The sequence below is a fragment of the Dermacentor andersoni genome, chromosome 8 (assembly GCF_023375885.2).
Source record: "Dermacentor andersoni chromosome 8, qqDerAnde1_hic_scaffold, whole genome shotgun sequence".
Lineage (NCBI taxonomy): Eukaryota > Metazoa > Arthropoda > Arachnida > Ixodida > Ixodidae > Dermacentor > Dermacentor andersoni.
The window spans coordinates 132,568,178-132,678,341 of NC_092821.1; the positions used below are offsets into that span (position 1 = coordinate 132,568,178).

The 110,164-nt window shown below is 45.4% G+C and overlaps 4 protein-coding genes across 10 annotated transcripts; 3 read left to right on the forward strand and 1 right to left on the reverse strand.

The window, feature by feature from the left end:
* Positions 1–8,418: 8,418 nt before the first annotated feature.
* On the forward strand, positions 8,419–30,141 carry LOC126525705 (carbohydrate sulfotransferase 8-like). The gene is made up of 4 exons (XM_050173620.2): positions 8,419–8,638; positions 12,845–13,048; positions 15,125–15,292; positions 28,408–30,141. Exons 1-4 carry the CDS (start codon positions 8,516–8,518, stop codon positions 28,924–28,926), a joined length of 1,014 nt encoding a protein of 337 aa, XP_050029577.1. The 5' UTR covers positions 8,419–8,515; the 3' UTR covers positions 28,927–30,141.
* Positions 30,142–39,045: 8,904 nt separating this feature from the next.
* Positions 39,046–79,486, reverse strand: PGAP1 (GPI inositol-deacylase). Its single transcript, XM_055067794.2, has 21 exons — positions 79,343–79,486; positions 77,737–77,804; positions 74,618–74,835; positions 71,593–71,678; positions 69,917–70,013; positions 67,805–67,971; positions 66,704–66,756; positions 65,007–65,073; positions 63,308–63,484; positions 62,851–62,922; positions 62,707–62,774; positions 61,756–61,909; positions 58,028–58,235; positions 55,815–55,884; positions 52,073–52,232; positions 50,953–51,046; positions 48,235–48,325; positions 47,212–47,382; positions 44,263–44,422; positions 41,753–42,015; positions 39,046–39,292 (listed from the first exon to the last, which is right to left on the reverse strand). The coding sequence occupies exons 1-21, from the start codon at positions 79,484–79,486 to the stop codon at positions 39,124–39,126; spliced, it is 2,757 nt and encodes a 918-aa protein (XP_054923769.1). The 3' UTR covers positions 39,046–39,123.
* Positions 79,487–79,582: 96 nt separating this feature from the next.
* PolG2 (DNA polymerase subunit gamma-2, mitochondrial) lies at positions 79,583–92,586 on the forward strand. Of its 7 annotated transcripts, none has more exons than XM_055067801.1 (9): positions 79,583–79,668; positions 80,794–80,949; positions 81,967–82,055; positions 84,424–84,544; positions 85,387–85,486; positions 86,385–86,573; positions 88,262–88,437; positions 88,960–89,056; positions 92,335–92,586. In XM_055067801.1, the coding sequence occupies exons 2-9, from the start codon at positions 80,840–80,842 to the stop codon at positions 92,404–92,406; spliced, it is 954 nt and encodes a 317-aa protein (XP_054923776.1). In that variant the 5' UTR covers positions 79,583–79,668; positions 80,794–80,839; the 3' UTR covers positions 92,407–92,586. The 7 variants fall into 7 exon arrangements, with proteins under 7 accessions (XP_054923776.1, XP_054923770.1, XP_054923772.1 ...); XM_055067795.2 differs by lacking the exon at positions 79,583–79,668 and adding an exon at positions 79,675–79,772; XM_055067797.2 differs by lacking the exon at positions 79,583–79,668 and adding an exon at positions 79,675–79,772 and having other exon boundaries at positions 80,794–80,940.
* Positions 92,587–94,755: 2,169 nt separating this feature from the next.
* On the forward strand, positions 94,756–102,615 carry LOC126525709 (MAPK regulated corepressor interacting protein 2). Its single transcript, XM_050173623.3, has 6 exons — positions 94,756–94,902; positions 95,173–95,269; positions 96,713–96,831; positions 98,477–98,533; positions 98,635–98,679; positions 102,311–102,615. Exons 1-6 carry the CDS (start codon positions 94,848–94,850, stop codon positions 102,379–102,381), a joined length of 444 nt encoding a protein of 147 aa, XP_050029580.1. The 5' UTR covers positions 94,756–94,847; the 3' UTR covers positions 102,382–102,615.
* The last annotated feature ends 7,549 nt before the right edge of the window (positions 102,616–110,164 follow it).

Here is a 110,164-nt window from a genome sequence, read left to right on the forward strand (position 1 = left end):
CTTGTGTTTTCTGGCCGAGGAGGTGACCTTCAGCGAGACGTTGTGCGAATTCTCTTTCTCATCCTGGGATAGCTACGAGAACAAAATGTTCGTCGTGATGCTTGCCGAAGACTTCCGCGTGAACAAGGGCATCTTGCGGTTGCGAGTCTCGAATTCTATGGGCGGCGAAACGGACGAGGAGTGGTTCGGCATCGAACAAGCTCTCGGTCGCAACACGGGGTACGCCATTTGCGCGGCGCACTTCGTCCTGTTTGACGTCGTCTCGACGCGATGCGCTGAAGCCTTTGCGAACGTTTACAGCTGTTCATCCCTGAACGAGAGACTCCAGGAGCTCGCCTCCGTGGACGAGGCCGAGGCGACGAGCATGATTGAAAGCAGCTTGGAATTGTAGTGAACAGTTCTAAGAAATTATTGTGGACTTCTTTTTGCAAGTGCCGCGAGTGGTAAAAAGGCAGAGACCAGCGATGTTTTCGGCCACTAATGTACACGCATCACTGACGATTTATTTGTCATTTCGCGAATTGAGGTGTGTACGTTATCATCTGCATATTAGCAAATCCCTGAACGACGCCGTGTGCGGCGACCGCTGTCATCTGTGAAACCTCCGCGCTCTTAAGTTTATCGACCTCATTTCCCGTGAAAGGCCGGGATATGGGAAAATCTTCCTGAATTCCTCATTATATTTTAGACGATGAGCAAAACGAGAACAAGGTGAAAGGAGCCAACGTTTAGACAAGTGGACTTGCCTTCTTCAAGGCGACATATGCTTTCCTCGCCACAGTATGTATAAGTGGGGTTCTTCTAAAGGGGAGAGGGTGTAAGGCGGGTGTTCTAAAGCAGAGAGGATGTAAGGCCCGCTTATACCCTCTCACCTTCAGAACACCCGCCTTACACGCTCTCCCCTTTAGAAGAACCCCACCTATATATACTGTGGCGAGGAAAGTATATGTCACCTTGAAGAAAAGTCCACTTGTCAAAACGTTGGCTCCTACTTACACGTTGTTCTCGTTTTGCTCATCGTCTTGAATTACCATCTCCCGCCTTCCCCGTGTTTTCCATTAGATTTTAGTCACATACGCGTCTTTGTTATTCGCCGTGTTTTCATGTTCATCACTATATTAACTTCGGATGTTCTTAATCATCACTGCACTCATTTTAGCTTTGACTATGTGTGACATTGATTTTTAATCTTTGAAGTAAATTCACTGAGCACAAACACTAACTTGCCTCGGAGAGTTCATTAAGGCGAAAGCCTTAGGTGTCCATGTTGACGGTGCCCTTGGCGAAACTACACCGTGACGAAAGATGGGGGGGCGCCGCAAAGAGTAAAAACGTCAGTAAATCTTCGGATTGCCGTCACATTTCTCAGGGAAGTTCCTGTAAACAAAGTAAATTAGTGGTTTTGAAAAGAAAATTTGGTACAGTCCGGTCTTGGTGGCAATCCAATCCGGGCCTCCTGGGTGCGAGAAGAGCACACTTCCCTGAAGCGACGGCTTCTCCACGGTTCTGGCAACAATGGTCGTTGTTGATGATAAGGACAGTAGCTTGTTTGCTACATCATTTGGCAGGAAGCGCTCCTACCTACTCTTCACACGCGATTCCGCATGCTTACGGTTCAAACCTACTTAAGCACTTATGAATCTCGTCTGCGACGTAGACGATATGCTTTTATTAGTGAACCAAATTCATTTATTGAGACCACGTGATCACGGTGGCATACCCCACAAGTTGCATTTGTGCAAGCACAATTAGCGCTTTTTACATGTTCGCCTTAGGGAAATCATTCCTCTTGATAGGTCTCCAGGGTCGCTCAAAAAGTGAATTTGCAGACATTTTTCCAAACAATGCGAAATTCCTGCCCCCAACGTATTTGAATGACCGTTTACAAGAATATTTGGCCCGTTTTCCAATAAATGTAATGGCGACTGATGCTTCTTCGTGTGAAGAGAAGGCAGGCGTGGGAATCTACTCACCATCCCTCGACTGGTCTTTTTCACTTCGCCTACCAGATTACACATCAGTTTTTCAGGACCAACTTCTGGCAATAGTTCTTGCCTTGCGGAAATTGCCCCTTCATACTACAAAAGTTGTTATCGTCACAGATTCTCTATCTGTAGGCAGCGCACTTAATCCTTCTACAAAGTTGACAGCATTGAACACGTTTTGTACATTAGCTCCGCCTCACTTCAGTTTATTTCATTTATTATGGGTCCCAGGCCACCGAGACATTCATATTAATGAAATAGCCGATTCCTTAACACAAGCTTCTTTAACAGGTCCGGTGATATCTGTGCTGCCGGCAACTGCGCACATCACTGCAGCCAGATATAGGCAGTTTTCTTTGACCGAAGACAAAAAAAGCCTTGTCATTAGCAAAATCTACAGATTGTATCCACCTAAATTATTCTGGGAACCGACAATGGTGTCCTAACCAGCAATTTAATGTTTCATTTACAAGGCTGCGTTGCCGTATTCCAACACTTAATCTTAACTTGCTCAGATGCGGTCTGGCGGTATCCCCTTTATGCTACCTCTGCAATGAGCCGAATCCATATATCCTTTTTTATTATCGTGTCGGTGGTTTTCCACTCATCGAAAACGATGTCTAGAAAGTCCGCTTCAAAATCTAGGATTGCCTTTAAGTAGTACTGTTATACTCTCCCTTGGAGCAATGGTATTAGGATACAGCCACATGAACGTTGGCCTAGCCATTTATAATTTGCTATGTGACACAAAAAGACTGCCTTATTAATATTTCGTAGTTTCCACAATTTATTTACTTCTACTTCTTGAAAATAAAAAAAGTAAAAGCACAAATTCATAGTTAGAATCTTCATATTATCAATAAACATTTAACTTACTCATGTTTAAGTATATCCTTTACTTTATGTATTACAGTAACAAGTTTTTGTTAGTATTCCTACCAAGGCAAGACTCACTATCGTTTGATCACTACTTTATCTCATGTATTAACAGTTTATTTTTCATCTTGCGTTATTCATTTATTTTCCTTTTTTGTTATTTATTAACTAATTTATTTTACTTTCAATAATATTACCACCCGATTCATGGCCTATCCTCCATGGTGGGTTAGTGCCATTAATTGAGGCTTCTTCATCATCGTCGTACTACTCTACTTACCCGGTACCCGCCATGGTTGCTCAATGGCTATGGTGTTAGGCTGCTGAGCACGACGTCGCGGGAACGAATCCCGGCCACGGCGGCCGCATTTCCATGGGGGCGAAATGCGAAAACACCCGTGTACTTAGATTTAGGTGCACGTTAAAGAACCCCAAGTGGTCGAAATTTCCGGAGTCCTCCACTACGGTGTGCCTCATAATCAGAAAGTTGTTTTGGCACGTAAAACCCGATAATGTAATTTAACACCTGCCGAACTCTTTCTTTTTTTTACTTTTTAAAATGTAAGTAAGGCTACATGCATGCTTTCACGCTGAACATGAAAAGCCTCGGACTCCACGTGTACTTCCTTGCCACATAAACGTGCTACGTCTGCTCTCTGCCCTGGTGAACCGCAGTGTTGCATGCTGACACTATTAAGTCCACCTATCGCTCGTATCATGCGCAGGTATGCAACGTACAAATTGGGCACATGCCAACGCGCACATTAATGAGCTAGAACGTAAAAGACAACTTGCCGCACGAAAACTTTCCGGATGTAGTTTCGGTAACACCTTGCGACGAGTGTGAATGCATGGGTAATAACAGGTGATCTTTAGAGGAAGCTTCAGCCCCGGGGCTTCTATCTAAATAGAAAAGCAAACAGTTTTTCTAGGCAACCACGGCATCATTCATGGTTTAGTTTGTTGCATTTAAAAGGAAATGTTTAAATCTAGAGATTGCTGGAAAGACATGTTTCATTCAGGCCGTCTGGGTTTTTTTTTTTTTTATCAAGAGGTGGAAAATCGCATATTTTCAGAAAGTGGAACTGCCTAGTTTACAACTGTGTAGCTGAACAATGAAAATTTCTAACGAAATTCTGTAAATTGCATCTAATTGTACATCGAAAGTGGACAAAATTGTGGTATTATACATGGCACTTAAATAGGCTGCTAATGTGTGTGTAGGACTTTTGCAAAACCCTCGTGGACATTGTAACCAATTAACGTAAAATATGAATATATTAAATTTATCCGCTTTCGATGTTCTAACGGATGCAATTTAGAGAACCGCGATATCCGTTGTTGCAGAGTTACGCATTTGTAAAATTCGTGCTCCTATTATTATTTTTTATTTTATCTTTTAGATTTACCGATTTCCGGCAATTTCTGTCAAAAACAAATTCAAGTCCTAAGTTAAAATTTCGCAGTCAATAGAGTTTAATTTAACTCTCAAATCCAGAAAATTTCAATAAAATAGGCCCCGGGGTTGTCTCGTAATAGCATTTCTGCGTTTCACATGCATCTGAATGGGCGGCGTCATCAGCTGGTTGGGCCCGAGCTCTAGCTTCCTCCTAAGAAACGAGTGAAGCAGCCCGAGTATGAGGCACGGAAACGACAGCTAGCCTCGAGTGTCTCTCACTGATGCTGGCACCACTGGCTACGGAAACAACCGGGCCTGCACACGCGTATACCGCAGTTGGTGACAACCTGTAGGGATGCAGTGGCATATTATGTACCGCTGTCCTATTGGAAGAACTTGTGCAGATGCGCCAGCCAATCATGTTTCCTCTTTAGAAAAAGTTTAGCTCAAAAAGATTCATTGTTGTTTAGAAAAAGTTTACTTAAACAAGGGACGATACGAACACTGAGTCTCAATCACGGCACAATTCCACCAGAACGAAAACATATACAAGAAACGAAGGATTGTATACATGGCACGTTCTCGAAGTAGTGTCCTAGTCCTCGCTCACTAACACATAACTACATAGACCCATGCAAAAGCACAGTAAAACATAAACTAATTGTCACAAGTATAAAATGATGTTCCATGTTTAAAGAGTACACAATGGTTATGAACAGTGATGATATGGCAGACACTTTCCATAATTTTGAAGTGATGCTATGAGATGTGTATATACAAAAATGATCATGTATATAAGAGCATTTGTCCAAAACGCAGAAACGCTTCCGGTTTTCCCGCCAAGAGTGTTTATGACCGCTAACCTCACCGCCCAGATCCATCTTTGTTTCACAGGTTTCAGTTTGTAACCTGGACGTTTTGCTAGTTGTGTGGGAAATTCACAATATCCGTACTCATCCAAAGGTAACATCAAAGATAGAAACGACAAGCTTTTATTTTCAATTTAGCTTATCATTTGCATTAGCAGAGCATTTAAGTTGTGAGCGGACTCCAGCTGGTAACGCTCTCTCTCAGAAGTGAAGTTGGGGCACAGTGGTGCAGCACAGCGGGCACAGTTGGGTACAGTGGCATCTCTCTGGGGCAAAGTGTTTCGGAGAGTAGAGGCCCAGGGAAAAGGTGCACAGCGGGTTTTGTGGGTGAAACTTGCGCTGAATTCGTGGGTTAATTGTCACCGATAATAGCTTAGGAAGCGATTCCTCACATCGCGACTACCACCGGAACCTTTGCAAATGCAGACCTCGACGAACACCTTGAACGGAAATGATGGGACAGTACTGACGATATATGCGCTCGAAGCTTGCGTCACACATTGAAGCGTAGTTAGACAGGTTGTTTGTTTCACTGTTTCTTTATCGTGAACAAGGTTCCTATGCCGGCAGAAATGTCATTAAATTATGCTACTATTTCGGCTTTGCTTTATTTCGCGTGTGCGGGCATGTGTGTCCGCGCAAGTGGATGGATGGATGGATGGATGGATGGATAAAACTTTATTGGATCTATTTGAATGTGGTTGGGCTCCTAGACGTCCGGGAGCCCCCTGGCCGACATCTCTAGGCAAGCACGGTCCACCAGCCAGAGCTGGTCATCCGAGCTAGTGGCCCGAAGAGCGGCCTCCCACGAGGAAAAGGAAGTGGAGGAAGGGGGGGGGGGCGTAGTGTTAGTGCAGATTGGGTTAAATATAAGCCCACTCATTATGCCAGTGCTGTCCTTCTTGAAAATGTAATTGGGTGAATTGCGTCCAAAAGAAAACGCTAAAGTGTACCAACTGCATGTGGTAGACTTCGAATGGGCTATCAACCTTTTCAGCAAAATATTGTTTAATACTGCAGAACATACGAATTACCAAAACATGAAGTTAAACTGACAATAAAGGAAAATACTAATACGAGCTAGATTTAAGAATTGGGTTACTGCAACAGCTAATTCGTCGTTCGTAGCCAGAACCAAGCTTATGAGTGAGAAAGTGACGGAAATAGAAAAATCACCGTCTCGCCAACAATTCCGGACTATGCATACCTCTCACGTGACGCCAGCACTGGCTGATTAGCAGAGAACGACAAAGAGAGATGCCACGTGGTTTTTACATGAACTCGTCCGTTTTGACGCGGGTGATTCAAATTGGGGACATGCAGCGCGGGACCTTCAGTAGCAATATTCTACGCAACAAAGTAATATATTACCACAAGAACAAAATTATCGTAGACTTCTAGACAAGTAAGCCATCAACCTATTATTTCCCTTAAATGTTCCATTAACTCTGGAATTCAAAAATGAAACAGCATCGCAGTTCTAGAAAGCACAGCCTACTTAGGCGGTTGTTGTTGACTACTACGATGAATAAGGCTTCAACGGGGGACTTGTCGGTACGACATGATTTTGTTTAACTACATTACTTATCTGTTTTACTTGCATTATACGTGAAGCGACTTTTTCGTGAAGTGGTTAATTAAATGCTATAAAAAAATTATTCATCTTCCGCAACGCGTTTCGCGGTATATATCAACGGCGTGCTTTCTCTGGCAAATCAGCGAGACGCGGAAACACCCCGACCACGTGGTCCACGTGACCGCGGATGACACTGGCTCCGGCATCGGCCCTGCTCACTATTGCCGCGACGAGTTACCGCACTACCTCCAGCACCGAACCACCACCACCACCTTCCTCGTCAAGATGCTCACCGAGCACATGCGTCAAACAACGGCAAAGAAAAGATTGGGAACTTTGATTTATTAAAAGATAACGCGCTCGGAGGCTTACATTTGTTACGCTGAGGATGTTTAGGTACCGTTTGTTGTTTCACTGCAAAATATTTTGCAGAGAATGGAGATGGCCGTTGGCATATCTGTAGGGGTCAAAGAGGTCTAAAATATTCTTAAAAAGGCATGCTGGAGTGGCATCACCCGCACTTTAGTACCATGTTAGCAGAAGCCAGAGTTTGCTTATACTTCTGTCCTGAAAGAGGGTGGCGACCGCTGAAATCCGCTCACGGCTAGTTTCATTTCGCTCAGCTACAGTAAATGTTAGCCTAATTGAAAGAAAAAAATAACAGCTCGTTGGCTGCGTATCAATATCATGATGAACCATAAAGTTTGACGAATGTCTCAGCCGTAGTTACATTCTCGGTCGCTTGGCTGGGCCGAACAGCGCTAGCTCTCGGGGACTGGACGCGTCGGTTTGCACGGACGACGGCGTTCGAAGCGCGTTCCTCGCGCATTTTCTATGCCGATCCAGGACAACAGACCCTGACTGGTAGCGCCACGGCGGATGACAGCGTTTTTTAGGCACGCGGCAGGCCGCTCCTTTTTCTTTCTTTTTTTTATCCAGCGGTCGTGGTTTAGGCTTGCTTCTCAAACCACTGGCAGAGAGAATGACGTCGAACAATATCGGCACGGCAGAATTAACCAGCCTAAATAGCTCGGAATAAGGAGAAAGCGCTTCGTATGAATCCGCTATTCGTTAACGTTTTTTCGTGCCTATGGTAAGATGGCGGCGGTCCGGCTTTACCTTTGGGACGTCATCTTCACTCCAGCAAATTTTTTAACCTCCTTAGTAGGGGTTTAATAATAATACTAATAACGCCTTTGTCATTTTTTCTGGAAAACATCGTCCTACATTTTCATCAAGCGAGGTGGAAGCCTTTCCTCCTCTCCAGCTTGTGCGAGCCCGCTGCTCGAATGCGTTCCCGTCGCGTGCTGGGGAACAATATGGGCACATTTCAGCTGTTCCGTTTAAGTATTTTAGTTGGCACACAGCACAGAACATTCGCGCAAGCCAGCATGGCGGCAAAAGCAGACAGCTCGTAGATGGCGCCACTGCCTACGAAGTATGGCGGCGCCCGTGAAATAAAAGAAGGAAGGGGGGGGGGGGGTATCTAAGCCGACTCGCTTTATAAGAGTGCTGTCCGGCGTGTAAGCTGCTCGGCCAGACAGCAGCAGCAGCCGCTGTTGGCGAAGTCCGGGCGGAAGCTTCGCTTTTAAAACGCGCGCGCCTAGCTCCGTTCCCACCCCCCTCCTCCCCTCGATGGGAGGAGGAGGGGTACACGTGACAGGTCGGTCCGGTACGGTAACGACCGCGTAGCGAGAGCAACGGAGGGGGCAACGTGGAGGCCGCCTGCCGGAGCAGGGGTCAAAGCGACGGCGCTGCCCAGCGAGGTGAGGTGGTGGTCGCTGTTGTTGCGGCGTGGGGCGGGACGCACATGAGGAAGTCCGTCGCGCTGGGCGTCTCGCTCGCGGCCTTCTTGCTGGTGGCCGCTGCCTGGCTTCGTAGCGACAGACGCCGCCGCCTCCACGACGCACCCGTCAACGGCGTCGACGATCAGGTACGCGAGTGTTCAAGCAACGGCTTCTCTCGCCGTAAATGTACACCGAGCTATCCGGAACAAGCAGGTTTCCGCATGCTTGATTTCGCTGCGCGTATTCACTTCAGCGTCGGATTCGCACGGTTTAACGGAGTCTTCTGCCGGTCCCAGCCCTGCTAAGTTTGTAGAGGTCAACAGCTAAGCATTTGCTGTAATTGATACTTTATTTTGCCTTTCTTTTGAGAGGTATGCTGAGCTTGTTACCTGTTTCTTGGCTTGTTCTTATTATTCTTATTACATTACTGTACTCGTTTTCTCTTTACGCTCTCTAAGTATGCTAGCGCTGTATTCCGTGATTCTGGGACACGGGCCCAGTCATGCCTTCTCAGGCTTTTTTCCCGTGCCCCAAACATCAGTACGATGCTGAAAAAAATTATTTATTTATTTATTTATTTATTTATTTACTTATTTACTTACTTACTTACTTACTTACTTACTTACTTACTTACTTACTTACTTACTTACTTACTTTTAATGGACATGTTTATTTGTAATGAAATTATATGAGTACTGACACTAAAATTATTTCTTTACTTTTCATTTCTGAGTTGACTGACAGTAAGCCTATAGTGACAAGCCTTAGAGCACTCTGAATAATTTATTACACAATGATGAAGCCTTAACTAGGCTGGTCTCAGAAGCAGCAATTGAAGTGGGAGGTAAGGCAACCAGTAAGTATCTAATCAAGAAACGACAAAGAATGAAATTGTCGAACTCAAGAGATCATATAGAATTCGCGGAACTGTCAAAACTAATCAACAAGGAGAAAATAAGGGATATTCGAAATTATAACGTGAGAAAGATTGAGGAAGCAGCAAAAATTGACGCAGCCTGCAAACCGTGAGAAGGAAACTAGGCATCGGACAAACCAAGATGTATGCACTGAAAGATAGACTGGGTAATATCATCAGCAATCTCGAAGATATAGTAAAAGCAGCGGAAGAATTCTATACTGACTTGTACAATACCCAAAGCAGCCACGATGAGTCCGTTCAAAGTACTAATGAACAGGTTACAGAGGCTCCTCCTATAACTAACGATGAAGTTAGAAGCGCCTTACAAGACATGAAACGGGGAAAAGGGGCAGGAGATGGACTACCAGTCGATTTAATCAAAGATGGTGGAGACATAATGCTTGAAAAACTAGCGGCCCTTTATACGAACTGCCTATCGACTTCGAGAGTCCCAGAGAACTGGAAGAATGCCAACATTATACTAATCCACAAAAAGGGAGACGTTAAAGAATTGGAAAATTATAGGCCATTTAGCTTACTTCCAATATTATATAAAATATTCACCAAGATAACCCCCAATAGAATAAGAGCAACACTGGAGTTTAGTCAACCAAGGGAACAGGCAGGTTTCAGGAAGGGATACTCTACAATGAATCACATCCATGTCATCAATCAGACAATCGAGAAATCCGCAGAGTACAACCAGACTCGCTATATGGCTTTTAAAGATTACGAAAAGGCATTTGATTCAGTAGACATACCAGCAGTCATATAGGCATTGCGTAATCAAGGAGAACAGGACGCTTACGTAAATATCTTGGAAAGTATGTACGGAGATTCCACAGCTACCTCAATTAACCACGAGAAAAGTAGGAAGATACCTATAAAGAAAGGGGTCAGACAAGGAGGCACAATCTCTCCACCGCATGCTTGGAAGAAGTCTTCAAGCTATTAAATTGTGAAGGCTTAGGAGTAAGTTCAACGGCGAATATCTCAGCAACCTTATATCTGCAGATGACATTGTCCTGTTCAGCAACGCTGGGGACGAGTTACAACAAATGATGGAAGACCTTAACAGAGAGAGTGTAAGATTGGGGTTGAAGATTAATATGCAGAAAACAAATATAATGATAAATAGCGAGGCAACGGAACAAGAGTTCAGGATCGCAAGTCAGCCTCTAGAGTCTGTGAAGGCGTACGTTCACCTAAGTCAACTAATCACAGGGAACCCTGACCATGACAAGGAAATTCACAGAAGATTAAAAGTGGGTTGGATCGCATACGGCAGACGTCGTGAGCATTTGACTGAAAGCTTACCGTTATTATTGAAAAGGAAGGTATAGAATCAAAGCATTACAGGCGCTGACATATGGGGCAGAGACTTGGAGACTGACAAAGAAGCTTGAGAGCAAGCTAAGGACCGCGAAAAAAGCGATAGAACGAAGAATGCTAGGTATAACTTCAAGAGACGGGAAGAGAGCGGTGTGGATCAGAGAGCAAACAGGGATAGCCGACATTCTAAATGACATTAGGAGAAAGAAATGGAGCTGGGCAAGTCATGTGATGCGTAGGTTAGATAACCGGTGGACCATTATCGTTACAGAATGGGTGCCAGGAGAAGGGAAGCGCAGTCGAGGACGGCTGAAAACTAAGTGGGGTGATGAAATTAAGAAATTCGCAGGCGCTAGCTGGAATCGGTTGGCGCAGGACGGGGGTAATTGGAAATCGCAGGGAGAGTCCGTCGTCCTGCAGTGGACACGAAATAGGCTGGTGATTATGATGAATCGCTTTTTTAGAAGCAGTTTTGCTTTCGTTTAACAGTAAGGCTGTGTGTCATGACGCAGTACGTGGCCACGCAGGAGCAGATCACGATCATCGCAACATTTTGGCACTCCCTCCGGCTTGCCGGATCATCTGCTATGCTTCTACATCGGCCCGAGCAGCGCCTATTGCAGCCAGGGTGCCTCGATGTCAGCGTCGCCTCGTGGTATTGAGGCACCCTAATAGCAGCATACCATGACGACTGCGCGAGCCAGACCGAGTGCCGAAAAGCCGCGATGATTGCTGCCACGTGACCACTTTCCCTGTATCGAAGAATCAGTGTTATTCGGTATCTATATCGTGAAATTCTCCGAAAGAATGGGACACGAATAGTGAAATATCTTTCGTCAGGGGTTGCTATTCCGAGCGCCATGAAATTCAGCCATATTGTCAGACATCAGGCAACAGTGCTGCTTATACCGCCTCTCTTATAGACTTGAAACGTCGACATTGCGGAATTCGACAGCATACATGGGGATGCCCATCCAGCTTGCAATCGGCCACTCATGCCAGTCTTGTCACAAACTCAAAGGCAAACATTAGGCAGGTATCCGCCTGGTTGGGGACGCACCGAATTAAAGGGCAAGGAAACGGAAACTGCCATAAACTGTATAGTAATGCCTACGGAAAAGAGGTACGGAATATCGAATAGAACGTTACAGGATGCAGGCCCAGGTTTGATTAACAGCGGTAGGACAAGGAATGAAGGCTGAAGCCAACGCTTCCACAGGGGCGACTTCACAAAAGGGCATGCTATAGTCTTTCCCCTTGGCGAAACGTGGGCTTCAGCGGCATTCCTTGTTCTAGGAACTGTTGGTCACACCACTTTCCAGTGAGCCACTGGCACGACACCTGCAATGGGACTTGAGCTTGCAACTGCGGCACATTCTCGTCCCGTGGCAAAGCACCACCTGCGCGTTACACGCCACAAAAACCCTGCAGACGTTCTTGCGGGCCACTAGCCTTAACGAAACTTTGTAAATATATCTGTAATGTACATTTGTGTGCGTGTTTGTGTCACTGTGTGTACTGTTAAGTGTTTGTCACTGTATATATCATAATCGTCGCCCGCACGTGGAGTAGCATGTCAGGCGAACAGCCAGGCAAGCATCTCCAGCGTATCATTAAGGTATGTATCTCTCTCTCTCTCTCTCTCTCTCTCTCTCTCTCTCTCTCTCTATCTATCTATCTATCTATCTATCTATCTATCTATCTATCTATCTATCTATCTATCTATCTCTATCTATCTCTCTCTCTCTCTCTCCTGTTCTGGGCCAGGACAGAAAGAGAGAGAGAGAGACACGTACTCCCTCGCCTGAAGCGTGGGAAGCAATATCCAGGGATCCGAGCCTGCAGGCACAACTTCGGGCCATTGAAAGAGCGAAGGAGGTGGCTGTAAGCCATGGTCGCTAGATTAAAAAAAATAACCTTTTTTTTTTATCCAGTGGCCGTGGTAAGGCATTGCCTGGTAGCCACCCCTCACTAAACCAAATTGACAAAACAAAGTTGTTTCCTGTTCCTCCTGTTCTGAGCCCGTTCTTATTTGCGTTTATTTCTTCTTCCTCTTCTTTAATTACACGCTGTGCTACACGTGTGCCGCTCGCGTGTCCAGGAGGCGCAGGTCTGGTCCGAGCAGGCTCGCCGCGTGCGACTGCTGGAGGAAGCGTGCGCCAGTAAGGACCGCGACGTGCTGGGCCCGCACTACCTGGGCAGCCGCAGCAACCGTCGCCTCGGCAAGCCCACGCACTGCCCGCCCCACCTGTGCCCCATCTTCGTGGACGACCGCCGGAAAGTGGCCCTCTGTTTCGTGCCCAAGGTGAGGCCGTGTATTCACAACTGTAACAGCGCGAACAAGACGACGACGGAGCGAAAGGACACAGGACGAGCGCTCGTCCTGTGTCCTGTCGCTCCGTCGTCGTCTTGTTCGCGCTGTCCCCGTTATGAATGTATACCAACTCGCCAAACTTTCCACTTTAACGGGGCAACGTAGTCGTTCTTCTCCATCATCATCATTAGCAGCAGCCTGGTTATACCCACTGCAGGGCAAAGGCTCTCCCATACTTCTCCAACTACCCCAGTCATGTACTAATTGTGGCCATGTTGTCCCTGCAAACTTCTTAATTTCGTCCACCCAATTAACTTTCTGCCGCCCTCTGCTACGCTTCCCTTCCATTGGAATCCATTCCGTAACTCTTAATGACCATCGGTTATCTTCCCTCCTCATTACGTGTCCTGCCCATGCCCATTTCTTTTTCTTGATTTCAACTAAGATATCATTAACTCGCGTTTGTTCCTTCACCCAATCTGTTCTTTTCTTATCCCTTAACGTTACACCTATCATTCTTCTTTCCATAGCTCGTTGCGTCGTCCTCAATTTAAGTAGAACCCTTTTCGTAAGCCTCCAGGTTTCTGCCTCGTACGTGAGTACTAATTATGTGCTACCAAGTTGGAGGTGCGGCCCTTACACGAGTCTATACGGTATGTGCTTCCGTCAAAAAGCTTCCGATCCGTCGGGCGACGCGTAGGAAAGATGGCTGCTCCAAGTGCTTACGCTTGAGGACACGCTTGAGGTGACTCGATCGTCTAACATTATTACGCATGCATTAAGCGCTTAACGCTCCAATTACATATATAGCAATAACCCTCGCTCGGGCCGTCACTGTTATTTCATTGTTTCCCTTCTCCTTCTCCAAAGCGCATTAAATGTGTAGCACGTGACATGACATCAGTAATCGGAAGGCCGAACACGGAGGTTATGCCGTGGGCTATCGTTGCGTTCGAATTATTCGTTTACGGTTTACAAAACGCGCACTTATTGATAGGAGTGTCGCCGACTTTCCAGATGACGTCACGCGACCAGCAGGTTGACAGCTTGTCACAAATTCAACACAAGCTCCGCCCACAGAGCCGCAGTGCACCTGTCCGCTATGCCTCCGCGGCACACAGTTCGAGCAACACAGAAAGAAGTGCGTGGCTACAGTGATGTCACGGCAATGAGCGAACCTAACTGGCTGGCGCATTCACACAAATATGAGCTCGAGCTGTGTATTTGACACGGCTTTCCTAGGCTCACACCGACTTACAGCTATAGCTAACCAAGATTGAAGCCAACCAGTGGTAAGTTTAAACAGAGCACCGGAACAACTAGTACTCAGTAAATTGTGCTTTCTCTAATTTGTAAACGGGTGTATTCGATAACTGGGGTGTATAGCGTGTTATCAGTGAGTCGCGTGAACGCGGCATACTAAGCTGAGATCGACTGAGCCCCAGGCATGAAGTCATCAACACCAACCGTCGTCTGCTGTTTTCACTGTGCATGTTCTATAGCATCTCCCGTTAACGTGCACGTCTTAAACAGTGATCACAACACTGATCCGAATATTCCATTCTGCAAATTTAAGTTAAGACGCAACCAAGGGTGGAAAAAAAGCTTTAGGGCAGGAAAGGGCTCTTTCCTCTACTAAAGCTTTTTCTTCCTCCTTTGGTTGCGTCTTGACTTCGGGGAATAAGAAGAACCAACTAGCCCAGCAGCATCTTCGGGGAATCATCATCATCATAATCAGCCTTTGTTACTTTTGTCTTTTGTTATTTGGGAGAGCTTGCCTACTGGTTGCCTTGGCAATCTTCGGGGAATAAGATTAACCAACTAGCCCATCAGCATCTTCGGGGAATCATCATCATCAGACTTTGTTACTTTTGTCTTGTTATTTGGGAGAGCTTGCCTAATGGTTGCCTTGGTAATCTTCGGAGAGTAAGATGAACCAACTAGCCCAGCAGCGCCTTCACGGAATAAGATGAACCAACTAACCCAGCAGCGTCTTCGGGGAATAAGATGAACCAACTATAGCCCAGCAACAAACATTAATACGCACATTCCGTGCTGCTGGCGCAGGTGGCCTCGACATCACTGAAGTCCCTGTTCGCCTCCCTGCTGCGAATCAACGCCACCTCCAGCAAAGGTGACGACGACGACGACGCGCTGCACGCCTTGTTCAACGAGCGAGTCTTCCGGATCGGTCCCACCCACTGGCCGCGCAGCAAGCTCCGCCAGTACACCAGGGTGAGTGTGTGAAGCGGTAAACACGCGTTCCGTCCAAAACTATTCGATCCGTCGGAGGACTCCTGTCTGAATACGTGTGAACGGAGAAATCGCTTTTCTCAGCGATTTGATGAGGTTTGTTGCATACGAAACAAAAAATAATCATAATGAATAAATGAACTCAAGATCTGATGGCTCCAAGCTGGAAATTTTTTATTTAGGACGTCAATTTTATTACAAAATTGTTGAAACTTGAAAATTTTGAAAGAAAGACAGAACTTATCCATCAAGTTTACAAACTAGCCCAGCAATAAAAAAACTGCATCAACAATCCTATGAAGATCACCTAATAATACATCTAAAGCGAGAAAAAAATCACGTAATGCATTAATTTGTGAGTGGGACTTCTACAAAGCTTCGGAAACGATGAAATTTCACGGAAGTTGTAAATTCATATACAGTGTGGTAATGTTTAAGTTTCACGGAATTTTTAAAGATCACCTGTGGCAGATAGCATAATTATTGTCGTTGCGCTGGATTCTTCGACAAGGCGAACATTAATAGCACGAGAAACACATATTGCACTAAGGGTCGAAAATTGACTAAATAATTTCTTTAAAAATTGCTTGACGGCACATATTTCAAATTACGATTCTTAGCTCTTGAGTTTGCAAGACGCATCCACTTGAAATGAATTTCCGGGATGACGCCACTTTCGAGATGTTATTTCCCAAAGTGTGCGACGATATACATGGGCGTTCTAGTTACTTTCCGCTTCAATGCATAATAGAGCGTTTTTAAAAAAAAAATTGTGTTTTTAAAGTAATTGGATCAACAGCACGTGCATTTCTACGGGGAGTTTTATGACGCGTATCTCCAAACTGGCGCCATTCTGGAAATTCATTTCAAATGGGTACGCCTGACAAACTCACCGGCTACAATTCGTAAATAGCAATGTGCCGTAAACAGTGTGAAGGCGAGAGATGGAAACTCAAGACGATGAGCAAAACGAGAACGAGCTGTAAGCAGGAACTGTGCCATAAAGTAATTAATTGTTAGGTTAATTAGTCAAAGCTTGTTAATTATTTGAAGAATTATGTAAATTTTCAATCCAAATAATCTCCGCCTCTATGAACAATCCAGCTCAAGCACTAGAATTATTTTATCTGCAACAGGCGATTTGAAAAAGTCCATAAAACATAAGAGGAAGCTTTAGCGCGGGTGCGTCTATCGAAATACATGTAAAAGGAGAATTCGTTTTTATTGGCAACCGCTGTACCAAATTTCACGAGGTTTGTTGCATTTAAAAGAACAACTTAAAATCTAGCGACTGTTGGTTTCTAATTTTTGATTTAGATCAAGTTTTTATCAAAAATAGGCAAAAGTCGAACATTTTCAGAAAGCGAGACTATCAAGTTTACAACTCCATCACTCATCAAGGAAAAATGATATCACAGTTCTGTGAATTGCACCTGATAGTACATCTAAAGCGGAAAAATTGATATGTTACACGTGAATCTAAAAAAATTCAATAATATGCAAATGCAACTTTTGCAAAACCCTTGTACACAACGTAACAAATTCACGTAAGATATAAATCGGCATATCGAATTTGTCCGCTTTGGATGAAGTTGAAGTTGAAGTTGAAGTTTATTCATATGAAAAAACATAGGTACATAAATGTAATATACAGACGAGGGTCCCAAAGTAATGATACTGAAAACGGGACCCTCGATACTGAAAACGGGAACCTCGGATGACGTTGAACGGATGAATGGATGACGTTTACAGAACCGCGACATCTGTTTTGATGCAGAGCTATTAATTTATAAACTTCGTGACTCTCTCTTTCTCGAACTTCCGGATTATGGAAAATCATTTTCGCGAAATCTAGGTTCCAACAGTCAAAACAATTTATCTTTGTCTTTCAAATACAGCAAATTTCATTAAATCGGTCCAGAGGTTATCTCAGAAAAGCGTTTTTGCGTTTTACATGTATTTGAATACGTCGCGTTGGAGTTGGCCCGAGCTAAAGCTTCCTCTTAAGAGGAAGCCATAGGTGAAGCAGGCGTTAAGCACTCCCCGTATGTGGGCCGATCCCGAAGCTGTGCAATGCCGGCCCGACCTGCGGCGGAGGTCAAGCAGGCGTTAAACACTCCCCATACGTGGGCCGATTCCGAAGATAGTGCAATGCCGGCCCAACCCGCGGCGGAGTTGAAGCAGGCGTTAAGAGGAAGCTTTAGCTCGGGGGCTCCTATCTAAATACATGTAACAGGAGAATTCGTTTTTCTCGGCAACCACTGCACCAAATTTGACGAGGTTTGTTGCATTTAAAAGAAAAAAAGCTCTAGTGACTGTTGGTTTCTAATTTTCGATCCAGGTCGTCAATTTTTTATTAAAAATTGGCAGAAATCACAAATTTTCAGAAAACAAAACTATCAGGTTTACAACTCCGTAAGCCAACAAGAAAAAATTATATCGCAATCGTGCGAATTGTACCTGATAGCACATCTAAAGCGCACAAATTGACATTTTGCGCATGAATCTTAAAAATTTTATTGATATGTAATTACAACTTTTGCAGGACCCTCATAAACAACGTAACAATTAAATTCACGTAAGATGTAAAATGACAGATCAAATTTGTCGGCTTTGAATGATCTAATGGATGCCGTTTACAGAACCGCGATATCTGTTCTTGGTGCAGACCTATGAGTTTGTAAACTTCGTGCTTCTATATTTTTCAAATGTTCGAGTATTTCATCTCTTTAACAAAATTTAGGCCCCGAATCGAAATTCGACTTCCAACATTCACTAGAATATAAGTTTCTCTTTCAAATGCAACAAATTTCATTAAATCGGTCCCGGGGTTGTCTCAGAAAAACGTTTTTGCGTTTTACATGCATTTGAATAGGCCGCGTCGGAGTTGGGCCCGAGCTAAAGCTTCCTCTTAAGAACTCCCCGTACGTGGGCCGATCCCGAAGTAAGTGCAATGCCAGCCCGGTCCGCGGTGGAGGTGAAGCAGCCGTTAAGCACTCCCCGTACGTGACCCGATCCCGAAGGTAGTGCAATGCCGGCCCGGCCCGCGGCGGAGGTGAAGCAGGCGTTAAGCACTACCCGTACGTGGGCCGATACCGAAGATAGTGCAATGCAGGCCCGGCCCGCCGCGGAGGTGAAGCATGCGTTAAGCACTCCCCATACGTGTGCCCATCCCGAAGATAGTGCAATGCCGGCCCGTCCCGCGGGGGAGGTGAAGCAGGCGTTACGCAATCCCCGTACGTGGGCCGATTCCGAAGATAGTGCAATACAGGTCCGGCCCACCGCGGAGGTGAAGCAGCCGTTAAGCACTCCCCATACGTGGGCGATCCCAAAGGTAGTGCAATGTCGGCCCGACCCGCCCCGGAGGTGAAACAGGCGTTAAGCACTCCCCACACGTGGACCGATCCCGAAGCTAGTGCAATGTCGGCCCTACCCGCCCCGGAGGTGAAGCAGGCGTTAAGCACTCCCCATACGTGGACCGGTCCCGAAGGTAGTGCAATGCCGGCCCGGCCCGCGGGGGAGGTGAAGCAGGCGTTAAGCACTCCGCGTACGTGGCCCGATCCCGAAGGTAGTGCAATGCCTGCCCGTCCCGTGGCGGAGATGAAGCAGGCGTTAAGCCCTCCCCACACTTGGGCAGAGCCCGAAGGTAGTGCAATGCCGGCCCGACCCGCCGCGGAAGTGAAGCAGGCGTTAAGCCCTCCCCACACTTGGGCCGATTTTGAAGGTAGTGTAATGCCGGCCCGGCCCGCGGGGGAGGTGAAGCAGGCGTTAAGCACTCCCCGTACGTGGACTGATCCCTAAGATAATGCACTACCAGCCCAACCTGCGGCGGAGATGAAGCAGGCGTTAAGCACTCCCCATGCGTGAGCCGATCCCGAAGGTAGTGCAATGCCGGGCTGACCCGCGGCGGAGTTGAAGCAGTCGTTAAGAGGAAGCTTTAGCTCGAGGGCTCCTATCTAAATACATGTACAAGGATAATTCGTTTTTCCCGGCAACCACCGTACCAAATTTGACGAGGTTTGTTGCATTTAAAAGAAAAAAGCTCTAGTGTCGGTTGCTTTCAAATTTTCGATCAGGTCGTCAATTTTTTATTAAAAATTTGCAAAAATCACAAATTTTCAGAAAACGAATCTATCAGGTTTACAACACCGTAACTCAGCAAGAAAAAATGATATCGCAATTCTGCGAATTGTATCTGATAGCACATCTAAAGCGCACCAATTGACATTTTGCGCATGAATCTTAAAAATTTTATTGATATGTAATTACAACTTTTGCAGGACCCTCATAAACAACGTAACTATTTCACGTAAGATGCAAAATGACATATCAAATTTGTCGGCTTTGAATGATCTAATGGATGCCATTTACAGAGCCGCGATATCGGTTCTCGATGCAGACCTATGAGTTTGTAAACTTCGTGCTTCAATCTTTTTCAAATGGTCGAACATTTCAAAATCTTTCTTGCAAAATTAAGCCCTAAATCGAAATTCCACTTCCATCATTCACTAGAATTTAGCTTTCTCTTTCAAATGCAACAAATTTCATTAAAATCGCTCCCGGGGTTGCCTCTGAAAACCGTTTTTGCGTTTAACATGCATTTGAATAGGCCGCGTCCGAGTTGGGCCCGAGCTAAAGCTTCCTCTTAAGCACTCTGCGTACGTGGGCCGATCCCGAGCTAAGTGCAATGCCAGCCCGACCCGCCGCGGAGGTGAAGCAGGCGTTAAGCACTCCCCATACGTGTGCCGTTCCCGAAGGTAGTGCAATGCCGGCCCGTCCCGCGGGGGAGGTGAAGCATGCGTTAAGCAATCCCCGTGCGTGGGCCGACCCCAAAGATAGTGCAATACAGGTCCCGCCCGCCGCAGAGGTCAAGCAGGTGTTAAGCGCAACCCGTACGTGGCCTGATCCCGAAGGTAGTGCAATGCAGGCCCGGCCCGTGGCGGAGGTGAAGCAGGCGTTAAGCACTCCCCGTACATGGGCCGATCCCGAAGATAGTGCAATACAGGTCCCGCCCGCCGCGGAGGTCAAGCAGGTGTTAAGCACAACCCGTACGTGTGCCCATCCCGAAGATAGTGCAATGCCGGCCCGTCCTGCGGGGGAGATGAAGCAGGCGTTAAGCAAATTTCCCAACGTGGACCGATCCCGAAAGTAGTGCAATGCCGGGCTGACCCGCCGCGGGGGTGAAGCAGGCGTTAAGCACTCCCCGTACGTGGACTGATCCCTAAGATAATGCGCTGCCGGCCCAACCCGCGGCGGAGGTGGAGCAGGCGTTAAGCACTCCATACGTGGTCCGATCCCGAAGGTAGTGCAATGCCGGCCCAACCCGCGGCGCAGTTGAAGCAGGCGTTAAGAGGAAGCTTTAGCTCCGGGGCTCCTATCTAAATACATGTAAAAGGAGAATTCGTTTTGCTCAGCAACCACTGCACCAAATTTGACGAGGTTTGTTGCATTTGAAACAAAAAGCTAAGCTCTAGTGACTGTTGGTTTCGAATTTTCGATCTGGATCGTCAATGTTTTTGTTAAAAATAGGCAAAAATCACAAATTTTCAGAAAACGAAACTATCAAGCTTACAACTCTGTAACTCAGCAAAAAAATGTTATATCGAAATTCTGCGGATTGTATCCAATGGCACATCTAAAGCGGACAAATTTGACATCTTGCGCATGAATCTTAAAGATTTTGTTCATATGTAATTACCACTTTTGCAGGACCCTCATAAACAACGTAACAAACTCACGTAAGATGAGAAATGACATCAAATTTGTCCACTTTGAATGATCTAATGGTTGCCGTTTACAGAGCCGCAATATCGGTTCTCGATGCAGACCTATGAGTTTGTAAACTTCGTGTTTCAATCTTTTTCAAATGGTCGAACATTTCAAAATCTTTCTTGCAAAATTAAGCCCTAAATCGAAATTCCACTTCCATCATTCACTAAAATTTAACTTTCTCTTTCAAATGCAACAAATTTCATTAAAATCGCTCCCGGGGTTGCCTCTGAAAACCGTTTTTGCGTTTAACATGTATTTGAATAGGCCGCGTCCGAGTTGGGCCCGAGCTAAAGCTTCCTCTGAAGCACTCTGCGTACGTGGGCCGATCCCGAGGTAAGTCCAATACAGGTCCCGCCCGCCCCAGAGGTCAAGCAGGTGTTAAGCACAACCCGTACGTGGACTGATCCCGAAGGTAGTGCAATGCAGGCCCGGCCCGTGGCGGAGGTGAAGCAGGCGTTAAGCACTCCCCGTACATGGGCCGATCCCGAAGATAGTAAAATACAGGTCCCGCCTGCCGCGGAGGTCAAGCAGGTGTTAAGCACTCCCCGTACGTGGGCCGAAACGAAGGTAGTGCAATGACGGCCCGGCCCGTGGCGGAGATGAAGCAGGCGTTAAGCACTCCCCGTACATGGGCCGATCCCGAAGATAGTAAAATACAGGTCCCGCCTGCCGCGGAGGTGAAGCAGGCGTTAAGCACTCCCCGTACGTGGACCGAACACGAAGGTAGTACAATGCCGGCCCGGCCCGCGGGAGAGGTGAAGCAGGCGTTAAGCACTTCCCATACGTGGGCCGAACCCGAAGTTAGTGCAATGAGGGCTCGCCCCGTGGCGGAGGTGAAGCAGGCCTTAAGCACTTCCCGTACGTGGGCCGCTCCGAAGCTAGTGCAATGCCGGCCCGACCCGCCGCGGAGGTGAAGCAGGCGTTAAGCACTCCCCATACGTGGGCCGACCCCAAAGGTACTGCAATGCCGGCCCGGCCCGCGGGGGAGGTGAAGCAGGCCTTAAGCACTTCCCGTACGTGGTCCGATCCCGAAGGTAGTGCAATGCCGGCCCGGCCCGCGGCGCAGTTGAAGCAGGCGTTAAGAGGAAGCTTTAGCTCCGGGGCTCCTATCTAAATACATGTAAATGGAGAATTCGTTTTGCTCAGCAACCACTGCACCAAATTTGACGAGGTTTGTTGCTTTTGAAACAAAAAGTTACGCTCTAGTGACTGTTGGTTTCGAATTTTCGATCTAGATCGTCAATGTTTTTATTAAAAATTGGCAAAAATCACAAATTTTCAGAAAACGACACTATCAAGTTTACAACGCCGTAACTCCGCAAAAAAATATTATATCGAAAATCTGCGGATTGTATCTGATAGCACATCTAAAGCGGACAAATATACATCTTGCGCATGAATCTTAAAAATTCTGTTCATATGTAATTACAACTTTTGCAGGACCCTCATAAACAACGTAAAAACTCACGTAAGATGAAAATGACATATCAAATTTGTCCGCTTTGAATGATCTAATGGATGCCGTTTACAGAGCCGCGATATCGGTTCTTGATGCAGACCTATGAGTTTGTAAACTTCGTGCTTCAATCTTTTTCAAATGGTCGAACATTTCAAAATTTCTTTTGCAAAATTAAGCCCTAAATCGAAATTCCACTTCCATCATTCACTAGAATATTACTTTCTCTCAAATGCAACAAATTTCATTAAAATCAATCCCGGGGTTGCCTCAGAAAACCGTTTTTGCGTTTAACATGTATTTGAATAGGCCGCGTCGGAGTTTGGCCCTTGCTAAAGCTTCCTCTTAAGCACTCTCCGTACGTGGGCCGACCCCGAAGTAAGTGCAATGCCAGCCCGATCCGCCGCGGAGGTGAAGCAAGCGTTAAGCACTCGCCATACGTGGACCGACGCCGAAGGTAGTGCAATGCCGGCCCGTCCCGCGGGGGAGGTGAAGCAGGCGTTAAGCAATCCCCATACGGGGGCCTACCCCGAAGGTACTGCAATGCCGGCCCGGCCTGCGGGGGAGGTGAAGATGGCGTTACGCACTCCCCGTACGTGGGCCGAACACGAAGGTAGTGCAATGCCGGCCCGGCCCGCGGGGGAGGTGAAGCAGGCGTTAAGCAATCCCCATACGGGGGCCTACCCCGAAGGTACTGCAATGCCGGCCCGGCCTGCGGGGGAGGTGAAGATGGCGTTACGCACTCCCCGTACGTGGGCCGAACACGAAGGTAGTGCAATGCCGGCCCGGCCCGCGGGGGAGGTGAAGCAGGCGTTAAGCAATCCCCATACGGGGGCCTACCCCGAAGGTACTGCAATGCCGGCCCGGCCTGCGGGGGAGGTGAAGATGGCGTTACGCACTCCCCGTACGTGGGCCGAACACGAAGGTAGTGCAATGCCGGCCCGTCCCGCGGGGGAGGTGAAGCAGGCGTTAAGCAATCCCCATACGGGGGCCTACCCCGAAGGTACTGCAATGCCGGCCCGGCCTGCGGGGGAGGTGAAGATGGCGTTACGCACTCCCCGTACGTGGGCCGAACACGAAGGTAGTGCAATGCCGGCCCGGCCCGCGGGGGAGGTGAAGCAGGCGTTAAGCACTCCCCGTACGTGGACCGAACACGAAGGTAGTGCAATGCAGGCCCGGCCAGCCGCGGAGGTGAAGCAGGCGTTAAGCACTCCCCATACGTGTGCCCATCCCGAAGATATTGCAATGCCGGCCCGTCCCGCGGGGGAGATGAAGCAGGCTTTAAGCAATCCCCGTACGTGGACCGATCCGGAAGGTAGTGCAATGCCGGCCCGACCCCCGGCGGAGGTGAAGCAGGCGTTAAGCACTCCCCGTACGTGGACTGATCCCTAAGATAGTGCGCTGCCGGCCCAACCCGCGGCGCAGTTGAAGCAGGCGTTAAGAGGAAGCTTTAGCTCCGGGGCTCCTATCTAAATACATGTAAAAGGAGAATTCGTTTTGCTCAGCAACCACTGCACCAAATTTGACGAGGTTTGTTGCTTTTGAAACAAAAAGTGACGCTCTAGTGACTGCTGGTTTCGAATTTTCGATCTAGATCGTCAATGTTTTTATTAAAAATTGGCAAAAATCACAAATTTTCAGAAAACGAAACTATCAAGTTTACAACTCCGTAACTCAGCAAAAAAATATTATATCAAAATTCTGCGGATTGTATCTGATAGCACATCTAAAGCGCACAAATTTGACATCTTGCGCATGAATCTTAAAAATTCTGTTGATATGTAATTACAACTTTTGCAGGACCCTCATAAACAACGTAACAAACTCACGTAAGATGAAAAATGACATATCAAATTTGTCCGCTTTGAATGATCTAATGGATGCCGTTTACAGAGCCGCGATATCGGTTCTCGATGCAGACCTATGACTTTGTAAACTTCGTGCTTCAATCTTTTTCAAATGGTCGAACGTTTCAAAACTTTTTTTGCAACATTAAGCCCTAAATCGAAATTCCACTTCCATCATTCACTAGAATTTTACTTTCTCTTTCAAATGCAACAAATTTCATTAAGATCGATCCCGGGGTTGCCTCAGAAAACCGTTTTTGCGTTTAACATGTATTTGAATAGGCCGCGTCGGAGTTGGGCCCTTGCTAAAGCTTCTTCTTAAGCACTCTCCGTACGTGGGCCGACCCCGAAGTAAGTGCAATGCCAGCCCGACCCGCCGCGGAGGTGAAGCAGGCGTTAAGCACTCCCCATACGTATGCCGATCCCGAAGGTAGTGCAATGCCGGCCCGTCCCGCGGGGGAGGTGAAGCAGGCGTTAAGCAATCCCCGTGCGTGGACCGATGCCGAAGATAGTGCAATACAGGTCCCGCCCGCCGCGGAGGTCAAGCAGGTGTTAAGCACTCCCCGTGCGTGATCCGATCCCGAAGGTAGTGCAATGCCGGCCCGGCCCGCGGGGGAAGTGAAGCAGGCGTTAAGCACACCCCGTGCGTGGGCCGATCCCGATGGTAGTGCAATGCCGGCCCGACCCGCCGCGGAGGTGAAGCAGGCGTTAAGCACTCCCCATACGTATGCCGATCCCGAAGGTAGTGCAATGCCGGCCCGTCCCGCGGGGGAGGTGAAGCAGGCGTTAAGCACACCCCGTGCGTGGGCCGATGCCGAAGATAGTGCAATACAGGTCCCGCCCGCCGCGGAGGTCAAGCAGGTGTTAAGCACTCCCCGTGCGTGATCCGATCCCGAAGGTAGTGCAATGCCAGCCCGACCCGCCGCGGAGGTGAAGCAGGCGTTAAGCACTCCCCATACGTATGCCGATCCCGATGGTAGTGCAATGCCGGCCCGACCCGCCGCGGAGGTGAAGCAGGCGTTAAGCACTCCCCATACGTATGCCGATCCCGAAGGTAGTGCAATGCCGGCCCGTCCCGCGGGGGAGGTGAAGCAGGCGTTAAGCAATCCCCGTGCGTGGACCGATGCCGAAGATAGTGCAATACAGGTCCCGCCCGCCGCGGAGGTCAAGCAGGTGTTAAGCACTCCCCGTGCGTGATCCGATCCCGAAGGTAGTGCAATGCCGGCCCGACCCGCCGCGGAGGTGAAGCAGGCGTTAAGCACTCCCCATACGTATGCCGATCCCGAAGGTAGTGCAATGCCGGCCCGACCCGCCGCGGAGGTGAAGCAGGCGTTAAGCACTCCCCATACGTATGCCGATCCCGATGGTAGTGCAATGCCGGCCCGTCCCGCGGGGGAGGTGAAGCAGGCGTTAAGCAATCCCCGTGCGTGGACCGATGCCGAAGATAGTGCAATACAGGTCCCGCCCGCCGCGGAGGTCAAGCAGGTGTTAAGCACTCCCCGTACGTGAGCCGATCCCGAAGGTAGTGCAATGCCGGCCCGACCCGCCGCGGAGGTGAAGCAGGCGTTAAGTACTCCCCATACGTGGGCCGATCCCGAAATTAGTGAAATGACGGCCCGCCCCGTGGCGGAGGTGAAGCAGGCCTTAAGCACTTCCCGTACGTGGGCCGATCCCGAAGCTAGTGCAATGCCGGCCCGACCCGCCGCGGAGGTGAAGCAGGCGTTAAGCACTCCCCATACGTGGGCCGACCCCGAAGGTACTGCAATGCCGGCCCGGCCCGCGGGGGAGGTGAAGCAGGCGTTAAGCACTCCCCGTACGTGGGTCGACGCGAACATAGTACAATGTCGGCCCGACCCGCCCTGGAGGTGAAGCAGGCGTTAAGCACGTGGGCCGATCCCGAAGGTAGTGAAATGATGGCCCGCCCCGTGACGGAGGTGAAGCAGGCTTTAAGCAGTCCCCGTACGTGGACCTATCCCGAAGCTAGTGCAATGCCGGCCCGACCCGCCGCGGAAGTGAAGCAGGCGTTAAGCACTCCCTATACGTGGGCCGAACCCGAAGGTACTGCAATGCCGGCCCGGCCCGCGGAGGAGGTGAAGCAGGCGTTAAGCACTCCCTATACGTGGGCCGAACCCGAAGGTACTGCAATGCCGGCCCGGCCCGCGGAGGAGGTGAAGCATGCGTTATGCACTCCCCATACGCTGACCGATCCCGAAGGTAGTGCAATTACGGCCCGGCCCGTGGCGGAGGTGAAGCAGGCGTTAAGCACTCCCCCATACGTGGGCCGATCTTGAAGATAGTGCAATGCCGAACCGACCCGCGGCGGAGATGAAGCAGGCGTTAAGCACTCCCCGTACGTGGGCCGATCCCGAAGGTAGTGCAATGCCTGCCCTCCCGTGGCGGAGATGAAGCAGGCGTTAAGCCCTCCCCACACTTGGGCCGATCTTGAAGCTAGTGCAATGTCGGCCCTACCCGCCCCAGACGTGAAACAGGCGTTAAGTACTCCCCATACGTGGGCCGGTCCCGAAGGTAGTGCAATGCCGGCCCGGCCCGCGGGCGAGATGAAGCAGGCGTTAAGTACTCCCCGTATGTGGGCCGGTCCCGAAGGTAGTGCAATGCCTGCCCGTCCCGTGGCGGAGATGAAGCAGGCGTTAAACCCTCCCCATACGTTGGCCGATCTTGAAGATAGTGCAATGCCGAACCGACCCGCGGCGGAGCTGCACTTCACTCGTCATCCTTCGTCACAGAGTGGAAGGGCACTGAGTTGTTTCATAAATAGCCACGGAATCCTTCCGAAAAATATACGGAATGCACTTTACAAATTTTCTATACCTACGTGCTACGTGTAAATATTTGTATTGTATATTGAATATCTGTAGCGTTACAAAAATGAGGGGTACCAACATGGCGGCGCCTTTGCGGTTGCCACTTTTTTCGCACAGCTATTTCCTCTTGAGTATACTAACGCTACTTATGTTGCCTTGATGCGCGCCTCCTTTCTGGCGCGCCCGTATGTACAAGATCACGTGCTCGAGCACGCGCTATACTCTATACGGCAGGGACAGCGGAAGAGAGCCCGACCCTCCTCCTCCATCCCGGCCGTGGCTGCCCCCAACTAATGTTCCTAGATGTACCCGCAACGGCCAGCACGTGCGCCCGCATATGCGGGCCGCTCGCCGTTGCTGCGGGTGTCAGGGAGAGCATGCGAGGGCCCGCCGAGATGTCTAGTGCAAAACCCCTTAAACTTCGTAATGTAGTGACACTCTCCTCCTTCACTCCTCTTCGTTTCTCCTCTTTTTCACGCTCCCTCCTCGACCGTGGCGCAGTCTACACCGCTCGACCGTAGCAAGGGCGCCAACATGCGCTCCTCACCACTCCTTAGACGCTTCTCGGGCGAAAATGGCGCTGAAGGGCGGCGCGAGGGCCCACGTGATGCTATTAGGCCAATAGCGACGCTGCGTCATCCTCGGCCAGAGCGCGCGAGGAAGAGGCGGCATTCTTCAAAGCGTGGCGCTACTTTACGAAGTTGAAGGGGTTTTAGGCTAGTGGCTTCATGTACGCTGCCTTACCCGCGCGCCTCGTGTATAAGGTCGCGTTACCTGCACTCTGGAGACGCGGCACAGTTGAAATGGCGAACCGAGCGGCACGCGCGCTCCTCGCTGCCGGCGCTCTTTCGTCAGGCCACAGTTGCGACAGGCGAGTGCTCGCGGTCGTCGAGTGAGATTCATGTCTGTCAGTGCGCACGTAACATCGAGCCTGTTAATTTAGTGAGTGAATGTTTACTGCGATGTATTGACCTAAAAAAAACTACGAAATTTATTTCGTGTAATTGTACAATTCCTTGCGATCGCTATCAATGCCTTTGGGGCGAAAATGCAATTTTTTTTTCTAGTACGAAACCTTATGACCGTGCACAGACCCAACCGCGCATCGATCTCTTCGCCCACTGACTTACACTCATGACCTAAACGCACCGATTCACTCAATCACTCACTCACTCATTGTCATATCGCTTCGAAACGCAGGTGCTTTTCGTACGACATCCCTTCGAGCGTCTTGTCTCGGCCTTCGAGGACAAGGCCGGCGGACCTAGGGACAGGGAGCGCTTCTTCTACGACGTCTACTGGGACCGCATCATGGCCGGCAGCAGAAGCAGCAACGCCACGGACAACTCCACCCGCGTCACGTTCCCGCAGTTCGTGGACTACTTACTCCGGGTCCCGGTCTCCCAGTGGGACGACCACTGGGCCCCGTTCTACTCGCGCTGCGAACCGTGCCTGTTCCGGTACAACTTCGTCGGGCACCTGGAGACGGCCGGTAAAGACATGGCGCTGCTGTGGCGACGCATGGGTCTGCCCCCGCCCGAGTCCTCAACGCTGGAGCGCCGTAACGCGAAGCCTCGACGGCATCGGCGGTACTTCGACCAGTTGACGGCGAGTCAGGTGGAAGGACTGTACCGGCGGTACTTCTACGACTTCGTGCTTTTCGGCTACGACCACCGCGGCTACCTCAGTTCCGAGGGAACGCCTCTGCGGACGCGGTAGTGATGGTCTCGTCGCTTAATTGGCGCAACCATATAGTGAGAAACTCTATGGCGCAACCATTTTACGTTGCGCCGAAACAGGACTGCGTGTGAACGAGGCCTGGCGTGTGGACCACTGTGTAGGCCATGTGATTACAGCATAACACGCTGATCAAGCAGGATCGAGACACGTGGTACGACGCGCGGTCATAGAATAAGGAACCGTATATTGAGCGGCTCGTCGAAGAGTTGCTCCACCTGTCGAAATCTGGAAGAAAAAGTATTCACTCGAACGTGACGTGAAGCTGGAACGGATATGCATTTTCGTAAGACTTGCACCTCATTGCACCATGCTTACATGTTGGACGTATCCTCTTCGGCCCCACGAATGCACAAATGCAAACCATTTTATGTGAAGCTCTTTTATTTTGCTTCCTGTCCATAGAAACGAACACAAAAAAAATTGAAATGCGGGAAATTAAACGATTGTATCAACATTTGATGGTACCCATTTGGTACTCTGGGTCTCAGCCTGTGTGAAACGCGAGGAAGCAGTTGCGGTTCTGCAAACATAGAAAAACACCGCACTTCAGGCATCTGACTATTGATTTCCTACTATATCCTGGGTAGCGGCACTTTGATATGGAAGCTTTTCGTGTTGAGGGAATTCGCACCAAACCTGGTCGTACCGCACTTCCATCAGGTGGAAGTGGGATAACCTTGCTGCGCTTCACTCCATTCTGTGACGGTCGCTCCTGAATTTCTGAACTCTGGCTTGATCTTAGCTGCCTACCAGTGTCAGCTTTGAGGAGTACGTTGGCTATGTTAAACCTGAGTCCTGAAAGATCAAATCTTTCTTTCTCTGTAGTCAGCGCCCTTTCGCAGTCTCTCTGGTAATCGATCCAAGTGTAGCAGCATGCGAGGTCGAAAAAAATGCGCAAAAACTCATACTGTCCACTTGCGCGTTCGGGGAGAAATTCGATAGTATGCGATGTAGTGATCGATTAGGTCGACTCTTCCCATGTTTGTATTTGCTGACCACGTCTGACTGCGTGATATCGACTTTTTCATATTTTATCCATCTCTTGCATTTGCCTTCCGCTTCAGTCCCGAATGCAGTGGAAATGAGAAGGACTGATTTGGTGTCCTTTCACATTAAGCTGCACATTATCCCTCCGAATTTTACAGCGCGATTGCCAAAGCTGCATTCACCCAATAAAAATGTTTATTTTCTCTCTCTGTCCTCGTTGCATCGACTTGTCTTGAGGCATTGCTGCTGCTACGCCGCCTGTTTTGTTTGCCATCACAGTAGCTGTGAGGAATACCTTCTTCTCAAGGAGGTAGTGAACGGGCTTGAAGCCAGTGAAATATCTATCAGTAAAAACAATGTTGGGCCACACCTTCCGTCGCTACAAGCTTTTTCACAACACTGGCTCCCAGGCCCAGCTGCTTCAGATCATCCTCCCTTCCCGACGTAAACGACAAAGTCAAGGACAAGGCCACCAGCTGATGCCATAGCAAAATTCTTTTAGGCCAAGAGGGCTCGGATTACTGAAGGCGAGATATGCCTCTTGCGGTAAGATAGATTTGAACGTACGATAACGTAACGCACGAAGTGATTTTCAACGCGTTAGAGGCAGTAGGACTTGGCGGCAAAGTATATTTTTGGATAAGTAGCTATCTACATAAGAGATCCTTTTTCGTACTTATCGAGGATGGCCCGACCTCCCAGCATTACAGTAACCGTGGAGTGCCTCAGGGCGGAGTACTCAGCCCAACGCTCTTCAGTCTAACACTCATTGGACTCACCGACATCCTGCCAGGCACCGTTAGGCTCTCCATCTATGCCGACGACATTTGCATTTGGACGTCGGCTGTGACGCGACTGCAGCTTCGCGCGCGGCTTCAAAAGTCAGCTACTTTAACATCATCCTACCTTCGAGAACAAGGACTTCGTATATCATACGAGAAGTGCGCAGCGGTGGCATTTACCAGGAAATCAATGTCTCCATACGTGATATCCGTCGACAGACACATGATCTCGTACAGCACGAGTCACAGATTTTTGGGGGTGGTCCTTGACAAAAATCTCTCCTGGACCCCTCATGTGAATTATGTGAAAAAACGCCTGACAGGAATTTGCCATATGTTTAAGTTCCTTGCAGGAAAGATCTGGGGAGTGCCAATACACGCTATGCTGCAACTGTACAGGGTCCTCTTTATTGGATTCCTGCGGTACAGCCTACCTGTCATGTCCAACACCTGCTGAACTAACCTGAACATAATCCAAAGCATCCAAGCCTAAGCACTCAAGATATGTCTCGGTCTACCGCGGAGTGCGTCAACGACTGAAGTTATTGCAGTCGCTCAAGATTTCACTATTAGAACGCACATTAGCATTGAAACAATGCGTGTGCACATGAGACACTTCGCCTGGACCCCTACCCACCACCTAGCAAGTCTCCCAGTAGATAGGCCCCACACGACATTCAGTGCGACTGTCTTCGCGCACCGTGCCTCTTTCAGGTCAGGTTACACACCTGCGGCAAGGCCTTCTGTTCCTCCATGGTGTATGCGCCGTACTCAAGTGAACCTTACAGTCCCAGGACTTCAGAAAAAGTCGGACTTGCCATCATCAGCGCTCAAGCAACTAACTTTACTTCTCTTGTACGAGAAATACAGCGACTGCACACACGTCTACACTGATGGATCAACTTATATTAGAGCACCGTCCCGACCGATCATCGGCTCAGAAGGCAGTGAAGGCACTTTTGTGTTTTCTCAGAACTTCTGGTTTGCTCGAGCGACTTTAACTGAAGTGCTGTCCGTACACGTACCTACACCTTCTCTTTCCCTTCTTTCTCTTCCCCTTCTCCCTTCCCCCAGTGTAGGGTAGCCAACCAGACTATTGACTGGTTAACATTCCTGCCTTCCTGTATTCTCTCTCTCTCTCTCTCTCTGAACGCGCGAATTTCGATTCGTAGTGAGCTGCAGTCTTGGAAACTTTCATACCCATTTGGATAGCCGGAGACCGAGAAAGCTATATTTGTTGGATGCGGAGTTGTAATGTACGTCCGATCGCTCCCGGAATCGTACAGTTTTGTGTCTTCTGCTTCGCACTTCGACCGTAATAACGACATGATTATCTCGCCATGACGCGCGATATCTACGCGTCGACGTCCGGTGACGCCACGCCTTAAGAAAGGCGTCCCCCATGCGATCCGTGAGGATGCCACTTTGAGGTATTGTTGTGAAGCTGTCATCAGGCTGGTGCCAACTAAAAGACGTGCACACCCATGCAGGCGCACGTGCTGATTTAGAATGTGCCAGCAGCCGACGAGCTTTCGCGGCACGCCATAGGGCCCCAAGTGCGAACCGCCGATGCAAGCTACTACGAGACTGCGAACATAGCGAGGGCACTACGATGCGTGAATACGTTAGTAGATACTTTTAGACTATCCGCTATGCCGGCAAACGGGGGCGGTTTGGGCGGCCAGAGTGGTGCAGCCGCCTGGTGGCGTAGAGTTCAACCAGACAAACACAGAACTAAAACTGCAGTAACCCACTATATCCTGCTTCGCTGCTGGTGCAAATTTTTGGCAGCGGCCTAATAGTGAACCCGATTACGCCGCTGTCGAAAATTTACACCAGCAGCTAAGCATAATATAGTAATTAGCTTTGTGTTAGTGTGGTTGAGCTTTGCACCACCAGTCGGCGCCACCAATCTGGCCGCTCACGTTTACGAGCGCGCTTTGCCTCCGTAGCTTTCCCTTCATAGCCACAGAAAGTTGACCGCAAGTAGCCTTATGTGCCAAACGCCGCAATTCTTGGGCCCACCTCCGACGGGGCCTATTCAAACACATGTGAAATGCAGAAACGCTTTTCTGATATAACCCTAACGCCAGTGTCAACTCGATCCGCTCGCCACTCAGCCGGTTTGATTTCCAAGCCCGCAGTTCCATTCGTCAAGCGCCGTGACACAGCTCAAGAAGCACTCTTGCTGCGCGGAGAAGCCGCCGCTAAGTATGCAGGGTGTACTGTAATGGGGCGGTGTGTCGTCCGTACAGCTACGTGCAGCAAAACAATGGCAGAACCGGGAACGCTTCTGCGATGACGCCACCAGGTAGGCGCTGCGATCGACCGGCGTGCCTAGAGCGCGAAATTTAAACATGTTGTGCAAAACATTCTGCATTTATAAACTAAAACCCTCTCAAAACAATTGAAATTAACATAATTCACAAAACATAAACACTACAAACTGTTAGGATATATCAAAACGGCATCTCAGCTTGCATGTTTCCAACCACAGATCATGCAGTGTTCCTGATCGTCTGCTCAGCATTTCGGTTGCAGAAGAGAAGCAAACACTCGTCTACTCCTTCCGTTCGGTAAGCACGCATATGTTTTTAGTATTTTGGATCACGCAACGATAAGAAGCCCGGAATGAGCACCTGCACTGTGCCTGGTGGGTTGCATGGGATTCCTTTCATGTTGCATCAGCCAGAAAGGCGGTTGCCAGGTTTCACTGAATAAAACAAACAAATGCGCACGCACATACACAGACAGAGATATTTAGAAATGCAGCGCTTCCCCTGCACATAAATAATGTGCAAACGCGGCAGGAAAAGCCACAACAAGCAATCAGCGAGCTCTGTACGCATGACCTGCGCGACCACCATAACTGCCAATCCCGGAGGCCCTGCGTTGCACCATTATTTTCCCTCTTACCAGCAATGACTCCAAGCTGCAGCGACAGGTAGCGCTGCAGTATACCGGCTTCCCCGCCAGATTTCGCTTTCCATCGCGTTGAGGTATGATCCCTCCTCTTCTTTTCATTCCTCCATGGCCTTTCCTCAGTTTTTTTTCCTCCTTCAATTGTCTAGTGACGGTAACATTCATATCACATAACATGAAACTAGCCAATTGAGTCAATTCGTGCCACTCCTAACCGTATTTCTCATCTTCACGCGACTGGCACCATTCGCAGCTTCCGCGATTCGCTTGTTTAGCGCAATACTTCAGGTCATTCAGTGATTCTCACTGCCTTTGGTGCGAAGCATCTGGCAGGCTCGACAAACTGGGCCGGACCTTAACGTGCGACATTTTACAGCGCTTTGGGTGAGGACAACGAAGACTCAATCGTGCGACGCGACGTGTCGGACATGGCCACCCGAAGCTGCGATGGCGAAGACAATGGCTCGGCGACGGTTGGCGGCAGCAGCGACGAACGGCGTTATGTTGACTGTGGTTGTCAGGAGACGGTGCCGTGCGCTGACAAAGCTACGCACTGCAACCTGGATACATGCGCACGCTATGACGAAATGTACAGAGAGCATGAGAAGCGCATGGAGGCGCTGCATGTGCTACATGACATATATCTTGAGCTGCTCAACACATAGAGTTTCTCATTACATTACCTAGAGGGAAATCTGGCGCTGCTGCGCTGTGGTATGCATGGGAATGCCGGTATATTGTGGATTCGGATTGGCATCGTTCTTGTAGAGACAGGACACCTTGAAGACGCGCTTGGCAAGTACCATAGAGTTTCTCAGTATAACACCTAGAGGGTAATCTGGCGCCACCGTCTATGGGAGTTTCTTAAGGGGGCACCGTGCCGTCATGGGAATGACGGGATATGTGTCTGCGAGGCTCGTGTTGGCTGGTGTTGTAAAAGGCTTCGTCTAAAACGTGAATATGGCTACGCAAATAACGCGTTCTCCAAGTAAAATCTTCATAAAATGTTTCCATTCACGCATATTACATCTTTACTCACCCACGATGCATGACCAAGCGAAGAAAAGAAAGAACAGACGACCAACTGTTTCAAAGTGAGCGCGAACCTTGTCGTCTGTCTTCCAACTTTAGCGGCCCGCTGATACTTTTTACGTAACATGTAGTCGTACACACAATAACAAGTTCTCATAGTTAAACAAAACATGTTTTCGCGTAATAATAAAGCTAAAACAGCTTTTCACGTGCTGTTCTAGTAGAAAATGAATCATTGTGACAGACGGAACGGTACTTGCCAAGCGTGTCTTCAAGGTGTCCTGTCTCTACGAGAACGATGCCAATCCGAATCCACAACATACCGGCATTCCCATGCATACCACAGCGCAGCAGCGCCAGATTTCCCTCTAGGTAATGTAGTGAGAAACTCTATGGCAAGTACCGTTCCGTCTGTCACAATGATTCATTTTCTATTAGAACAGCACGCGAAAAGCTGTTTTAGTTTTATTATTACTCAAAAACATGTTTTCTTCAACTATGACAACTTGTTATTGCGTGTACGGTTATATGGTTCGTAAAAAGTATCAGCAGGCCGCTAAAGTTGGAGGACAGACGACAAGGTTCGCGCTCGCTTTGAAACAGTTGGTCCTCTGTTCTTGCTTTTCTTCGCTTGGTCATGCATCGTGGGTGAGTAAAGACGTAATATGCGTGAATGGAAACATTTTATGAAGATTTTACTTTGAGAACCGTAGCCATATCCACGTTTTAGACGAAGCCTCTTACAACACCAGCCAGCACGAGCCTCGCAGACATTCCCATGACGGCACTTCTAGCCACCATAACGGCACGGTGCCCCCTTAAGAAACTCCCATAGACGGTGGCGCCAGATTACCCTCTAGGTGTTATAGTGAGAAACTCTATGGCTCAACCAGTGCCTCCTTTACTAGATGCCTGCCGCGTGAGCTGAGAAGCTGGTACCTGCCCCCTCTCCTCTTTACTCTTCCCCACCCGGGTTAACCCGGGTCGGCTGCGAGCGCTAGCTGCGGTGGCCGCTGCAAGCCTACATCACGTAGCCCAGCCTCCGAGGTTTTAGCGGCGTCTGTTGCGATCCCGGAGGCACAGGACCCGCGGTCTCTCGTCAAGCCATTGGTCGAGCGCGCGCCAGCCTAGTAATCGTCACTTCCTCCGCAACAGGAAATGGGTCGGCTGCGAGCGCCGTCTCTCCGCGACTACCCTGAACTACGGGAACCTTTACTCCAATGGGAAGACTAGCGACGCGGCAGGCATCTAGTAAAGGAGGCATTGGCTCAACAGACCGGTCCGTAATTTGTCAAAATAATCCTGCAGTTACTTCTGAGACGTGACAATCCCAAAGTTAATTTTTTTTCACGTTTCGTTTGTCACTCAAACGTGTTCTTGATTTTTTTTTTTTTTTTTGAGCGCAGTTGACTGCGCGGGAAACTCAAGTTTCCCATGCCAAATGTAAAGGTTGTCATGGTAAAAAAAATGCTTTAGAACACGCACCTATAACACGAGATATGAGCAGGAATAAGAAGCATGTGCTTGCTGCGGTAAAGCTAGGGAAACGACGGAGCATGTTTTATTGGAATGTGAAGACGTCTACCCAGCGGTCGATTTAGGCACCACTGGCCTTCTTGAAGCCCTTGGGTTCAGCGGGAGCGGTGGTAAAGCAAACATGTATGCAATAGGCATTAGTAAGAGGCGATTGGAGGATTGGTGGAAGTAGGGAAACGCCAAAAGACGGAGACGTACAAAAGCACAGTTCGCAATAGGGGATCAGAAAATTTGGGCGTGGTAGTTCGTATTGTTTTTTTTTTTTCCTTGTTTGACCTAGGTAGGACATTAAGCAGTATAATAGCAAGAGCTTGGTGGCGCAACCCACCGCCCCGTTCCAAAGGGGGCACTCGTAACATACATCCACCCATAGAGTAAGAGGCGAAGGGAAGATTGGTGGAATAAAAGTAAGGAAACGACGAAAAACGGAAACATACAAAAGCACAGTTTTGCAATAGGGGATCAGAAAATTTGGTTGTGGGGGTTCATAGTGTTTTTTTCTTCTTTTTTTATTGTTTAACCGAGCTTGGTGGCTCAACTCACTGCCCTGTTCCAAAGCGGACGCTCATAACATCCATCCACCCATACTATGGCTACACTATGGCTTGCTATCCAAAAACATCGCCTTGAACAAAAGCTGGTTTTTGTGGGTTCTGCCTTTCAAAAATAATTGTCCACGCACTCATCTAATACTTTTTAGTCCAGTTCACTGCACATCATAGTGGTATACCTACACAAACGTCAAAGCATTGTAGAATAAAGCAATTTGTTTACGTAAGTTATGGCTGTTGGAGTGAGGCAAATTTAAGCTTCTAACAAAAAATATTGAGTAGAAAAAAAATCCACAAATTTTTTTTTGCCAGTTCGGGCATGGAAATAACATTAAAATTATATTTGAGGGACACCAGAGAAGAGAAATTAAATTCCTAAAATGAAACCTTTTTGTTTTCAGAGTGTCTTCATACTAGCCAAATGGCTGAAAGTTACTTTCCACCAGGCATTTTTAGAGCCAAGGGCTCTAAATTGGAGCCTTGATGGATGCAGTGCGAACCAACCAGCAAAACAACAAAATGGTGGCATGGCTTGCTTGCTTGATCTGGCTTCGTCTAGCTCCACAACGATAACGATGATTTAAACTAGCTTGTCGTTGGTGGCTGTGGAAATGCCACATTGCAATCGTTTTGTGTCACTCTCAAAAGAAATAGTGTGCATGGCATAGCCCCTACGGGGAGTTTGTTACTTTGAATATTCCAAAGTCGCCCACAGCAATTCATGAAGCACATTTAATTTCAAAAAGTATTCAGGGCCCTTCAATCTGTTCCAATTCCAGGGTTTTTCAAGGATTTCAAGAAGGTGTACAAACCCTGGATGTGTTTATTTTGCAATAAAGTGTTGAGCTTTCTGGATAAAGCCGTTCAGCCAAGCACTCATTGCTGGTGTTGCGATGAGCTTGGCTCCTGCAAATGTGGCTTTTCCTATTCAACTTAGGATCATTTCGCACACAAGATGGCTGACCCATGAGAAGCTCTGTTCCAATTAAATACCTACCAGGTGTTTCATGAAATGTGTCAGAAATTTCTTAAATATAGGAAAGGTGAGGTGATTAAATGATTTCCTCTTGATTGCTTTTACCAGGGTCATACATTTGAAAATGACTCGATAGAGTTATTAAACAAGTAGTTGCGCGAATTAGACTAATTATTTAAGAATAGCCATGTGATTGATCCCGATGGAAGACCTGAAGCGTGCAATCCAAGGAGCTCAGAACTGTTTCCAGAAATGCAAGAAGTTAACGCTGCTAATTTTTACAGCCTAATGAATTCCAGCCAATTTTACAATGAAAAGCAAAACTGAAGCTGAAAAGTGCAGTTGGCACACCTTTTGTAGATGCCCATACGTGACTTGACTGTTTGTGCTTCATTATCAGGCAAGCATGAAATAAGGAAGATCACGACTTAATAAAAATGCTGGCCTGGCGCTCGCCCGCCTGTGAGGCACCATCATGCCACTCAAATTTCTAGGTCAATATCATTGCTCCATTGCAAAAGCTGCTGTAAAGTGCCTGCAGCATCTATCTCAGTAAAATTTTCATGTGCAGAGCATTTGGAATGTGCTGAAATTATTCCAGAGCCTTTGTCACAACATAAGTGTAGCCCGTCATTGGATGGTGTCCAATTGGCACACCCCAGCGGACTGCTCTGGAGTAACATGAACCAATCTCGGAGGCCATGCTTCTGTGTAATGCAAGCACCGGATGTGATTGTGGAGTGTGATTGCGTCATTACATCAGCACGATATCAATCGAGGCACCCATGCGTAAGGCCACGCACCTTTTATTCTACCTATACACTCATGCGTTAGGCTACAGTATGTGCCCATTATGCTAATGTACAACTCAATTATGTTGATCTATGCTGAAGCTAATTCAAACACACACACAAAGGAGCATAAAGTGACAACTTAGCTGTGGCCATGACATACACATTCAGTAGAAGATGTTCTCACCCAATTCTCATCGTCTCGCTGTTAACAAACCTTGGCCTCCTCAGGAGACAAAAATGCTGCAAGAGAGGGCCATTTTACTCAAATGAAGCCCAGACAATGAATGCGTTGAACATGGCTTGACGAAATTCAGCGTGTGCCAGAGATTAACAGACGAGTGGAAGAACCACCACCTCCATTTGCACGTTCATATCCGAGAGAGTAGTCGGAAGTGAGGGCTATGCGTCGGAGAGCGCACAAGAAGAGATATGTTGGCTACCAGGCCAAGAGACAGACGAGTTTCCAGTGTTGGGCAAGCCACGTACTGCTGCTGCAGTCAAATGATTACCTCCGAAACGCCGCGAGAAAAAAAATTTATTTGTCCTTATGCTGTGACCTGGCAGAAGCTGTGACCCATTTCCCGACGCATGTTTGTTCAGTCGGCTTTGTGACCGAGCTGTTGTGGAGAGAGCAGCTGCTGCAGCGCCAGTGCAACGTAGGCCACTGCGATGAGCGGTGCCGCTCGGTACATCCGCACCGGAGAGAGCAGCACGCAAGCAAATGACAGGATCCGACACAACCACGCGACCGGCCGGTAGTACAACCTGCACGACAGATGGTGCTGTGACACTTCATCTCGTATTTGCGGTGCCGTCTCGAAAGACTAACACGGTGCGTCACGACCATACCAAGTGACAGACAATAAGGCTAGAGAAAGCACAGAGGAAGTTAGTTCTTACGTTGTCGTAAATTATGCCCGAGTAATCTCTTTCGACTCGAATGCACCAACAGTTCTTTATTCTTCATTAATAATTTTGAAAGCTATGTAGCATTTTGTTTCTTAATGTGCGTAATTTATTTTCTTACTTTCACTTTTGATGTTCCTCACTGATTTCATTAGAACGCGTCTTATTTTTATGTATGTGTTGTACATTTAGTATTTCAGTCGTACTTTTCCATTTTTTTTTTTCTATAATTTGTACTCTTATAGTCTATTCTGCCACAAAGCATTCTTTCATGTTATGTTCTGTGCCTACCCATTGCTACCCATTTAGGGGACGGCAGCCTCGTCAAGCTGCTTCTGGTAGCAGCTTTCTGTGGCTCCGCCTGTCCTTGTATTCAAGGCAAATGAAGTTTCATTTGATTCCAGATTTTTTTTTATATAGGAACAATCAGGTAAAGGGAAAATAAAAGCAGAGGGAAAGGTAATTTGCTGCAGGTAGGGTCCAAACCCACATCTCCTGCATTATGCATGCAGTGCTTTACCACCTAACCTACCGCAGCACCATCTATCTGGCCACTTTCACGGGTATTTGTGAACAAGATAAGCACTGGGAACGTTAGCCAGCGCAGCTCGCAGCCAACACGGTGGACGTATAACACGCTTTTAACGTAAGTGTCATGCCTGCGATCTTAGAGGCAAGCAGCTGGCCAATAAACTCTCGCATGCTACCTTATGGCATCAAGACTTCCGAATTTGAGACCCTGGCTACATACAACAAGCGAGATGAATAGAGTTATTCGAGGGGTTCAATTTTTTGTTAGTCACAATGATACCAAGCAGCAGAGCGTGTCATGTTCACATAATAAGAAACAGAATACTGACTATTAACATTCCCTATGCTATCTGTGGCTTCATATTCCGTCACTTGGTAGTGTTGTGACTGAAAAATAAAATATCAAGAACCTTGTACCCCCTTGTTCTTCTCACTAACATGGTTTGACACACTTGAAATTATGTTCGCAAAACACGCACAAGAAAATGAGCAGTTTGACCAAAAATACAAGTGGGCAATGGATGAGCTATAAGAGAGGTGATATATGAAGGCTGTGGATTCATTTCAACGACTTAGGGTTCATCAGTGTGCACCCAAATGTTGGCGCATGAGCATATTATTATGCCCCTTTTAGAATACCATTGTTGTAATGGTGAAATCCCCATGACTTCGTGCCCAGCAGCAGAATGCCATGGCCCCTGAGCCAACAGAGGGGGGTCATTAAAATAAACTGTACCTCCTCCCCCAATATGGCCTCTCTCACAGCTTCTGTGTTGATTGGAACATTAAGAGAAAGCTTTAGCTCGGGGCCAACTCCAATTTTTCTATTGAAATACATGTGAAACAAGGAAATGCTTTTACTATCCAACAACTCGAATGACATCAAGTAAATTAGTTACATTTGAGAGCGAAAGTAAAGTTTTAATGATGCTAGGGAACAAAAATTTTGATTTAGGGTCTGAAATTTCTTTTTACAAAAGTTTGCAGAAACTGGCAAGTTTCACAAGAATGGAAGCACAGTCTACAAATCCGTAACCCAGCGCCAAAAACAGACATCACAATCCCGTAAATTGCATCTACTGCTACAGAATCTAAAGCCAACAAATTTGATATATGAATTTACAGCTTACATGAACCTATTACAATGTTTGTGAGGGTTTTGCAAAAGTCCTACTCAAGAGATGGGGATATTTCTAAGTGTTGTATATTACATTGATTTTGTCCATCTCGTATGTCATAATAGGTGTAGTTTACTGAATTGTGATACCATTATTGATTATTCAGTTGAGTTGCAGGACTGAAAAACTTGGTACTAGAAATCCTTTTGACTTTGCAATCTTCAATGACATTTATTAAAGATATAACAGCCTAAATAAACAATCTGCTTATTCATTAGGCTTTTAACATTTTGTTTTAAATTCAACAAACCTCATCAAAATCGGTGCAGTCGACGTTGCCGAGCAAACAAATTTCTTATTAGTTCACATGCATTTAGATTGAAAAAAAAAAAAAAAATTCTGGGGTTTTACGTGCCAAAACCACTTTCTGATTATGAGGCACGCCGTAGTGGAGGACTCCGGAAATTTCGACCACCTGGGGTTCTTTAACGTGCACCTAAATCTAAGCACACGGGTGTTTTCGCATTTCGCCCCCATCGAAATGCGGCCGCCGTGGCCGGGATTGCATTTAGATTGAAGCTCCCACGCTAAAGCTTCCTCTTAACATGAATCAATCAGTTGATGAATCATCAATTGTTTCAATCGGTATTGCACAAAACAATCGGCTCACCCCTGGGGATTTGGAACAAAAGGTTGCCAGAGGACGGCCTGCGCCAAGAGCAGGAAGGTTGCAGTCACCGCGAGCGGGTCGGCGCCACCCGGTTGGGGGGACAGGGGTCCCACCGAGAACCACACTATAACCGCGGGCAGCCCCAGGACGGCCACCCAAAGCCACAGGTGCAGCAGGCACAGCTGCAGACGCCAGCCGCTCGTCTCGCTCGAGGGACCCCGTCGCTCCTCTTGAGCTGTCTGGCGCGCGCACTGGTACACCAGCTGGGGCATGCGTGGAGATGGACATGTCATTTTAGCACTATTACAGTCAAACCTCAATATTGCTACGGCACAATATGCGCGATCACGAAAGGCCAGCAGTGTGAAGACGACGACGACGATTAGAAGCTAGCGCGGGCTGTTGCCTCTTGGCCAAGCGCAGCGTATTTTCCTTGTAAATATATTTGTACATAGCTTTTCGTCTGCGTCTTCCTACGTAACATATCTGGTGGAGGTGCGGGGTAAGAAGATGCGGGACGGGGCGAAATCGAAGAAGCCGGGCGGGTATTAGGGCGATGGGCCGAGCAGATGGTGTGAAGACCCATGTTTTCAAACTCCTGGCGGACAACTGCCTGGATCAGTGAGACCGTGACTGCAGATGTGTTGGTGGGACTGGAGTCGAAGGCAGCCGGATAGGCGGCCTCGATCTCACGCCGGACGATCCTGGTAACATCGGCAGTGTTGTTGGGACGAGGAGCGTCGGCACAGGAAGATGTCGCTGGGGTGTTGGGCAGACGGGCAAACTGCTGGTCAATACGTCGGCTTTTGGCGAGTTCCAGGCGGCGGCACTCTCTTATAACAGCATCCACCGTCGCTACGTTGTTGCAAACGAGCAAGTTGAAGGCGTCATCGGCAATGCCTTTGAGGATGTGGGAAACCTTGTCTGACTCAGTCATGTGGGTGTCAACTTTGCGGCACAGAGCCAAGACGTCCTGAATGTACGTGACATAGGGCTCTGTTGACGTCTGCACACGGCCGGAAAGCGCCTTCTGCGCGGCAAGTTGTTGACCGTAGGGGTTGCCGAACAAGTCTCGAAGCTGTGTCTTAAGTGAATCCCAACTGGTGAGCTCATCTTCGTGCGTGCGATACCAAACTCGAGGTGTGCCACCGAGGTAAAAGACTACGTTGGCGAGCATAATAGTAGGGTCCCACCGGTTATTGCGGCTGACGTGTTCATACAGGCTGATCCAGTCATCGACGTCTTCCCCATCTTGGCCCGAGAATACGCCAGGATCACGGGGAGCGGGGAGAGTGATGTAGGTCGTCGAAGTGGCAGCAGGTGTCGGAGCCAGCGGAGTCGGGTTGTCGTCGCCGGGAGCCATGAAGGAAGGCTCGACGTACCGTCCACTGCGAAGCTCCGTGACGAGGTACAGGGAACGTCCACCTCCACCAGATATATACTGCCATTGGCTTCTTGCCGAAAAGTATCCCGACTAGCTCTGTTTCATAAATTATACTATCACCCTGTGCTACGAAATGATTTAATTACGCCACCAATGTATTGACCAATCGCATTGACCATTCCTTCAAAGTAGGGTTTGTATCGTGCCACACCAAAAGTTTTTTTCAGTCATTTCTTCCGCGAACATCTCGGAAATGGAACCATCTTCCTCCAGACATTGTTACTATTACAGATAACAAAGCCTTTAAACCAGCACTAGCTAATATTGTATAATATCAGCAATGATTATTTCTTCTTTTCATTGTAACTTACTGCATTCTTGTAACCTTTTGAAACTGTTCATACCACTCCCCTCTGCAATGCCCCCTGGCCTGGAGGGTAATACAAATAAATAAATAAATCTAGCACAAATATAACGAATTATCATATATAATGAAGACTGTACAAAATTTTTCTCGCTAATATCAGCATATTTTCGTGCCCAATACAACCTCGTTGCCATGATGAAAAAGAGAAAAAGAAAAAGTGTGTGTGCTATACAGTATAGGATGTACACCATACGTGCATGAGAGCGTCGAAATTTACACATACACATTAGCTTTATATTAACTTGGCACAGCAAGCCTCTCACAACAATCTCTCAGGGAGCATGACAACACCGCAGCACCAAAGGCAAGAGCATTTAGATTGGAATCCACCATTGCTAACAGCTCTTAATGTTTTAGTTTGCTAATTTGCTAACTAATCTGCTACAATTTATTAAAGATTTGTTGCCACCTCCGAGGTCGTTCTGCTCTGATGCTGCTAGGCTTAACAAAATGTTAGGCCTAACAATGTGCTAGGCCTAACAAAAGATGTGAACATTGTTGCAAAGGTGTTTTGATGTCTATCACAAGGCATGTTAGCACTGGCTCTGTGCTGGTGAGGCGAAACTGGAAGATTTTCACGAAACAGTTCCACGAAACTAGTCTTTCGAACCTCACATGTCTAAGTAGGACTTCCACTTGACTTCTCCTCAACAAACTTATGGCAGAGGCCACAAGACAGCTAAATGACAGGCAACTCACCCTGATGGCGAAGACGATGCTGCCCAGAAACAATGCCATAGCAGCACATGTGGCTACAATCAGAAGGAGCAGGCCAGCCACCAAGAGGAACACTCTTGGTGACCATGGCTGCTTCCCAGGCGGTGGACTCCTCTGAGTGCCTCTCACCATTGCGAGCACTCTGTAAGCAGCATAAAGTTAAATTATAGAGTTTACCATTGCAAAGCACCATACAAGCTACGAGAGGTGTCACAACTGAGGGAGCTTCATATAAATTTCAACTAGCTGTGTGCCTTCATAGCACAGCTAAACTGAAGTACAGTGCTCATAACTTCAAATGTGAACTAGTATTTTGAAACTGCTCCAATGCATTACCTTGTTTCCAGTTTCACCAGTAGCAGCAGGCGCTTAATTCAAACTATAAAAAGTACACCTGGGACTACTCTGTGCTTAGAAAGCAGTTAACGAGCGATTATGTGTGGCACATCCAGGTAATTGTGCGTAAAAGGCATTCGTTGCTATTCACATTTGAATTCTTTAGCCCTGTACTTGAGTGTTTTTGCATTCCACTCTCATTGGAACGGACCGTAGCCACCGTAACCCAGAATAGAAGCCACGACTTCTTGCTTGGCAGTGGAATGCCATAGTCGATTTTATTTTTGGTTCATAGGCACCACCATATTTAGCTACTACAGGAAAGATTTATCAATTTTTGCACAGTTATATCAAGTTATTGTAGATGCTAAGCACTGAATGCATCCATACGATCATGCTGACACTATGAGTCAACCATAAGTACTACACACTATTTGTTACAGATAGGAAACGTGAATGTTAACGACCCGTGATGACGTCACTCAATTTCCGTAAGAAAGTCTGTAGCCACTGAACTACTGCAGTTGGTTGGAAGCATAATGTACTCCCCCTTGCACTGCTCGGGAGATCGGCATAAATGCCTTTGTTGACTAAACAACTGGCTACAATGCCTTCACATATCGGACAATAAATAGCACATGGCAGTGTGCTTTATTCAACATCACTTTTGTGTGCCCTCTCTCATAAACGATAGAAAATGTCTTTTTTTCTTTCAGATACTGAATTACTAAAAAACATCATTAAAAAGCAACGGAAAATTTTCTGAAGAAATGTCAACGCTACAGCTTTTCCACCTAAACCATGTACGTACTAAACAGGCTCAAATTACATATAGAGACAGCACTTGGCCTCATGTTCTGTTTCACACCTTCTTTTATGTATTATTTTTCTTTTGTAGATTCCAGAAAAAATAAATGCATATTTCTTTCCTTCTGGTTTTAAATCTTGCAAGAACTAAAAATGTCATGAAATAGTGTAAGTAAAATTTACTCAGGAACTATTACAACTAAAGCCTCTTGTGAAGTCACCACATATACAAGGTGTTTCACAGAACATGCATGAAACTCCTTTAAAAAAATTATGCAGATCCCACGCACTGTGGGAATCGATCTAAGCGAAGCTTCTCATGCTGTTTGTGTTCACTGATGATATTTGGCGGTGGTGTTGAAGGCATACGACCGTCGTGATGCGACGCTAAACGTTCCCTTGAGTGCACCACCTGTGTTTGTTCACATAGAACACATAACACACAGCGAGATGTGTTTGCTCCAGGCATTGTGCGACATTTTTCATAGCCTGCAAGAACGTTACCACTGTCATTCCCTCACATGGCACAACGCATTTTGGATGAGAGACAGGCAAAACTGTGCTGTGCATAATGTGCTGTGCATAACAGACCAGCACCCATCCACCATGCAGCACAGCCTCCCACTGTTGCAAGGTTATGACATCATGGCTGAAGTGTTGATTTGCTGGACAGCTGCTTGCACATGGTTGCCTTGATGCCGCGTTTCTTTAGTGCAACTCTGCGCCTGCACACCCTGCGTCAGCTGTCTGCACGGACAAACTTGCACGGCGTTTATTTTCAGAAATAGCAGAAATGTGCCGTACCGTACCTTCAATTATAATTCTTTCTATCGTTTTTTTTTTCTCAGCAGTTTGTTGACAAGGGTCGCCATGGCTAGCAGCAGCATTTATTTTATTGAAAAGACCCCAAACAAAGCAAGATTTCTGACAGCACTTTTCCCTTCTCCCACGATCCTTCCATGCATGCAAGCTGCGACAAGTGAAGAGTGGCAAGGCTGCAGGGGGTTTTAGATTTGGTGAACACAAATGGATTTGGGTACCCAAAGCGATTCCGGTACACAAAGCACCATGCCCGGCTTGCGTTCTTTTGTACACCTTTTTGAATTCTGTCATAAGCCTGGCGGTAAGTGCCGCCGCTTCTTCAATGTCCTCGAGGTGGGGGGGGGGGGGGGAGGGGGAGGAGGGCTCACATGCAACTACAGCCGTCCAGAAGGCACTGTGCCGACGACCAAGCAGTTCCAGAGGGCATTGTGGCAACACCCAGAGAGTTAAATGAAAAAGTATGATAGGCACCTCTCTCGCATGCCTGCCATGTACTGTATTTACTCGACCGTAACTGAAGGGTTCAGGTTGTGCAAAACCATGTATTGTTTGTATGCTTTGTGCTTCCAGTAAGTGACGCACTATGTTTCCGTCACAAATGCAGTAAGTGTGCCGTGGAAGCTATACAACAAACACTATCGGGAAACTCCTCTTTCTGCAGTTAAGGTAAAGATCTGTGATCACTTCTGTGCGATAAGTGATTCATGTATTGTGACTGTAACGAATGAGGTCTATGTAACAGCAAATGGCCCTAGCACATTCTTATTTCCTCCTGTCACGTGGAACGCACCACTTTTTTGTTTTTGAATGCAGGTCATGTGAAATGTTCCTCTAGCATAGGCAGTGTTGCCTGCTATATGCGAAACGGAGTACAATTTGCAATGCCGTGTTTCCGTCTACGTAGTCGTAGTCTTACGTAGTCAATATGTAGTCAATACGTAGTCTTGTGGAATGTCTTCCACTTACCTGTTGACCGCGATGGCAGATATGTAGGTGCTGCCTGTGATTAGGGTTCCCAGCACATAGACTGCCCCGCATCCAATGCAATAGAGTGAAACGCGCAGCACCAGGTTCTCCCAGGGACTGGTCGTGGCCATGCTGTCGATGACCAGAACGCTACCTTCTTCCGACAGGCTCCTGCGAATGCAAGGGTACGTCGTGCTGCCATTGTTTTTCGCTCGCTTACCTGTTGCACTCATTTTTACTTGTCCCTCTATTCAGTCACTTGACTGTCACCCTGTCTAGCTGTGTATAATTTCTCAGTCTACATGTGCTCATTAAACGTTGATTCACACATGGCCTTCAGCAGTTGCACAAGAGATTGAAAAGGAGATTAACGAGGCTTTCTGCGTAACATGAGAAAGCAATAACTCTTTAATAAGTGCAGGATTTGTATGCCTGCTACAAAAATAATTGGGCAGAAAATATGCAGATCCTCTGCGCTGCGGGAATCAATGTCATGCCGCTCATTTTGTGGATAGCTCACTTCTAGCCTTGAGGCTACGCAAAGTGTTACCAGACGGCACACGTCCACATAAGCTGTGAAACTGCGAGTGTGACATGAGTGCATGTGGGATGACAACAACAAGACGGCATGATGATAGCAGCATGACAACAACAATGTCTGTGATGGCTTTGCAACGATGTCAAAGCGAATGGAATGAAAACAATGGGTGATAACAATGGCTTGATGATGATAGTGCAACAATGGCGTGATAGCAATGAGGATGGTAAGAACTATGGCACAACAATGATGGCAACAATTGTAGCATGACGATGATGACGACGGCGATGATAACTTTATGGCAACTGCAATAAAGCATTATGATGACGGTGATAATGGTGATGAAGATGATGGCTACAATGGCATGACAGTGATCGTGATCATGACGACTGATTTATTGTGCTCTGATGCTGTACTGCAAGTATGCTGTTTTCCTGGATACGCAGCGAAACAAATGATCACATACGTAATATATTTGTACTCACTGAAAGAAGTATTCTGCCAGGCTGGCCAGTAAAGTGAGTTCCAGGAAGCTCTCAGCCTTCTGCAAGGCACAGTTGAAGTCCAAGCACACACCTGTGGGTTTTTAACATGCTATTTTTAATCTGTAGTCCACAACGAATCTCCACAAAGCACAGGTGAATATCAAGGTATTATATAAGCTTATGGGTTGACACTTGGCATCAATGTAACACCATGCTATAACATTGACATTGACATGGCACACTCGACTTCCGTTAATCCGACATGACGGGGCCGACGAAGTTTATCGAATTATCCAGTGGGTCGAATTAAACAAGACGCACAAAAAACGTCGAAATACATTGCTGATTCGGCCGATTCTTATATGGCCCCGAATCAAACGCGTGCCAGCTTTCTATGTGTCCAAAGCAGAAAACTAACATAAAGATAACATTAAAGCTCCTAAACGAAGTGGAAACCTAATGCGAGCCCCTTTTCTGTTAGCAAGAAAAATCAGCAAGGGTGTAACGTGTGTTGCACAGTCGCAGTCGCTTTCCTAAAGTAAGCTTCGCCGCACAATTTTTTAAAGTCAGCTCGGTTGCAGTAAAGATGTGTTATGCAGCGAAGCATACAAATGACGTGAAGGTGGTTTTTGGTCCACTTTTATTGGGGGGAAAAAAGCACGCACTAGAATTGGTTAAATACCGTGATCAGACATTGTGAGCTACCGTTATTGCTTGAAAATCTTCCTACGGTGCGACGAAAATAGGCGTTTTCGACGGGAGATGACGTGTGTTCAACGCGTCACTTTCCCCTAAGCTCCGCCAAGACAAACGCTGCCACTTAAGGGGTCGCTATTAGGGTCACCATAGGGGTAAGGCGCACGCAGGCTGGCTGGTCAAGTTCAAATTATCCAGCGAAGGCCAATTTTAGGATCTAAATTACGAAAGTTTGGGTCTTTAGAAATACATGGGCACTGCCTGGGACTTTCGGGTGGGATCGAATTAACCGAGAAATCAAATTAACAGAAGTCTATTGTACAGTATTGACACTAGGAATTCATATGTTAACATGCTGTAATGGTAATGCTAAGCACAAACATATCAACAAAGCTAGAACTTTCACAGTGGCCATCAATATGTAAGCATGCTCTAATGATGACACCATGCATCGATATGTCACCATGCTGTAATGACACCAGGAACCAACACGCTGACAAAGCAACAATATTGACAGAAGACATCAACATGTAAACACCTTATAATGATCATACAAGACATAAGCTACGTGTTGACAATGAAATAAAGTTGACAGCAGACATTAACATGTAAATGGCATGCTATAACAATGGTACTAGGCACCCACATGTCACCATGCTGCGGTGCTGATTTCAGGCATCAACTCAAGACCAAATTACAATGTTGACAGCAGACTTCAACATGTACTGTCACCCACACTTCTGTTAAAACACTAATCAGTTCAGTGCTATGTAAACAAAAAACTATATCTGTACATTGCTGGCCACTTTGAGAGCCAATGCTTGTGAACAGAGGAAGCTGCAAGGGCAACAAGATAACATAGTATTTATCCTTAACCCCTTAGCTGCCGTGACAAATTCCGAAAAAAATTTTTAGAGGTTCAAAAAAATTGTTGAAGGTCATTGTGCATTATTTTCTTGCCAAAGTTACAAGAAACTGAACACATACACTTGTGTGAAAATTGACATAGACTCCCAATGAGTTAACTCGTCATCGGCACCAGTGGACACTTGTGATGCCGAATTATCTCGTCATCGGCAGTTAAGGGGTTAAACTAGTATTGAACTAGCATTAAACTAGCCTTAAACCAGTAGTTGGCCTTAAACATGTGTAGCTGTTGTTGTTATTCTTTGTTTCCTCTGCCAGAAAGTGCTTGATCACTCTAGACAAAAAGTGGAAACAACCTATCATTACTTGTTGCTAGAGTAGTTTGTTCATACTGTTTCCAGTGTGTTAGAACACAAAGCAAACAGAAAGATAAAAAAAAAGTGAGACAAAGTTGCGAGTGACACTCTTTCCTGTCCTGGTCTTACCTCACATTGTTTCAAGCCCTAACACACCGCAATATGAGTGGACAACTGTACTTGTGCTATAATGACACTATCAGGTTTCAACATGTCAACATGCTCTATAATGTTGACACCAGACACCGACATGAAACTACTATGAGCAATAAGAGAGGGAACGCAGAAGCGCATGGCAGATAGCTTGAAACCCAACTTGAGGTCTTACATGGCAGCTGCTGTTGAAAACAAAATGGAAAAGCAGGCACTGTTAAGTTTGTCGGTAGCATTAACACTGTGCCAGACAAATTCTGAACATAATAGGACAATATTTGCAACCTATAGACATTGCTGTCAGGAACATGCTAGCCAAATATTATTATGCCACATGCAGAAGGGAACCCTCCCACCATTTTTCATGAAAAATTGCTTCTCTTCCCTCTTGTGCGGCTTTCCAAACTCAATGCTATAACAGGTGTGGTGGCCCAGACATCAGCTTTAATAAATTTCTTCACCGATAGTATACTCCTTAAAATGCATTGCACTCACTCCTGCATGTTGCTCAGCTTTCAAGAAGATACGTTTGAGCGTCCCATTCAGGCTAAGATAAATTATGACACTAAATATAAGCTGCCTGGGCATCTCAATGCTGCCGAGATTCATGGCCAAGTCTGTGATGCCAAGGGCTGAGTTTGCGTACCTGAGGTGTGCACGGAGAGCAGCTGCTCGGCCAGCAGGGCTAGCGTGATGGCAACGCAGTACGAAGGCACCATGGTGATGTGTCGCCTCATCATCTGCACCAGGCCAGAGAGCAAGGCGAGTTTTCATTTCTTGATCTCACCCAATCGACAAGATACCACCGGGGCTGGGAATCGGACCCACGGCTGTTTGCTAAGCGGCAGAACGACATAGCCACCGAGTCATTGCAGCGAGTAATTTCAGAACATGACGGGCAATTATGAATAGAAGTCAGTTACAAGAGCGGCGGCAGTGAGAATAGTTATTCCTGATGGTGGGTTTTTGCATACAAACTAGGGAATGAAAACACGAGAAGAGGCAGAGTACGTTTTTGTTGCCTACTTTATGCTGAAGAAACCTCACCGTCATAGATTACAGATATCAACTCCACGGTGAAGTAAGAGAGTGCAATCAACACATACGAAGCCGAAGAAATGGACAACACGACTCGCAACCAACAGTTTTTTGAAGGAAAAAAGATGTATATAAAGGAAACATAACTGCGCAATTACCAAGCTTAACGAAGGCTGCTCTTTGCACGTGAATATTGAAAAATAATCAAGCCCATTGAAAATCAAACAAGACACATGGTGCAGGAACTGAAATGCTAAAAGTGATAACCAAATCACAAATTCAAGCCTAATTTTGTTTATAAAATTTATCTCTTTCTGCAATAAAGCCACAGAAAGAACACTCATGCACATATTTCCGGCATTGGTGATTTGGTTATCACTTTTACCATTTTGAAGCCTGCGCCATGTGTCCTGTTTGCTCTTGACTGGGCTTGATTATTTCTGAATACTCACTGTAAGGAGGCAGCCTTCGTTAAGCTTGGTGATTGTGCAGTTAGGTTTCCTTTATATACATGTTTTTCCTTCAATAAACTGTCAGTTGCGAGTCAGGTTCTCCTTTTCTTTGGCTCCCCCCATCTGTTGACTGCACTCCCCTACTTCACCATGGAACCTTCCCAATTGACCGAAATGTCTACCTTGCAATATATACCAACCCACCCACACCAGTACACTGCTCGGAGAATATACTTAAGCTTTCTGTCACGCAATGTTCCTTCCGAAAGTGCCCACCTGTCCCAGGCTGGTCTTCCAGGCAGCCTCGACACGAAGCTCATAGCTGCATTCGGGATCCAGATACAGGTGCAACTGCGGGGGCGGACCATCGCTCGTGCCCGCACCGCTCTGCACATGCACGAGCATCGGCGTCTCCTTGGGACCGCTGCGTGAACCCCTAGGAGAAAAGACGGAGTGAAATCAGAACTACATTTCACAGGCTGCACTGCAAAAAAAAGGTTAAAATTCAACAATTTGAAAAAGTATATGCAATGGCACAATGCGGTTTCAGCACAGCACAGAAAGATATAAAATTTTCTAAAATAGAGCTCTCTTTACGGACCCTGCCAGATTTTGCTGACCGTGGCTGGTGCTGCTGCTGTCCTGCCAAATAACTCAACACGTGATTGCGCATATATAATGAGTCGGCATACATGTAGTCATCTATACCATCGTGACAGATGTGCCGGTGACTGGCTATGTCCACTATGGAATTATGCGACGAAACAGCAGACGCTACCTAAATCATTTTCACTGCAAGAAATATGTGCCTTCATGCATACCATCCTTTTAATAAGCCGAACTGATTTCTTTGGACCTTCTTTCTTCCGTTTTAAAGCAAACAGCTTTCCTCAGATCTTTCGCTAATTTTCGTGGTTAGACTTTCTCCACCGAGGCATATGCTCACATGCAGCCGAGTTGTGGGGCACATTCATTGCCATAGGCAGACTAGCTCCTTGAGGCGCACATGTCGCCGTGCAAGAGCTTTGCAGTATACGAGGGTTTAGACACTCCGGTCAGTGGGGGTGCTGCGTCTCTTGTCTCTGTCGCCTGGGCTGACGGTTGCACTGCTTGCTCATCACCGAAGCCTGTACCGCGTACCTCATCGACATGCACCCTTTTGTCTTGCCAGCTCCCCACAAGTTTGCTCAGATCAACTCTAAAAGTGTCTGGTACCTGCATGCTTTAACTTTTTTTAAATATTTAGTGAACCTAGGATCGGAAGCGCTACCCTAGCACGAGTCACGGCCTTGATCTTTTCAACTGCAGGGGTCACGTAGCACGTGAACTTGGGAGCAGGCAAACAGCCAATAATACCTCGTAGGACACCTCAAGGTATCAAGGCTGCCAGAGTTGCGACCCACACTATGTACACAGTGAGCCAGAATAATTGGTGGAGCTAAGGAGCTAGATTTACTGTTACAGGAGGAGGTTGTGCTTTTCACTCCTGTCAGCACAAAGATGTCATTTCTTCCACTTTCATTTCCCTTTTCTTTAGTATATCGACATTTCAAATTAAAAAACAAAGACCACCTAATTTGCCTGATTATTTTTCTTTTTTTGCTTTATTCTGTTGGAGTCATCTCATTCATCTACTTGTCAGTTTCTCAGTTAGGAGAGCTTTGCTTCCGTGATTTCTAGCTGGTTGCAATTCAAGATGAAATCATAGTACATATTTGGTACCCACCTGAATCACGTGGACAAGAACATGACTTGTGAATTACAGTATTGTGCAGAATTTAGACAGACTAACGCAGAATTATGCAGCATTTAGGCTCCTCAAAGTCTGGATTTAATGTAATCAAACAGGTTACTCCCTCAGACACTCCCCGTTGCTTTGTCATGACATGCTCAAACTTCCAAACTACACCTAACCGCAAGAGCTTTCGGTGTGCATAAACCATAAAATAAGATGCATCAGCCTGAAATTTAGGGAAGCTGTGTGGCTGGGACCCAAAGAAAATGCACACTGCACCTTTCTATTCAAAAGTGCCATGCACTGGCTGCCCCTACATTTTGGTGTTTTGCAGATACTCCAATTTGAAAACTCTTGTGGGTGAGGATACAAGATCATCCAATGTTTGAGGGGAACAACTTTTTTACCGTTCAATTCGGTGTAGTTACAGCATTCCTTTCATTTTATTTAATTTTTATTAGTATAATGTATCGCCACATTCTTGAAAATCAGTTATGCAGAAGCCCAAAAAGTGGAGCAAAGTACATGAGAGGGGAATCTTGCCATCCACCTGAATTGTAGCACGAAGCTACAACTGAAACCAATACGAGTTTCTTCAGAAAGAAAGCCTCGCAGTTGAAGAAAAAAATAAAAGAAGGTGGATGGACAATTAATCGCTTTTGTCATTTTCTTATTGGGACTATTACGGGGGCGGGATTATTGGATTTCGTAACTGGTGCGGCGCTTCACTCTGACCACTGACGAAGTGCGAAAAGGAACAGCATCAAAAAAGGGATCCATACAAGAATGTGGCCCAGACATCAGTTATAAAGACCAGAGTACCAGCAAAAAGAGAAGAAAAATTATGTCGCCAGCCCAACACAAAGTTCAGGGCCTATTTCTGTGAATTGTGCTAACACATGCAAGGGATGCAGCGCACATAAAAATTCACAGACTAACCTCCTGGATGGAGCCGTTAACAAATGCCAAGGTGGCTTCCGTGCATTGCTCGCTGCTCGAAACATGGTGGTGGAGGCATTGCTAAAATGTTGTTTTCACTAACCCTTCTTCTCGGCCCACCAGAAGAAGTCATCGTCTTAACATTGTTCCTTTGAATGCAACGATAGATTGCTTTAGGTTTTCCTTTTTTCTGCATACAATTGCGATTTGGAATGGCCTTGAGGGGTCCTTACGCAAGTTATCAAGTGATGTATGTTCCAACCTATTACCTAATTATGTTCATTAATCAACTAGCTCTTCCTGATATTGTTTTCTTTTTCTATTGTTTGTTTTCTTTTTGCCACTCAAATGTATTCTTCAATTGATTGACATATGCATGCACTCACTCCTGCAATATCTTGCTATGCAAGATGGCAGTATATGTAAATAAATGTGTGGTTAAGTTTGTTGCTATCGCTTTCATACATTCCTTCCCATCACATTGTTACAGGAAGGAATATCAGATTATTTTCAAGGAGAGCGCCCAGCACTAGAAGACAGCAGCCAGGACTGATATCAGTTTGAGCATGGGATGGATTTAAAAATATTGCGGGGTTTAGTCTCTTGAAGCTGCACTGTAAGCTATGAGGTACGCCGCCGTAGTGGAGGTCTCCAGATAAATTTTGATCGACAGGGGTTCTTTAACGTGGACCTAGATCTAAGTAGACAAGTGTTTTTTGCCTTCCACCCCCATCATAATGCAGACACCCTAAATGGGAATCAAATCCTCAACCTCGTGATCAGCCGCAAAATGCCACAGCCACTGAGTTACCACAGCAGATGCAAGATGGATATAATGCTCTAACTTTGTCGTCCCCTTTGTGTAATAACATCTTTGCGTGCGAGTTGTACCAGTTCATGGGAATATGAAGGAGGATGGTGAAAGAATAAACGAACCTGCTAAGCATGCTGAGCGCGAAAAAAAAATGCTGAGAAGGAGACGAGACTACGACGGAGCCCTCTGTTGTTGTTGCCTTGTCTCCTTCAAGGTGTTTCTTCCATGCTCAAAACGCTCAGTTCTGATCATCACCAACCATCCCAATGGCGCGCTGTTTCAGATGAGGAACAAGTTAGCTGCCCTGTAATCACGATTTTACCAATGCCAAATATGGCCAGCGGCCATATTTCGAGCTGTCGTCCACTGCGATAAAACCAACTTGGCACTTCTCTAAAGGACATACTAATCAGGGATATACCTTCCTCTCTTTGCTGGTACTGCAGTTTAGCATGCTTTCCAAGTGCAGTTAATAACATAACAATGTCCAACTGCGCTCAGCAATGTCAACGTGATTAGTGCCTGCATACATCGGGTAGCGGATGTGAAAGAAGAGGTCCTCGCTGCCCCAAGGGACCAGGAATCGGACAAAGCCATCACCTTCATACAAAGAGGAGGGAAAAGAAAAACAAAAATAAAAGGCATTAGTGAATTTAGACGCAGTCGCAAACAGGAAAATGACACATTTGACTCGATAAGACTGGCTGACATCTGACACCGAGGCTGACAGCAATCACGAGGAAAAGAAAGAAAAGAAAGGCACGTGCTGTATTGAGAGAGGGAAGAAACAGCACACAGACAATGATGAATAACAAAAAATCATCACAGTGTCGCCATAACGGTGAATCAATGAATGCGATAGCAACATGTTAGAATATTACACGAAGTTCAAGACTCGTAGCTGTAGTGGCAGTATGAAATGAAGTAAAGGTAAGCTAAGTAAAAACGAGCTGTTGTGCCAAGGGTCCTCAGCTTGGATCCTGCCACAAGACAACTTAATTTATGTTTATTAATTAAAGCTCACGTTTTTCTTAGCCACCTTACCACCACTTTTCCCATATCGGGTATGTCTCAAACCACTTTACTGGGCCGATCCCAATAGTAGTGCACAGCCGCGCCAATAAAATTGCATCATTTTCAGGTTTGAGCTCTGTTTTCATTTCCCACTTTTAGTATTTAAGTCTGAGAAGATTTAAGATAAATGGCATGCGCTGTCCATGTTTTGTTTCATGACATTTGTTTGTGGGCAGCCATTCTCAAAATTCTGCGGGATAATCTTGTCAAAAATGTAAGACCTGGTACAAGCAACTTTAGTGATGGCAATATAATTGCGTATAGCACATGTCATATAGCATGGCTTGGCATATACCTAAATATATACGAAACCTCATGACAATGCCGACGGCAAAACTTTGCTTGAAGTGTCCATATAATTGCTATCGCAATAAAACACAGATCAACACTACTGTTTTTTCTCAGCTGTGTCATTTATGCACTGTAAACCACAATAAATGCATATTACACAGTATTCCACCATGCACGTATGCGCATATGTATTTCACAGCGAATAAGTGTAACTTCCCGGAATTCCCGTCTTTCCCTTCATGACATTTCAATCAGGTAAATTTAGCTACAAGCAACCTCTGGCAAAATTAAGTTTGCTGTAAACTCCATTCCCAATGCACCCCTTAAATTTCCGTGAACTTTGTAGTTAATAAAACTTAACAAAACTTGTGGGCATGCAAGATCTTTTGAGCAATGGATATGACCAGCCCTGGTAAGAAAAAAACAATACGTGAAATTGAGTAGCCACAAATATGCGCAGCATGCCTGTTTCACAATATGTTTAGGCCACAAAACTAGTTTCAACCTGTATGTGTATGTATAACCATTTACGGGATACTAGAGGCATAGACACAAGCAGCTGCACTGGTAACAATATAGTGAGATGACAGGTTTATTAACTAGCACCAGCAGAAATAACTATTAAATGAAACTATACTTATACAGCTGCTGGCATAATGGCATAGTAAAGGCAGAAACAGATATTCATGAACATATATTAGCTCCTCCTTATAATTTCTCAAACTTTAGTGTGCCTTCTCGTGGGATCTGATCCAGTGAGAAGTCACTCCTGCAATGCGAAAATTGCAAACACGTCATAGCTGAGCACATTGTCACAAGAGGTCGCCACCACCACAGTCACTCCAATCTGCACCTGCAGTATTCCATAATTCCGTGAATGGTAGGATCCAGCGGAAGCTCTCTGGGTGTCACTATAGACATTGACTGTTTCCAGTATGCACTACTAAAATTGCGGACATATCAGAGCATGGACTGTGCCAAGCATGCAGTGTTTAAAACATGTACTGCTCAAAGTCTGCATGAGCACCTACTCAGAATCACTGGCGTACCTCCCTTTTACGCTTGCTTGCAACAGTCCACATGTATATGCTTCAACATCATCTACTCGAGTGTGACCAGTTGAAAAGCCTATACAGACAAGTTAAAACGCCCTATCAGAAGTCAGAACATATTGCTGGGCTTGTTGATCTGTCATGGCTTGCAAACGACACCACAGAGCAGAAAGGCCAAAGAGGGAGACATCAATGTGATCACAAGGCACCACGCATTGTGTTAATGTCTCCGCATTTGTCATTTGTGTTTATCCACGTAGTTTCCATCCCTATGAAGGGGTTTTACTGCATTTCTATGCACAGCTACACTTGGTTCAAGACCGCACCTTCCGTTCCTGTGCGGCAGATCTTTGATTGTAGGATAAAGTGGTAGGCCTGCCAGGGATGCCACAGGCCGTGGAGGCTCAAGTTGTAGAAGGCCGCCCCCTCTGTCAGTGGCACCGTCAGAAGCACTTTGGAGGAACCCCACCACGGGGGTAGCCTGACATCTCGCCACCGCTCGGACGACTGCAGACGCTCGCCCACCACGGTCATCTGCGGTCACGGCTCTGACTCGTTAGACCTTGTGCCATGCTCTACAGCATTGTTAGGGTTTAGCATTCAGTTTAAGGGTAAGCGAACAGCAGATTTCAGGTTTGATTCAAATTCAAAGTCAATATTAATTCCGATCTAATAATTTAGAATCGAGTGGTTTGAGCAGTAGTACTCTTGTGTGCTACATAATTTGCTGAAGCATTTACTATAGTTAGAGTGGTGCAAATACCAATTTTTTGGGTTCAAAGCAAATAGTTGTGGTTCTTGCGTAAAACCTTGACACAAGAGCCAGGAGTTGATAAAATGAAGAAGTAGAGGGGTTGGGGGTGGGAGCTTCGGTTGCAAAGATTGAAGTGATTTCAGCTCACGGAACAGTTTACTTTTAGTGTTATAATTCAGATATTCTCATACAATAACTCAAGCTAAACATTTTTACAATGGCAGCAGTATGGCCACCAGTAGAGAACATTTATTTACACACTTTCGCTCAGTGCTATGGTTCAGTATACAGTAGAATTTCATTTATACGTTTCGGAAAAAGCACATGAGAAACACATACTGACCAGAAAAAACAGGATCCAAAGTAACTAAAAAATTTGACAGACTCAACTGTAGTTGACATAAACGTTATGCGAAGTGTTGCAGCACGAGGTAAGAGATGCCAACGCGCATCGAGCTGGTGGGCTTTGGCAGCCTGAGGCATGTTTCATTATTTTCCTATTGCTTAGTGTTTTAAGACGGCAATGGGAAACCGAAATGAAATTAAACTAATGGGCGAGGTCGGATGCTGCCGAAGCGAAATATGACGCTCACATCCCGCTGCCTGCAGCAGAAAACGGCGCTGCATTTGGGTTATCGCCTACTAAAAGCGTACAGTACACTCCCAACGGCACTGCGCTTCATGCACTGTAAAACAGATAGGTGAAGATGCTTATTGAAATAGGGTTTGTGGCGATAGCTGTGAATGTAGCATCCGACAACCCGGGAGGAGGTTTGCTGTTAGCAGAATACGAAACTGAGCACATGCTAGTGCTTTCATGCGAGACAAATGGGCAAATATTGCGGTAAAGCTCCTGCTGCAGGAAGCTACTGTTCTCCATCACATGCGCTTCGCGCATTTTCTTGTTTACATGGGATCTAGCTGCCAGAAAATGGATCATACGATCGCAGTTTGGCGATGTACTGAACGCTGGTAGCGAGAGATCGTGTTTTCCGGAAACTTATGAAATGTTAAAAAATAAGCATAGCTCTAATGGAGCATTTTTTGTGTTCTCGATCGGGAATGTTGGCGCCAGGAAGTCATACATAACGGGATCGAATCAATGAGGTTCTACTGTACTTGAATTTCATAACACTCTAATTCACAAACAAAATAATTTCTACCAAATACAAGCACAGGTTAATGTGTTCCACTCTGCAACAGTTCTAGGAAAAAAGCTATATTTAAATATATTTGTCCTGCAAAAAATTTTGAGCCAGCAATGTTCCGCGAGTGTGCCTGATTTTCCTTGTGTTGCGAGGTCTAAAACATTTCGGTAAGTCTAAGGCAATACTATTTCCTGCAAGACAGACAAAACTGACAATTGACAAATATTTTTCTGAGCAATTCCAAGGACTGAATATTGTGTTGCCACATTGCAAAAGACGGTGTATTAGTGATTCCTTCTGTATTAATTAAAGATAAACCATACTAGGGTGGAGTATTCTGTAAGCATCCACCTAGTGGACTTGTCTATTTCATCTGCTGATGGAGTTATGATTGGCTGAGCTGGGGTACATGCGAGAAGGAGACAGATGCTCCCAGCCGATCAGAATTTCAACAGCAACATATCCATTAGGTCGACACTTACGGAATACTCTCCCTGCCTTCTTTTGAACGCACTCTAACTCTCCAATATTGTTAATTTTTTTTTTTTTTTGTAGAACTCCCCGACAATAGCGGCACATTCGAGTTTGCCATAATGAAACAAGTGTAGGATAACTGTTTAACACCAAGATGCTGATTAGAGTTTTCTCTTGAACAAACCCCAACTTACATATTGCTGAAGCACATATAGAAGACATATGCAAGGACCAGGCGAGATTGTTGCTCAACATAACAAGGTATTTGCATTGGAGAACTTATTCCATTATCTCACACCTAGTAACTGAATGTGTATGCACACTCGGGTTCTTTTTTTCTTGTTACTCTTACCAACACACTTTTAGTTGTATTCAGTTCCACGTCCCAACAAGCACATCATTCATCAACTGTCTGTAAATTTTGCTGTAAAATCACGTGATCATTAACAGCAGTTAACGATAGTAAGGTTAACAATATATCCCGGATAAAAAATATGTTGACGTCAACATTACATGTTGTGTCTACAAAATGTATTTTCTTTGGGTTTTTTTTTTTCTCCAGTATCTATTCTGTTTACCTTTCAATAAATGTTAGATGGAAGTAGTGCCGTGTTTGTGGTGCCTTCTTCCTTGCCTATGTTCCTTTCAAAAAGCGTTTTTGCAAGTTTACCCTAAATTACCATTGGGGCCAAGTTCACAACCTGTTTTGTTAATGTTTGCTCACATGCAACATAAAAGTAGGGAAAGAAAGCAGAAGCATTTAATTGATACAGCGGCAAGGACAGTGCTGACACTCCCGTCACTTCTGCAAACTCAGCAGCCTAAAGGTGGCGTCACTGACATTTGATACAACCGTACACACCAACATAAATAACTTAGGTTTTGAAAGAAAATTTCTGCGCAATAATACGGCAAAAAGCGGCAACTTGCTTATCACCTTAGAGGAGGCCTTCTTGCATATATTTTGCAAGAAACCGAAGCAAACGAAAAACATATAACAGCTGAGTGTCAGGCATGTTGGCACATGAAGTTGGATAACATATTAGCACTATCATACAAGAAGCAAAGGCAGATGTAGACACCACAATGCCCTTGTGGAGTGTCTATGTGTTCCTTTTGTTCTTGTCTGATGGCACTGAAATGTTATCCAACAAAAACATATTTATTTATTTATTTATTTACAATATGGCCAAAGCTGAAGCTTGGTGAGCATAGGCATTTTTATCTTTCCTTCATTTTGCTATCACTAGTGCTTATACTTAAAGAGAAAAAAGTTCTTACATAATAATACAGAGAAAACAATGTCATGCTGTTTTAGTAACAGAGATGTGACAGCTGTGGCAGATGGAATGCTTTTCACGAGACATACTCATGGTGTCCTGGCTCTCCGAGAACAATTTCCATTTGAAGCGCCTAACTGCCTGGCATTCCTATACAAAGCCCTATGGTACAATACCTGGTGTTCAAAGCATGGCAACCATGACACCATTTTCGGCTTCTAAAATTTCACGCAGAACCCATGGCACGTCAAAGCACAGCCACCGAGATAGGTTCCAATCACTCTGAGGCAAGCATCGTTGAATGGTGCAATGTGAATGCCACCTATTGTGGGAACCCCCCTGAACTGAAGGGCTCTGGAGAAACGACGGGCGCAGAAAAGAGGCTTGGATTGGCTTGCCTTGGAGGTAGTGGGTCGCACATGCACCACCAAGGCCCGCAAGCCCCGCGCCCGCAACTCAGCACCAGATGCGTGGAAGCCTCGCCGTTCAATGCCGTAAGATCCTTCATAAGGGAGTGTCGCGCCTTCCCGGGAGAGGCTCACACCCATCGTGCTGGAGGGGCAAAAAGAACAAAATGTGATGACACTTCTCACAGTCTAAATCTCATCCGAGTTAAACTCTCAGATGAGGTAGTGGTAGCAGTGGCTGCACATCATTCATTCATTTATTGACTTTATTACCTTAAGCTCCCCTCTAAGGGGTATTACATAAAGGGTGGATGCACAGGAATAATTAGCAGTGTTAACCACACATTTAATGCATATAACATCAACAATAACATATGACATTAACCACACATACTCTACAACATGGTTGAAAGGTAGGTGATATGGCAAAACTGTGGGAAAGTCACTCCATCCTAAAGCTGCATGTGCTTTATTAAACGCAGAGCTTTGTTTTGCGAACCTCACCAGCTTTCGTCAACCTGGGTGCTGCAGCCTGGCTGTTCTCTAACCAACTAGGCCCACCAAACACAGTGAAAGATGTAAGCTACATGCACCCCTGGGTTCCTTGCACCACCACTAGATGGCGCTCACCTCTGCGTCTCTGTGGCAATGCCAGCCGTGGGGGGGGGGAATAAAAGAACCAGAAAGCTTGCCTTCGCACATCTGCGGCGGCATTGCATTAGTCTCTCCACAATGCCTGAATAAAGCCTTCTGTGTCACTTTGTGCGGACATTCGATAAACACAAACTCGTGTTCCGTCTCTTCATGCACTCACAGAGCTTCACTGTATATAGATTCCAACTCGTCGGACTTTATTTAGTTATTTATCTGTTGGCTACCAACTCATAAATGAATTAATGATCGATGAACTGACTGACAACTGAATGACTGACTGACTCTTACCAGAGAAGCTTGCCCGTAGCGGCTTCTTTGCGCACAGCTGTACAGCCATAGAGCCACTCCTTGTTACCCTGCGAGGGAACAGGAGGAGGCATGCAGTGGTCAGCAGAAACAAAAAAGCCACGTGTGGCCACGCGCGTGCCTTACGAGACCCGACGCCCGCAGCACCACCTGGTCGGACTCCCTGACCGGCATCACCAGCCACCGGGACACCAAAACCTGCAGCACGGTTTACGCACAGAGGGGAGGGTGGGGGGGGGAGGAATCTGAGCACACCTCTTAAACAGACAATCAATCACACAAGGTTCATTGATATGTTTTATCTTAGCCTGCCCTCCATTCAACAACATTCACAAGTACCAGGAGACAACTAAATAATCAATTTAAATAAAAAATCACGCAATTTAATTAAACATTTTACAGTGTAATCAGGGGACAGGTCATTAATGGTGATTTAACCACTTGTATTTTTTTTTAAGGTGAAAACAAAAAGAAAACTAACTAAGAAAGAAACCCCAATTACGGCATTTCTCAGTCAGTTGCCTCGAGAAGTTAAGACCTTTAATTTATGCTTTTACATTTGATCCAGAATCGTCAATCGCACCTTCTGCTTGTGAACACGCCAGGAAGACTCAATGTGGTCCGACCACTCGCCGCTTGAGCCAAAATAAATGGGCTGGCCATTGGCTTCCTCCGCTGGAAGCTGCTTCCCATAGGGCCGCCGGACAAAGTGAAAGTCAACCACTGCCTTGATGCGCCCAGGATCATTTGTCAGCCTGACCTGCTCATATGGCCAGAAATGAAATAGAAAAAAAAAAGAAACAGAAAAGGTGAACTTCTGAACAAACCTAACTTGTAACGGTATTGTCATGTTTCTCGGCAAAGAGTAAGGCTGCCAAAGCGTTAATTAAAGACTGAACTCTTTGTTGGGCAAACTTGTTCCCAGCAATACAAAAAACACTCAAAGCACAACAGCAGCAGCGAGCACAGTCGTCAATCATCGAAAAGCTGCTGCACGGGTCAAATGTGTTTGCTATTTATTTGTGACTCACTGTACACTCCCACATAATCACTAGTGCTCATGTAAATTCTAGAATGTACACCACTATTCACGTATCGCATGCTACCCAAATAGACAAGACGTTTAGACAAGATGTACTCATGATAAAATTGGCAACAACATTCAGGAAAATTCCAGTACATATAGGCATGTCTTGCCCCAAGCAATGACTTAACAGTTGTTAGAAGGTTAAAAACAGTTACAGGAAAAATAGTAAACAATATATGCATGTCAGTATTAAAAATTTTATTTACATATTTATTTACAGTAAAACTTGAGAATGCCCACCTGAAATTCAGGAACATCAACAAAAAGATGTAGAGCTAGCAACCCTTCAGGTTTAAGATGAACAAATATATTGTAATCCAACTCTCTTTATTTTGTTGAAGTGGAAAGTAGTTATAAGCTGGAGCGTGTCCAACTAGTGCTAACATGAGTCTTTTCAACTAGTCCTCCATCAAGTTGACCAGTTCGAGAGACTAGTGCTGGAGGGACCAGTTGACTAGATGGAAGGGCTAGCTCAACGGCCATTGGAGGGAACAGCACTAGTGGGACCAGCTAAGGGATTAGTTAAAGGGATCATTTGAAGGACTACAAGAGATCCGTGGCAGGATAAGTTGGAAAGACCGAACATTTACTAGTGCCATCATCGGTCCATACAAAAAATCCTCCAGCAAGTTGACTAGTTGGATTAGTTCAAGCGACCTGTGAAGGGACTAGTACTGCTGGGACCAGGTGAAGAGACTCACACTGGCGCAACCAGTTAAAGGACTATTTCTACATTCCAATATTAGATAACTGCGAAATTGGGTAAATATGGGCCTGTGAAGGTGTAAAATTTAGAGCAAACAGGAAACTTCGTGGTTAGATACTTATGAAGAGCTAGCTGGTTTTGTGTAATACACTTGTGCAATCTGTACTTTTTCGGAAAGTATAGGAAAAATTTCTTTTGGCTACCAAACATATAAGAAATTTACATATGCTTACAAAGCTTCTCATGCTTAAGTATATGCTCAGCTGACTTCTACTTCTTTGCTGTGCTCACTTTACTCTAAAAGGAAGTTTTGGCTCATACTAACGCTTTCTCAGATGCTATTCAAAAGCATGAAAGAATTACCTGAAACAGGTTTGTTGCACAAGCTTTAAAGTTAACTTACTCGCTGATTATCTAAAAATCCGCTGTTAATTTCAAGCAATTTTCGGAAACTGCATCTTATGAAGCCGTGTGAATCTGTCCACTTGCCTGGCGATTTTCACGGGTGATGAGATCAAACAGCACTCTTGCCGACGTCACCACCAGCTGCTGACACCTACGTGAAATAAAAAGAAAGATGAGCGAGTTTTTAAAGATCTTAAGTTTAACAAGGACAGACTACAAACTGCATAATGATCCTTCTCTTCCTATTCCATACATCACCGTCTGTCACGTGTGGAGTGACCAGTTTTGGTGCCACATAGCAGGCGCAGTGGTGAGGTGGCCAATGATGTAAGGCAAAAATTATGACCATACGTATGTAACCATCACAAAATATTGCCCATGGAGAGTTCTGGCTGTGGTGTCCTTGCACAAGTTTCCTCTTCTATGCAGTGCACTGCTATATCCAAGCTATCACATTATTCGAGGAATTTCATGGTTACAAATGAATACCAGATATTACTCTAAGTAATGTGACAAAATGCACTACTTAACGCTAAATGAGCGTGTTAAAAAGAGATGACGGGTAGCACTTTCTTGGACACATCACGGATGCTCCACTTTCACTTGTATAAGTCACCCCTGCACACGACTTGCGCCTACAATACATTCCTCAGCAAGGCAAAAAATAATAAAATTACACATGTGTTTTGTGTCCTTTTTAAGCATTGTGATGCTCCAACAAAAAGTTGCCATCACCCTGAAATTCAAATGAAGTGTGTGAATTTGGGTGAGCTAATAATTCATATTAAACTTGAAGAAGTGCACTATAGATGGGACAGAAGTGAATGCAGAAGTGACATGGTTCTACAGCGCTACTACATGTTGCGAAAACAATACTGTAGTTTTACATACCGAAACCACACTGTCATTATAAGGAGTGTTGCAGTGGGGAGGACTTCGGTCTAATTTTGACCACCCGGGATTCCCTTAACGCTCATCCAATGCAACTTAGAGCATTTTTGCATTCCGCTCCCACCGGAACGCAGCTGCCGCAGCCAGGATCGAACTCGTGCTCAGCAGCGCAACACCATAGCCACTAAGCTATCGCAGTGGGTCTACTACCAATTGCAAGTAGCACTGTGTTTCTTAAACATCTCCCTTGATTTGTCTGTGGCAGTTCCCTAAAAGAATAACTACTCTGACGCCAGTGTCTACGTGAACTGGAAGTATGGCAGTTCAACTAGTGCAGGCACGATGAGCAGTGCATCACACTTGCCTAGACTTCATCTTGCTGGCTTCAAAAAGCTTAGAGTTCTTGCAAAGTGATGACCTTCAACGAAGCATGGATTATAAATGGAATGATTCACAATTATTATGCATGCATGCAGAGACTTATTGCCTTGCTGTGTTTAGAAAACAATGACTGCATGGAAATGCAGAAAAATAAAGCATATAAAGAATGCCCGGAGAAGATTTGAAGCCACAAATGATAAAGATTAGACAAATTCATGTATGTAGTACATATTAACAATCATTTCTGATATGGCTGACCAAATACAGCACAAGATTTTCCTTCACTAATTTTTTTTATGAAACTCTGTGGCTTCTGTCCTGTCTAGTGCAATCTGCTGTTGCAAGTTTGAAAAGTCAAATAAGGTGGACAGATTACAGCACACCAGATTGCCATGTAATTTAACATTTGCAACAGCTTGGCATGTAAATGAAGCAAATGCAGTGTTACAGCAGCACAAAGGTGCTATACTTCATTCAATACTAAGCTGGAAGAACAATGTTTCCTTTACCAAACGATGGTCAAGTGGTCTGCAGAGGCCCAGACGCCTGGCACTGCCGTGCTCTGCAAGGCAAGAAAGTTAAAGCATCAAACTGGACAGAACACTGCCCAGGAACGGCATCTAAAACTAAGGAAACAAATTTTGGAAGATGCAATCAACTGATTAACCAACGAGAACTTCATTTCAGTTGTATGATTATTTCTGAACATCACTCCCATTAAGCAAACAAACTCTAGATAAAACCCTGAAATCCGAAATGTTGCTGTTGTACAAGGATTATGAATTCTCCCGAAGCATATTTACCGAACTTTCAACGCAATAGTGTTCCACAGAAACTGCAGATTCGAGAGGAAAAAAGCGGTCTAAATGAACGCTTCACTAAGCTCTAGAAACCACAAAATTGCAATGATAGTTGTGCTGAACCAAAAGTAGTTTCGGCCACCGTTCTGGTTCAAATACGGGGCTGGCATAATTATTTTTTTCCCTTGGTTCTGCAACTTTCTTATCATCCGCTGCTTACGACTGGCCAATCATGCTGATAATGCAAGCGGAAAGCAGCTCGGACACGATCAGCCAATCAAAGTCGTAACATAACCAAGTGGAGCGCAGCTTGAAGGAAATGAAATGGATTAGAATCTCTACACTTGTAATGAAGACGACAGACACTGGTGACGATGATTGGCCAGCATGCGTCATCTTCACTACACTCTGTAAAACATTTGCACCCTTTGGGGCGTATTTTGTCCCACAACAATAACCACCATCCACCTCGCTTGCGTTTACTCTCGAAAACTCTGCGCTCGCTACTTTCCTCTTGAGAATGCTATGTCATGTTGATAATGCGCATGCGGTTTGTGACCTGGAAGTACCGGGCACACAGTGCTAAAGAAAGTAAATACGAGCAAGATAGATGACGGCTATTGTTATGGGACAAGATAAGCCCCAAGGGTGCAAACGTTTTAAAGAGTTTACCCTATCCCTGCCTTACTTTCATAATGCAATGGAAAGATCACATATGTGTAAGCACCAACAAAAGATGCGAAGCAAATGCATGTGACAGACTATGAAAAAGATGGAACAGCGCAGACGATCACAATTGTGACTTCGTACCGTGGTGCTGATGTGATGCACGTGCGGCTCCAACCGGGTGAGCTCGGTGCGGACGAGGGTGTCCCGTCGGCCACCAGCCACCGAGACCATTATAACAGGTAGCCGCGGCGGCGACCACGCTTCTCTTATCCGCTCATACACAGCGTTCAGGTGAGAGTCCAAGATGGCTGCATGATGCAGGCAACCAGAGAGAGGCTGCTTAAAGGAGTACTGGCACGATATCCTTGACTTTTCTCTTAACGCAGTGGTATGCTTAGGGCACTTCACACACTTTCAGGGGGCCACCCACCAGCACGGCATGGAGTGGGTGACCGAAGATGCGGGCCTGGGTAGATACAGCTCTTCAAAGAAACTCTGACGCCAACTTGGAGCACTGGATATGTCTCAGTCTATGCTAGCCTTCAATGAAACGCTTTGATGCCAACTTGGATCACTACGTATGTGCCAGTAGGTGTAAGCCACTCTTCGATAAACGTTCCAACGGTTCCTTAAGGTCATCAACCCGACACTCTAGCAGGCTGCGCTACAAATACACTGGGTACGTGCCGCTTTTCCATAAACGCCTGCCACGCCAATGCTTTAGTGAGCCACGCCATGAATGCACTGAACATCTCGCCAACTGGGGTCATTGAGTAAGTGCCACCGAATGCGCGGCAAGTGGAGAGACTATTCTCGGCATTAGCAGGCACCGGAGCGCCACGCTTCTAGTCTCGGAAGCCATGCCCAGATTTCTCCGCAGCGCCACTAGATGGTGCCACCTGTCCAGAAAGACGTGCGGGAGAGCTCGGTTGCCACACGTCGCGTTTCTCAGCGCTCACCGTGCATTTCGGAGGCCGCTTGCAGGCTTCATGGCAGCAGCACTAGATGGCACCGAGTGTTCTTCAGAAAGCGCGAAAGAGGAATCCCACTTAACTACATGCCTCATACATAACTCGTTTCGACGGTAGCAATACATTGTGCCACTATATTTATTCAATGTCAAAAGCAGTACTGTTGACAGCCATCATGAGATAGGTCCTGCCAAATTTTTCTGCTTTAAATGAAGGCCCTATATATGCCGCTAAACCTCACTGTAAGGGACAATGTATAAGCATAGCAGACAAGCTAGCTAGCAGGCTGCAGCGAGTGTCAAAACATCGCAATGTTCTGTTCAGATGTGACCGCCTTCTGTATCATGACGTCAAAACACAGTAGAAGCAAAACCAAAATTGGCTGTAGAAAAGCTGTTATATTAAATTATTCAGCTCACTCTGAAGTTCACTAGTATCTTTTTCTTGGGTTTAAAGGTCCCGGACCATCATTCAATGCAAAAAGATGAGTTCAAGATAACACGTCACTATGCCCTTAGTAAATCCAGGAAAGGTTAGCCCGGCAGCAGCCTGACACGCTACTCTAAACGGGACTGTCAAGAAATGGAACGACACACAGTCACATCACAGACACACAGCATATACAAAACGCACAGTAACACGCAACATACAAACTAATTTAACTATCTTGTTGTGACCAGTGCCTCTCAGGAAGGTTTAAAAGTGCCTCCAACGCGCAGCATGCACAAGCAGCGTTAGTCCATGTGTGTGTTGTAGCTCAAGGCATAGACTGATGTATATTAATAGTGAACATTAGGGTGGGTGATTTTAATGCCAATAGGTAGCAAGGGCAGATTAGGTCAGCAGGCCATGGGGGCTCTTCAGTGACACCAGCTTCAAAACACTCCGCATGGGTCCAATGTATTGGTATCCAGGCTTATTGATCAACAAAAGGTGAGGGGATGTGTGTTGAGTGTCTAGTCACCAATGGACAACAAAACTGACTGTAAAGCACAATTTTCTCAAGCACTACAAGGAGAAAAGTAGGCACGTATCAATGAATGTGCTGTAAGCAAAACCAGACAAACAGCAATTCTACTCGTTTTTTTTTTTCTTTTTAATTTCTTAAGGTCTATCACCCCGCCCCCCCAAGTGATTTTCATCCCTCGTAGCAGCTCAGCCCTTATAGAAGTGAATTGAATTGGCGGGAATCACGTGCTTCCGGCCACTCGACCTGATCCACCCACTAAATCAAGTATAATCTAACCTGAACAGCAATTCCAGTCAAGTTTCATGAACTTACCAGCACTGTGGTGAGGCGTGGCATAGCTCATGATTAAAGACACGCTGTCCGGCTCAAAGTCCTCCAGCGTGAACAGGGACCGTGCCACCACACCGCCCTGCAATGATGACACGATTATGATGACCACGACAATGATGACATGGAGAAGGATTACATCACCAACAAATGAAGTACAGCTGAACCGCACCAAATTGCATCCAACATGAAAATGGAAAATACCTTCGTTATATCCCATATTTGTTTTAAGCATACATTCGTTGCATACTGATATTGGCAAGAAACACTGTAGATTTACTTTGTTATATCCAATAACACGTTATATCTGTGTTTACTATGTTGAGGTTAAACTGTGTAAACTCAGGCCTATCAAGTCCTGAATTTCGGCAAGACTCAAGGGGAATAGCCAGACAGGTGTCTGGAAGTTATAAAATGTATCAATAGATCACTGTTGTTGTTGGCCAATGCACAAACATTTCTTTGCAATATTAAGTTACCCATCTAACATCACCGGTTCAGCTAATCAGAACACACGGTTCATGACTGTCAACAAAGGAATATAAATTTAAAAATACATAATTTGGCTCATCAACAAAAATCTTTAAAAATCATTCTTTGGCAGATATATTTAATTTTACATCATTATTTCAATAATGTGGTTTCTATTGCTTTATCTCATTAACTTCTAATTTCATGAAATCTTTGCTTACTTAATTCTATAGCAAACTACGTAGAAGACCAGTTCCTGATGCTTTCTTTTTTGTGCTATGTACAAACCGCAAATACGGAAAGGTGGGTAAAGAAAACATGGACAAATGGCTGGTGCGCAAATTTACAACTCAGTAAGGTTGTTAATTTAGGCACCATCCATTTGTCTGCATTCTTTTAACCCACCCTTTCATTTTTGTTTGTACATAGCACAAAAAGAAAGTATGAACAGCCACCAACAAGCCCTTTTCATTGCATTTTTGAACATCATTTCCTCAGATTTCACGAAAAGGGTATCAGTGGCATTTGCATGGTTCAAGAGATCCAACAAGATCAAACTTTTCAATTCTTCTTCAAAGTCTCGCAAGCCTTATTCTAAGGTAGACAGAGCAGTACGCTTGACCTTTACTGAATTCCTTGATTCATGCAGAAGCTATTTTATGGAAGTCAATCATGCAGAAGCCGTCAAACTTAATGGCCTGTCTACCCTAGACCAACAGTTGTAAGACCTTGTACAAAAATTCAAAAGTTTGATATTGTTGGATTCCTTGAATTACTTGAAAGCCGCTGATACCCTGTTTAGCAAAATTGGAGGGGCAAATTTTTCGCAATGCCTCCCAGGGAATTACAGCAACTTGCATAAGGTTAGAACCAAATGAGACAAACAAAAATAGATCTCTTTATCAAAATAGTCACAGAAAATTACATACAGCTACAAGTTTTCAGCCACCCTAACACAAACAATATATATATATATATATATATATATATATATATATATATATATACTTATTTTCGTTTCTCTTTTTCTAGGACCCAACTCCCCATTAAGAAGCCAGATAGTTTCGCGTGTCACATGACCTGAATGATAAAACAGTGAAGAGGAACAATGCTCCACCCTGTCAGACTCGTCTTGTTCTCAAACCCTGCACCTATAGAGTCCCTCTCGGGTCACCGGGGAGAGGACGCACCATGGAGTGACCGAGGACGACCAGGCTTGCATTGGGCGTGGACTTGTACAGGCGGCGAATGGTACGGATGCACTCGTGCAGAAACCCTGCAACACCACGACACAGGTGCGCATCGGTGAAGGCATTCGAGCAACTAACCGGCTCCAACTGAAGGATTGCTACAAACACTCACTGTTACTTTTAGTTCTGTTTCTTTGTTGTGGCTTTATTGCTATAGCAATTACACGGACACTCGAGGCGCGATCGCAACGCCGGTGCTGTTGTGTACCGGTGATGGTGTGCATCGGTGCCATTGTAACGATGCACGAGTGGCCTGTGTGCAGAGGGTTAGAAGTTCTCCCCAGACACAACAAATGTGCAATGTGTTGTGCTGCAAAAACTAAGTCACAAAGGACAAAGCCAAGTGGACACATCATCAGACCCTCCTCAATTGGCTCTGCCAGAGTCTGAGCAGCACTCCAGCTTCCGTTGCTGGCCCGAGCATTGTGCGCAGAAACATCAGCACTCCCACAATGCAGCTCTGTGCACACAGTGGTCTACGAACACTCACTGTTTTACTTTGGTCTCATCTCGTGCAAGGCCATGCACCTCGTGCATGGCAGCGCTCATCAATCACACCGGCGTTCTGAGACGCCTGGCAGCTGCCCGGGTGCTGTTTATGCTGCATCGTATGCAACATGTTGACCCCACGTGTTGGTATACACAGTCAGAGGAGATTGAGCGCAATGCTAAACCCTGCTGTCGCTGTCAACTTTATCATAATATCTATACATCAGACATGCAGGAGGCACAGATAAGCTGTGACCCATTTTAATAAGAGGTCACTGTTGTTGAAGTGTTTCTCCCAGTTTGACTGATGTTGCTAGTTGGGCTGATTGGCGTGCCATTGGTACAGATTATTTAGCATGTTACAGAAAGGGAAACAAGGAAGAAACATATAATACACACACAGCACTTTCTTCCAGTTTAGCCTACTATCAAACCAAACTGAATGAGTTCGAAAAACACTCTAGTCAAAGCCCAAGAATCCTAAGTCCTGATTAGCAATACGAAATAATGTAATATTCAAGATGTTGACTGTTTGCTACAATAATAATTTACAGACTTCATCCTGAAAGGATGCTATGAACAGGCATTAGTCAGAGCTAGAATGATCTGCACCACAACCAGAAATATTCATGAAGTTTATTCGTGAAATATTTGGTAATGGCAGCTGAAATTTCTGTTGCTATTATTATTATATGTTGGTTCTATAGAGTGCGTAGCAGTGTTGGGGGTACGTGTCTAAATATTTGAGCAGGTACAAGAAACACGGCTCTGAAAATCGGTCAGTGACCGTCGCTGTATTTTTGTCAATCAGTTGTGACATAAAATAGATGCAAGCAGAAAATTATACAGTGAATAGTGTCTATACAATAATCATAAGCAGGCTCTAAATATGGGACATCTTACGATAATATCTTAAAAGTTGGTAGCTATGTGAATTTCACCTGCAATAACGTGGCGGGAGACAACCCAAAATGCTCTCTGAACAGCTTGCATTCATATTTACGGCGCAAACCTGAAGTTCAGTCCAGCTCTTGTCTCGCCTACTTTGTTTCTTTATCTATGTGCGTGCCTTCAAGTTCGCAATGGAAATATAAATTCAAGCTCTAGCAACCAGCTAGCCTGCCACACTGCCTTGACTTTCTGGACAGCTTGTAGTGGCCTGGCTATCGCAGACACGAAGCAACGTAACAAAGATTCCCCATATGATGTGAAGGCTTTAGCAGTGTACAGTTTCCCATGAAAGTTTATGGGACACGGGATTTGCAAAAAAGCCTGAATTCCCATGTAGTTCAGGCACGCAGCCTCGAAATTAAATCTTCAGCCTCTTGCAGCCTTTGTGACCTAAATGACGATCCATTAACCCTTTGCAGTCGTGATCAAGCATTTAGCCCTTTTGTGGTCATTTCCGGGAGTCTGGAACTATTTCATGCATTTTGGACACCGCACAAGAGGAGCATTCATGCAAACAAAGGTGCAGTAAATGATTTATTTCATAATTTTTTTCCCATTCCTGAGGCACTATGGTCTACAGCCTCTAGCCAACAGCACATTGTGGGTGATCACAACAAAGACCATTTCTTCTATGGTCCTCAACATCGCATTCTCCTTCAATGCTCTCATCCGGAGACATTTGCTGCTCATCTGAAGGCAGAATATATTCCTTCTCGGAACTCGAATCGTCTCTACGTTCACTAAACTCAGGCAAGTCCTTTCCATAACATGCACAGGGAGAAAGTACTGCCACCCTTTCAGTGCTTCGTGCCATTAAAGGTGCATGCGAATTCCCTCAAGTGTACTGTAAACAAAAAATACCGGCAGAACCCATCTCATGATGACTATCAATGTTAATGCAATTAGCATTCAAGGAATGCAGCGACACACCATATTGCTGAAGACACACCTTTATTTAGAATATATCATGGTCATCCTAAGATTTCCATTGCTTTGACTATATGCGACATATGCTGTCTCTGAAATGGGCCCACTAATGTTGTCATCATACGCAGATGCTCCGAAGTGCAATCATCAATAGTTGAAGAAGTTCCCAAAAGAGAAAGACAACGAACATGAAGAAGAAATTGTTGCACTCGACGGCATGAGAATTTTGGGTGCTTCCTGACATCCAACCGGAAGCAATATTTTTGCATGTCGAAAGGCACCCAACACATGACTGCAAAGGGTTCAGTTAGAAGTGGCATGCCTCAAACTGAGCATAAATTCACATCCGTCAGCAAACCTATGTCCCATAAACATTTGCGACCAGTTGTGCATTGTGAGGAATTGACTGAAGCTAGTAATGCTGAGCGTAAAATAAACGAGGTAAAGCGAGCAAGCCAGACGGGACTCAGAAGAGACTCCAGGAGAGCTGCTGCCGGCAGAAGGCCAACAAAGAAGGTTCTTTGCAATAGTATCGCGAGCAGCGCAGACGACAACTTAGCCCAGCTTACAACCTTCGTTCAACGAAGCGATAACGCACCGATCTGGTCCCGCAGCAGCGGTCCGTAGAGACCCGACAGCTCGCCCTGGAAGTCGGTGGCGAACACGTCGAAGCGGTACGGCAAGCCCTCGAACTCAGCCTTGCGTAACAGCACTGTACCGATGGAGCGCACCTGCTGGTAGCTGCCGGCATTGCCTGGCACGAACAGGACCGGCACGCCGCGAAGGTGGCCCCTCCGTAGCTGACGGGCGTAGACCCTGTGAATTGCGTCAATCCAAGCCTGTTGCACCAGAAGTTCTTCTTGCAACCCTTTTTGAACATGGTAAATAAATCTTCGTAACTACAGTCAACAACAACAAAAGAAAAGTACAGTGGAATATACACCTCTGTCGAACTCGAGGAGAATGTACGTAGATGTGCCAGCCAATTACACTTAGAGTTCTCTAGTAGCATGTTGAATTGGACTGGTTGGTACATTTCGGAACTTGAACATCGCTAAAAACAGGACCAGGATGAGAGGAGGAAGTGCAGCGATGACTAACAAGTTTATTGTATGTTGATGTCAATTTATACTGAGAGTACAACCAGTACATGAGTGCCAAGAGAATGTAACCAATTTATTATTGTTCATTCTCCTCTTGAGCAACTGAAAGTATTTTTTTACTATGAGCTTAGATCATTAAGTAAGAATAATTAATTGACAAACCATTAAGCTTTGCTTCAAATTAAAAAATTTGAATGGAGAAGTTGTACAGCATACTGAGAAATAGTACACACTTTTTTTTCGTTAATATAGCAGCTGTGGTTTTAATTTTATCGGAATGCAAAGAAAGCACAGCAAATTTTAAATAAGCACCACGTGACTAGGTGCTTAAGCACACCAACGTTAGTGCCCTCAAACATGCTACCAACGAATGATCAGTGGTACATGCCCCACTTAATACTCAGCAGTAGCAAAAAGCAAGGACAAGTCCACACACAACTATTTCCACTTTCCAAGTCAGAATGTGAACAATTATTCTTTTTACAGGCAAGCGTACGTGGCCTGTCTGTGAAATCGGCGAGATTACATCGGAGGCTGCCGAGCTGGGAGAGGGAAGCAAGTGCTGGAGGAGGAGGACGCCTGGAAGTGGAGAGGAGGAGCACACGGAGGAGGCGGCTAGACAGAGGCACGCTGGGTTCACCTCCTCTGGCATTTGCTACGAACTCTGTGTGCACTATGGGTGTACCGGGTTCACCTGGTGATTGAGATGCCAAGCACCGAGTGAGAAAGACAGAGCAAGCGGTGCCAGGCTGAGCGCAAGTCGGCTGACCCCGAAGCCATCGGCAAGCGCCAGGCACGAGCTGGACAAGACCGGCAAAAGGCACGGGCTAGGCGTGCCCAGGAGATTCCCAAAAAACGTGCCAGGCAGCTTGCAACAATGTGGGTCAATGCACAAAAAGGAAAGGAAATAGTACCCCTATGCTTGCGCTAACCAGCGTTCACGAAGTGAAACATCACTATAATTCTTTTGACAGGTGAGGCATTGCTCCGTGTGCACCTGTGTCGACAAAGCCAGCTGTCCCCACTGCTGCAAATGACAGGGTCACGTGTCCCAAATGACATACGAACAATGTTGACACGTGACTTGTCCAACTGTTTCATCGCCAAACAAAAGACAAGCCCTGACACCATAAATGAAGCAACACTATAGCAAAAGTAACAATGAATTCAGTATATTGAAAAAGAGAGATGCATTTACTTAACATGTAATTTGCTGTAACAAGCTTTCACAAACTATAGAATTATTAAATTAGTAGTTTGGCAGTTGCTTGTATGTATTTTTATTAATATGGGTTTCATTTGTAATTTGAGAGTCAAGGCTCACACACTCATTCTCTGAGCTAATTTTCTTTGGCGCAAATTTCATTACTGAGTTAAAAACCTATGTCACGCATGCAAATGAAATCACAGGCAAAAATAACTAAAATATTCCAATTGAATTTTTTGGCAATGTATCCAAGGCTTTTCTCACAGATTGCAATAACTCGAGACATTTAGGACGGCGTACAGTTCTTTGGACTTCTTAATTCACAATCATAATGGTACGCCTGCAAATAATTTGAGTACCATTTCTGAGCCTCCCAAGATCGAGGATATACCTGAGGCAGTAATCTCTAGATACGTAGCACAGAGGCCTAACCTGAGCATCATGTGATGCTGTCAACAAATTATGTAATTAGAAATGTGACAATCAAATTTCTGAGATTAGTTTTGGTGTTTCTTCTCGTAGTTGGATATTTCTTGTAAAGCATTATGATTCCTACAAGGATCTTTGGCCCAAATAGGGTTGATATGGAAAATGGGATGGGAATTAGAAATTCATGAGTACCTCCTATAATAATATGCATAGAACAACATAGTAAACCAAAGTCAGGTGGGAGAGTAACAGAAAAATTGCTTTACAATCTTATAAGCAACTCAATGGCACCTCCTTCATACGGTTAAACAAAGTTACAATTTCAACAACAAAACATTGTACCCTTAAGAATGAGCCAAATTGGTAGCAATATATGGAAAAATATCTCTAATTTGAGCTCTTATATCTCTTAATCTTTATATAACCGACAATTTTATCAGTCATGCACTCCCCTCTAGGACATCTAGCATCAAAAACATCTTGACAGCAATATTATAGATTCTTGAGACACACCTTTATACATTTAAAAAAAATGAGAGACGACCTAACCAGGGCAAACATTTTTTTCCCAGCAATGAGAATGGGACAACCATCCAGGGCAAAGCGAACAAGGAAGCATTGCCAATTTGTCAATAAAGCATCCGCTCACTGATTCTGGTAACATTTTTCGCAAGTGGCATTGTACGACTAGCGCTGTACCCTCTGTCTGTCCTCGCTTATTGCGATTCACTTGCAGTCGTAGCTAAGCAATGGTAAAAATTGAGACTATAAGATTAATGTTTGAATTTGTTTTGTTTTTACAGACCTATAATAATGTTAAGTCTATGTCCATACTATTGATATATGCAGTAAAGGGATTCAAAATCAGCAAGAGCCAACACTAAAAATAAGGAGTGTCAATGCCACTTGCAATCATCAAACGAAGTGGACCACAGGCCAACAAAGCAACAATATCATGAAAATCAATAGACGGCTCACCCTTCTCCATAGACAACAAGGCGGTACCTGGGGTACTTCTGCTGCACTTCTTTACTTAGTTTTATGGGCTGAAAAGAGAAACACCTGTCTGAGCACTTCGTATATGGTGCAGACTCTCGTCTATTCAACCGTTGCAGGGCCGCATGATTCGGTCTAATTATCCGAAGGGTCAAGTGAACAGGTGGCCGCAGAATGAACGACTTCTCATTTTTATTTTTATTGCTCTAATTAGTCTGTAATGTCTTCCCGTTTCTTGCTTTTGAAGCACAACTCAAACAGCATGAGGCGAAAAGTGCTGACATGTTTAAAGGCTGCATCAGCGCAACCCGACATGAAACAAGCAGGAACGGATGGCTTCACGGGCGGAAAAGGAGTTTCAGCCACTAAAATATAAAAATAAATTTAAGTAAAACAGCTTCACGGCTAGGGGAGCAGCGGAACTGTCTGCTGAGTTTCCTGTTTTCGAGCTATTAGTAACCGCTGCGAGCACGAAGGCTCGCCGGTGGGAGTCAAATTAACCGAATTGACATGCTTTTGATTTTGAGTTCAAGCTAGGCATGTTTTTGCTACAATATGCAATATGCATTTATCACTGGAGCTTTCCGATGCATTAGAATTAAGCGATGACTAATTAACCAAGGTCGAATTAACACGTGTCAATTCTAAAGAAAGCTGCTTTTGCAACACACAGTTACTTATATACAACAAAGTTGCATTCAGTGTATATGATGAAGGCTCTGCCAGCTGTCAGAAAGTGAAAAAATTAAAGATGCTGTGGTATTACCTGGTGCGTGTACAAAATTGAATTACTTGTGTGTGCTCGTTTCATTACAAGAATCGGCGTGCTGCAGCATGAAATGAAAGCGATAATAAATCATAATAATTTGTATGAGACAAACGTCGAGTGTTTCTGGCTATCTCAATCACTATGCAAGGCCCACAGAATGCAAAATCTACTGACATATAAATGTAAAAATGTATTATTACGAAGTGTACATATGTCAACAAGAGTTTAAACTACCTACTACAAACTTTATCATGCCGATAAGTCCACAGGGAGCTGGAAAATATGGGATACGTTGAGACAATATGCGAAGTGAGCGCCAGCAAGTAAAGCTTCATCTCTTATAAAATTTAATACACACTTAATATTTTCAGATACGTACAGCCCCGACTTAGAATGATCCCAGCTTTTAACACATCCGTAATCTAAGTTTTCGTCATAAACCAATGTGCGCCGAATACATCCGAAGTTGGGGACACCGCGCCGTCATTCATTTCGCCTTGAGGAATCTGCCACTTGCCGCGATATGTTTCGCTTTCAGTTCTTCACCGGGTCGCTTACGTCCATGTACCACAGATTGCCACTAAGTACCAGTAAGGTCCCATAGCGGAATTTGTTAATTCAGCAGGAAATGAGCCGTTATACACCTGCTGTATCACTTTCCGGTTAAATATACGGTATACTTCTCCCAAGGCATATCGTCAAACCCTCAAGCACATCCGTCGCGTAGCTACACGTACTACAGCGCAGAAAGTTTCTCACTTCACACTTCGCGGCCACCAATTAATCGAAGAGATGCGAAAAAAAGCAAACTCCACTCACTATGTATTCGGGCAATTCGAACATGTAGGTCATTTCGCACTCGTTTTTCGCCCAGTTGATTGTTAGCACATCGATGAAGCCGGTGAATAGCAACACCAACGCGCACAGTCCCACAAGCGCTTTCACGCCGAAGTAGAACTTCATTTTCCCCCACACTGTGACTTTTCTTTTTGCGCAAAAGGCTAAACCGGCCACTCTGTCCGTCTCCGCTTCATCGCCGAGTCCAAACCTGCCGAGCACGCCCGGCTGCTAATCTCTCGTCGCGCCGGCGTCTTCCCACCGCATTGACCGCATGTTCGTCAACCCAACAGGCAAAGGGGAAGAAGGTGGGGCAGCCCAAACAAAGCAATGCGGTCGAGCCAAGCTGCATGCAACTGGCTGCTACTTGGCTGCAGACAGCCGTAGCGTCGAGTTTGAGACACCGGCCCAGGTAGCGTGCAGCACAAGTCCAACGATCGCGTAGCTTGCGATATTTCAAACTCTGGCGCCCACTTCTGTCGCTGCAAAAAGATGCACACGCAACTTCCCCGCCGCGCACAGCGATGTTGAGAGCTCGTCGTGCGAGCGCGGGTGAGCTTTGTGACCCGCCTATTTATCTCGTAGGTAACGCACGTGTAGTCGGATACGTTGAAGTTGCGCTTTGGTAAATGAAGGAAGTTTTGTCTCGCGATCACAACCAATGAACTGCGATCACGAATACAGCAAAACTAGGGCTGCGACGTAGTCTTGCGATCAGTGCCCAAGCCCGCCGCGAAAGTTCGTTTTTTCTGCAGCATGCGTTCGTTTCCGACGTTCGATCAGCTGATCAAGACCGGTGTCTCGGTTTTTCGGTAGGGCTGCAGCAAACTGCACGGGGGCTTGTCTCTGGGTGAATAACGTGCTTACGCGTTGTGGGCATAGCACATCATAGCAGCTGCTTCGTTGTCGTCGGAAAAAGCACACTTTAATTATTGATGTCGTCGGTTGACTTGTTGAGTGGGGAAATGCATGCACGTTTTAAATTATTGATGTCGTTCGATGACTGCTGGTTGAAACACGGCCGGTTTGCGGACGTAAGCACGTTGCACTGTAATGTTGCGAAACGAATTCCACTTTGTTAATTCGCAAGCTAAACCGGTCTGTCGAACGTTGCAGAAATATCTTTGGTCCTTTACGTCGCATGCAAATTAAAAATTGCGTGCCATTTAAACAAGTATAACGTTTCACTGTCATAGTTTTCTTTTGTGGACACCTGAAAGCTTAGTGGTACTTCAATAGCTTTCCTGCTGGTACTATGTGAAGACAATATCAAATCTAGTTGCTAATAGCAAAACCTTGCTTAATTGTCAATAATCAATGCTTTCAAAAAAGACGTCGCTGTTCGAGTATGAAATTTCTTGACTGACACGGTCACCACGTCTTGAATAACTTGACCGTTTGCTAACTGATACAATAAGTATAATATTTTTCAGGATTACTGGTGCATCACGGCCACGGGGCTCACTATGTGGAAGACCCATGGGCACTTCAGTGGCATTCACACAGCTCCTGCTCAAATACGGGTTTGTGGGCAAAACCACGTATGGGCCATGTGGCACACTTCTTCGTGACAACCTGAGGCGAGAATGGTGAAACATCTTTCTCTCTCTCAGAAAGTGTCTTCATATACACTGTTGTTTTCCGCATGTACAATATGCCATCCCGTGTACTACATGCACACATGTGCTTCACATGCTGGTTTAAACTAACGCTTGCCTTGTACGAAGACAAGAGGCACAACTGGAATATTGTGCAGATCCCACGCACCGTGGTAATCACTGCTGTGTAAAGCATTTTGTGGTCAGCCATATACAGCTATGCCGCCTCTTATTTGCAGTTGTTGTAACTGAATATACACCAAAAAGGATTATGCCCGAGCTATGATGCATGTACAGGCACCGACAAAAGTGGTATACTCCACGCAGATTGCTACTGCAGCAGCGTCGCTCCGCATTTTGGCAAGCTGAAGCACGAAACATTGACAGGAGTCAAGCGACATGCTTGCAGATAATAAAGGGCACCCATTGGCTGTCTCAATCCCAGATGCTGCCTGTAGATGGCGTTGCAATGCAGTTTGCCGTTGCTCCGGCTCCCGCTGCGTGGAGTACACCACTTTTGTCGGCGCCTGTACATGGTTCATAAACTAGCTCTGCCTGTGCGTTCTGTGGAATAAAAGCTCTTTTACCCTTCCGAGAGACATTGTTCGCAATAAGATACTTTCATTGGTTTGTACGCTGTGTGTTCAGGTGTGCTTAGCGTAGCGTTGCATGTCTGTGAAATTTACTGTGCTTGCCATTTTGTTTCTCATCGCTGCCATATGAAGCAGCATGTTGGGTATGCCACCAGACAGACCTCCCTAGGATTCAAAAATTACAAAGTTTCGTTTTTCTTCACTGTGTGGTGACAGTGAAGCTGAGGACAAATGGTGATGATGATCTGTGACGATGACTCGATAACACCAGCCGTTGGCAGTGGCATAGTGGGATGGCCGTGTATGCACAACGAAAACCTACTGTCAAGCTCTAGCTTAACTCTTGTCGCTGTCAAATTGTGTTTCGCAGAAGTGCGTCAGCAGTGATGCTACAGAGGGGGTTGTCCTTTTCCAGGAGGCGTCACATTCTTCGATCAGCAGAGGCCACCGTGCTACCCATGGAGGAAGCCTGGCCAGACCAAATAAGTGCCAACTCACCTCAAGGCAAGTGGACCCCAGCATTGTGGGCAGTATACAGCATGACCTGTCGGGGTGGTGCAGTGACTATGGTGTTCTGGTGCTAAGCACTAGGGTTGCCACATGGCCTGTTTTCCCATTACGGTGCCAGCTGCCGGTTCGACCTCAACTCCGGCACGCCAACTAACGGTCTTTCGGTTCTGCCTACATGGCCACATTACGAGACGCATTGCAGATGGCACTGTCTGGCGTCTAGTCATTTAACAGACAAATGAATTGTCGCAAGTGGATTTAATTTCACTGCCTCGAACTTTTCACCGTCATGTTATCCGGAGTTCTCAAACAGAATTGTCCATTCATTTGAACTTATTTATATACATCTAAATATATGTTCAGAAGTGATGGCTAGAACAGGAGTATTGAATATTTAGGTGTGTTTTGTTCATAGTATCAACCAAGGAACTTTAATTTCTCCGTGAGAAATAAGGGGGTGATGGCAAAAAAAAGAAAACTGGAAATTGCAGCTTGACAGGCCTCTGGCCCCCTACAGTGTTTCAGAGCAGGTGAGCCACAGTACACTTCTAAATAATACACGTGCACGTGAAGCAACGAAAACATGTCGCAAAGGAAGTAATTTAACACACGTAATAAAGGCCATACAATGAAAAAACAAAAATTCATGAGAGATACGATACATACGTGAAACTAATAATCATGCATTTTGCCATAACAAATGAAAACTATTGGAGGAAAATGATACGTACAGAATACAGCCCCTAGTTTGCCTGTGCCTTTAGAATGCAGCATTAGTCACTTCAGGTGCTTCTAGGAAGAATCTTTCAAACCTAATGAGCTTCTATCATTACTTGACAGAAGTAGAAACCATCATCTTTGAGAAAGAAAATGGTTAGTTTGATTCTGTAGATGGAATTCCGAAATCAATAATAGTACTGGAGCATAGGTTGGCATACTCACTAATAAGTGCAATGACTTGTGCCTGCTGTACACCCATTTCACAGGTGTGAGATAGAGTGTAAGTGACGAAGGGGTGTCAGTGGACATGAGTGCGAACAGGAATGTGTGCTAGTTAATGTATGAATGAAAACTAGTGACGGTGAGTTTGAATGGACGCAAGTATCGGCATGAGTGACTGTGTGTGTGTGTTTGTGTGTGTGTGTGTGTGTGTGTGTGTGTGTGTGTGTGCGCGCGTGCGTGCGTGCGTGTGTGTGTGTGTGAGAGAGAGAGAGAGAGAGAGGATGACTTGAGAGTATCAGCGTGAGTGGATGCTGGTGATTGTGAATGGAAAGAGAGAGAGAGAGAGAAACAACTTTATTTAGTTGCCTGCAGAACAATACCACGACTAAATCGCGCCGCGACGCGGCGCTGACGTCTTCTCAGCGGGTGGTCTCTACTCAACTCCAGCGCGTGTTACTCCCGCGGTCAGTCGCCCTGAGGGGCAACGTTCCGACGGTTTTGCTCCGCCTTTGTTTTGCAAATAAGAATGTGACTAAGTGATTGCCAACATGTGTGAGTGCATGCAAGTATAAGTGAGTGCATAGTATGGATGTGCGAATATCGTGATTTTTCATACCGAATCAAATACAAATCAAATAGTGCCAGAAGCAAATCGAATATCCAGTAGATCATGAGTAGTGAACAGCAGTTATGACAATTAATATATAACAATGTTCACATGCTAGTAATCTTAAAGTTAGCAAGTTTCTGTCATTATGTAGTACGTTATAAAGTGTTGGTTATTGAGAGAGAGAGAGAAGAAACTTTATTAATGAATGGCCGGCAGTTTCGTTGTGGTGGCCCAACGAAAAGTGGAAATGGAGCATTAGGAGCAAACAAGTGGTGTCTGTGCATGCACAGGACTGTTCAGAGAGTCCAAGAATGATTGCTATACAGCCTGTAAAGTATGGTTACCTAAGCGACATAGCCTGCTGCACTGCTCAAATCATGTTTTATGTCTATATTAGGACTGCAGGGGCGAAAATGTACCATACATTGGTTCTAATTTTATGTTTAATTGGGTGAAGTTGACGTTTTTAAGTATCCAAAACGTATTTAAAAATATTTGCATTTACGAATACTGATTGTTCGATTCGAAGACCCAATCAAATAGGACACTCTTCAATTCATTGTTCAAAATGAATATTCGCACACCCCTAGTACATAGCCTACAAAAATATAGGTGAGTGAGCATGCGTCTGCACTTCTTCTGCTGACGTATGTACTAGATTGTTCATACAGTGCTTAACCACCGACCCGTCACAATGCGACAGCTAGACAGGCATGATTTCGCCAATTCTGTGGCATTCTTGCATCTTGGCCTACACACTCGGTGCCTGTTTGGTCATTGCTCAGTTAACTCTGGAATCCTAACACCCAGATCTACAGGTGCTGTACACTGCCGCCAAAGAGCTGGTGGATTCGGAGTCTTCCTTCGGACTTCTGCTGAACAGCAAGAGTAGCAAGGCCTTGTTCCCGGACCAACCGTCACAGAGCCAGCAGTGAGTCCACATTCCATGTAACTGTCTTAAGAGATTAAGTGCTTGAGGCCGAAGGTTGAATGTCGCATTAATTTGAACACTTGGGAACACAAATCGTTGCTTGAATTATCATAAATTTTGATCATCTAAAGTGTAACCATTTTTGTACCACGGGAAATGACGAAAAATTGTACCAAGTTTGCCAGAAATGCGGCGCGTAGGCAGACCACATTGCAGTGAAAGCATTCAAGCACCCAGAAATAAGGAGAAGGGCTACAGACAGGTCATCTGGTGTCAAAAACTGCAATTAGAAGCAAATATGTGGATGTATTCATCATCTATTCGCACAGGAGGTACTTTTGCTGATAACAACTATACTAGTCAAAGGTACAGAAATGCTGTCAACGAAAGCGAAAGTAAGCACTATCGTGTGAATAGATATACACACTCAGTAACTTCTACACAATATATATGAGCAGATATACGCGACACGAAAGCATTTGAGGTTACCAGGTCTGTGGTGTCGTATCGCACTGGTGTCAGTCAACTCGCACAGCTGTCTGAATGTCAAATGGGAGCGTTGTATTGATCATTTGTTATAATGCATCCTATCTCATCACTCTTTGTCTGCGTTGCTCTTCCTTGAGGTGGCAGAGAGCTCAAGTAAATTGAAACCTTGCTTGTATTAAATCACCTTCAGAATGCATGCATCGAAGCCATAGTGGAGTCAACAAAATTTTAAAGATTACTTTTAATTGCTGTGTAGAATTTTCATTTATCCGGGTTTGAATTGTTGCGAGTCAACTACACTACAAGGTTGACGTGCGCGAGACAATGTCCAATCTCAAATGTTTGCCTTGCAGGGCAGCTACACTGGAACAGCTGCTTTTCTTTCCCGCTTCTGGAGAGGAAGCTCGGTGGCTGACCTACTGGCAACGGCAGCGACTGCGTTGGTGGCGACAGGTAAGCACATTCACCGGAATCCATTTTGATTGTGCTTGGAAATAGAGTGAAATGTGCATGTGTTTCTGTTTAGCTGTGTTGTACCAGTTGTGTGTTTGTTGTGTGCCTTATGTGCTTGTGTGATGTGTTCATGTGTGCCTGCACATGTTTGCGTGAGTTCCTGCATGTTGTGTATGTATTCTTGTGTTTCTGCTTGTGGTGTACCTGGGTGTGTTTATTGCGTACTTGTGTTTGTACTCTGTGTATGTTTTTGTGCCGGTATATGAAGTTATTAACTTGTACCAGAAAGTGGAGCTGTACAGATTTACATAACATATGATGCAATAATAACAACAGTCTGCAATGTAATATGCAGAAGAAGGTCCTTATTTGCATGCTAATAAACAATACTACTAGAAATATACCAATACTACTAGTGTATCAGAGCATACAACATAGATAAAGAAATGACAACAACAAGAATAGCTTTGTGACATTTAGCTAGGCTGAGAGGGATAAGGCAAAGCCATATCGTACCGTACGCATGTGCCGTAGTTTACTGTAGATTGCAATCTATGTAGTATCACTCTCTTGTTTCTTTTTTTGTTATCTCTTTCTCTCATCACAGCGTGTTTGTAATAAGGGGTCAGGTGTAGCCTTACTTTCTGAACTGTGTTACGGGACAGCCAGCTCCAGTGTAGTCTATCTTTCCATAGGTCTCAAGTTGTTGAACACAACAACAGTGTACTTATTTCATTTCTCATGAAAATAAACAGCAGTTGTAAGCTCAGTGCTTGTGTTTCTCTTTAATGCATCCACCTCTTTGGCGCTGCAAAATTTCGAAGCCCACCAGGCTGCATATTGGTGAGCTCATGCATTGGCATCAGCGGTGACGCAAAGTTTGGTGCATGTTTGGCAGCTTTCCCGGCGCCCGTGGGCATTCCAGCTGGAGCAGACGGGGTCCCAAGAGTCGCACGTCGTTCACGCCGAGTCCGGGCCCCTGGAGCGGCTCTGGAGCCAAGGGCGCATAGTTGCGTCTGCCGGTAGCCTGGAGACAGCCGCAGAAGCGTTCTTGAGGGACGCCCACCAAGAGGGTCCCCTGGGGCAGGTAGGCTACAGACCACTTTACTTTTAAAGGATACAAAAAGTTAAAGCAAGCAATCGTTTTACATTCTTCTGTTGCTCATACCGCAGTCACACTGGGCGCTTTCGATCGGGACAGAGCCCGATCCTTTCGTGCCAATTGCGATCGAGAAATCGATTGCAATTGGCTTTTTTCCTCAGCCTGTGCAAAGGAGCCAGTCGCGGTCAGGAAATTCAATTGTGGTCAGGCTCGATCACGATTGAAAGCGGCCCCATGTGACACTGGTGTAAGATTAGAGCAGAAACTTAGAGGTTGACCGCAGTGTTACTTGGACAGAAATTCATTCTTGCACTTCGGATTACAGATTAATTTTGGCCACCTGGGGTTCTTTGATGTGCACCCAATCCATGGTAAACAACTGGTTTTGCATTTAGGTCTCATTGAGATGCTACCGCCAACCGGGAATCGAGCCCGTGACCTCGTGTTTAGCAGCGCAACGCCAGAGCCGCTAAGCCAGCATGGCGGGTCGTCATCTTTATGACACTTCTCGATCCCGCTTTGTTCCCCGAACCTAGTCAGACAAGCGACACTTTCTTGAGGCCATAGAGAGAAATGTATCCAGCAAGTTGATTGACTAGGGGCACAAAAGGACTAATATTTTATGCAGTTGACCCCCATCTTTATTACCAACACGACCGCCAGCTTCCGCAATGCAGCAAAACCCCTCCTAGGTTGCTTGCATCTCAGAATTGCTTACACCAAGCACTTCCTACTCTGGATAGAACGAGTATATACTGAGGCGACATCTTCAATGTGTCATTGTTTCTGTTAAATGAAGGGTGAAATGCTATAACCGCTAGAAAAAAACAAATACTGGCAAACATCAAAGCCCGTTATATAATTTATTGTAACATACTTGTGTCCACAAACCAATTGTTGTTTTGGCGCCCATGTAGTGAACGCGTCACGGTATGCTGAGTCACTCAGTTCTTGAGATTGCTTCACGTCACACGCAAGCGAAGCAAAAAGAAATGCGCGTAGCACGCCTGTTAATATCTTTTCGTGAACAGCATCATCGTACCTCGCCTGATTGCTACACGACATTAGCCAATCTTTCTCTATGGCAAGACGTCGCAATGATGTTGTTGACACAAGGTCCAGAATTTGAAGACGTTACTGTGGTCTAGTATCAAACTAAAATATCCTACAAGCATTTCCTGGCCTTTACGCTCGAGTGTCATCCTCTGCCATGTGAGAAGGGGGCGGTAGAGTATCTACAACTTAGAAAGTATGTGGCAGTTAACTGAAATCCTTATTTCAATTGTTTGAAGCAATTAAATGGCCTCAAAATGCAAAGGAAACAAGTTAAACCCACTAGGAATGCTTAGACTTACTTGCTTGAAGTAAATATTGAATTATGCAACCTTGAACATCCAGAACAAGAGAGAGATACACAGGAAAGATGGAGGCCCGAAGTGACAAGCAGTGGTAGGACAAGCAATGTCAGTGGAGCCAATGTTTCGACTAAGGCTCTTGACTTTGTCAGCGAATACAAGTCCCCCTGTCTAGAAACATTGGCTTCAGCGACTTTCCTTGTTTGACCACTGTTAATCACACGCCTGAACAATCATTCACGAGACCAGCCTATTGGCGATACAGCCCTAGTATGTCACCACGAGCTGGCCAGATAGGGAAATGTTTGCGCTACGCAGGTGCTCTCGCTACATCCGGGCCTCGCTCCGTTCCAAGCGGCCATAGCTACGTCAGGGGGCGTGGCTTCTCTGAAGCCATTGGCCCAGCTGCTACAGAGGCAGTTACGGGGAACGCTGGCCGTCTACGCCAACCCCAGCCTGGGCAGCTCAGCACCACTCGACAACCAGCTGGCTAGGTAGGCGCAAATGGCTGCACGCATTTCCAAGTGCTCCCTTGTCTCCTTGAGGGGCTGTGTGCACAATTGTGCATGGCATGATAGTGCATCAAAGGCAAAAGCACTAATGTAAATAGCGATATTTAAAATTTATTGCAAACATATTAAAACACTTCTGATTGGAGCTGTGCTAGAAGTTTTAATGATGTTTCTAAGGTGTTTTAGTGAAACAAGTTGGAAGGTCTGTATGTTTGCTCTTGGTGCCAGTGTGTCTTCACGTACTGGGTTCACTTCTATTGTTTTTCACAATGTCTTACGTCATGTGTATATTTCAAATGCCTGGATGCTTGCTTTTTGAGTACAGTGGTCATGAAATAGTTGATGTTCTCATATTTGATGTTCCTGTAGAGGGTTCTTGTATGGAGCACAACTTCTGTAAACCTGATAAAACTCACTGAAGGATTGAACGTCCTGAATCTGTTCTGCCGCAGTACGTTTTTCTTTTCTTTCTCTCTCTTTTTTTCCCACTGGTGCGCGCTGCAGGTTTGACGAAATGGGTGTGGTGGTAGTGGTGATCTTGGACGAGACGACGTTGAAGACTGGTGTTGTCCACGTTCGTCACCGAGACACAGGCCTGAAGGTACGGTTCTCTCTTAGTTTCATAAGGCACCACTGTCACCATGGCCACATAAATGATTAATGCTTGTTTTAAATCCCATAGATAAGGACAAATTACGATTTGTTTTCATATGCATATGTTGCCACATGGCTCTGGAGCAGTTTACCTCAAGAAAAAATTAAGGCTAATATCATGAACTCTTTTAAAGGTGTTCTGCATACCTTCGTGTCCAGCACACAAAAATAAATCAATACACTTCGTGTCCAATGGTTCTGCAGTTTCATACGATGGAAAAGACGTGAAAGAGTGTGAAGAAATGAACGGAAAGACCTCATAGGAGTCTTTTCCACCATAATAAGTATGAATCAACTAGCCTGGCAACACGTAATGATGAAGCACTTTCATTAGTGGTATGTTTCATGTTCCTGATAATGTGTTCTATGTGTTATCTTATATAATGTTATTGTATATTTACGTGTTTGTAATTGCATAGTCATATACTATTATCTTGCATTTTCTTTATAATACAGTTCTTTAACACTGGAGACACACGGGGCAATATAAATCACAATCGAGTCTGACCCAGACCGAATACCTCGATTGTGATAGGCTCACTTCCTCTGCTTGCACCAAGTAGCCAGTCATGATCGAGAAATTCGATACTGATCTGGCGGCTTGATTGCGATAGAAAGTGTCCTATGTGATAACGGTATAAATTTGTGCTAGTGAATGGCACCATACACAAGACTACTTTCGGGATGCCGCCTGCAACTTTATTAATATGGGGTCCTACCCTTTATATGCCTGTCTGTACACTATTTGGCACAATAAAGATTGATTGATTGATTGATTGATTGATTAAATTGGAACACCTTTCATATTGTAGGAGCATGGAATGACATTAGGTTTTGTTGATGCGGTGACATGGCTGACCGTAGCACCACTACTTGTAGGTGGCCAATGTGTGTGATCAACTACCATTTATTAGCCATGAAGAGGAACAATGACAGCAAAGTGGCACATTCCAGGCCAATGGCTTGCTTGCTGTCTTAGCTAGCATTAGCACAATCTCATCCTTTTCTTGGTCGCTGGTGCAGCTGACCATGAGCGATATTCTGAAATGATCCACTTCTGCAATACTGTCACCTTTGCTATGCCTCCGCCAACGTTGCGTGCTGATTGGCTGCTTTAGAAAAACAGGAAAATAAATAGCGCCATCTAGTAGTTCCGGCCTAAGTCAATTTGATGCCACGGTGTTCTTAGGTGCTCCCGACATACGTTGAGTAAACGTATGCGTGTTTTCGTAGTCGGTTGTTGGTGTCGTGTAGTAGAGACAAGAGCGTTGGTAGTTCATAGTATATTTTGATGGCAGTTTGCACATAGTTTTGCACAGCGATACTTGTTGACTGTTGATCGGCTATTGCATTGTGTTGCCTTGTGTAAGTGACACCTTTTGGTGACAGCGTCTTGGAACAGCTGGCAGCTGCAGCATGAACAACGCGCTGCTCGCATGGTTGGTGGTGACCGGTTGGTGGTGAAGTGTAGTAGAGACGAGGCGACGCTGCCGCTCTGGCGGTGCGCGATGGCTGACAGACAGATTCAGAAACAGTGGGTCGCTTTATAATATAATCAAAAATGCGTTTTGCAAACGCCCGAGTTGCAGCACAAGTTATTCTATAAAATAAAGAATTTCACACTTCCTTTTACAACTTATTCTACCTAAAGCAGCCGTAGCCAACCGTAGTCAGTGTGCAGAAACCGTACTGTGGCCATTACACTCGAAAACAACACACCCGAGCCGCCCTGAACTCGCATGGTGTGTTCTCTCATGCGTTCTGAAGCGTTCGAGAGCACGTGTTAGTAGTGCATGCTGCCGTCACGGGTAATGAGGCGGTTGATTTATTGAAAGTGACTATCACTGCGGTGATAGCATCGCCAAAGTGGATCGTTTCACAATACAGCCCCGTATCACCACCACAATGCTACTTCACTGCTATTGAATATTTAATTTCATTTGATAACAATGACATTCACAGTCATCTAGAAAAATTGTTTGTTTGCTATGTTAGACTGAATGTATTACTATGCAGTCTTACTGTTAGCTACCAATAAGCATAAGTTCCCTCAATAATGATCACTTGAAGAGAATATAATGAGAAAGTCGGTATTCCCTGTGTCTTATAAACACCGTATTTAACTACAACCAAAAATACACTTAACCTCCTGAATGCCAGTTCCCAACTCAGCGTCATCATCCTGCCATGTCATCCATGTTATTTATTAATAATTTTCCTCATTCTTGCTTGACTGAATTCATTCAGCCTTGTCTTGATTTATAGTTAGGAGTATGCAAATATTCGAAGTTTGGAATATGAATTAGATGTTACACACTAACTATTCCTATACGAAAAGTAGCTATCCTGTATTTTTGAATATTAGAAGCTAAACAAATATTTTGCAACAATCTAATTTTAAATTCTTGCCACTGTTCTGTGTCGGTTAAACAAAGCATCAGAATTTTTCAGAAGTATAACAATAAAAAAAGTTTTCAAGGGAATGCTGATACAAAAATTGGCAATGCAAGCTTTGTTTTTTGGCTTCGTGGTGAAAGCCTACATGACAACCGTGATTTTTTTCTCGTAGTGTTTCAATTAGTGTGTTTGGAAAACCTAGCCATGTAGCAGTTTTATCTATTATGCTACAACCACCAATGTTTTTCTTGCAATAGGCTTATTTACATGTGTTTGCAGCTCACAAGTCCCTCAGCAGCTTTTTTTTTACACAACTTCCAATCTTCTTTTCAGTAACCACTTATTTAATGTTTTTTGTAAAGCTAGTCATACAACAGCCGTTCATTTTTTAGTACTTGTTTGCAGCCAGGTAACTGTTATATTGAGAGGCTATTCATGCAGTCTTTTTTAATGATAATTATTGATATTGTGTAAAAGGCTGATTGTTTCCAATAGTTGTATTTCTTGTGCTAGCCGGTACAGGCATGGTACCTAAATTTACCGAAATAAATCATGGAAATAAAATGCGTCAGCGTTTGATTATTTGATATTCGATTCAATATTCTATACTTACTATATATATTGGATTCGAGAAAGTTGATATTCACCCTCCTCTACTTATAATGCATAGGTATTCCAGAAGTATTACTATCAAACTTAATTGGAAATTTCAAGTTAATGTAACGTTCTAATTTACAAATTAGCACGCCTTTGCCATTGTACACTGTTGTGAGAAGTGTGGAAATTCAGCATTATGCAAATTTGTGCACGTACTACACACATTTTCAGGAGCAAGTCCACGTGACTGATGTGCACAGAAGACTACCACTGTGCCTACAGACTGCAGAGAGTTCTTCCTGAAGCCCTACTTTCCCACGTGGCACACCTGGCAGGCCAGTCACCTACATAGCACGACATCTGAGTGACTTTAATTTCTAGCCTGTACTAGTGAAACTTCCTGCCTAATAAACCGTTGACACCATCGGTATAGGCCCCTAAGATGCGACCATTATTATTTATTAAACTCTGGTGCCAATGATACTTTACAAGTGAGTACGTTACCTTTGCATGAAAATAATTCACTTATATGACATTATCAAGCCAGTTATCGCAAAGAAGAAAAGCCTGCCACCTAGCTCACAGAATGCTGCCTAATACCTTCAATAAGAGCTCTAAGATGCGACCATCTTCAGATGTTTGCATGGAAGCTTTCAACTGTAGTGCCAACTTGCTTATCTCTCTATACCTACACACAAAAATAGTTTACATAAACTTTACACAAACAGCGCAGCAAAGTATCGAGCCCCTGTTTGTGTCCAGTAGCGAACCCTCAAACCCAGGACTCGCGTCCTGACAATAAGTGAAATGCGGCAGGTAGTAAATGGTCTTTCTGACAAGATTTATAGAATGAAAATGCTGTTATACATGAGAACTTCTCGTATATGGAAGTGGCACTTTCTGGTTGGAAATGGAACATTGAGCTGTGCATAACATTTTTCAGCCAAATATTTGTTGACTTCGGTGGTATAGCGTTCGACTTCCATTTGGTAGCAGACTTGGAATTGGGGATCTCAGCTTGCCTTGATGGCCTACAAAACAGATTTTTTGGTATGAAGCAATCATTCTAGTTTACTGTTTCCTTAATCTATGAGGAGGTCTCTGAGACAACCAGGAACTCGCAATGTGGTAGTACCAGCAGTAGTAGTACTACCACCAGTAGTAGTAGTACCAACAGTAGTACCAAACCACATTCAGAGGAGCTTATAATGCAAGATGAACAAACTTACCAGCGCAGCAGCAGCTCAAGTAATACGCAAACAATATTTCTGCTTTGGACCAACAAACAAATCAACCAACAAATCTAGAGGGGCCCTCTCACCACTACCCCAAGGCATGTCGGCACTTTTGCACTCACATATAGAGCGTGCAGCGAGTCCTCCACCAGCCACCAGTCCTCTATTTCGTTTGACTAGGCCCACTATACTGGATGCTATCCTGAATGTTGTACCCTGCATCGACCCTGCTGTCACACCTACAAAGGTCAGTTCAGGCGAGCTTTAGGTATGCCACATTTCTGGTGAAACTGTGGTCGCTATGAACTACGCAGTTTTTATTTAACCAAGATTTGAGAACTGCCATCCTGCAAAACTTGTTCGTGTTTTCGTAGGCTGAGACAAAAGTTTATTGCTACTATAACTGTGGTAAAGTAGCTGCGCAATACCAACAAACACGCGCAAAAAAATTAAAGATTAAGTCTGTGGCGTCAAATTAACGTTGCCGCGAACCGCGTTACCCTAATATAGGAAAGCGCTCGCCGATATTGCAGTTCTCTGTACCGATATTCGGGGACATTTTTGACTTCTGCGTGACGTAATATCACTGCCACGCAGCGCACTTCCGGCCGGTGATCCGAGTTTCGCGGTAGCGATTGGCGCCAGCCGCGGGAGATCGAGCCAATCGCGGTCGAGAATTTCGATCCGGATCGGGCTCGATCGCGATCGTAATGAAGTGGCCGTATGACACCAGACGAAGCGCGCAGCATCAGTAGAGCGGTGGGACTCTTACCCACTGGTTTCTCTAATCAACTCCTACTATAAATGTTATATTCGGAAGTGATCGATCGGAAATACTGTCAACATTGGGTCACGGTCGGCCTGCAAATATCACAAAAAGTTCTTTAAAAAAAGGGACGAAAATAAAAACGCATATTACCACGCACTTTCACTGCTACATTCCGTTTTTCTTGGCGAACGATCGTTCGTTTAAGAATGTAGCTTAATTTCTCGGGACTTCCTGGTTCTCGACACGATAATTATTAACTCTGCTGCATCAAGAACTGAAAATTGACGCCTAAATAAACGGGGAAGCCCGATGCAAAAAGGCAATCGAAGCTGTGACGACACAGCCAATGAAAACGCGTGTCCCTGAAGTTTTTGCCATGACGCCACGAATGACGCAAAATTGACGCAAGTGGTGAGACGTTTGAAAATCAAAACCATGATAAAACCGTCAACGGCGTGTTTGATTAACTCGGCGTGATTTCTTCTCGATTGGACTCCCTCCCTTATCAAAGAAAATGCCACGAACGCTATTAAATCCACTCGCAACCTTGTCGTTATTCTTACTAGGCTTCGGTAGATGACGCCACCGACCCGTTCATGAGCGATGTTCTTCAATTGAGGCCGCCGTCGTACGCACTGCACGGTAAACAGCTGGGTGCCGCACGGAGTCCGTGCAGGGGGAAAGGTGGTGGCGACGAATTACACCTTTTATTTTTTTTTTAAAGCAACCGATTGGCTCCAATGTATACCGTCTCCAAAGCACCTCATCATGTCTTTTCGAAGTCACGAATAATAGGTAAGTCTTCCGACGTCGGTGCAAAATGTGTTTGTAAAAACTCTCCGCGGAAGCGTCGCAGTAGAAAAAATCGAGTCTCTCACGTGCGGACGCACGCACGGACGGCGAGGAACCGAAAAAAAAAAAAAAGAAAGATACGTGTGACCCCACGTGGAATCGGGCAGCGGTCATTCACTCACGGCGTCGCTTAATACGCGTATTATGCCCGATCCCTTGGCTAATCCCTCGCTGTTTCCGTTTATTTTCCACGTGCAAATGCTCTTTTTACAGGGGCTCCACCGAAATTGGCCAATACCGAAACGGCCGCCAACCGCAAAGCGACCACGACGAACGGATTTTACCACAACGGCGATGCCGAAGAAATCAGGTATGTGCATACTGAGCCTTTCCGGAACCGAATTAAAATCGCTCCGTTGCAACCGCAAAGAATGTTCGAGCCGATAGCGCGACTCTTCGAAGTGCAAAGCGCGGACTTCGCGTCCAGTTATAATTCGTCCCCAAGTTGGGCCGCGGTTTCGATCGAATCTCGACACGGTCGATTGACACCGTTTCTTCCCGACGTCGAAAGGCTATGCGTGGAAGTTGTGTGTGTGCTCGGATCGAGAAAGACTTGCCGCAAATGTGTGTGATGAGCGCTTTCGGGTGAACTCGACCTTGCGAAGCTCGCTAGAGCGAATCGTTTTATATGTTTCCTTGCGTAGTGATCCTCTCAGGCTTTTCCCACTGTTCGCGTGAAAAAGCAAGCGTGTGACGAAGTCTTACGTCGCTTGCACTTTGATCGTTGCATCAGTACTTTGAAGCGTCGCTGAATGTTCTCTCGTTTGCGCATCTCGGGTCGTTGCATCTGCTAGTTAAACGGGAGTTTAAATGCACCGGAATGTGAAATGCGGAATCAGATGGGATGGATACGTTCCATGCACCTGCTCGAGCAAATAATGTACCGACGGCGCCTTTTTTAGGCGCAACGTGCTCGAGACTTGGAACGAAGCCAGAGCCTTTCCTGTGTGGCTTTTAACCCTTCCCATCGACAAAATCCTGCTACAGGCGCTGTCTGGAAAAAACTGTGCGCAAACTGCTGGCAATGTCGCACATGAATCGGGACACTTCGGCATGCGGGAGGCTTCGCGGCGCGCTACCTGTACAAGCGCATAGTCTAAAGCTAACTTCCGAGGCAGTTACGGCCCATTTTAAATTGTTCTTCTCTAGTCAATGTGAATTAAATACCCTGATGTTCACAAAGTTTGTGCTCAAATGCTAAAAAAGAAAGAATTAAGTTGGTCTGAAGTCCTCTCAGCTGATATACTTTTCACAGTCGAAAAGTCACTGAAATAGATACAAACTTCAGTGGAAGTTAATTGACATCACTTTGTGCTAGGTGATGTTAAACAAATCTCTTTTAGCCTCACCTAGCGCAAAGTGATGCCAATGACTGCCACTTCTAAGCTGTCACGTTCTTGGATTATGTTATGTAAGGAACATAAAATATGCAGAGCAATTCTCACAGGCATGCCTTTCCAGTCTAAAACATCATCTCGGTCCAAATCCATGTGAAGATCCATATGCGCAGAAAGAGTCTTTCAAATCGCGGCCAAATTATAACTTCTGTATATATTGCCTGACGTGGCATTGACTGTTCCAAGGAACTGCCACTCAGAGAGGTCCGTTGCAGCCTGGCTTTTAACTTAAGTTGGCGTAAACGTTTAGAACATATGTGAAGTTACGAGTGTCATGATATTACTCGTTGTCAAGAATGCTTTTCGCAAATTGGTGCTCATTTCATTCTGCTGAGTGGCAACATTGTTGGCCGCAGGGGACCACGACCAGTTTTCTATCAGGTGAACAGCCGGCGGCTTCATTCGCCGTCGTCTCACCGGCAGCAGGAGCCTTTGACACCACAACACGAAGAGCTAGCCCAGTACCTCGGCGATTGTGAGTGACTTTTTTACACCTCAACTGCTGCTTGTCCTCACTCAACCAATGCATTATCAGATGACATGAATGGGGAGAAAGCCAGCCACTTTGAAAACTGGTTGCTTGTTAGTGCGACAAAGGCTACTTGGTTGCACATTACAGTCAACTGTTTAGGCCAAACTACACATACCCTTGCCGGCACGCGAAAGCACATGCCTATGCATGCGCAGATATCTTTTCCAGACAAATATTGGTGCTCTGGCTGCCTCACAAAATTACGAAACAATGTCTACCAAGGCAAAAACAGTGATCCAAATGGGCGGGCACTGGTGTATCTCTTGTAGGTTCAAACCGCCATTTTTCGTGAGGCGCAGCGAACACAAGGCGCATGGGGGCGAGCTTTCGTACGCTGGCAATAGTACATGTAGTTAGGCCTTTAAAGGGAACTCCTAGCAAGTAACCAATCCCATAAACGCAAAGCGATTCTACTTCGAGAAAGAGGAAAATAGCTGATAGGGTGCATTAAGCTGACATCTGTGCATTAACTAATATCCTGCTTGCCTTCATGATATATTTCAGCTGTAGTGAGTAGCTGAATACAGTGAACCACAGTTCATGACTACAGCATAGCCCTTGATCATGGCCATGCTTCAGACAGGGTCTCTACAAGCCTGTCTTTCCTTTTCTTTTGAGCTTAACTCCAAATCGGGCTCACAGTGATGAAGTTTCCTTTTTTTTTTTCTCACATCAAGGTCTGATCACCTCAACCTTTCTTCTTGGCTGAACTGTGGTCCGTGGCGTGTTACCTTGACCAGGGGTTCTGGAAGTGTATATTGAGAATGGAGGCAGCAGCCAGAGCTCATTTCTCCAAAACACTTTTTCATTTGTAGTTGTGAAGCCACATGCGTAGAGGGTTTATTCCCAGGGCTGTAGAAGCAGTGACCCCCCCCCCCCTTCAATGAAGCTTGTGGGAGAACTTTCCTCCGCTGGCTCTCGGTTCCAGATCCCCTGACCTTGACCATATGCTGCAGAGATGAGGTCGTTCCAAACTTAGATTTTTGAAATTTCTCATGAACCTTCCAGCGGTGCAGTTGTCATTTTTTCTCAATACATAATCAAACCATCTCTTCTTTCTTGTACCAAGGCAGAACCACAGTTAATTACCATGACTTGTATATGACCTTGGACATGCTTTGAACGTGGTCATTGCAAAATTCTTTTTAAATTCCCATGGCCATCAGCCTTGTTCGTGAATTAGTGAATCTTCATAGCCCTCCTGTATGTTTGCAATGCCTGCCCAGTCGCTAAGAAACAGATGGGAGCCAGTGGTCCTCTATAGTATGGTCATGTTCCTAGAAACTCTATCCCTCTTGTTGCTTGATCATGGACTACTTTTTCCGTGCATTGTCACTGCTTCTTTGCTTTCACTTAGATGCGATGAAAGAAAGTTGACATGGCCCTAACCGTGCCCCATAAACTGTGATTAACCGGGAAAGGGTAGCCTTCTGTGATCCCCTATTTTGGCATTACTGTGTAGACAATGAAAAAAATAATAATACTGTAGTCTGTGGAATGCCACAACTTCTCTTGCTACTGCCGTTGAGCTATTGAGAGACGCGTGCAGAACAGACCGTGACATACTTCCTTTTTCTTCTTCTCTCAGCCTGGAACACGGTGCGCCGAGAATACGAGCATGCGAATCAGCAGGCACAAAACTCTGGTAAGCACCTGGCAGTCTGTTCCTGCCTTTTGTGCTGCAGCAGCAGCTGTCAGCGCCTTGTTCACTGTCCGGGCCCTTACACTCGTTCCTCTTTGTTGCAGCCCCACAGGTTGTCTACAAGAAAGTGCAGCCGTCTCGAACACCTGGTAAGTCAGTGCATCTTTTTTTTCTTCATATGCTTGGTCTCCGAAGTTCTATCTAACTATCTAACTTGGCTAACTTCTAACTATCTTTTTACTTGTACTGCGAGGTTGATCCAAAAGTTAACCACACTTTTATTGTAGAATTTACTTTAGGCAAGTTTTGGAAAAGGCAAACTGATATATTCTTTAAATATTTTATAAATAGTAGTCCAGCTCTTTCACACACCTTGTCTATCTGTATGCCATTCTGTTTGTGTTCAGACGTGACTGGATGTGTATATCTGTGAGTGCTATAATGCATAATTCTGTTTTGTGCTTATTGTGTGCAATTTATATAATTCAAACAAAATATTATATGAACTCCACTGACGTTTTATTCCTGTGATAACTAAACACAGTTCCACATCGTGCAAGATTAAGACAACTTGTTCACCTTTATTTCTGGCCATAAAGGGTACATTTGTAGAATAACGAAATTTTATTTGAGCATAACCTTATTCTATAGTAAATAAGTAAGAAGTAATTGGTTTTATAAGACATTCACAGCTGAAACTTTGCTCCAGTATATCAGAAATGCTAGTATGGGCTATACATTAAGCTTGACCATTTTGAGGTATCACACTCAGCATAGCGTAAATGATACATTGGACATTACAAGATTAATTCTGTTAACTGAGAGCAGCAGTTATAGACGTCTATTTTGAATGATGGTTGCACATGGTTTTCTCTTCCTTTCCCAAGTTATTGTTTCAATCCCACATCATATTCAGCATAGTTATTTCCTGTATACTAAAGCTACCTTCTCTTCATGAGAGTATACACAAAATGAATTTCGTAGCACTAATAGTATACCTTTTGCTTGTTCTAGCATTTTCCGAATCGGGAGGATAATTTACCAATGGAAGTACAAATGGTTTTGCTTTCATCAAGCAGTTGTAGCATAGCAGTGGAAACTTTAAGTATGCATGCTCAGATATCTTGCCATTAGGCGATCTAGCTAGACAGATATTTCGCATTACATTAGAAACCATTAGCCCCACGCAGACAGACATTACACCTGAAACTTCTGTTTCAGGTCTACCATAATCTCACTGGCATTGATAAAAGCATTTATCAATTTAATTGTAATTTATTTATAATTTAAAGCATTTATCAAGCATTTATCTCAAACAACTGCATTATGTTTCAACCACAGGACACCATAGTAAGAGAAGTAGACACAAGTTCTTCATTAACACGTCTAAGCAGTCATTTTTTTCCTTGCACAATTATCTAATGGAATGTATTACTGCAGCAAGTAGTTGATGTGTCCACTTCTTTCGCTGGTGTCTAAAGCATGCGACATTTTTTTTCTTTTCCTGAAAGGTTCACTAATATTGTTTATTGTTGCGGCAATTTCTTTGTACTTATTCACTTTAAACTGGTGTTTATCGCTTCTATTCTCGACATTATAGCTATGGAACTTTCCTACAGTAATTACTTTTTGACACTTTAGCTATTGTTAACAAGTAAGTTTCATTGATCTGTGACTGAACCAGAGCATGGCAAATGCTCCGGTTCACTCCATTTCTTTGCTCATGAGTGCCACCTAAAGTAGAATCTGAGGTCTTTAGGATACTGAGTTAACGTTAGCCAACCTTTTTTCTTTGATGACGTCGTGTCAACTTCCAGGGCGTGTGGAACTGATGATGCTTGCACACACAAAATTGTTACTATGTTACCTATAGCAAGTCACTAAAGCCACAAGTCAGCTTGCTCCGTCGTCTGCCAAGTGTCATCGTTAGGAAGATGAATGTGTGGCCTCCCAGCAGTACTTTATTACTGTCAAGTATGCTGTCATGTTTCAAACCTGGAAACAGAGAGCAGTAACTCAACTCGGGTTTATTAAGAAGGAGGTTTTTTTCACTTGTGTGCGTCACGCCATCTACTTGATAGATTGGTAGACTCTGGTGTGCATCTTCTGTTGAGCATTGTCCCCGACATAGCACTAGCGATGCCTGGGAAGTGCACTTGTAGTGAGCCATGGTGCAGATTCATGAGACTTCTTCTACATAAGAGCACATTCAGCAGCATCTGTGACTGTCCAGGCGCATACGACTACTGATAGTGATTAATGTAATGGCAAGGCAGTTGCCCATAGGTTGGCCAATTGTAGTGTGCCTAACATGTGAGAAGTTTATGAATATGGACCCTGAATCTAGCTTGAGATGAATGACCTTTTTGAATGCACCTAAGGATTTCAAGAAAAAAACAAGTTGATTTTTTAGCTCAAACCACTCTGCCTAATCTTTTTTTTTTTTTACCCTCTACACAGCTGCTATTGTTCTTGTCTACATGCCATGTGTTAGCAATTGCTGCCATGATGATGGCCTGTCATGGATCGCACCTATGTAAAGGAAGCCTCCCAATCTAGGCCAAGAATCTATAGTGTCAAGTGATCAAATGCACAATATGTTAAGGAAAATGGCAAGTTTTAGCTGAAGCTTATGCAGGAAATTTTGTTGACCACTGAACAGCTCCAATTGTATTCCTTTTATACATTGTGATAGCAACTGCTGTGATAGCGTGACAGTCTGTATGGAGATAGCCAATCATGCACTTCACTAGAGAAAGAAACAATAGTGAATATGATGAACCCAGAATCTAGCATCGAGTGATCTCTCTGAATGCACGCAAAGTTTGGAAAACTGACAAACTTTACTTGAGCTGATCCACTATGGGTTTTTTTGAGGTCACTGAGCAGCTTCACTATGTTTGTCTCGTACCGTGTGGCTTGCCCTGTGTGTTGAACTCTGTTTTTTTTTACTTGCCTGGAGAAGGGAAACTGTCAAGCAAGTTTTATAGCCAAACAAAATTGGGCTTAAAACTGGGCTAGTTGGCAGTGGCTTATGGTTAAAGGACACAAAGGAGAAACACTACCTCCTATTTAGGCTGATAAATTATTCTTTCAAAACACTATGCACAGAGCTGTTCGTGCGAGTTTCTCCTGTATGTGGGAAGATGCCAGGGCTGATGGGTGTCTAAGGGCGAGCAGAGAGGGCTGTGGTGGCTTCATGCACGGCGTGTTCCCGCTCGCCCAGTGTTGGAGGTCACGCAGTCTGTTTTGGAGACACGGTGAAGCAAGCGGCTGCACGAAACATTCTGTGCCAGCGCTCTTCATCCCTCCATAGCGTTGTGACAGCGAGTACTTGTGGGCATCAAGTGAGATCTGTTCGTGTTTGGAAAGAACGAGCAATGGAGAGCGTTTCAGTAGCCTCCTATGACTCCAGCATCAGAGAGTTACCTTAGGAAGGCTGGCTGCTTGAGGTTATGCTCGTTCCTGGGGACGTATTCTCGGACTAACGCTTTCGGCGATTATTACTTTCAAGGCGCTCTTATTGGCTAGTTGAGAAAGACTGGATGAGCCAATTGACTTGTTGAGCACTGCGTCATGCAAAGGCGATGGTGTCTCCAAAAGTAGTCGACCGAGAATACGGCCCCTGGTTTCTTTCCTTCCCGTATGGTTTTTAACCATGAAAAAAAAATTGAGCTTACTTTATGCCCTGTCTTCCCAAACTTGGCGAAAAAAGACAAAAGAAACGACACTTTGCCTAAGCAACCTGACTAATAACATTCTTGGGCATTCATCCTGCAGACTTCGAGCCATGCAACTTCGAAAGAATCTGGGCGGAACACCACTACTGGAGCATCATGCAGTCCACCTGATGGAGCAACACCCTGCTGTTCGCTGCCTACCGGCTACCCCGAATTTTCTTTTTCTTTTTTTTCGGGGACAGTTGCGCACCATGCCACCGGTGTCGGCCGCACGGCCCCTTTCAGCAGCAGCCTCATGCCACGCTTGCGAGTCTGGTCATACACCAGTCTTGTGCGCACGAACGTGGCAGCTCTGTGTAATATACATTAGGTATAAATAAATTGTTACAGCGGAATTTCTAGGAACATTGCCTTTCAGTGTCTGTCATTGGATGTTTTTCCTTCTTTCCTGTTTTCTTTTTCCTCTTTCTTTTTAGGTTCTGTGTGGTAAGTATGCCTTATCCCACTCGAAATTATTTCTAGCATCATTAGCGCAAGCAGAATTTCTGTCTGCTGTAGTGATGAAATTGAGGTAGAAAAGCATGACACTTTTTAAGAGGGTATGGATGCACGTGCGTGCGCACTGTACCCTGAATAGACAACACTTAAGTAAAGTTTGCACCACTTGGGTTTATCTTGATCCCAAACTATAGTCGTCATCTAATCTTGCAGTCATTTCCTTTTGACACTGTATGCCGGGCACTTCTGGGTCACGAACGGCGTGCCATTGTATTCTCGACAAGTAGAGAGCGCAGAGTTACCAAGAAAGGAAACGTAAGCAAAACAAATGACGTTTACTGTTTGGAGACAACGTACACCCCAAAGAGTGCAAACTTTTGGTACAGTAATCCTAGCCAGGAGATGGGGGGTGGGGGGAAGAGCCGCTCTGAGTTGACTGACTTTTGGGGTGTTTAACACTCCCAACCCACTAGTTTGCGTGCACAAAACTCTGCAGTAAAAGTACGGAACCTTTACCGATTTCAGATCTTCCTTTTCATTGTGCTGATGATGATATGAGTGACCTGTTTGAAGCGATCCGGGATTGTGGCATGCGCCACCAAGCTGGTCTTTTGAAACTTTTCGGTCTAGCTTAAATCTTAAATGCCGCATATACATGTAGATGAGCAAAACGTGAACAAGGTGAATGCAGGAGCCAACGTTTCGACAAGTGGACTTGTCTTCTACATGCATATACATGTAGTATTTGTACAGCGCATGCACCTGACCCTAGCGGAGAAGACGTAAACTGTTTTGGAAGGACGAGATATCTGATGTATAGGCAAGCGTGCAGTGCCCTGTAGAGAGAGAGAAAGGTTTAACGATGCGAAATGCAGAGAGGTCGGCCTGAGGTACATTCCTCTAGCCAGCTACTATGTGTGGGGGGAAGGGAAAGAGGTAAGAAAAAGGCGCATGATGGGTGACAATGATGAGGAAAGATGCAAAGTATATAGTAAGCTGTTTGGACTACTTAAAGCCTACAGTCCAGGCCCGTGCTTTTTAGATAATTAAGTAAGGCCTGGATAGCCTTCAAACGATTTAACGTCTGACCAAGAGCCTAAAATAACGTCCTCTGACACAGGTGGGCTGCCAAGGCACGTAAGGGCATTACTCAACTTTTGACGCCCGGTCCAATCTCGCAGGCCACGTTGCAAGTGTGAGAATGAGTGAAGGTTCAGTATCTAATTTGCCGAATAATAAAAAAAATGGAGTAGCTACTGTAGGCTGTCGTCAGACATACTGCGAAAAAGCCGCATTTATTGTACGCAATTACCTGTGTGATATCCACCAACAAAGACCGGTCACGTCAGCTGTAACACAAATGGCAACATGTCCTCACTTATGTACATGTGTGCACGAGTGTGAGGCATAACAGCCTCTCGGCATAATGATATTCAAGTGACGAGACAATGGATAAGCAAGAGTGACGAGTTCCATTTCTGGACATTCGGCTACGTGCCAGTGAACTTTGCCAAATCTACGCGAGAATGGTGACACTATAGTGAATAGGGAGTTTTATTTAGAGCGGGGTACCCAAGCTACACCCAAGTGTTGATGGACAGGAACTCCATTGTCGGCCCTCTGCACTCTTTCGGGCTCGTTTTGCGTTCTTGGCGGTTTACATCCCCCAACGCTTGGGTGCCGCAATCTAAGCCCTGATGGTCAATTACCCTCTCTTTGAACCTCTTGTGACTGATGATCAAGGGGATTTACTTGTGGCAAGCCTGCAGTGCCAATATATGTGACGGCAATCACGTCCACTGAAACGACGCGGATATATCCTTGGGATATGCTAAATACGTCCAGCGGATGTTCCTCGCACAGTCGGTTGGCTGCACTTTATCCAAGTCTTGCAGGCGTATCCTTCGCACGTGAGGAACATCGGGGGGACCCTACTGGGTACACATTGCATGGACATGTCGGAGTCTTTTGCAAGGTGTTTGGTATAATGAGTATTATGTTCGTAGCAGACGCTTTGCGACAGATGCAGCGTCTTGCACCGTATGTCACGGGCAAAGCACACATGTACAGCAAGATCGGATATATCACACAGATCGCGGAAGTGAGTTGTGCTTATTTTTTTTTCCTTTTCCCTTTCTAGGCCCTCTGCCAGGCACAAATAGCAAACTGAAATAAGTGACATTTTTAATGTGAATTGTGTACAAAAATAGAAGTACTACGTTCATATAAGCTGCAAGCATTATGGCTTTGGATTATAATTTGGACATATCCGAAAACATTTCTCTCACGAGGAAACTGAAAGAGAAAGACTCTGGTGGGGTAACCATTCGCATGTAGGCCGGAAGAGGTCCATATGCATATTTGTGACGCACCCGTGGTAGATGTACCCGAACAAAAAGTTATTGTATAAGCGCCCTAAAGGGAGCCTATGCAGTAATTACCCGACAGTGGACGTCCTATAGATTTCCCATTTGTCTCTGAAGCGGCGCTACACGGATATTGGAACCTGATTTGAAATCGGATGTCTTGGGGAAGAAGTGTACTCACTGGAAAGATATGCGAGAAGAGCCCGACACTGCGAGCGTCGAGTATCCGCTTGTTCTCTTGAGGGTGCCGCTATCTTTGCTGCTTATCAGCCTGCAGCGCTATCAGCCGCTCAGTAGAGGTGAGTAAACCACACACTGTGGTTACAAATAAAAGTATAAACTGTGCCCTCTCTAGAAAATTGTATAGGACGATACAGGGGGTAACACTGCAGCCTGAGTTGAAATTATTTAACGCACGGGCTAGAATTCACTCCAAGTTGATCGAGGGCAGGGTCTCCTGTGCTTAGATAGCCGAGACTAAAGGTAAGCGTATTTTGGATCACTGTAATTATAATGACAGCGCACGCATGGCATTGATGTGCCCTAAGCAGGCCGATAATGTCTGTCAAACCTACAAACTCACCCGTGTATGCGCAGAATGAGTTAAATCTGTCCGGTAACTTGCAAGCCATTGAAGATCGGACACCGTATTATTTTAGGATTCTTTTCGTTTGGTTCTATTCATTTATCTCTCCCATCGAACCGAGTGGCTCATACCAGCAATAACGAACGCGTGGTGTTATGTCCGTCAACGACGAAGGACAACTGAAAAGGATGCAAGACAAAAAGCATTCTTTACATAATACAGTTTCTGGCCATTCTTTCTAAATGGTTAGCCTACCTTGATTTGCTCTTTTGTTTAATGAAAGAAGCGCACTTCCTGTATGCCAGTGTGTTTACGTCGCGTGAGGGGATAGTTGCGTTGATGGGGCATATGAAACCGTTTGTAGAGTAATCAGCACCACAGATGTAGCGCGCGGAAACCGATTCTTCGTAGATTTCCCACGCGCGCTCACGTTCGATGGTTCGAATCTGGCGCCACATTGACAACATGTCGCGACTTGCAGCCCGCAAAGGATGACGCATGGGGACGCACAATTCAAAAATGAACATAAATAGCAAGCAAACAAAAATCAAATGTTGGCTGCGCAAAAAGAACATAGCTGTGCATTAAAGTTTTTTTAGGGGGAAAATATGTAGGCGTGAGAAAAGAATAGACACCTGCGTTGAAGCGCAGCACCAATGGCGCCACATGCAACAGTCCCGCTTCGCGCTCTTTTCTGGCCATTTTGAAACTTTAGGCAGCGGTGGCGGCGGTTCGTTCTTGCTTTCGTTTGCTTAAATTGAGGAGTTTTCAAGCGGGGAACCTCGGAACGTGTTTTTAAGAATGGCAGCAACAACACCGCTTTCTTTAGGCTCGGTAAGTGATATTATAATACGATTCAAGGGTGCCTACTTTGCTGGAAACCATGTCGCGTTCTTGCAGTTATTGAGGGAGCCTGTTTCAGATCGCAAGTCTTTTTAGGCTTCTTAGCAGCATTCTTTTTTTTCCTTTTGCCACTTTGCAACTTGAATATGGTAATGGCTTTCAGGCTACGACGGGAGCTGTGCAATTCCGGTACCGACTCGATATGCGGTTGCGATACTACATTCATCACTGTGCACTGTAATAAAACATGATCTCGTAAATAACATTCGCAGTCTGCGACTACAGACGAAGAAAAATAAGCGAAATCACAAAAATATGGCACGAAAGTCTCCTCCACACCGTTCATTGACCTTCCGAATCGGGGAAAAATACTGCTAATGGCCGCACATTTAGCCTCGTGGAAGTGTGTCCACCCCACTATGAAGCATGAAGGCAATGCAAATAATACCAACTGCAGGCAGCTAACAAGTGCGGTCGCCGAAGATGAGGCCTCTTTTGTACAATGATGAGTCGAGAGCAGAAGTTTATGATGCTGTTTCAAGGGAAGCCACAGGGGAGTAAAACGAAATTATCAGCAGCTCATAAGCATACATATGCAACATTTCGTTGAAATTGAACTTTTAAGGTGGTTCCAAAATCTTACGGGCACTGCATGGTGTTTTGAGTGTAAGAAAATTATCGTCTTTACACATTAGCTGAATGAAATAATCTCAGGGTTATCTCGGGAAAATTCCGCAGTGGGCTAGTCGGTTGGGCATACTTGACACTGTTACGCAGAGCGACGAAGGAACAGACGGCGCCAACATCGTTACAACTGCAGCCTGATGCAAGCACCAGGACACCTAGCCACTCATTGCGCTTCATGCAAGTGCAAGGCCATCTTCCACAAGACGGTGATTCTTTTGAAAAGTAGGCACCAAAGAAAAAAACAGTCGTGGAAACATACAACATCAAGATGGACGTTTGGGGCCACTTCACTGGGGTCCAGCCACAGGGATGCTTTTCTTGCAGTTTACAATTTTATTAGAGAGACAAAAAAAGTGCCTTGCTGAATTTCAAAAATTATCAATAATTTCGATTATTTCATTTATTTACGTTAACTTATTTTATCAAAATTCTTAACAATATTTTCATTATACTTCTAAATTACAGTTCTATAGTCCCACCCTCGACTATTTAAATCTAGTTTGGCTTTACTTCTAAGCATAAAAAAAACCGCCTGCTTCTTGGCCAATCCCCATAGTGGGTATGCGCCCCTGTCTGGGATTCAAGACAAGACTCACAGGGCTCACGTGTCAGCGCGCCGTCTATTTTACTGATGGATGGATGGATGGATGGATGGATGGATGGATGGATGGATGAAAAACTTTGTTAGGGTCCTTTAGGGCGCGCACTAGCGCGCAGCGGGCCGCTCCCACGTAGGGACAGAGAGGCCGAGCCTATCCGCCGCGTCGCGGGCCCGTTGGACAGCCCATAACTGTTCTTCGAGGTTGGGGCTGTGTAGGACCGCATCCCAGCGTGAAGAAGTGTTGCTTTCATCGCCGCGTAACGCGGGGCATCGCCAGAGCATGTGAGGTAAGTTCGCTAAGTCATTGCACAGTGCACATGCATTTGTTGTCCGAATTTCGGCGTACATCTTGTGAAGATGTAGGGGGTTTGGGTATGCCCCCGTCTGTAGAAGCCTTAGTGTGAAAGCCTGAGGTCTATTGAGTTTGCAATGTGGGAGGGGGTAGATCCTCCGAGCAAAGTAAAAGTGCTGAGCAATTTCGGTGTACGAGGAAGGAGAGTCCCGATTGTCAGTACCCCCGGCGTCACGCTGCCCGGTAGCTACGCGGTTGATGATCCCTCGCGCAGCTCCGTGTGCCGACTCATTGAGGTTGGGCGGAGCACCCTCGATCTGTCCCATGTGGGCTGAAAATCAGGTCAATGTGTGGGGCTTGATCTCCTTGCTTCCTGATATCCCTAGGGCCAGCTCGGATATGGTTCCTTTGGCAAATGCCCTAACAGCTGGTATCGAGTCACTGTAGATTGATGTCCTCTTATCGTCCAATAAGGCCATCGCTATTGCAGCCTGCTCTGCGATCTCAGAGGTCGTCGTCCGAATCGAGATTGCGTTCGTTATTTGCCTTTCATGATTTACGCTAACTACAGCGAAGGCCTGTCCGTCGGCGTAGCGCGCTGCGTCTACGAAGCTGTTCTCCGAAGCCCGTTCACGAGCCTTCTCCAGGAGCCTTCGAGCAATACAGAAATTAGCATAATCACTGACTATAGAGGGCGTATGTAGACCGAGGAAAAACCTCTGCGCATGCGTGTAGGCTATATGTACGCTTCGTTTGCGAAAAAATAAACCAGTTGATAGTTTGCGCTAAGGCGTCGTGTGTTTTTTCGCCCAAGTCCTGTCACTTCGTCGCTCTGTGCAACAGTGTTGTACTCAGTGTTGAGAAATTTGGAACTGAGTGACTCTTTTCAGTGTTCCTGTGTGAACTGTAAAAAGCCTGTTCGCAAATTATGGTGAAAATTAAATTACTTTTGCGTATGTTGTTTTGGTTGAATGCGTATAAATTATTATTTTTTTAAGTTGTTTAGTAAGATACCTTAACCGTCAGTTGGCCTTCATTCGATCTTTACTGAATCGTTTCTGCGCTGCACTATCCCATGTGACTGTCAAGACGGCTGTGTCGCTTGCAGTGGCGTCACGCAAGCGACACTGCATTGACACTACATTGACTTCACTACATTGGCACCACATTGACTTCACTACATTGACACTACATCGACACTGCATTGACTTCATTATATTGACACTGCATTGACCTCACTGCATTGACACTACATTGACTTCACTACATTGACAACACATTGACTTCACTACATTGACACCACATTGACTTAACTGCATTGTCACTACATTGACCTCACTGCATTCACTTCATTATATTGACACTACATTGACCTCACTGCATTGACACTACACTGACTTCACTAGTGTGCAGTCTTTCTTCATTTTTATTCCGAGCATATGAATCTTTTTTTATTTCTTTTTTTCGGAGCACCTGTCAGATCTTAACTTGGAAGTCGCATTCTGTGTAAGCTATCAGTGTTCATATGGCATTCTACCTTTTTCGCTGCAAAAGAGAAACCTTGGATATAGCCATTCATAGTTGTCATTGAAAGTGACCTTGAAGCAATGTAGAGTTAATTTGATGTGCCTCGCTTTTAAGCACGCGTTCTAAGGCATACTGATCTCGCTTCGAAAAGGTAAAGAGCTTCCCTTTGAGTTATCATGAATTGTTTTTTTCCTGATTTCGTTGTTTCTCCTTAGGTAGTTACTCATAGCTGGTTTCTTTTCCAGTTGCCGCCACCCGTGGGATTGTCTCAGCCTCTCTGACTTTACGTTTCATGTTTTCTTCTTTTTTTGCCATGTTACTTTACAGGTCTCATACTTTCTGGTAAGATTCCTAGTTCTTTTCCTCCACTGTGAGTCAATGTTTTTCCTCTACAAATATCTGAACACTCTCGCAACCCATTTACTTTCTTCCATATTCCTCAGTCGTTCTTCAAAATCAATTTTACTCTGAGCTTCCCTCACTTCAAAACTTGTCCAGCTCACATCACCCCGCACAGCTTCATTTGTAGTCTTCCCGTGAGCGCCCAATGCGAA

Bases quoted from the DNA above. Each gene is read 5' to 3' on its own strand.
- PolG2 (XM_055067795.2), top strand. From the start codon at position 79,711: ATGCAACTGGCTGCTACTTGGCTGCAGACAGCCGTAGCGTCGAGTTTG. The intron at 80,950-81,966 runs GTGAAACATCTT...GTCCTTTTCCAG, and splicing joins GACAACCTGAGGCGAGAATG to GAGGCGTCACATTCTTCGAT. The intron at 84,545-85,386 runs GTGAGTCCACAT...TTTGCCTTGCAG, and splicing joins CAACCGTCACAGAGCCAGCA to GGCAGCTACACTGGAACAGC.
- LOC126525705 (XM_050173620.2), top strand. From the start codon at position 8,516: ATGAGGAAGTCCGTCGCGCTGGGCGTCTCGCTCGCGGCCTTCTTGCTG. The intron at 8,639-12,844 runs GTACGCGAGTGT...TCGCGTGTCCAG, and splicing joins TCAACGGCGTCGACGATCAG to GAGGCGCAGGTCTGGTCCGA. The intron at 13,049-15,124 runs GTGAGGCCGTGT...CTGCTGGCGCAG, and splicing joins CCCTCTGTTTCGTGCCCAAG to GTGGCCTCGACATCACTGAA.
- PGAP1 (XM_055067794.2), bottom strand. From the start codon at position 79,486: ATGAAGTTCTACTTCGGCGTGAAAGCGCTTGTGGGACTGTGCGCGTTG. The intron at 70,014-71,592 runs GTGCGTCCTCTC...TCATCATTGCAG, and splicing joins TCGTCCTCGGTCACTCCATG to GGCGGTGTGGTGGCACGGTC. The intron at 62,775-62,850 runs GTAAGGCACGCG...GTTCCCTCGCAG, and splicing joins TGCTGCGGGCGTCGGGTCTC to GGTAACAAGGAGTGGCTCTA.
- LOC126525709 (XM_050173623.3), top strand. From the start codon at position 94,848: ATGTATACCGTCTCCAAAGCACCTCATCATGTCTTTTCGAAGTCACGA. The intron at 94,903-95,172 runs GTAAGTCTTCCG...CTCTTTTTACAG, and splicing joins TTCGAAGTCACGAATAATAG to GGGCTCCACCGAAATTGGCC. The intron at 95,270-96,712 runs GTATGTGCATAC...TGTTGGCCGCAG, and splicing joins GGCGATGCCGAAGAAATCAG to GGGACCACGACCAGTTTTCT.